Source organism: Mauremys mutica, chromosome 13, assembly GCF_020497125.1.
Source record: "Mauremys mutica isolate MM-2020 ecotype Southern chromosome 13, ASM2049712v1, whole genome shotgun sequence".
Classification (NCBI taxonomy): domain Eukaryota; kingdom Metazoa; phylum Chordata; order Testudines; family Geoemydidae; genus Mauremys; species Mauremys mutica.
The window spans coordinates 9,832,477-9,945,653 of record NC_059084.1 but is presented as its reverse complement, the minus strand read 5'-3'; the positions used below and the strand labels follow the sequence as shown (position 1 = coordinate 9,945,653).

Below are 113,177 nucleotides of genomic sequence, written 5' to 3'. Positions count from 1 at the left end.
AAAAGCAATTCCCTCCCTCAACTTTTTGGTCTTTTTATATACATACTAAAGACGCAAATACCAGCACAAGCCCATTTTTTAATAAATAGTTGATTGGTCACCTTTTAAGAACTACTTTGGTCCCCCACAAGGATATTTCAGACAAAACAAGCTTCCTAAAAGCATTAAACCTGTGCATGTGGTGGAAGAGGCAGAATGATTAGGGACAAGGGGACAACAGAATTTTTCACTTCTAGGTCACTGGTGAAAATCGAGGCCTGGGTCTTCCATGACTAACAGTTATCATCTGATCATTGTTTGGTGGCCCATGTGATATAGAGACTGTCACTATAGAAAGAACATATCCATTGTTAGCAGAGCGTAACACCACCACCAGTATATTCAAAGCTCAAAGGTTAACTATTATAAGTGAATAGCCATATCTTGTGAAGTGCTGAGCTGTTGTCTCCCACAGAAGTTCATGAGAGTTAACAGCTCAGCACCTTAAAGCAGTGGTTCTCAAACTTGGGCCACCGCTTGTTCAGGGAAAGCCCCAGGTCGGGCAGGTTTGTTTACCTGCCGTGTCCGCGGGTTCGGCTGATCGCGGCTTCCACTGGCTGCAGTTTGCCGCTCCAGGCCAATGGGGGCTGCAGGAAGGGCAGCCAGCATGTACCTTGGCCCGCGCTGCTTCCTGCAGCCCCCATTGGCCTGGAGCGGTGAACCACGGCCAGTGGGAGCCGCAATCGGCCAAACCTTCGGGGGCGGCAGGAAAACAAACCAGCCCAGCCCGCCAAGGGCTTTCCCTGAACAAGCGGCAGCCCAAGTTTGAGAACCACTGCCTTAAAGGATCAGACCTATAATCAATTTATTCATATATCTCCTCTAAATAAAGAAGCAAACATAACACCAAATAAATAATACAAAATTAGTAGCAGCTAGTGGAAGGCACAGCACCTTAATGAAGTTGGTATTTATTGATGTGACCACCAATGCAAAATTAACTGAAACTGAGTGAGTTAACAAATATAAAGAATGGAATCAGTACCAATTTTGGAACAGAAAACAGCTTCACATAAGTGTAACCAAGCACCGTAAATCAATAAACACAGTACATGCAGTGAAAGTTCAACAAAATCAGAGTGGAACAATAATAGAGAGGTGCAGATTACAGGAAAGGTAATAGTTATTAGGGAATTATCTGATTAGGATGATCTCAATAATTGTGAATTGGAATAAACAGACCAAATTGTTTGCTGGGGTAACTAAAACTTAGTTAATGGATTTATGCTAGCAGAAGAAAAGGTTACTCACCGTGAGCACTAACAGTAGTTCTTCAAAAGGTGTTGTCTTATGGGTGCTCCACTGCAGATGCGCTTTTGAGAAGAGATTTTAAGTAGTACTGCTTGTTCAGTACACACATGAACCCTACACAACCCTATGCGCCACACCAAGACTATATAGAGCTGCATGGGCAAACCACCCTCAGTTGCTTCTCTACCGTGAAGTTCCATAGCAGAAACTCCAAAGCAGAGGGGAAGGAGGGCTGGTAGTGAAGCATTGCTAGGGACACACATCTCGAAGAACTACAGTTACTGCACAGGGTGAGTAACCTCTCCTTCTTCTCTGAGTAGTGTCCCCCTGACTACTCCACTTCAGGTGACTACTGAGCAATACCCTCTAGTGGAATGGGAACAGACTTCGGAATAGAGGCCAAAAGTGAAGATAGTATAGTAGAGGCAAACATAGCATCTAAAGCTGAGTCTGAATTACTGCAAAATGTTTAGAAAAAGTGCATATGGAGGTACAAGTTGCAGCTCTACAGAGCTCAGTTATGAGGACATTCTTAAGCAAGGCAGCTGAAGCAGAAAGAGATCTAGTACTTTAGGAGGAGGTTGGAGATCATTAGAATGATCGGAAAAGATCCATCCAGAGAGTTTTTGATTGGAAATTGGGGATTCCTTGTACCTGTCAGCAATAGACACAAACAACATGGGAGATTTTCTAAATGGCTTAGTCCTGTCCAGGTAAAAAGCTAATGTCCTCTTAACACTGAGTGTATGCAATACTGTATCATCTTTAGTCAGGTTTGGTTTAGGGGGAAAAAAAGGAAGATGCATAGTCTGGTTAATGTGATGTATTTCTATACAAATGGCAGGCCATCCTGGACTATCTGTTTTAGAGAGCTTTACCAACCACAGATTTACAGAGACTCTGAGTTCAAAATGGCCTAAAATATGCACCAGTTTGCTTAGGCCTTGTGGTAATGCCACAAATTTGTAAATGTGAAAAAAAGACACAAAGTATATTTTTTCTGAAATGTTTAATACACATTTTCAATATGGTTAAAACATCTATATGTACTTTTACAAAACATTTTTAGTCAATGACAAATTCCAGCTGAAAGCTAATACCATAAGTAAATAGATACAACTTTAAAAATGCCATTTGATCTCCTTTTCATGTGCTAAAGAAAGTATGCTCAAATTCTGTGTCTGGGTATGTACAACACAGCTCCTATTAATTGCTATAGAAGTCCTATGTACACATGCAAATCCAAAACATGACGCTTGCTTCAGTTTTAATTGCAAATTACTCCTTTTTTCTATGTCAATTAAATAAACCTTTTAAAATGACCCCTTGTTAATAAATATTCCTAATTTATTATGTGAAGATCCTTTTAAAATAGCACTTCTTTAAAAAGCTTTCTGTAAATATGCAATTGTCAAAACTTCCCATTAGTGAAAAGTAATCTTAATATAAACAAACATTTTCAAAATATATGAATTTACGATATTAGAATTTTCTCCCTTCTGACAGAAACAGTGTCTGCAATCCTCTGCGAACATTAAGCAGCTCCTCTTCATGCTATGGTAGAACAGTATCACATTTATTATACACTTTAAAACAAACTTTTTAAAAGTATCACAGAATTCAGACAGATATTGCAACATGAAAATGATCTTTTTCCTTCTTGTGCTAATATTAACTGTATTAAAACACAAATGAGGCACTACATAAGCATAAAACTAAAAGAGTATATACCTATATCACTTTTAATGTATTAAAAGTTAAGCATTGTTTTAATGATACTACACCTTTACCCCGATATAACACTGTCCTCGGGAGCCAAAAAATCTTACCGCGTTATAGGTGAAACTGTGTTATATCGAACTTGCTTTGATCTGCTGGAGCGCGCAACCCCGCCGCCCTGGAGTGCTGCTTTACCGTGTTATATCCAAATTTGTGTTATATCAGGTCGCGTTATATCGGGACATAAGTGTATTTATTAGTATTTCCATTTTTGCTTCAAATGACAGTGTACTAGATATTGCATCTTGAAAAGAACTTTTTAAAAAGTGAATGTGCAGATAATGATGTTCTTTTAGGAAAGCATACAAAACCAAATTGAGACAAAATAACATTATTTACCATTTCTTTAAGAAGCTTCTCTTGAAGCCCTTTCATATCTTCTTTCATTAGATCCATCTATAAAAATTGGCAACATATGTCATATACACACACGTTTTCTTTTCACAATTGACAATACATTTTAATGAAGACAATTATTTCCTCAAATTAAATGTAAAATCAGATTGTACTAATGCTCAGTCTTTCCATTGGTCAAAATAAGGCTGTCCAGGAAACTGGTGGGAAATATTAATCTTTTTAGGGCAGAAGCACCTAGGTACTATGGCATCTACTCCAAATTCTCACATTAGCATCAGCTTGGGTGCCACAAGTATGCAAACATGAAATTTTACATCTTCTCTATTGCACTCAGACAACTTTTCCCCTCAGATTGGCTGAGACAGGGGTTTAGGGATTGATCCTTCAAGGAGCAAGCATTTATGCAACAAAGCACTTAAACAACTTAATTTTAAATACATACGTAGTTCCACTTACTTCAATGGGATTACATACATGAGTAAAGATAAGCACATACTTAAATGTTTTCAAGATCAGGGCCCTAGATATGATTGAGTCTCAACCAATTCTATCTACATATAGCAAAGATGTTGAATAAAGGGAAACATCTAGAGATCCCCCTTTATTGAGGAAGCATAGCAGCCCTTTGTCAAAGGGGTTAACAACTTAAAGGTAATTCTGGATCTTCCAGATCTTTCATTATTTCGGAGACCTTGTGTGACCTTTGTAGCCACAAGTGACATTTTTTCATCTGTTTGTGAGTACCCATTTCTCTCCAATATGGATATTGTCATTTATGATTTTCAGATTAGATTATTGTAATGGTCTCTATATAGATTTCAAGATTAGCCCCACTCAGGAGGTACACCTAGTGCACAATACAGTGTCCTGTTCACTGAGCAGTGTTGGTTACAAGGAACATATTACACCAGTACTCCAAAAGACTGCAATTACTTACTGCTCACTCCCTCCCTGGTGAAATTCAAGATATTAATTATATTCCCCAAAGAACTACAAGTTTGGGTGCCTTAAGCTAGAGGTGCTTGCTGTTTTCTTAATTGTGAGGCAGGAAAAAACTTGAGGAAGAGGGAAAAACTGAGAGGACAGTTGCCAAACTGCTTGTTTCCAATTGGTTCTTTCCTGCATAACTGAAATACTAGGAAGTAAAGCTGCAGAATATAATATAAACTATACTGCCTGGCCATGAAATTTCTGCCTTGATTATCAAGTTAAATGTTCATCTCTTCTAAAAGGGCAAAATTAGGCCCTTAATGTCGCACAAGTTATGGTCAAATTAACGAAAAAAGTTATTAAAAAGTATCTAGAGGACATTAGTATAATGCTGAAGGTAAAGACTTGGCCTATAATGTAAGAAATAAAAAGAAAACTAAAGAGAACAAATGTCATACCTCAGAAGTAAAAATATTTTCTTCATAGTTAACACTGTGGGAGATGTGCTTTTCAAATGAAGTTTTAAGAATCTGAATCCTAACAACAACAAAAATGCAAATTAAAGATCTTTGCCGTATATGAAAATCCCACAAAGATCTTGAATAGGGCAATTCAACTTTTAGTCTAACATACTATATAAAAACATTGATGACCATTATTATCCCTATTAGTGTAATATTGCACTAGACTTTGGCAGAAAATTATGTGGATAACAATATTATTTATTAATGTTTTCATATACAGCACTTTTCATCCATAGATTTCAATATGTTTTACATATAAATGAGCAAGGATTATTATCCTCATTTTACAGATGAGGAAACGAAGGTTGTAGAGCATTAAGTTACTTGGCTCAAAGTCATATATTGAGTAAACTGCAGAGCCATGAATAGAATCCAGGTCTCATAACAACATTAACAAACCCCACTAACCTCCGCTGTTCATTTTTCTTGCATGCACCAAACGTAAGTGCATGTTTTTTCCAAAAGTTCTAAAAGAAATATAATAATTAACTGAACCAGTAAGAAATTAATCCACAGAATGTAGGACTTTTTAAAAAAAAATAGGTTTCTCCTGTTCCCAAATAACCTATAATGAGATTGAGAACAGAATGATTAGGCATTCTACAATAGCCCATATCCTCAGGTGTTTTAAAAAATTAAAGACTCAGTGAGGCAGGATCAAACAGTAAAGCACTCACCTTTAACTCAACCAGCAATTTCAGCCCATATTTCCCAAAAATCTATTGTGAATGGCTGTTTCCCCTACTGGCAAATAGAAGGCCTGAGACACTTTGATCAGACATTCTAAATAGGGTTCAATGTGGTTAAAATGAGACTAAATTTGTTCTAATGTGTGATTTAAGTTTGATTTTAAGCTCTTTCCAGAGTAAAAACCTATTGTATTATTCTACTCTGTCTTCACCTTAATATTAATATTCTTAATGCTACTTTTACATTAGAGCTAGCAGCAGACTCACCAAGTCCAAGGTGAGCCATTTTGATACTAAATAAGTTTACATCTGAGTTAACTAAGGCCTATGGAGGCTAGGTGTTTATTTAGAATACACAGTAATTCAATTTCAAAGGCTGGATTTGTTTGCCTGAAACATCCTAACCACTTAGTAGTGTTGATCATGCTGGGAAAGGATTAGCCTTACACAGTGAGACAGGTGGCTTCTTTATGGAGGTGGGAGTGGTTCTCTCTAGAGCAGGGGTCAGCAACTTTTCAGAAGTGGTGTGCCGAGTCTTCATTTATTCACTCTAATTTAAGGTTTCGCGTGCCAGTAATACATTTTAACGTTTTTAGAAGGTCTCTTTCTATAAGTCTATAGTATATAACTAAACTATTGTTGTATGTAAAGTAAACAAACATTTTAAAAACCTTAAGAAACTTTATTTAAAATTAAATTAAAATGCAGAGCCCTCCGGACTGGTGGCCAGGACCCGGGCAGCCTGAGTGCCACTGAAAAATCAGCTTGCATGCCACCTTCGGCATGTGTGCCATAGGTTGCCTACCCCTGCTCTAGAGAGTCAATCTGGAATTGGGACTGAGCAACTAAGTGCATAACAGTAGCTAAGCTTAAAAAGGACTGAATAAACTATTTGTAATTTGACTGTTAATTTCTCTGAAAATAAAAATAAAGCCAAATGCCAGGAAGATGGTAATTTTTTTTACTTTACACAAAATATTTAGCTTTTTTTTTATAGCAAGTTGTAAAACACATCTTCTCAGAGCCATTAGTAATGGTCCACAGATAAATGCCAAATTAAAAAAAGGGAAAAATCCAATATTTTTAGAAAACAGATTTTTTTCCAGTAAATAATTTAAATACAAACCAATAATTCTTTCTCCATGTTTTTCAAAGATTGGGAATCTTTTTCAAAATTCTCAAGTTCCTCTACGATGGTGAAATGAAATTTGTCCAGCTGCTTGATCCTACCAAAACAGAAATAAACTAAAAATAAAAAAGCATTTATGTCATTCAAATAAGTTTTTGAATAAGTATTCTGCTACAGACCTGCATTCATGCAACTGACAACTCATTGTTGTCAAATGCTGCTGAGCTGTTTTCAAGGACTGCTTGGTAAAGTGATCCATTCTTCTTGAGCGGCTCTAGAAAGATACGCATTAAGATACTTTCAGTTTAATTGACTAACTCAGAAAAGAATGATAAAATACTGTATTATAAAACATAACCATAGTAATTACTTATATATCATAGGTTACAGTGGACAAAAGTCAACATTAACCTTCATATCAGGGACATTCCTTTTGCTTTCCCTTGAAAATGCACCAAAATTTAGTTGATTATAAAAGTCTCTGAAAAATCACTGTTTGCATATACTTACTAGAGATTAGTTAGAGGCTGACAGCAAAATTCTACAAGCATTCTATCGTCACTGAGCATGCTCCACCTCGAGAGCTCACTGAGCATGCTGTAGCCTAGACTGAGCAGGTCTTTTCTTCTGTTTGTTCATGTCAGGGGCTGCTGCAGACCAGATTTGAGAGTAGGGAGACCCTCTCTCCTATGCTCTCAATGCTCCCTGCATTGCCCAAGTGAGTAGAAAAGGAGGAAGTAGCAGGACTTGAATGCAGAGAAGGCGCTACAGGGCAGCAGAAGGTTGGAATTGGAGAAGGAGGAACAAGGACAGGCTGGGAGGGGACAAGAGCAGAGAGGGACAGACACATGGGACACAAGCTGGAGGAAGACATACTAGGGGACACCGGGACAAAAGGGTCTAATCACTGGAACATACTCCCCTCTAGAACCCGGAATGGAAGTCAGGATTCAGTCTGAACATTCCTCTGTTGTCAGCAAACATTGTGAAATTCACTGGCAAAGTGTCTCTCATTTCCCTCTAGTAAGTATCAACTACTCCATAACTCACAGAGGTCTTTGCTGTGGATTTAAAGGTTCCAACTCTGTTGATGGACCCATATGTAGGATAAACACAATTCCGCATAATGGAATTTGTTTTTTCATTTTGTGTTTTTAAAAAGCTAGGAAATTACATTAGGAAAAAAAAAACTATGTAACCTGAACATTGTTTTATCAAAGTCAAGTCATGCCAGAATTGAGATTTCCTGACGAACCTTAATTTGCCTGTCCTATGCATATATATTATGATACAATCTTTATTACATGATCACATACAATTTTTTCCACAGGACCCATGCTTCATTCAATGCACAGGATGAACAGAATTCAGGCAGTGAAACAAGGTTGTTGAAATATACGAGGTTGCTGTCTATATGGACAACTGTCCATCAATCTCCCTTCAGCATATTGGGGATAACAACATTACCTCAGCCAGGTGTATTGTGAAGATAAATGCATGAATGTTTCTGAAGCACACGGATGCAACAGTGATGAGTGCCAAAAAAACAAAAAAAACAAACAGATCCAGAAGAAATTAATAATTCTGAATGCTGGGCAGGGTTTGAATGGTATGTAGTAAAGGTAAAAGACGGTTACTCACCTGTAGTAACTGTTGTTCTTCGAGATGTGTTGCTCCTATCCATTCCAGTTAGGTGTGCGCGCCGCGCGTGCACGGAATCTCGGAAATTTTTTACCCTAGCAACTCCGGCGGGCCGGCTGGGCGCCCCCTGGGAGTGACGCCGCTATGGCGCTGAACATATACCCCAGCCGGCCCGTCCGCTCCTCAGTTCCTTCTTGCCGGCTACTCCGACAGTGGGGAAGGAGGGCGGGTCTGGAATGGATAGGAGCAACACATCTCGAAGAACAACAGTTACTACAGGTGAGTAACCGTCTTTTCTTCTTCGAGTGATTGCTCCTATGCATTCCAGTTAGGTGATTCCCAAGCCTTACCTAGGCGGTGGGGTCGGAGTGAGACGTGGCGGAGTGTAATACCGCGGAGCCGAAGGCTGCGTCGTCTCGAGACTGTTGCACCAACGCGTAGTGGGAGGCGAAGGTGTGGACAGAAGACCAGGTGGCCGCTCGACAGATGTCCTGGATCGGAACATGGGCCAGGAAGGCAGCCGACGAGGCGTGCGCCCTCATCGAGTGGGCGGTGAGTCGGCACGGGGGGACGCGAGCAAGCTCGTAGCAGGTCCGAATGCATGCTGTAACCCATGAGGAAATCCGCTGGGAGGATATCGGCTCGCCTTTCATGCAGTCAGCCACCGCTACGAACAGCTGGGGCGAATGGCGGAAGGGCTTGGTCCGCTCCATGTAGAAAGCGAGCGCCCTGCGGACGTCGAGGGTATGTAGCTGTTGTTCCCGAGGCGAGGCGTGTGGCTTCGGGAAGAACACCGGGAGGAAGATCTCCTGGTTGAGATGGAATGCTGACACTACCTTCGGGAGAAAGGCCGGATGAGGGCGAAGCTGCACCTTGTCCCCATGGAAGACGGTGTATGGCGGGCTAACCGTCAGAGCGCGGAGCTCAGAAACTCGTCTTGCTGATGTAATGGCGACGAGGAAGGCCGTCTTCCAGGAGAGGTAGAGCAAGGAGCACGTGGCCAAGGGCTCGAAGGGGGGACCCATCAGCTTGGCCAGCACAAGGTTCAAATCCCAGGTCGGGGTAGGCCGCCGCACCGGCGGGTACAAGCGGTCCAGGCCTTTGAGAAAGCGGGAAACCATCTGGTTCGAGAAGATGGACCGACCTTCTACGGATGGACGAAAAGCGGACACTGCCGCCAGGTGAACTCTCAAGGAGGAGACCGCAAGACCTTGCTCCTTAAGGTACCAGAGGTAGTCCAGGATGGCAGGGACCGGGACTACAAACGGATTGAGACCTCGTTGGTCACACCAGAGTGCGAATCTCTTCCATTTCGCTAGGTAAGTGGAGCGAGTGGAAGGCTTCCGGCTCTCAAGTAGGACCTGCTGGACTGCTGCAGAACAGCCCCGCTCCGCGTGGGTCAACCACTCGGGTACCAAGCTGTGAGATGGAGGGACTGCTGGTTCGGATGGCGGAGTCTGCCGAAGTCCTGGGTGATAAGGTCCGGCCACAACAGAAGGGGGATGGGTTCCCGAACGGAGAGCTCGAGCAGCAGGGTGAACCAGTGCTGCCTCGGCCAGGCCGGCGCTACGAGTATGATGGTGGCTCTGTCCCTCCGAAGCTTCAGGAGCACTCGGTGCACGAGTGGGAATGGAGGGAAGGCGCAGAGGAGACGAGCCGTCCAAGGGTAAAGGAAGGCGTCCGACAGGGAGCCTGGCGAGCGACCCTGGTATGAGCAAAACAGGTGACACTTCCTGTTCTCCCTGGAGGCGAATAGGTCTACTTGGGGAAATCCCCACCTCCGGAAGATTGTGTGGACGACATCTGGACGGAGGGACCATTCGTGGGAGAGGAACGACCTGCTGAGATGGTCGGCCAGCGTGTTCTGTACTCCCGGAAGAAAGGACGCTTCCAGGTGAATGGAGTGGGTGACGCAGAAGTCCCACAGGAGCATCGCCTCCTTGCAGAGGAGGGAGGATCGGGCTCCGCCCTGTTTGTTCACGTAGAACATTGCTGTTGTATTGTCTGTGAACACTGTCACACAGCGGCCTTGCAGGCGAGCGCAGAAGGTGCGACAGGCCAGACGGATCGCTCGCAGCTCGCGGACATTGATGTGCAGGGCGAGCTCCTGCGGCGACCACAGACCTTGGGTGTGAAGATCGCCCAGGTGAGCTCCCCAACCGAGCGCTGAGGCATACGTAGTCAGAGTAGCGGATGGGCGAGGAGGGTGGAACGGGACTCCTGCACAGACGACCTCCGGGTCGAGCCACCAGCGGAGGGACTCGAGGGTCGTCCTGGTGACCATGACCACCATGTCGATGGGGTCTCGATGAGGCCGGTACACCGACGCGAGCCAAGACTGGAACGGGCGGAGGTGGAGCCGCGCGTACGCTGTGACATATGTGCAGGAAGCCATGTGGCCCAGGAGGCGGAGGCAGGAGCGCACCGTCGTGGTTGGGAAGATGACGAGGTCCCGGATGATGGAGACCATCGTCTGGTGTCGAGCGCGAGGGAGACAGGCCCTGGCCACCGTGGAGTCGAGGACTGCTCCGATGAACTCCACTCGCTGTGCCGGGATCAATGTGGACTTCTCAGCGTTGATGAGAAGACCGAGTCGCTGAAAGAGAGCCAGGATTTCTGCCATCTGGTCCATTACGAGTTGTCGGGACTGACCTCGAACCAGCCAGTCGTCGAGATACGGGTAGACGTGTATCTGACGACGTCGGAGGGCTGCGGCCACTACCGCCATGCATTTGGTAAATACCCTTGGGGCGGTGGAGAGACCGAAAGGCAACACGGCGAACTGGTAGTGGGTGTTGTTCACCACAAACCGGAGGTAACGACGATGGGGAGGATAGATTGCGACATGGAAGTAGGCGTCCTTCATGTCGAGGGCGGCAAACCAATCTCCCGGATCCAGAGAGAGAATGATGGTCCCCAAGGTGACCATGGGAAACTTGGGCTTGAGCAGGTACTTGTTCAGCTCGCGAAGGTCCAGGATAGGACGTAGCCCCCCTTTCGCTTTGGGGATTAGAAAATAACGGGAATAGAATCCCCTGCCCCGCCTGTCTTGAGGCACTGCTTCTATGGCACCCACGCTCAACAGAGTGTGAACCTCTTGTAAGAGGACTTGCTCGTGAGAGGGGTCCCTGAAGAGGGACAGGGAGGGTGGGTGGGAAGGTGGGGGCGAAACAAATTGCAGGCGGTATCCCGACTGGACCGTTTGAAGCACCCAGTTGTCTGATGTTACTTGGGACCACGCCGAAAAGAAATGGGAAAGGCGGTTGTAAAATAACGGGGAAGGATCCGGTAGGGAGAGTGATGGGCCGTCCTCGAGCGTCCCATCAAAAGGCCTGCTTGGCCCCCTGAGGGGCCTTGGACGAGGCCTGGCCCTGGTTATGGCGGTTGCCTGAAGGACGACGGCGATTTTGGGCCGGTCGCCGGCTATTGTATGGCCGATATCGGGACTGGTAGACGGGTCGGGAGGGCTGCTGACGGAAGGACCTGCGCTGCGTTGCCGGCGTATGCATGCCGAGAGTACGTATCGCAATACGTCCGTCCTTCAAAGTTTGGATTCGAGAATCCGTCTTTTCGGAGAAAAGACCCTTTGTGTCAAAGGGTAGGTCCTGTAGCGTGTATTGGACCTCCGGCGGCAGGGTGGAAGACTGCAGCCAAGCGATGCGCCGCATCGTCACGCCGGAGGCCAAGGTCCTAGCACTTGAGTCCGCAGCGTCGAGGGCGGCCGTGATGGAGGATCTAGACGACCTCCTTCCCTCCTCCAACATCGCCGCGAACTCCTGTCGGGAGGTTGTTGGCAGTAGCTCCGTAAACTTCGCCAGGGACGTCATGATATTGAAGACGTACCTGGCGAGGAGGACCATCTGATTGGCTATCCGCATTTGCAGACCGCCAGCGGAATAGACCTTTCGGCCTAGCAGGTCCATACGCCGCGCGTCCCTCGATTTGGGTGCAGGGGCCGGTTGGCCGTGCCGCTCCCTATCATTAACCGATTGGACCACCAGGGAGTCCGGGGTCGGGTGCGTGTACAGATATTCATAGCCCGTGGGAGGGACAGAGTATTTGCGTTCAACCCCACGGGCTGTAGGAGGTACGGACGCAGGCATCTGCCAGAGAGTGGTGGCATTCTTTTGCATAGTCCGCACGAAAGGCAGTGCAACTCGCACTGGCACCTCTGCCCCAACTACATTTGTGATGGGGTCCTCGTCCTCCTGTACCTCCGCTATCGGCAGGGCCATAGCCGTCGCCACGCGGCGAAGGAGGTCTTGGTGTGCTTTTAAGTCTATGGGCGGAGGCTCCTTCGTCGACGCTCCGGCCACCGCTTCATCAGGCGAGGACGAGGAGAACAAGCCCTGGATGACCGGCTCCGAAGAGGGATCCGCCGCGTGCTCGGCGGGGGGGTCGGGCTGCGCGTTCTCCTGGGGTTCAGGTGGTATAGCATCCGCAGCAGGCGGCGAAGGGGCCGGTCGGCTGATCGTCACCTCTGGAACCCTGCGCTCGGACGCGAGGGGTCTTGGGGGGAAGGGCACCCCCTGCGCCTCATACTGGGCCCATGGAACCCAGAAGCCCCACGGCTGTGCCCCTTGCGGATGGCCCTGCGGGGTGGGTGGCAGGAGTCCGTAGCCCTACGTCCCAGAAGCGACCGACGCGGGACGGGATGGCCATGGCGGTGCCGAGGCGCTGACGGAGTGCGCTGCGGAGCGAGGTAGTCCGTCCCCGGAAGGCATCGAAGAGCGATGCTGGTCCGCTCGGTACCGGGATGGCGACCGGGAGTGACGTCCGTCACGGTGCCGGGAGCTCGACCGGTGCCGGGAGCTCGACCGGTGCCGGGAGCTCGACCGGGATGGAGACCTCCGGTGCCGAGAGCGCTCACGCGAGTCACGGTACCAGGACGGCGACCTCTGGCGGTGCCGACGCGATGGCGACCTGGACCTTGTGCGGCGCCGGGAGTACGACCGGTACCGCGATGACGAGCGGTACCGGGACTGCGACCGACGTTTCGACGGCGATCGGTACTGCGATGGCGAGCGGTGCCGAGATCGCGAACGACGGGACGGAGACCTGCCGTAGGACCGGGAACGAGACCGGGACCGGGTTTGCCGTCCATGTCGCCTGTCCAGAGACGGTGGCCAGGTCATTCTGGCCGGCTTTCCCGCCGACACGACAGCCCGCACCGGCGGTGCCGGGGGCCGGATGCTCGGTGCCTCTATGAGCCGAATCAGCTCACGCGCCTCAGAGAATGTCTCCGGCGTCGAAGGCAGCCGGGGCTCAACCACGGACGGTACCGGGGAGCATGGCGGCGCCGGACTCGACGGGCCTTGCGGCGCCGGAGTCAAAGGTCCGGTGCACGGCTTGTGCACGGTCACCGTGGGGGCCGCAAGCAGCGCAACTGCTTTCGCCGAGTCCTCAGCGCGAGCCTGCGCCAGTGCCTTCGCCAGCCTATGTTTTTTTGAAGGCGAAAGCGAGCGGTGCCGAGACTTCGTAGCCGCTTTTTGAGGCTTCGGTGCCGCGGAGCCTGTGTGGCTCGGTGCCGCCGGTGCGCTCTGTACCGAGGAAGCTCGCGGTGCCGGGGCGGACGGTGCCGGTGGCTGGAGCGACGCTTCCATCAAGAGCTGCTTCAAGCGGATATCCCGCTGTTTCCGAGTCCGCGGTTTAAATGTAGAACAGAGCGCACACTTATCTGTTCTGTGCCCTTCGCCCAAGCAACGGAGGCAGGCGTCGTGCGGGTCTCCGACGGGCATAGGCCTCTAGCACTCAGCGCAGGGCTTAAAGCCCGGTGCTTTGGGCATGAGCCCGCACCGGGTGAGGCAAAAGGGGAACCCCCCCCCTTTTACCTTATCTATTAACACTAACTATCTAACTAACTAACTGTAAAACTAATCACTAAACTAACTATATACAAACAACAAGCGAGAGCTAGGGTCGTGGAGGACAAAGAGCACTCCACAGTTCCAACTGGCCGTCACGGGCGGTAAGAAGGAACTGAGGAGCGGACGGGACGGCTGGGGTATATGTTCAGCGCCATAGCGGCGCCACTCCAGGGGGCGCCCAGCCGGCCCGCCGGAGTTGCTAGGGTAAAAAAGTTCCGAGATGCCGTGCACGCACGGCGCGCACACCTAACTGGAATGCATAGGAGCAATCACTCGAAGAAGAACATGAGACCACCACTGAAGGATAAAAAGAAATATTGAAGAGTTGCCACAATCCTTGAGCAGAGTCCATCCTGTGCACTGAATGAGGAAGAGGTCCTGAGGAATGATCATGTAATTAAAAGAATGTATCATAATGCATATGCAAAAAGGATGCCATATAAAGGTTGTGCAAACAACCTTTATTCTGGAATTTACTAACTTCTCAGTCTTTGACATAACGAACTTAACATTCTTTTCATATTTATTCTTGTATGCAATAATATATAAGGTAGTTCTGTTAATGATGTTTCTAGTTAAGAGTATCATGTATGAGAATGAATGAATGAAAGAAACTGTATATTTTTCTATACACATATATGCCTTACTTGAATTTTCCTAGTAAATTCCTTATGGAGCTTCTGACCTATCCCTATATTTGAACAACCAGGGTCCCAGACCTCTCCATCCAAAACAGACAGCTCATTTACAGACACAGTAGATATGCTCTCGGACACTGAAAATTTTTAAAAGATCATATGTAAAGTTAGCGAAGTAGGAACATATTAATGTATCATCTGTACAATATAAGTTATTGCAGTTCTGATGGCTGGGTTTATAAATCCCAAGACTAGGGCTCATATCTACTTCAATTGCATCCAGTTTAATTTCAGAAACTAAACTCCTGACCTTCTATATATTTTACTAACCACTTTGTCTTTAACAGATTTCATTTGTATATGTTTGATCTGTTTTTTATTTATTATTATCTGTTTCTTTCTAATTTTTTTAAACATGTTACGTTTTGCATGAGATATTATTTACCAGATATTTGAAATCTATAATTATTAAATATACTATTTAGAAATTTGGTGAAAAGCTTATTATCCACCCAGTCACTAAAACATCTCGAGATTTATCAAGTACACATGTATTACATACACACACTGTCTCCCTTACCTCTTCAGTTTACAGGGGCAACACCACTCTAAATACATAAATGACATTATATCAAAACCTTAAAAAGTTGAGCATGAAAAAAGCAGGCCAATATTAGACCTTTTGAAAATCTACCCAAAAACATTGCACACATAAATTTGGCATGTCATTGTATACTTAATGTTTTAAAATGAGGACCCAAATGGGTAGATCTCTCAGAAGGTAAAATGTTATGTCCGAAGGAGATAGCCTGCATAAAGACTTCAGGATATGACCCAACCATACCTTGAATTTGCATACCACCCTTACTAATAAAGGATTTCAAAATGCTTTAAAAATGTAAACATATACCAATACAAACATAAAACAGACGTTATTTCCATCAAAGAGACTGCAACGACTTCTTGAATGAAATGCAGCTACTATTATATCGCACACAACAATTTAACATATAGCAATTTAGTAAAGAAAGTGATGACAGATTTCTTACCAGTTATTTCGTTTGTTGCAGCCCACTTCTTCCCTTTTCTGGAAAAGGAATGAGTCCTTGCACACTGCATTATGGATTTATCTAGCAGAAAGCAAGGACACAACAAATTCTATCAGCCAGTGGGGGTTTAAAAGTGCCCTCCCCAAGTCTAAGTCTTCTTTGCCTCCACTCTTATTGCAAGCATTGAATCCATGCTTCAGCTAATTCCTCTAATTTTGCGTCTTCTTCTTCAGGTCTGATGAAAGATGGTAAGGAGGAAGAAAGAAGAAGAGACAAGATAAAGCAAGAAAGGAGAACAAGCAGAAGAAGAGGGACAAAGGAGCTAGAGTGTCATCCAGCTCTAGTTCCCAGAATTCAGGACCTTCAGTTGTCTCTCTCTACTGGCCTTTGGGATGGGAGTGAGACCCTTAGGAATGTGGTCTTCTACCAGAGTATCTTATGTCCATGGGCTTGACCCCTAGGTATTCTCAATGTTAACTCCTCCTCTTCTAGGAGTCCTAGGTGAAGCTCATGGTCAGCCCTGCTCTCCCAGGCCACCAGTTTCACTGTTGTACTACTGAGCATGATGGAGCCTTTTATCTTCTACTACTTGTTTTTCCTTCCAATTAGTGCTCTTTTCCCTATTCCCAGCAAGTCTCATGCCAAGGAACTGGTTGAGGGAAGTACACAGAGTAGGGGGCACTCGTTTATCTGATATGCCTGCAGTGACTCCGAATTATTTGCCTCTTTACTTCCTAATAGGTAGAGACATAACACAGTCTATGGAGAATGTGTTTTTGTTTCAGGAAGAGGAAGAAGTGATCTCAGACAACACCTTATCAACTGGTAAACTATTACAAATTTAGATGGGCAAAATATAAACATTCAGATTCCAATTTGGAGAGAATACTGGGATGCATCTCTTCTGAAACATGCAATTAGCTCTTTATTGACCATAAGTGATCAAACTTGTTTGTTTATCCATCTGAATGATAAGAAGTCGACTGCTGTGTTTCTTGAACATTTATGTTATCAGTTAAGGAAAGAAATTTTTCCACAGCATTCTGTATCAATGTCTCAGAGAAGAACAGGTAATGCTCTTTTCTTAAATGTCTGCAATAAAAATGGAGCTTATTAAGATGTCCCAAAGTAGGGTGACCAGATAGCAAGTGTGAAAAATCAGGACTGAGGGTGGGTGGGTGGGTGGGGGGTGGTAATAGGCACCTATTTAAGAAAAAGCCCCAAATATCACGATTGTCCATATAAAATTGGGACATCTGGTCACCCTATCCTAAGGGTTTTAATTAGAATTGCAATATTATTGTTCATGGTTAAAACTTTAAGCAGTTTTCTGGTTTACATTTATTGTATGACTATAGCTCCAGCTAACCTTTATACACAGTATCATCATCTGCTTTAAATAATTTTCTAGGGAGAAGCTTTGTTTTTCTCTGTTCTTCTTCCTTCCTCATTTCCACTTCATCAGAATCACTTTCTGCATCACTGTGGTACATTCGTTTGAGATTCACTTGAACTGTAGGCCCTTTAAAGTATGACAAACATATTTAATTTCAGAGCTATAGAGAAATCAATGAATGTTGCATTTGCAAGAGGACTTGTGCACAGCCCTGGATGTTTGGTGCATTTCAATATAAGGGGCTGTTGCCACAATCACCTTCAGTGTCTTTAGGCCATATACCATGCAAAGACTCCAATGAAGCAGAAAAGGATGGATGATACGGTTAGTGTGGGTCTGCTGACATAATATACTTGGAGAACATCTGTTAAAATAAGTATGCTTCCTTTCTCCACTGGGAATTGCTTCTGCAGATTCCTTACTCCTGACAGACTGATGGGCAGAAAAACCCTCTGGAGAAAGGTTGAGTACTTAATTAAATCAAGATGAAGGGACTATTCTCACAAAAAGCACTAAATTTGGCTCCTAAATTAAGTGTGGCAATGGGGTTCCAAGGGATATAATAGCCTCCATATATATATATATATATATATGACTCCCAATTGATGCTTCTAAAGCTTAAGTGAAAAACATTCACATCTAACAGTAGCTTCCTATCAATAACAACAAAGATTAACACTAACTTTAGGAACAGAATAAACTGAGTATATATGAAAAGAGAAATACACTGGTAAAAAAATACTAAATAAAGTTTATAGGAGTTCCGTTTCCACGTGTAGGGCTTGAAGAATCGGGCCATATTTTTGTATCTAAGACAAGTTTTTCATTAACTATTTACAGATATCCAAAGAAAGTGCTTTTTCATAAGAGACACTTACATACCGGATTCATGTATGGTGCCACAGGGATCTTCACACCATGACTGTTCTCTGCTTCCACTGGAAGTGCATAATTGAGATGGAGGTACAGATTCCTTTAAAAAAAAAAAAAAAGATATATTAACAACCTCCAGAACAGTGAACCCATTTAGATAGTCTTCATCATAAATGAACATTTACATGTTTATTAAAAACTAGAAATATAAATATCAAAATACTAAGGTACAGTTACGACGAAGAAATCAGTCTGCACATGCCAGTTTTGTACTTTGGTTCGGTGGCAAAAATTTTAATAATTATTAATTCTTCAGGACTTATATTAATAGCCTACAGCTAAAAGTACAAGAAACTACCTAATTTTATTTTGTAAGTTTCTGCATGCAGAAGTGACAAGTCATTTTCTTCTTGAATTTTTTTTCCATTTTAAAAAAATTCAAGGCAAAAGCAAAGATATGTTTTGTGTTTTTTGTTAAAATACAAATGATCAGTGCTATTGCTGGGATGAGAGATTATTTCCTTACAGTTATAACACAGGCAAAGTCTCAATGACATCCCAGACAACACTGTTTTTATACTAAACTGAAATATGCAGGCAAGATTACAAGAAAATGTTTGAAAAGAATGTTAAAAATTTAAAGCAATATACATACATGTTTCCCTAATGCCACCAATTGTAAAATAAACATACAAAACTGCAGCTTTTCAAATGGGTCTCTATCATACCTCTCCTTTATTTTGCATATTTTTAGTAAGATCTTTCAGTTCTGCGTTAATGGAGAGTTTGTCTGAAAGGTAATTTGTAACATTCACTGCCTCACTAATATCACATATTTCCACCTCAGGGTCAGTAACCTCTATGTCTTTTCCACTCATGACAGCTTTGTCCATAGTTACTGGAGTCAGATTAGGCTACACAAAAGAAAACAATAAAACAATTGTTGAAAATGGATATTCAAATGTACTAATTTTATAGCCCTTGTGTACTCCGTAGCTGAGTACTGTGCATCGGTATGGACCAGAAGTAGCCATACTTGACTTGTTGATGTCCAGCTAAACCCTGCACTGTGGTGCATCACTGGAACCCTCAAGTCGAACCCAACACCTTGGCTGCCAGTGCTGTTGCACATTGCTCCCCCACACATTTTCTGTGATGCCACAACTCTTTGGGAATTTCAGAGGATCATGGAAAATGAACATCTTCCTTCCACCAGGACCTTAACAACGTCCCTCACCACTGCTTGAAGTCATGTAAGCCCTTTTGGACCCACACATTTAACCTTCAATAATGCAACTTCAACCCTGATGACGCATGGAAAGCTGAATGGAGTTCACAAGAAGTCACAAACACCACATGAAAGACCCAATGCAGAAGATCCCTGGCTTCGATCTCCCATGAAGCTCATGGACAACCCTAAACCATATCCACACAAACCATGGCAGATGTGGATACTTGTTGCAAAAATGGAAAATTAAAGACTCTCCAGTGTGTGACTGGTCACCCAGAACAGGCATCACAGCAATACGCTCTGCTATTCCAGATGCAATTATCTGGCTTAACCATCTAAATGTAAAATTATAGTTGTTGCTCTACATTAACATCAGCCAAATGGAGAAGATTGATTTTATCAGTTTATAGGAAATCTAACAGAAGTTTAAAAAAAAAATCTCAGCAAATACCAGGATGCATAATTAAAATAAAAATGACTGTAAACATGTACATAATCCTATGAAAGTGTGATATAAAGGTGAGCTAGTTGTCTTTACTTTTCTAATAATTAAGGGACAGATCATAACCTAAGTGTCTACGAATGAAGAGGACAGAGATCCAAGAAGTCAGAGACTCAGACTTGAGATGGGGACATAGAAGAAGAAAGTGCCTACTCTGTGATATTCCCATCTCCCCACCTTAACACCCCTCTGAGAGTGTACTCCAGGAACTGAAATCTTTCACAAGGGAACACACTTTCCACAGAGTTCACTCCTTCAACCATGCAGGAATCCTCTGATTGAGTTAATGCCATAGTCTATTAATTTAAATGTGTTCCCCCTTCATGATCTGAAATCCCTAAAGCAGGACTTGGAGAAAGTGGTTAGTGTGGGGTACCCATGGGAACATGGAACTCTGAGCTTTGCTGCCATGAGGATGGGAGGACAGCCAAGGAGTGGGAGGCAGTTTGAAGGCATTTTAAGATAATTCTGAACTCCACTGATCTAACATCCACATGGAATTTAATGTATTCATGGATTATGTGAGCCCAACCTACTGCCAAGTAAACAGGACTTCCAAAAGCTCCATGAGTGAAAACATAGAGTTGTCATGCTCCCACATGAGTGTAACACATACTGGTGAGAATCTAGACTGAGCAATCTGGAATGTGTCTGTGGGTTAGGGAAAACCTCAAATTCATGTCCCCATCTGGAGATAAAGAAAAGTATACATACAGGAGGATATTTTCATTGGCACCTCTTTACTGAAATGGACATGTGCAACTGAATGATAACTCTGATTAATACAAATGTATATAAATACATTGTGTGGAAGATATTCAGTTTTATTTCTCTTGGGGAAATCAGTGTTTGTTTCTACTGACCAATGAGTAAACAGAGATGTGAGGGAGAAGAAAGGATGGTCTGGTGGGTAAGACACTGGCCTGGGTCTCAGGAGTTCTGAGTGCAGGTCCCAACTCTGCTACAGACTTCCTGTATGACCTTGAGCAACTCACTTAATTTCTTGCTGCCTCAGTTCCTCATCTGTAAAATGGGAATAATTTCTTTTCTCCCATCCTTTGTCTTGTCTATTTAGATGGCAAGTTCTTTGAAGCAGGGACTACTTCTTACTATGTATATATAAAGCAGCTAAAAGAAGGGGGCCGGCTCCAATCTTGGTTGGGACCTCTTAGCAATACTATTTGTATTATTGTAAATTTCCTCCCATGATTATTATACTAGTATTCCTGATTAGAACAGCCTATTTCACTACTTGATTTTCTTGATTATGCATCTGTCCTAATCATGACATCAAGTAAAAAAGAGACAATACAACAAATCTTAAAATTAAATACTTGAACCGCATAAATATAAAATAATATAAATTATATTTATCATATCTGTGCTATGTTCCATCTTTTAAATCTCTTTTTGGATACTTCTGTTTTGAAAAAGAGCATGGAATTTTGCACTTACAAAAGTACCTGTTTGAATACAATGTAACCACCTTCTACAGCCCTGCTTTCTTGTCAGAATGGCATACTAATTCTATTCCTATTAAACAGAAGTAATTCTCATTCACTATAAATAGACTAAATCAGTTACCCAGAAAACACCCAAATGAAGCTGTTCTGATTAATTAATAAATACTGTATACTTTACTTAAGATAATGCAGACATTGAAATAATTGTAAAGAGTAACTTTAAATTCTTACCAAAGAAATTGGACTTAAAACTGGTGATAAACTTTCATTTCCAAATACCAACTTTTTGACATTTTCAGGAGATTGTTTTAGATGTATACTTTGATTATTCTTTTCTGTTGTATAAAGCTTGTTATCTGAAATTCCTTTCACAATGCTTAAGGATTCCCTCTTTTCTGGTGTTGAGTCCTGAAGATATGATGATGTTGATCTTTTCAAGGAAACATGTTCCTGAGTAAATGCTTCCTCAGGTATTTTTTCAGCACCTAGTAAGTATAAACACTTAATTGACGATATTAGGCCTTAACACCTTTTTCTTTTATACCTCATATCACAAGTCTTCTCTGTGTACAGAATTCCCATTGATGTCATTGAGAGTTCCATGGAAGGATGGCCACAAAGTCATGTTGCTGGCTTTCAAGGGGTTGTCTTGAATGTCTTTGAGAACCTGCAACTCCAGTTACCTTGAACAGGAGTTGTGGGTGCTCAACGGTCCGGATTTGACCTAAGAACTATATTACTTTTTAGAAAATACAGGCCATAGTGTTAGAAAAAAAGAATTGAAAACTGAATGGACTGGGATTTCCCCATGAAAATCCTATCCTTTAATAAGGCATACCTTCATATTAAAAACTGTCTTTGAAACTGAATAAGCAGTCAAGTAAAATAAATACTGGAACTTCCAGTGTTGACCATATAAAGAAAAAACATGTATTTGCCCATGATCATATAATATTTGGGTTTTGTAATAAAATGCTATACCTTTCATATGGCACAGATGGATATTTAGAAATAAATGTGCATATCACAACTGAGTTACTCTCATGCAAGTGCTTTGTCCTTAAAGTCTACACAACAAGAAATAAATTGCTTTTACTTAGCATTGCTCATCATTATAGTATATTTTAATAGAAAGTACATTACAAACTGTTCTTTTCACTGATGCATTGTATTTCTATTACACTCTCGTATGAAATATCAACCATAATATCTATAACAATGATGACAGCACACCTATGTATTTTCTGCATTTTAACATATAATGTACATTAAATGGATGCAAAGAGGGTATAGTGTATATATATTTTAAAGCAATTATTTAGAATGAATTGATATTACAGAGAGACATTAATTAATTCATATCCAAAACTGGAGTTGACAACTTTAAAAATGAAAATACAAAATAATACACACATCTCATCGTCTCAACAGATGCTGGGCTTTCAGGTGAGGCTACTGGTGACATTTCTAATTTTCTTTGTTTTATAGGATCTTTTGATTTAGTAAATATTTGCTGTTGATTTCTTGATATTCCCTTTTTTGGCTCTGTAGAAACATTGTTCTGTAGTTCCTTGTGTTGATTCACAGCTTTGTTTTGGCCATTTTTGTGCTCTTGCTAGAGGTACACAAATCTACATAAGCATTACATTAAAACACACTAGATTTAAAACATGTGTATATATAGATAAGTATACAGTACAATATATCTACTTGTCCAGTCAGACACATGGTCTAATCTGGAGAGGTGGCAAGTTCCCCCTTTAAAGTATTTAGGTGCCTAAAGATGCAGATAGGCACCTAGTGGGATTTTCAAACGTGCCTAGTTGTCTTCAACTCCCATAGACTTCACTGGGATTTGAGCATATTTGTCATGTTGCAGAAACTGTTTAATCCAGTATATAAATTTTATTTGATATAATATTAAAATATTAAAAAAAAGAGTGAAATCTCTTTTTCACTTCGTCAGTACTTTATTATAACACACCATTGCTTAATTGATCCCAAACTGATTTAGGCATTCAACAAATGTATTAATGTATTCTTCTTTTTAGGGCTGTCAAGAGATTAAAAAAATTAACCATGATTAATCGCACTGTTAAACAATAATAGAATACCATTTATTTAAATATTTTTGAATGTTTTCTACATTTTCAAATATATTGATTTCAATTATAACCCAGAACACAAAGTGTATAGTGCTCACATATTTTTATTATAAATATTTGCTCTGTAAAAAACCAAAAGAAATAGTATTTTTCAATTCACCTAATACAAGTACTGTAGTGCAATCCCTTTATCATGAAAGTTGAGCTTACAAATGTACAAAAAACTTGCATTCTAAAATAAAACAATGACAAATTTTAGAGCCTGCAAGTCCACTCAGTCCTACTTCTTGTTTAGCCAATCGCTCAGACAAACAAGCTTGTTTACATTTGCAGGAGATAATGCTGCCCGCTTCTTGTTTACAGTGTCACCTGAAAGTGAGAACAGGCATTCACATGGCACTATTGTAGCCGGTGTCACAAGATATTTACATGCCAGATGCGCTAAAGATTCCTATGTCCCTTCATGCTTCAACCACCATTCCAGAGGCCATGCATCAATGCTGATGACGGGTTCTGCTCGATAACAATCCAAAGCAGCAGATGCCAACAGCAGAAGATTGATTTTCTTTTTTGGTGGTTCTGTAGTTTCCACATTGGAATGTTGTTCTTTTAAGACTTCTGAAAGCATGCTCCACACCTCCCCCCTTTCAGACTTCAGAAGGCACTTCAGATTCTTAAACCTTGGGTCGAGTGCTGTAGCTATCTTTAGAAATCTCACATTGGTACCTTCTTTGCATTTTGTCAAATCTGCAGTGAAAGTGTTCTTAAAATGAACAACGTGTGCTGGGTCACCATCTGAGACTGCTATAACATGAAATATATGGCAGAATGCGGGTAAAACAGAGCAGGGGACATACAACTTTCTCTCGAGTTCAGTCACAAATTTAATTAATGCATTTTTTTTAAACGAGCGTCATCAGCATGGAAGCATGTCCTCTGGAATCGTGGCTATAGCATGAAAGAGCATACCAATGTTTAGCATATCTGGCATGTAAATACCTTGTAATGCCGGCTACAAAAGCACCATGCTAATGCCTGTTCTCACTTTCTGGTGACATTGTAAATAAGACGCGGGCAGCATTATCTCCTGTAAATGTAAATAAATTTGTTTGTCCCAGAGATTGGCTAAACAAGAAGTAGGAGTGAGTGGATGGACTTGTAGGAGCTGAAGTTTTACACTGTTTTGTTTTTGAGTGCAGTTATGTAACAAAAAAAAAAATCTACATTTGTAATTTGCACTTTCAGACAAAGATTGCACTACAGATCTTGTATGAGGGGAATTGAAAAATACTATTTCTTTTGTTTATCATTTTTTCAGAGCAAATATTTGTAATAAAAAATAATATACACATGATTTCTATTACAACACAGAATACAATATATATGAAAATGTAGAAAAACATCCAAAATATTTAATAAATTTCAATTGGTATTCTATTGTTTAACAGTGCAATTAAAACTGCGATTAATCACAACTACTTTTTTTTTTTAGTTAATCGCCTGAGTTAACTGCGATAATCGACAGCCCTACTTCTTTTATGAGGTCAACATATTTTCTGTTTTAACGAGATTAATGTTAAAATTTCAAAAAAGTGTCTAAGTCATTTAAAAGAGCCTACTTAGGAACTTTTAGGCTCCTACGCAGCTTAGGTGCTTTTAAAATAAAATTAAAAAACCCACTAAAACATATGTTTTTGGAGTACAGAAGGTTCTATATGTATAAATCTATGTACTACTTTAGAGTAGGGAAAAAAGAAATAGGGAGTAATTTCCAGAGGGCCTGAGCCCGGAAGGGAAGGGTTGAGGCCACCGCGGCCCAGGTGTCGGGCGGCAGGTCGGCAGCAGTGCCTATTATATCCGCTGCCCATGAGCTCAAGGTTCTCCAACCTGGGCACTCAAAATCTGAGGCACCTAAAATCAGTGGCCACTTTTGAAAATTAGGGCCCTACTTTCATAAAGATGCTGCAGAAGATCAATAATACTGTTTACCTGTACTCTTAATTTTTCTTTCCTATGTAAGCACTGTGAAGATTCCTGTTCACTCTCTGACTCTGAATTTGAGTAATCCTTATAACTTTTTTTTGCTAATGCTGCTCTTCGAGGCCATTTTGGTCTGGTTGTCTGTTTTATTCTCTCATCAGCTTTTGTATTTTGTTTTTTACTAATGGGTACCTTTGGAAGAAATAATGTTGATGTAAGCTGAAGATTCTAATGACAAGAACTATGGAAAATAACCAATTGCACACCACCATGTTGTATGTACCAGGAACTAGCTACAGTATTTTGAAAAAAGGAAGCACATATTAGCCTTAGAATTTTACATGTTTATTGTACAGAACATAGGGGCAATAATATACCTCTTATGTAGCTCCACTGACTTCAGGAGGGATGAATTTAGCAAGTAATCTTTGATGGTAGTTTAGCACTGGCCAAGACAAAACCTGAAAGGTTAACAAGCTAAAGAATAATTACTCATTGAAAAGATTCCCTCTTCTCCATTCTCCTGGATAGAGAAGGATCAGAATATACTTATTGAACTGGACAACCTAGAAGTTCCATGGACTTCTAAATGGAACAGCTGAAAATGTAAGTTGTGATAACTGAAGGATAATGATCTACTGCTAGGTGTTATACGTAAGTAAAAAGAAGAGCCAAGAAAAACAACAGAAGACTTCAGGATGAGAGTAGAGTGAATGTTTCTCCATCCTCCTTCTTAGTTATGACAATATAGTTTCTATAGGCCCGATACGCCTGTCCTGATCTATATCAAAATGACTGAAGCTTATGACTGACATAAAATTGCCATAAAATACAAACTCTCCATTTAATTTTGTATTATTTAATGCACACACCGAGCTATCACATTATTTTCTATTTGTCACACTTTATATTAAGTGTGTACTTATAAATAGTTTATAAAGCCTTAATAGAGGTTTTAATAACTGGTTTAATCAATTGTTATAAAGTCTAGCAGGTCAATAGATTGCTTTGAACCATGGCTTGCAAACATCTATAATGTTGTCCACTAATATGGTTATAACCATCTATACTCCTATCTGTAACATATTTATAACATCTTGTAATAATTTATTAATGATTTATAAACTATTTATAAATGTAACTTCAAGTACACCTCTACCTCGATATAACGTGACCCAATATAACATGAATTTGGATATAACGCGGTAAAGCAGGGTTCTGGGGTGGCAGGGCTGCGCACTCCAGTGGATCAAAGCAAGTTCAATATAACGCGGTTTCACCTATAATGCAGTAAGATTTTTTGGCTCCCAAGGACAGCATTATATTGAGGTAGAGGTGTATGACTTTTTCATTTTATAGCTTTTATACTTAGTTAGGTTTATCATTTTTCTAAATAATCTTACAAACAATTCAGAGGTATTATAATGCAGTGAATAATTCAGAGGCAAGAAGCTATCTTAACTAATCCAATCACTGAAAAAGTGAATAATTAAATACAACAATTTGTCTTGCCATTAATCAGTAACTAGTTATTACCAAAAAATTATACATCTTAGAAAACAAAATGCAAGCATCAAAATGCCATAATCATTCCAACTCTCAGCTAGTATTATTAGGGAATAGGAATTGTAACTGGCTCTGTTGTATTATTAAAGGAGTCAGAACCATTTTAATTGGCTGTGAATTTGAAAAGATTTTGTTGAAAGTTAAGAGTGAATTAATACAAATATTTTAATAAATCATATGGTCAATTAAAATAGATTAAAATATCTATTAAAATTAAGTTGCAATTTTACTTTACCTTTTTATTTTTTGTTTTTTTTCCTTCAGATCTATCCATCAGACATGCAGGGTCACGGAACGTATATGCTGTTAAAATCAATAGCATTTAGAAAACTTGCCTAATATCCAAAAAATGTTGACAATCTACAATTTTGATTGTTAGAACAAGGTATCATGTATATACCCACAGATCTTTATCAATGCATTAAACTGCTTTCAGATTACTATTCGGACAGTAGTACAGTTTTGCTAAAAAGAATTCTTTTTGTCCTAAAAAAAAAATTTTTTTTACAATATTCACCTTCACAAATACTGAGGATAAGTACATGATGCACACTAATCATTCCTTAGTGAGCTTTGATCACCCCCTTTTCAAAACAAGGTAGATCCATAGGTTATGGAAGGTATTTGTATTTGATTGTATTTAATTAAGTTTAAATATGTTTGAAGTCTGTTGTATTTCATGTATTATTGTGGGCTAGGACTATATGTAAGCTCTCAAGTTGGGAGAGATGACAGATGTGAGACTTGGAGGTTCAAAGGATTATCTTAAACAAGGTGCCAGACAAGAATGGACTTCTGGAACAAAAAATTTTAAGTGGTTTTCCTGGAGGATATTTAAGGGGAGGTGAATGCAAAAAAACCTTTTGAAGCTACACACTGAGGAGTGAGCCACCATCTGCTGATCCCGTTACTTGAGGCCAAGATCAAAAGCCTAAGCTGCAGAAAGGAATGACAGAACTATTCATGATTGTTCTGGTTCTGAATTTGAGACAAATTATGTACTTATAGTCACAGGAAAACACAGTTGTGGATTTTAAGGAATGGCATCTACCAGAGCCCAAGGTTCGAGTTGGGTAACCTCTAGAAAGCGTTTTAGCATGCTTGTATTTCTTTTATTGTTTTTAATTACATTTTCTCTGTAATGCTTTCACCTGAAGAATGAATGTGCTTGCTTATAAAGAGCTGTGTGGTAACTTATAACTACAGGCAATACACTGGGCAGAGACTGCAGAGAGAAAACATAGTGAAGACGCTGGCCTTTCAGGCAGATTGGACTGCTGGGAATATCACAGATCTGTTGGTCAGGAAGGAGAAACTGCTGGTCTCTGCCCAAGAGAGGTGGCGGCTGAGGAGCTGGGAACCTAGAGTGGTTGCCCTCACGGGACCACAGGTGCAGTTACCATGAACTGAGACACACTGCACACAACATATTATGCATGGCAAATATAATTAAATAATTTAAGAACTATTTACAGGTAAGTGAAATGCAGTCCCTAAATGTTCAACAATTAGTTTCTTACTTGCTTCTATACTTTTAGATTTCTTCGGATTTTTAGTTCTGCTATAGTCTACTAGCTGGGGTTTAGGTTTTCTGTTAGACTCTCGTAGCCAACTGATATCCGTCTTGCTGTCATCACCTCTGTATTCTGTGTCAGTGTCACTAAAGAGATGCTTCTTATTTTTATTCGTTCTATTCTATACAAACAAACAAAACAAAAATAGTTAAAGGTCATTTATTTCTGTTTTGATTTATAATACAATTTTTACCTAAAAGTATGTGGTATTTCTAGACATAAAAAGCATTTGAGCTACAAAAATCAAGTCTAAAGGCCTATCTTTACAAGAGTTTTCACAGTATTAAATTCAATAACTTCGGGCTGCTTTAAATTATGTCAAGGGGCAGTTCCACCTCCATTCAAGAAAAGGACCATGCGAGTGGAAAGATGGCTTACAGTTTTTATAATTCTTTGTATAATTTTAAGGGAAAAGAATGGTTATTTTCCATACTGAAAATCTGGTCTTTTTAATATCAGTTTCTCTGAGTTTAAGAAACTTACTTTATTATCTACTTTTTTCTGGGTGGTACTTTTGTTTTCATCAGGATTCCTTAAACAAAGAGATATTTACATTAATAAATACATCCAAAGCTGAAGACATCTGCTGAGGTTATTGTCATCTTTCTGCTACTGGTATGTATGTGTGTGGGAGGAGGATTATGAGGCACATGCACTTGATCTCTTTTTGGCAAGTTTGGAAACCACAGTTCACTTTCAAATCTAACCTGACAGCCTCTTAGTTTGAGGCAAAGAGGGACACACAACAACTAGACACACTGCAACCATTAGGTTGCCTCCCCAGAGTGCTCCATGAGGAAGCTCTCTTCATTAGTAAATACCACACATTAAACTGGTAATCTGATGAAAATGAAAGAATTAGGGAGAAATTTGCCAAAGGAAAACAGTTAAAAAAAACAACAACCAAAAACAAAATGCAGCTGAGGAAGCCATTGGAGCTGCCTTTACTTGCTGAAGAAAGGAAAATAAATGATGAAGTTATGCCAGCTCACTTTACAGGGAAAGTGAGACAACAAGAGTGTTTTTTTCCTGTTTATATCTATTAGAAGGACTTGCACCTGCTATCTTAATTGGCATAGGGGAATGTTGGAGAATGCAAACAAAACTATTCATTATTAACATCTTTAAGGAAAAGATATTTTTTAGATGATTATAATGCAATGTAACATTCTTACATTTTTTCTGTCAGATTTGTACTAGCTTTCAGGTTAGTAACATGTAATTCTTGGACCTAAAATGTAAGTACAAATAAATGAGAAATAATTGCAAATGTATCTTCCATGGTTCTATATAAAATACATTCGTTATTCATGCAAAGAGTAACACTAAGCCTTTTTTACTCCAAATACAAAATTTCTTGTTTGCAATAATTTACAATGGTCAATTTACACATCAAAGAATATTTCACATCTTCTCTTTGAATATTTTAATGCAAAATTCCCAGATTTCACATAAGTCATGTTACTATTTTTATATGCATATTTTAAACTTTTTCTTAAGAGTTATAAATTGGCCCATATTCTCCAATTTGTACTTAGTAAGTATGCTACTACATCATAGTTTCTGCTAATGACAGAGTTGGTAGCAGAGTGGAAAAGCTAGAGGATGGATCTGCCAGATTTCATGGCACCGAGAGCTAGTTTCCATGAATTTCCACTCTTCTCCCTTTCAAAAGACTTAGAGCATGTCTAAACCCATACAATATAGACAGAGGAGGTGGTGCTCCCCCTTATAACTTTCAGCCCATTGTTTAAAAAGCATACACCCGTGATGTGGGAAACCTAGGTTCAATTTCCTACATTTGCCTAATGTGGAGCAAAGACTTGAACCCATGTCTTACCACCTTCTATGTGAGTGCCCTAACCACTGTGCTATTAGTTATTCTGAGGTGAGTCTTTCTCAGGACTTGTCTACATTGCCCTACAATTCGGACTACAAGGCTGTGAACAGCAGTGTATGCCACAGTGCTGCGCTGTAACTCCTAAATGTGGATGCTGTGGGCACGAACTAAAAGGTTCCTAGTTTGCATTAATGTAGACTACTGGAATCTTACTCCAAGCTTTATCGTAGGTTCATCAAATCCACTTAAGTTAAAATTGTAGACATCATCCCTGTCGAAACAGATACAAATAAAGCTTTAGTTAGTGAATCAAGGAATATTCTTAACATAATTGGATATTAAAACATTTTCAAACAAAATTACTAGATACTTACACAATATGTCCTGTAGTCATATTAAGCACAGCTGTAGTTTTTACGTTTCTACAGCTTCTATTCTGAACTTTTTCCTATGCATACAAAAAGAGTTACACAGGTCTAACATTCAAAACATGTTAATCTATAGACATCAATACATCAGCAAGTTCTTTAAAAGAAGCACGGGTGATAAATTAGTTGCTTTTGAATTTAAATCTCGCTAAACTTACAATATTCAAATATGGTATTAGGGGTCAGGGCTGCTGGAGGTGAAATATTTTGAGATGTAAAATCATCATCTGTGGCCCTTAAAAATCTCATGGTACTTATTCAAAAAATAACAGTGTTGGTTTCTGTACCATGCCCAAATTCCATTTGAGTAATATGTTTTCCTACTTATTCTCACATATTTTGATCTGGATAAAGTATTCTTAAAAGGTATCTTTTAAACTGCTGTATAATCTTCCATATCATCGAAGAATGAACTTCAGTCATAAATTAAATGATTCCGTTATATGCTGTATGGTAAGGGTTTGTCTCCATGAACATTTAGTTCACATTGAGAAGAGTGTGAATCTACCCCGCACTAGCCTGCTGCATACTAACTGTCCATGAAGACCCTACTGATGCACACTAATCATTCCTTAGTGAGCTTTGATCACCCCCTTTTCAAAACAAGGTAGATCAAAGCACACTAAGGAAAAAATGGTTACTCACCTTCTCTTAACTGTTGTTCTTTGAGATGTGTTGTTCATGTCCATTCCAATCAGTTGTGTGCCCACACACGTGCCTGGGAGCCGGAAGATTTTCCCATAGCCACATCCGTTCGGTTCGTCCGGGCACCCCCTGGAGTCGCGCCTTCATGGTGCTCAAGATAAAGCCCTGTCGACCCACCACCCCCTCATTTCCTTCTTGTCAGCTACTCCAACAGAGGGGAAGGAGGCTGGGTATTGGAAGAACAACAGTTATGAGAAGGTAAGTAACCATTTTTCTTCTTCAAGTGCTTGTTCATGTCAATTCCAATCAGGAGAATCACAAGCCCAAGTTTAGGTGGTGAGGTCGAAGTCTTCCACTGATTGAAGCACCGCTTGTCTGAAGGCTGCATTGTCTCTGGCCTGCTGGGTAATCGCACAGTGTGTGGAGAAAGTATGTATGGAGGACCACATCGCCACCCTGCAGATTTCCTGAGTGGAACCTGAGCCAGGAATGCTGTTGATGAAGCCTGCGCCTTGGTGGAGTGCATGGTGATTGGAGGTGCAGGAACACCTGCCAGGTTGTAGCACTCACAAATACAGGATGCTATCTATGACGAGATGTGTTGATGACGACACAGGCTGACCTTTCATTCTGTCCACCACTGACCCAAATAACTGGACCGATTTTCTGAACGGTTTCGTTTTCTCTATGTAAAAAGCTAGTGCCCTGTGGTCCTCCAGAGAGTGGAGACTCCGCTCCCTGCCACTGGAATGAGGCTTACGGTAGAACGTTGGGAGAAAGATGTCCTGGTTGATGTGAAATGCGACACAACCTTTGGGAGGAAAGCTGGGTGGGGCCTGAGCTGAAGCTTGTCCTTATAGAACATGGTGTAAGGAGACTCTGATGTTAGGGTCCTGAGGTTCTCTTGGCCAAGGTTATTGTTACCAGGAACGCTACCTTGTAAGAGACGTAGAGCAATGAGCATGTTGCTAATGGTTGAAAGGGATGTCCCATGAGCCTAGAAAGGACCAGGTTGAGGTCCCAGGCAGGGACACGCTGATGGACGCTAGGGTATAGCCTGTCGAGCCCTTTTAAGAACCGGCTGACCACAGGGTTAGAAGGTGTTATAAGAACACCTGTTGATGATGGACTGCTGGTTCAAAATACAGAGCTGAAGACCCCCGTAGAGTAGACCTTTCTCCTGACAAGGTCAAGTTGCTTAGCCTCCCTCTTTTTAAGGGAGGGCTCCTAGAAACGCTGCTGCTCACACTGATTAGCAGTGTCCACAACAAGAGAGTCAGGAAGTGGGAGGAGGAAAAAGGTTTGTACCCCTTGGAGGGCATGAAAAAACACCTCTCGTTGCACTTGGCAGTGGGTGGCAAGGAAGCTGGAGTCTGCCACAAGGTCTTGATGGTACCCACAATAGTCTTAATAAGTGGTAGGGCAATACGAGAAGGACCTGAGGGGGTGAGGATATCCACCATGGGATCAGCCTCCTCAACCAGCTCCTCAGCCTTAATGCCCAAATCTTAAGCAGGCCTTCGCAGCAACTGATGTAGCACCCTGTTGTCCTCAAGTTCTGAGGCTATGGCTGTGCCTGCCAATGCCTCGTCTGAAGACGAGGAGGAGGAAACTCTTATAAGCAGCAGATGCTCCCTGCCATCAGCTCCCAAAGGGTCCTCCGACTCTTGGGAATCTCAGGGGAACGTTGGTGCTGATGGAGTGCCCGTTGGTGCCAGGGCTGTCAATGCTGAACTCGGTGTTGGAAGGAGCCAGTGCCAAACCAGCTGCCTGAGCCGACAAAGGTGGCTGGGCCATTGTCTATGCCGCTGTCGGTGCCGAGGTCATCATCAGTGCTGAAAATGCTGTGGGCGCCGAGGTTGAAAGAGTCACTAGTGCCGGCGATGGTGATGGAGCCAATGGCATTAGCGTGTAGATAGGTGCTGAGGCGAGCTGCACAGTTGGCATCAGGACGAATGTGACTGAGACCACCGAAGACACTGTGGAGCAGTGCCCTTTGTTCCCTCCCTGGCTTTAGTGAAAGGCCCAGGGGGTCCAGAATGGCCACTGTGGTGGATTCTGCCACTGCGGTGGCCACACCTGGGGCTCTGGTCTGTCTCACCTTGACCTCGATCATCAGCTCCTACTCCTCCAAGAGTGGTAGGAGTCAGACTCTGACTCCGAGATTGAAGATCATGGAGGAGCTGAGCTTTGGTGCCTTGAGCATCAAGAGCTTGGGGAGCTACTAGGCTCTCTGTCAGAGTGGGCTGGTGCTGAAGGTCGTGGAGAGGGGGAAATACCTGGACATCATTGCCAGCTTCCCTCTTGACTGCACCTAGGGGCAGGGTAGGATTGCCGTAAGGTGCAGCAGATCCTGAGCAGCTTCGAAAACTTCGAAAACTTCCGGTGTTGAAGGAAGTGGCATCTGCTGGCCCGCAGGGACCGGTGAATGTGGGGGCCCCAGACTCAACTGCCTTGACAGGGATTTTGAGCTGTGGCCCACCTGGGATTTCCCTTCCTTAGATTTAGCCGGAGGTGACCGACTTTTCGGCTTCTTTTTCTTCTGAGGTGCCAGCAAGTGAGACCGGTGCCTGCTCTCTGCTAGACCTCGGGAGATGCCGTGTTGGTGCCGAGCATCCCGGGAGGTGTCCTTTTTTGGCACCAAACTTGGTGACGGTGCTGGGGCACTCGTCGTCGACAAGGAAGTGTTAGGAGACGAGCCACCTGAGCCCGGATCCGAATGGGGGCTTAGAGCTGCCTTCATGAGGATCACTTTAGGCCGCTGCTCCCTTTCTTTAAGAATTCTAGGGCGGAACTTACGACAGATCTTACAGCGATCCTTTTGGTGATCCTCCTCAAGGCACCATAAACACGGAGTGTGAATCACTCTTTAGCATGTGCTTCGTGCTGACCACAGTTTGTTAAATCCCGGGGACCATGGCATACCATGGTTCTGGAGGGTTGGAAGGGGGGTAGAGACCCCCAACAACTCTAATCAATAACTACTAAGATAAACTAACTATATACAAACAACTGGAGTTGAACGTGCTTGCTAAAGCAAGGGCTACTGGAAGTTCCAGTCTACCGTCACTGGCGGTAAGAGGGGGTGGTGGGTCAGCAGGGTTCTAAATTGAGTGCCATGAAGGTGCGACTCCAGGGGGTGCCCGGACCAACCCGAAGGATGCGGCTATGAGAAAAATCTTCTGGCTACCGTGCAAGTGTATGTGTGCACACACCTGATTGGAATCGACATGAACAAGCACTTGAAGAACTTTTAGTGCACATCTGCAGGGACACAGACAATTAGTGTGCAACAGACTACTGTGGGATAGATTCACACCTCAGTTTGTCACAAAATTAGTTTGTAAAATTTGTCATGAATTTTGAGAATTCTTGCTGATAGGTGTTATATAAGTATCAGTCACTATTATTATAGGTCAGGTGTAGGAAAACTTTTTGCCCCGAGGGCGACATCGGGGTTGCGAAACGGTATGGGAGGGCTGCGTAGGGAAGGCTGTGCCCCCCCAAACAGCTTTCTCCCCACTTCCAGCCCCCTGACTGCCCCTTTCGAAACCCCCAACCCATCCAACGTCACCTGACTGACAACGTCACCATTCCTTGTCACCTGACTGCCCCCTCCCGGGACCCCCTGCCCCTAACCACCCCCTGGAACTCTCCCTCATTCACCACCCCGCCCCAGCCCCTATCAGAATGTGGCCCTACGAACATGGGCAGAGGACTCAGGAGGAGCAGGGGCAGCTGCACAGCTGGAGAGAAGCGGCGGTTTCCCCTTCAAAGTGCCGCTTCTCTCCAGCCGGCTGCGCAGCCGCCTGGTGCTTCTCCTGAGTCCTCCACCCACATTACCCGCACTCCCGCCCCCCACAGTGCAGCCCCTCCCCCCTGGAGGGGGTGTGCTGGTGCTGAGCTGCCTGAGTGCCCAGCCCTGGGTCCCCCTGTTGTTGGGGGGGCCTGTGCTAGGGCACCCTGCATTCATTGGCAAATCTGCTCCTGAGCCGCGCCGCCCGGCTGGAGCCAGCTGCGCTGCTGGCACGGCAAGCTGAGGCTGAGAGGGAGAGGAGACAGCAGGGGACGGCCGGGGCCAGCCAGGAGCTCAGGGGCCAGGCAGGCTGTAGTTTGCCCGCCTCTGTTATAGGTGGTATTATTAAGGAATCACATTAAGCATTATTGAATAGCTATAAAAAACACACCAACATGTGAACTGACACTGCTGTGAAGAAATAAGGTGGCTAGGTGCAGCAATGTACCAGTTTTGGATGGGATGTTAAAATTATGGTCCCATATGCCTGTCACTCTTGGATATACAGATGGAGATGCAAATTAAATAGTCCATTATCATTTTTTAAAATGACTGGGAATAAACCCTGTGACTTGGAAAAAAGTCCTTTTTAAAGAAGAGAGATTTCATATTCAGGAATGCTAGTGAACTATTGTGGAGCATCTACCGACTACCATATTTTTATATCATTTTATTCCTCATTGCTTTCTAAAGTACACTGAGATATTTCAAGTATGAAAAATGCTATGAACAACAAGATTTTATCGTAGATTCTAGTAGATATCAACTTTCAGATGAAATTTCTATGTAAAAAAAACAAAAACAGTAAATGTACCTTACTGACTTTGAAACCAGACTTATTTAAACATGACCTAAAAAAAAATAAATCAAATACCATCAAATGCATACCAAAAATGTGTTCAATATATTACTAACATAAATGAAAACCATGAGATAAGAAAATATTTGCTTGTATAGTGTATCAGCATTCTTCAATAACAGATTCTAAGATAACATGACTTTATATAGTAAAAATATGTCTTAAAATTCTAGTAACTTAGAACGTAGTCTACAAACAAACTGCACAATTATAAGCCAAATCCAGGCAACTTCAATTTTTTTTCCAATAGGCCCAAATTCTCATTACTGCACAAAGCTCAAAAGATAAAATTATGAAAAGAGCCTAAGTGACTTAAGCCTAAGTCTCATTTTCAAAAGTGAATTAGACCACAAGGGTCAAAGTCCCACTGACTTTCAATGCTTTGGATAAAATTTTTAAACTAAGTGATTTAGGAGCCTATGAGTAAAATTTTCATGGAGCCTGTCAGATTTTTAAAGGTATTTCAATGCCTAGATGGATTTTCAGACACAGCTAGGTGCCAGACTCCCATTGATTTCAGTGTGTTAGGCTCTTAAAAATGTTACCCCCAAGTCACCGCTCTTTGTGTAGGTTTTCTGCACTAGAAACAAAGGCCCCAGTTCTCTGCAGTGTAAACTGATACAGTAGCGGGGAGCTACACTGGTGAAAAATTTATCCCAGAATTCTTCATCCCCAGGCAGCAACGTCTGCACCCCTAACATACTGGGATAGGTAGTGCTGAAAATCTGCATAGTCACAGAACCATTGACTATACATTCCAATGCCCAAAATTCCTAGCATTCTCCATTTCTGCATAGCAGAAGAGAATCAATTCCAGGGAGAGCTGGGCAGGAACTGCCTGCAAACAAATAGTACTTAAAATGAACTAAGTTACAAACCCATAACTGCCAAATATCATGAGTTATGATATAAACATAACCTCAAGTTATTTTGTTTTACTGTTTTCATTTTTTGAAATAATTTTCATAACCAATTTTACAACATATATTGATGCATTTGTTCACAATTAGATAAATATAAAATTTATTTAAATTGTGATTTATGACCCGATTCTCAAAGGTGCTGAGCAACAACTGGTCCCACTAAGTCTATCGAAGATGCAGGGGTTAAGCATCTCTAAAAATCACACCTTTATGTGATTAAGTTTACATCACAAACTATTGTAGTCTTTAAAGGAACTCTGAGCGTCACAGTTCCTCTGCTAGTGCTCTAAAAATAGAAGTACAGGCAGCACTTTAAAGTTTAAAGCTTAGGCTGGAGCTCAGGCTCTGTCTATACAGCTATTTTTAGAGCCCGAGAGGAGCCCAAGTCTATCAACTTGGGCTGGGAGGCTCGCTTCAAAATCCTTACTCAAACTGGGGAGTAGCAGCCTAGCTGAGCTTGTCCTCCACCTTCTCACACAGCTTTATGATCTGGATAAACCCAACTAGGCTGCATAGGGCTAGTCTACACTTACCGTCCGGGTCGACGCGGTGAGTTCGACTTCTCGGAGTTCGAACTATCGCGTCTGATCTAGACGCGATAGTTCGAACTCCGGAAGCGCCGCGGTCGACTCCGGTACTCCACCACTGCAAAAGGCGGTGGCGGAGTCGACCTTGGAGCCGCGGACTTCGATCCCGCGGCGTCTGGACGGGTAAGTAGTTCGAATTAGGGTACTTCGAGTTCAGCTACGCTATTCACGTAGCTGAACTTGCGTACCATAGTTCGACCCCCGCCCTTAGTGTAGACCTGCCCATAGAGGCTTTATGTGCTCTTTCTTTATTGCAAGTGCACAAGGAAGTAAGTCACAATCAAGCTGTTCAAAGTATTATAAGAAAACAATTTATACTATACCTGTTATTAGCTAAAAATTCTCTTGCTTTTCTTGCATGTTCGATATCATCCTTTTGTTTATATCTGTCACTGATTTTACTTATTATTGATTCTATTGTTTCAGCCATTTCTTTAGATTTTGCTTTCTGTAACAACAGACTCTGTAAATAACCTATTAACTTTGACAGTAAACGTTGTACAATAAAAGGGCAGAGCTGCAGTTAGGGTACAAAGACTCCATGTAGTTGGCACTCGACACCCACGGATCCCTCAGGATTCATCAGGCTTGAGGGCAGCTTTTCCACAGGAAGAAAATCACACCCCTCTACTTGAACAATATAAGGAAGCCCTCACAGAAATTTCCCCACAAAATGACCATAGCTTTCGATGCAAGTGGCAACAATCTGGACATTTTTATCAGTAAACCAGCGATATTTAATGGACAAAGTTTAAAATCCTGTCTCTGACCCAATATTTAAACAGGGTTGGGCTTGCACTGTGATGTTTCATCAGGGATCTTGATTTAAATTGTAACAGTCACAAGTGCCACCAGAACAAAGGACTGGTTCATATTTTTAAACAAAAAGAACCCCCTGAAATCAAAACAGATTAATATTTTAAATTTTCAGCACAAAACATATATACAAATGAGTTACATTTGAAAATATGGTAGACCCCTTATTCATCTGCATTAGTGTAAATCAAATGATGAACAAATTTAGAAATAAGTAGAATTAAAAATATGCTATTGAGGCTACATTGAAATATTGAAAACATGGTAGAGAGAAGACTGAAACTATACCATTCCCTTTATTGCTAAGTCGGAGGAACCAAAATGAGAGTCTATCACCTTCTCAGATTTTTTATGATTTGTAGCCCCTTTTCTAAAAGAAACATCAACTTCCTCCTTAGAATTTCTGGCCAACACTAATTTCGTTGAATATCCCAGAGATTTTTCAGTCATTTTAGTAGGATGAACTGATTTAAAAGAGGTTTCAGGTGTGGTGGGAACTTCTTTTGCCTCTGTACTTAGTATTTTCTGTTCTAATTTGTTAGAACTGTTTAGCGTTTGTCCTCTGTGTCTTATGCAGTTTTCTTCTGGTTTTTCGGTTTCATTTTGTTGCTTCTTTGATATTTTTGTACTCTGAGCTTGTTGTTTTGGAGAAGTACTTTCAAATATTGAATAGAAAGCTTTTTGTTTGGCAGCTCTTTCACTGAGAACAGGAACTAATGCAAACAAAAAATAAAAATGTTTAAGATAAAAACATAAAAAAGTTTGAATATAAAAAACTTAATTTGCCATTCATAAATACTTATTACTAACAGGGCATAAGCTTAACCTTGTTGGAATGTATGTCCTGATGATGTACTTCTCTTCTGCTTGTCACACTTCATTATAAGCTTCTCAGGTACAGAGCATGCCTGTTTTTTCCAGATTTTATTTTCATCAGCAGAACTTTCCAAAAGACCAGGCAATCTACAAAAACAATCTTTTTTTATTTACACTAAATTGCAGAAATTTGGTCATTATTGCTAAATGTAACAGGTTTACAAATAAAAACACTGCTGATTAATTAATGTTAATATCATAAAAATGTAGGGCTGGAAGAGATCTCTGGAGATCATTATAAAAAAATCTCAGAAACACACTGTCTTTGGAAATACTTGCACATATAGCTTTCAAAAGTTTTGTTTTGTTTTTTTAAAGATAAAAAAAATCCTAAATAACTGTTTGTTTTAATACTTACAAAGGTTTGTCATTTCTGCCTACTGGCTGAGAATCGGGAACAATATCTAGTAGTTCATCTAAATGAAACATATATTAAATTTGACATTAAACATTAATTTTCTCAGTTTCTTTTGTAAAAATATGAAAAGAGAATGATTTAAAAATAGTATTGTCAAAATTTGCAGAAATACTTACGTAGTGTTTGTTTTTGGCTGATCTCACTGTCTGCCTCATTTTGTATCATTTCCAAAACTTTTTCAGCTGACATATGCTGCTGAAAAATTACAAAAAATATATTGGCGTGGAGATATACAAAAATACATTTTATTTAGAATAGAAGGTTTTTTAAATGTTAGAAAATAATGACTCCCAAAACCTTTTCAGGTAGTTTTGCCTCATTTCTGATTTTTGTTTTGCTGATATTCTTCTGAGTCTCACAAAATACATTGTCCAGTACACAGCCATCTCTACCCTAAAAAGCAGAAGTCAGTAATGTTAAGTAAGGAAGTAATTTTACTATTAAAGAATAAATTTTGGAAAACTATTTTTCTGACTCTTACAAAATGTTTTTCAGACAGTGTGGTTCTACCCTGAAAAATTGTTTTGGAATCCCAAAATATCATTTTTACATATTCATTGTGTCTCAGGAATTTCTATATGACATTTGCTCAAATTGAAGTAAAAAGATGTTTTTTCACCTCCAAGCCCCACAAACTCAACATGGTTCTGACAGTCAAACTGAGATATTTTCATCTCATACCAGTAAGAGAGATTCTTTAGGGCAAATTATTCCCTCAGCTACACCAGTGCAAAACCAGTGTCTTCAGGTTAAATACTCAGTGAATCTGTGCAACCCCATTAACCTTTAGTTTCAGGGTCTGATCCAAAGCACAATGAAGTAAACAAGAGTGCTTCCATTAACTTCAATGGGCTTTGGGCCTGGCCATCAGTTTGCAGAAATGTCAATGATACCATATGAAGACAATGGCATTTCACAGATGTAGATGATGCTATTTTAAGGAACAAACAATATTTCATAATGACAGTGGAGTTTTAATAAAGTTGAACAGTTCAAGGGATGGTTTTCCAGAGAATTAGGTGCATAATTAAATTAATGCACAAAATATGCTCACACAAACTCAGGGATTGTGTGTAGAAACAAGCCTAATCCATTTGATCATGCAACTATCTGATTTGCCCAAACATCTGTAGTAATTGTGTTCACAAAGTAGAAACACAATTGGACAATTAAACTGTCTAAAAATTTGGCACTAAAAATCTTTGGTTGTTGTGTTTTGATAGCATTGCATAGGTAGAGGCTGGATATAAATAGGCCACACCTTTATCGTCTCAATTTCTTTAGATTTGCATTGTCCTGGAAACTTTGCAGTAAAAATGTGTTCACTTCAAAGAAAATCTGTTTTGCAATTTAAAAATTAATGCATGTAAATGTTTTCTGTATTAAATGTCAGTAATGTAAAACTATCCTATTAGTCCAAGAAAGCTCATTAACCTTTGAACACTATAGCATATGGGGACTATTATGCTGAGTGAACCGGAGACTCCAATGGATAAAAAATTGACAGATCGTGTCTGAGGATGGGAAAGGAAAAAGCAAGTTTGCCAGAGGGTGAGAGTAGGTATGGTCAGCCTTAAGGGATAAAATGCAGATCTTAGAATAATTTTACAGATGCATCTTGGTTCTCTAATATCCTGGGCCCAATACAGATAAAACTGCAAACATAATTTTATAGGTATCCTTGTTTGCCAGTAGGAGTACTGCTCAGTTTTAGCCAGCTGAAAGCATGAATCTGAAACAAGACAGGATTTAGAGGAAAAAAAGGATTTAGAGAAAAAAAATGGAGCTCTACAAGACCACTTTTGTATCAGCACAAAACCTGATGAGACTAATAAGTATTATGAAGAAAAGAAAAGATGAAAATGGATTATTCTTTTCTAAAAACTTACTTTTTCTGCGGCAACATTACGCCTTTTAAGAGAGTCAGCAATAGAAGATATATGTGGTCCAGTATGCTTTAGATCTAATTTCTTTATTCCGCTCACGTTATTTTTTTCAGAAGAGCTCATCATTTGCAAAGGTAGTTTAAAGCGGGCCTTTCGGGGAGTTGCTGAAAACAAACCAAAGTCTTGTTAATTTTACTTTTGTCCATTAAAATTATTGCAAACCCAGTGGCATCGCAACATTTAAAGGCTGTTTCTCATCACTACATTCATTTAATAAAGTTTTAAACAATTTTAGCCTAATTCTGATATCACACAAGTGAAAATTGACCTGTGAAATTAAGGAAGCTACACTACTGGATAAGAAGATAGGGATTTTGTGTACTGAAAGAAGCATGAGTCCTATGAAAAAGAGCACGTGATCATGTAACTAAAGTCTGTATCATAATGCATATGCACAGATGAATCAACCAAAGGTAGCATAGGCAACCTTAATTCTGGTATTTCCTAACTTTTGAAAGCTTGGCTTTGCAACTTCATTATTCTTTTAACTTAGCTTTGTATGTTATACATAGTATGAGGATACTGTGCATTTGAGGGGATTCTGTGAGAAAGCTAAGTCAACAAATGTTCCTCAATCACCAGTTCCTCTCCTGTCACATTTGAGCTCTTACTGGCCTTTCTCCTACGCAGCTTCTGTGTAAAGGGAAAGGAGCAAGTGATGGGAGACTGCTAGTGGGTTTGCTAGTGGGAAGATGGTAGATCCTGGAGGAGAGCCAGGAGTGACTAGGGAAAGGTTCTCCCCCACTTCCTCCTCAATCAGTGATTCTCTTCTGAAGAGAATGTAAGCAGTTCTAGACCTGGTTTCTTCTACCCAGACCTGCAGTGCTCCCACACCTCATCGGTCAGCAAGATAGTCAAATTGTTCTTGAAGATACACACAAAAAGTGTTAGGGAAAAGGTGCTGCTGAATGACTCTCACAAAGCTGGTGATGTGCCTTGTCAAGAAGACAAGAGTAAAGTTTGGTTGATGGATGTACGAATGTGATTCACTGTGATTGCTGTAGACATTGTACACATTCCTGAGAATGCTGCCCAATATCTTTATGAAATGCCACTTATTTATATTTGAGTTTCCTGAAAATGATACTTAATATGCCAACGAAGGTGGAAGAGTTCCTTACAATTTTCACTTCAGAATCTCTTCAGGTCTTTGAGTAGTATGGCATAGAAACTTAAGGATTATGCATTTGCTGAGGAGATCCCATGAATAACATTTTAGCCTTGTTTCCATCTCCACAAACATATAATAGGTCATGCCTGATTGTGGTAACATAATGCAAGTTTTTCTCTAGGAAGTGTTAACTACCAGCACATAATGCCTCAGGTAAAGAAATTAGTTTAAAATTACAAATAAAGTATAAAAACTATTTTAAACATATTTTTAACATTAAAAAAAATGTCAACTTACACGTATTGACAAATACCAAAGGGCTCCTCAGAGGCAGTCTACCAGTACCTGGGACAATCACTGATGCTTCAGACACTTTCCGTTTAGTAGGCGTAGTAATCTTGAAATGCATAAAAAACAAACAATTCATTTTAATACCACAGCTTAGGACACTGTGGGTTTTTTTATATTTTTTGAAGTCATTTGATATTTTAACTAACAATAACTCAATTTTTGCACTCTGTGCTGATGGCAATGTTTAAAGTTTTACTTCTCAAATACTAAGAGAATATTGTGACATGAAATAATGAGTTTTAATTAGCATGTAATTTGTAACTGAGATCAGGAGTTGGGATTTTCTGAAGTAATTCAGCAAGGGACAAATCCTCTTCTCAATACATAGCACAAGTAACTGGATGACTACAAGGAGTTCCACTGGTGTCAGAATCCATCAAGTAGGCTATGATGCAGCAGTAGAGCCACTCAGTTGCCATATTTGTAACTTTAAGGCTGCAGAACCACTGTGTGGAATAATGACTAGTGGACCTATGTACTCACAAATTCACTGATTCTGTTCCTCCCATGGCCTAGCTTACAGTATCCCCTATGCACAGGAAGATCCACACAGAGTTGTGCTTTGCATACACAAGGGATGCAGATCCTCTTTGCAGGCTTCTCACATGCTCACCTAGAGCTGCACTCTGTGTGCAGGTGTATGCATGCACAAGTGTATGTGTGAGAGAGAGAAACCTGACTCTAGTGAGAAATATTAATACTGAAGGTTATTAACAGGCCAGCAAGGGGTTAAAATATATTTAAACTTCCATCTACCACAGGATACACAAATATATAAAACAAATAAAGAAAAAATTCTAAAGATTCATCTCAGAGTTGCAAGGGGCCTATTTAAAAACATTTTCTATTGTATTAATTTTTAAACCAAAAAGCTAAAAATTCAGAAAGATGGTTAACCTTCAATTATATAGCTTAGTGATAATTAGTATTAAGTTAAATACCAATGTTGGCATGAGAACAAATGAACATAAACTGGCATCAACAAGTTTAGGCTTGAAATTAGATGAAGGTTTCTAACAATCAGAGGAGTGAAGTTCCAGAACAGCCTTCAAAGGGGAGCAGTGAGGGCAAAAAACCTAACAGGTTTCGAGACTCAGCTTGATAAATTTATGGAGAGGATGGAATGATGAGGTTGCCTACAGTGGCACATAGCCATTCTGCAACTGCTAGTAGCAAATATCCCTAATGGCTGGAGATTAGACACTAGATGGGAAGGGCTCTGAGTTACTACAGTGAATTCCTTCCCAGGTGTCCAGCTGGTGGGCCTTGCCAATATGCCCAGAGTCTAATTGATCACCATATCTAGGGTCGGGAAGGAATTTTCCTCCAGGTCAGATTGACAGAGACCCTGGGGTTTTATTTTGCCTTCCTCTGTAGCAAGAGGCATGCGTCACTTGCTGGTTTAAAGTACAGTAAATGGTGGATTCTCTTTAACTTGAATCCTTTAAATCATGATTTGAGGTTTTCAGTAACTCACCCAGAGGTTATGAGTCTATTACAGGAGTGGGTGGGTGAGGTTCTGTGACCTGCAAGGTGCAGGAGGTCAGACTAGATGATCATTATGGTTCCTTCTAACCTTGAAGTCTATGAACTGCAGTGTAACTACAATATATTAGTCATGGCTCTATAACCAAGAATTTAATTTAATTTTTATTTATGCTAAACTATTTCTGTTTTGATAAACAAACTTACCTTAGATTGAATATTTTTGCAGTTGTCTTGGTTAGTTTTTTTATTCCTATTCCTTTGTTGTACAGGAAGTTGTTGTTTTACAAACTTACTGGATTTCCCTTCCATTCCTGATTTTTCTTTCAAGCAAGGTGACAATTGACTTTCTGGTACAAGAACCTACTCAGTATTTTGGGGAAAATGACATCACATGTAATGTTTAATATATTATTTTAAAATAAATTAAAAAAACACAATTCCACAAAACCTTACTTAAATAGTAGCCCTGTTAACATCAATTAAACTTTTCACATGCAATATGACTAGACAAGTGGGAGAGTTTACAAGAACAGGCCCTAATTAATACTGCGGCAACAATCACTGTTTACAATCTTTTGTATGTGATTCTGGTCCACCACTACAGCTTCTCTCACGACTGTCTTCCTACATGCAAGGTGAGTAGGGGTTTATGTGGAATGTGGCGCAAAAAAGTAAAGGGAAAAATACAGAATGAATTGAGACACTAAAAACTCTACTTCAATTGGTTTGCTTTCAAAGTTCCTGACTCAGAATGTTTTAATGATTTCCTATGCAGTTCCCCACATCCTTACTACATCTGTATATTTTGGCCTTGTCTATACTACATTTTCCTCCTAAAATTTTCCAGTGTTGCTAACATTGCAAACAATGTATTAGTGTATATCAGTGGTACTCACCATATTTGTATAGGCCAGCTATAAAAGTGTTAGACAACCTAGTTATTAAAATGTCAGCAGCTTCTTGGAGCCCCGTCTATAGCATAACTCCCACCATTGCTGCCACTGGTGGGAAATTTAAGGAGTGTGGAAGCCTAGTGGCTCCAATTCTGGAAAACACTTAAACATGTGCTTAAGTCCATTCCTATTCAGGAAAACATCTAAGTGCTATCCTGAATATGGACAGTTTCCTGAATCGTACTCATTGTTATCATAGCCACTCAGTGTGTTTTCTTTGCATAGATTTTGTCTAAACAGCTTTATGATTTGCATGTTGCTGCAGCATTTTGAAAAAATAAATACAAGATTTCTATTTAAGAAAACAAAATTAAAAAAAGTTTGTTATGTTATCTATTTTGGTTATCTATTTTCCAACCATTTACTATCTGCCTTAAAAGCCCCTCTGTTCTTACGGTGATTTATAACAACCAAACTGGCTAATAAGCAAGAGAATTGCTGACAATTGGAGAACATCAACATAAGAGAAATACCATGTTAAATGTCTTTAGGTTGGATCATGATCGCTATAACCAACAGAGAAATCCATCTAACAAAATTCACCATTTATGGCAGCGTCTCTCAACTGTGTAAGGCCCCTGAAAAGACACATGATTTGGGTCTGAAAATCCTCATGATTAAAATAATTTCCCAACCAGAACTGTGTAACGTACTTGTGATCCACTTTCATCAAAAATTATATGAACTGATGTTTTGGCAACTGATGCGGCTTGCTTCTTGGTAAATCCCTACAAAACACAAATAATTAATGTAAAATATACACTTGCTCTACCTTCTAAACTGTTTCATCTTTTTATATGAATCACAAATAAAACATTAAGATCACAAGGTTATATAATCCTCAACTGAGGTTACTCCCACATAGTGGAAAAGACTTCAACTTTGCACCAGATGAGTTTATTATGAATTCTTCCATCAAATGGTGCTTAGGGAAGAGCAGTTTTCTAATCCACACAAGTAATAGGGAGTTAAATTCTTCAAACCAGCAAATATTAGGATATCCAGAGGCACATGACCATCTATGTGGAGTCCCACAATGGCTTTGGGTCACAGAAACGTCTGGCTCCTTGGCTGCAAATTCTTCTTGTGTAGTTGTGCTCAGTGATTCCTCTCGAAGCCACTGGTACTAGAATTCCCCTTAAGGGATGTTCCGCATCATGGAGGTGGGTGAGGTTCATTAATGTCCTGCTAAAGAATGCACTATTATGTTCACAGAAAGCCCGCTACTTTATGGGAGAGGTGATGTAGACAACATCTGTTGTACCATTCTCTCTCTTCCTCAACTCAAGGATCCCAAATCCTATAGAGGGACTTTTGCAAGGTTGAGAGAAAGCCACCAAAGCAGCACTGTTTCCTACTGAGGCTCCCCCAACCAGGATTTGACTGCTTTCATTCCCTCCATCTGCACAGAAGGATGGGACAATATGGTCCATGATTTGTATGGCAAGGATGTTGGTCCACATTCACTTGTAAGAAATGTGGTACACTGAAATACATGACAATGAAAAGAATGAGAATGAAGTGCAGAAGGAATCTCTGGAATCTTTAGAAACGCCTTTTCTTATCTAAGAAAAAATAAAATAAAAATGGACAAAAAAAATTCACCACAGGGATTCCAAATTGTTTGTTTGTTTTTAAATAATCTGTATACCCTATGAAGCTGATTAGGCAAGGTTAACATGTAATTGGGATCATAGGCGCCAATAGGGAAAAAATGGTGGGTGGCAGCCCCCCCATCAACTCCTCCCAGCGCTTCCCACTTGCCGGCGGGCCCCGTGGATCAGCACCTCCCCTTCCTTCCAGTGCCTCCCGCCTGTTGTAATCAGCTGTTTCGCAGTGTGCAGGGAGGCTTAGCGGGAGGGGAGAGGAACGGGGATGAGACATGCTCAGGGGAGGGGGCGGACCTGGGCGGGAAGAGGCGTGGTGGGGGTGAAGTGAGAGTGGGAAGAGGTGGGGCAAGGCCTTGGAGGAAGGGGTGGAGTGGGGGCGGGGCCTGGGGCGGACCCAGGGGTCGAGCACCCCCTGGCAATTTGAAAAGTCGGCGCCTGTGATTGGGGATGCTATAAATATTAACAGCTTTGCTACTGCCTCATAAATCAGGTATTTCTGGAAATATGCCCTTCCACTGTTGCTCTGTGTGCATGAATTAAAAAATCAACACTGAAAAATAAAGCTCCAGCTCTGACAAGCAAAAAGTGGTCGATTATGTTTTTTAATCCTGATCAATGGAGATAATGAACACTTTTGTTCATTAATAAGAAGCTCAGTTCCTCATTTGTTTTTTAGCCTGAAGTTTTGGCAGTTGGGGAGACTTTTAGAAGAGACTTACTTTAAAAATTTGCTTCCACATGGAGACCTTGTGTATTTGGTTTTAGTCTACAGCAAACTCTTATGGCCAAGCTGTAAATGCCTGGAAGTAGGGAAAGGACTGGCTGGCTAAGAGAAAATATCATAACATGGGATATTAGATCTAGGGCAGTAGTGACTAAAAGTAGCTAGCATCTCTTTGTTGTTTTATAGCCTACATGAAATAAATTGAAGATCGTAGTGTAATTCCTAGTAGACAGGTGTCCACATAATAAAAAGAAAATCATCATGATTGGGATCACTGATGTTAGTCTTAGTAAAGTTGGTAGAGACTGAATGGCATGGAGAGTGAGCTAGACTTGCACCTCCAGATCAGACTGAGCTGAGGCATACTGTATACAGAGGTTTGTACTGCTTCTGTGTGACAGAGTGCTAGGTATGAAACGCAGAGTCAGCACTCTGTTCACAGCAGCTCCAATCAGGCAAAGCAGATTGGAGCCGACAAGCCAGACCTGTGCCTAATTTGTGTATGGGGCAGGGCAGAAAGGCTAATTAAGCCATTAGCCAGAGCCCACAAATAGACACAGGAAGGAAGTGAAAAGGGAAGAAATCTGGTAGTGAGAGGAAGAGAGAGACTGTTCTCTCCCTGCTTGTAAAGGCACTAGGTATGGTGGGATTCAATTATAAATAAACTGCACAGGGTGTTGAACCAGCACAAGGGTCTCTGTGTGATTTGTAGACAGAGTCAGAAGGAGGCCCTCTTACATTCTGAATTAAGCTAGTTATTTGGTTTAAGATTAATTCAGGCCCAGATTAATAGAATGGAAAAAGGTCCCTGTTCAAAAAGACACTACCTAGTTGCTAGTTTGCATGCACAATTGCTAGGGTTGTGCTCATAACAGTGGTAAATCATAGAATATTAGGGCTGGAAGGGACCTCAGGAGGTCATCTAGTCCAACCCCCTGCTCAAAGCAGGACCAATCCCCAGATTTTTATTCCAGTTCCCCAAATGGCCCCCTCAAGGTTTAGCAAGCCAATGCTCAAACCACTGAGCTATCCCTCCCCCCTGAACCAGCTGTGACTCCTGAGCTGGGTCTCCGGGTCACCAGGTCACTGATCGCTGGGGTCTCCATCCTCCAGGCCATCGGCCAGGGTCCCAAGTTCCCTCTCTGGTCCTCTGTAACAACAAACTCCCTCTCCTCTCACCTACACAGTTAAGTGTCCATGTGAATGCATTCGCTGCCTTTGCATGCATCCAATAATTGCATACATTTTTTCAGACACACAATACTATAAATCTTCGTCTCAACCTCTAGCATCTCCAATTAAACTCCCATTATAGCCCATTAAATTCAATTGTAGTATATTTTAAAAGATGTTAACCCTTAACAGAAAAGCTTACAATGGAAATGCTGGAGCATCTATTGTGAAAATGTTAGCAAGCATCTCAATACATAGCAAGTATCAATAAAGAAACCATTTTAAAATAACAGATCCACAGTGGAATCATTTTTTGTTCCAGCTGGACAGAAAATGCTGAAAGAGGAAGAAAATTTCAGCCTTACCTTACATTTATTTGCACCATAAACCTTTCGGGCCACTTCCATGATTTCCAAGACAGGATCAAAATATAGGAACATTTGCTCTCCTTCTTGATTACCCACAGCTACTGGATTTTTTAGAATTATTGTTAGTAACTTCTTTGACTCTTTTTCTGCATAAAGATGAAGCATTCATTAGGCTTCAAACACTTCTTGTTTAGCACTTGAAAGAACATGAAACTCAGTTGAAATGTAGAGTTCTCAATTTGCCTACCTGCTGCTCTCTAATCAAAGCTAAATTGGATTGTATTTAAATGAAACAATTCAACGTTCAACTGTATGAAAAAGTTATTTTTCTCACAAATAAAAGTACTTTAAACCTTCAAAAATTTCTTTAAAAATATATTTACTGCGTTTTCAGACTAATTAATAAGTACTCTAGAAAGTACGGTTTAATTCTTTACATTTTTTATAATGCTCTGGAAAAAGGGCCAGAGCATTCACTGCCTTGAAGTTCGTGTAGTTGGTAACACCTCTGTAAAATGACAAATAGGTGTAAAATACTGACAGTGTTGTACATGAGTACAGAATTCCAATCTGATAACATTTTGCACCCGTTTTGTAAAGGTTTAAGTGACTACAAGGCCCTTAAGAAATCAAGCTCAATTAATATTTATATTCTCTTTCACAATAACTATAATAGTAGAACAAGTTAATTTTATTCTCCCAATAAAATCCTTGCAATACTATTATATTTTCCAAAATTTTGCAATAATTTCATAAATCAGGATTCAAAGAGTTTTATAATTTATAATGCATCACTCTTTCATGCTGTGGGCTTTTTCTTAATATATGTTTATAAGTAATTTTATAACATTTTAAAATAAGTCAAAACTGTATATTTAATGTGCATGTCCAAATATAATAATTTATGCAAAGAAATCACAATTAGCCACTTGTGGACAGTCACCCAAAATATGTATGCAGCTGTGGTAACTGCACAAGCAAATTAAGCATGCATTTTGCAGAGCAACTGTGCTATGAACGACAAATCAGTACCTATATAAATGCAAGGGTTTGAAGTTCCTGAAAGCAATGAGAATTTTGCTCATTTAAGAACTGAGTAAGGACTTTAGGATTCCATCCAGAGTAATTCAGAATACAAAATTAATTTATAGTTAGGTAGACAGAATAATTCAGGAGTATAAGAATACATTCATGTGTGTCAATACCTTCAAGACTGTACATTTCTACCTCTTCCTCAGGTATGCTGACTGTTTCCCATTGATGATCCTCAAACAAAAAACAAGATGTTTTGAAAATAAAAACTCATATTAAATGATAAATTAATTAAATGTAAATGTGCATTATTACAATTATTCTTTAACTATAACATCCTGGAACATCAAGACATTTGTGACAGTTTTTTTATTGAGATTTCAAATCCATCAATTCAGAACAAACTGGAATGGATGGAAAGAATGTATTCTGAACGAAGGAGCTGAAATGCAGAAACTAAAATTCTATAAAAGGAAAGATATTTCTCACATCTGAACGCTCAGACTCACCAGTACAAGAACTTATGATATCTGGCAACAGTGTGAGTTACATTTCCAAAGATGAAACCAGGACATTTGATGCAGACTCATTCAGCAATGAACAGCTGCAAATTAGATTCAGAAGGGAAATTCTTAGTTTTAACAGCCTTTAATTTTTACTATTCTGAAGTTGTACACATCTGATGTGTACAAAAATGTAAGGGATTTAGAAAGTGAAAGAATCCCAACTGAAGTTGAACTGATGTATTATGGCTGAACGATCAGTAATGCCACTGCCTATTTGAATGAGGGGACACACAAGAACAGATTTTCAAACAATTTAGGCATAGAACTGCACAGGAAATTGTGTGTATAAACATATTACAAAATGTGGGCCACAATTTCCAAGTATGTAAAAACCTTGTTGAATAATGCCGTAAATTGATACTTGCCATTCATTTTCTGTTAATATTTCTGTTTTAAGAATAAGTGAGATACCATCTATGTATTTCCACTGAGCACTTATTTTAAAATGAACTGTACTGGTTTGCAATTCACTCTCCAGTTTCACAATAGTGCTGAGAACATCTCTTTTCAGGCTGATTGTTTTGTTTGGAAAAAAAAATATTTTCCATATGGTCAGGGAAAGTTAGCTTACTTCATCATCTGCTGCAACATAGAAGGATATACTTCGGCTACCAACATTAAAATCAATCCAAAATTCTTCAAGATTTTCATCCAAAGGTATCTGTAGCTAAAATATATTTTAAAAATTAACTTAGGAGGAACAGAAGGTTCTCAAAATAAATGTATTATAACACAAAAGTAGGTAATTTAAACAATTTAAACAAATCTTAAATACATACAAGATGTCTGTATAGCACTTTAAAATAATCTTTTTTTTACTCTCTACTTAGTCCCAATTGTTCTCAACTTACAGACAGAACTATACATCAGTTGTATTAAGAGAAAATCTATACAATTCACAATGAAGTTGTAACTTACCTCATATTTATCAAGGATTGCTGACAAACAAGGATATGTAAAAACTCTAAAAGAAAAATATCTAGTAAATCTTTTTGCAAAATTATTTACATTATTTTATACCTAGACTAGAACAACATAAAAAAATGGGTTAGTTCCCCTCCCCTCTGCCAAAAAATTCTACTTCAGAGAAAAAGAGTTGAAAACAATCAGTGGGACAGTCTAGGAAGATTGACTATTCAAAAATTTCACTCTAAAAACATTAAAAATTACATTTATACATGTCACAGTCCCTGGATAGGCTGCTGCTGCTGAGAGCCTCTCTTTCCCTGTCCCCCAAGTGCATCTCTTTTAAGTGACAGGCTAGTGCCTTCACTTCTCTTTGGGATGGGGCCGAAAGGCCCAACCACTCTCTGACACAGTCTTTGGGTTACATCCTCCCTCTGTTTGCCAACCATGTTACTTAGTTGGCCCAATGGGCTTGGCATCTCGAAGGGTTTTTCTCTGGCAGCCTCTGGATAATAACACTATATAGTGACACAGAAGCAGCTTCTCCAAAACAAAGGATGATTTATTTTGCCAAAAGGTACACAATGCTTAGAGAAGTGGATTAAAGTAACAAAGAGACCTACACACATATTGTCTTGTCCATGCTTGGCGTTCCCCTTGAGCCCCTAGGTAGACATGACATAGCTTTGGTGTCTCCTATTCTCTTGGAGATCAAATTGTAGACTGCTTTCTGTTTGGGGAGGGAGGGAGGTGGACTAGATGACCTCTTGAGGTCCCTTCCAGCTCTACATTTTTAAGATTTTATGATCCTGGCTCACAATCAGTCTCTGCCAGCCTGCAGCACAAACTTTCTGTGTCAACTTCATGGCATGCTGACCACTCCTCAGAGCCTTGCAGTGGCACCTTTTCAAGTGGTCAGGTCTTTTGATCTTCTAGGATCTTGGCCCAGCTGCCAGAGTTGGCCCAGCTGCCAGCTGAAGATTCCCTCTTCACAGCTATAAATCTGGCTATTGCATGAGGAGCAGCTCCTCACTGAGGCCATTGTTTTATTTTTCCTGCCTGGCTTCCTAAACAACTCCTTTCATCTAACTATGCATTCATGCAGGATAATATGACAAAGATACAATGAGGGGCATATGATAGTTATAAAAATATAACTATTTTCCAGTTTTCCACAATGCAGCCTCACAATTTAAGCAAAAACAGAATTTGGCTACAATAATTTTAAAATAAGAACTGAATAAACCCTTGACATGAGAGCAAATCACACAATCACTTAACTATCCTGCCAACTCATAAGACTAAAATGACATGTGGAGTACCCTCAACATATATTTATATTTCTTCACCTCTGCTAGGTCTGACCTCTCCAATAGGTATCATCCTGGACTAGTGCATTATCTCAGTCTAAAAATACCCTTAAAAAAAAGGAATCATGGGATAAATACCCATAGCCAGATTCTCAGCTGATGTAAATTGGTGTAGGTCTATTGGAATCAGTGATAATCTGACCCATAGTACCTAAGAGAGCCACCTTCTTCCAGGACTAAGGATCTTGCAGTAAAGACATCAAGAATGTGATTGCAAACAATGCATATATGACCTTGTTTCCATTCATCTTGCACCAAAGATAGAGAACTGAACACTTCTGTTTCTTATTTCTTAGTTATTTTTAAAAACTGTAATACTCTTTGTATGTATTTCTCAAAATAATTATTCCCTAACAACCCTAACTTGAAGTTATGTTTTTATAAACACACACTTGGGAATTTTATAAACCCAGCATCTAGTTATAAAAGATAACAGCAATGAACATATACCAAACACTTCAACATTTCTCATTATATTTGCTATTTATTGATTCTAAAATGTTATAGTTGTGCATGGCACCTTGGCTGTTTTTGCAACAGAGCAGCATCATGTTCTTCTGCTAATATTATTGTAGCTCAGAATTCATTTAAAAAGGGTTTTTTTTCCTGACATTTTCTTTCTGAATAGCCATTCAATTCCAACCCGAAAACATCTTTCCTTTAGCAATACTCATTTACCTTCTTTTGTCTCCAAGCATTCCGTTCACCTGGTTAAGAAATTTTCTGCAGTCCTATTAAGAAGCAGAGCACCTTTAAGTAATGTAACATTTTCTCTCTCTGAAAATAATTAGTGTTTTTATATGACTTACTGTTTCAAACTCAGAGTCCTTAATTCCTTTAAATGCATTGGTCACAAACTCCATAGAAAACCACTGACGTGCCAGTTCTCCTCTTTGTTTTTCTGATGTCATTCTGCATAAAGCTTCAGTGATGGCTACTTGCAAGTCATAGTCTATAACATAATTTTACAGCAACAGTACTATTAAATAGAATGCCAAGCTTAAAAGTTTATATGTAGGAAACAAATACTAATATTGTTGAATATAAGGTCTTATATAAAAAAGCTATTTCAACTTAAAAAGAAACTAAAAGTACATTTTAGATGTTCTTACATTGATATTAAATAAAATGCCATCATATAATGCAGTGATGTCCTACAAAAATGGCTATAAAGCTGCTAAAGAAACTACTATTCAAAAATAAGTATTACAGGCTAGATCCCCAGGTGCACCAGAACAGAACTCAACACACATGGAAGGTGAAAGGGTGAGAGGTGGCTGTATACCAGCTTACTGTCTGCCAGACGTCTGCTCTAACCTGTGCTGGCAGATAATGGTCCTCAAAGGTCCACGCTATTTCAATTCATTTTGGAATTTCTATGGTGGAGAAGGCCAGGAGGGACTGATAGAGCTGGCTATGCATTATATATATATATGCCTAAAATACTCCAAATGCTTTAAAATTTCTAAATGTATATTGTACTGCATATGTGCCATTTTTAGCTGCCATTCTGAAAAATACATTTTTCAGGTGACTGAATACTATATCCTTGTCTTTTTTTATTGCCAGGCTTTTTAATGAGTATATAACATCAAAGTAATTAAACAGTTTAATAATGAACCTCTTAAGTGAGGTTCTGTGCTTACCTCCAGCATCTAAAATTCTCTTTCCCATATCATTCCTGTGAAATAAACAATGTAGATGATTCAGTTTGACCCAAATAAAATGGCAATATAAAAGTACATAAGAAAAGCTTATATTGGCATCAGAGAGAATAACTTTCAAAATACGGAGTGAAATCCTGGTCCCACTGAACTCATTGATAGTTTTGCTATTGACTTCAATGGGGCCAATATATCATCCATGAAACAGCAGTGTTTTTGGCTCCAGACAAATTAGTAATTTTAAAATGTAGGAATTTACAGGCCAAATGTTTAGTGTGCATCCTTAATTGCATGTGAAAGACCTTTAGATGCATTTGTTTTGTTCTGAGTCTTTGGGGGTGGTAGTGAAGAACTGTAGAAATGAACTCTCCATGCCTCCTGCTTCCCGCTCCACATATGGTATTACTTCCTGTTCTGTTTAAGAACTTGGATTGTGTAGATTTAGATTTGCAATCCAAACTTCTTCCTCTGCCACTCCACTGTGGCTCTGCAAAAAAACTTTAGAGCCACAATAAATCCCCAACCCCATGTCCACCAGAGGAAACTGGGAAAAGTCCCACATGCTTGAGATGTTTTTAAAAACAGAAACCAGAAGCAAACCTGTAGTTGAGGGAAGAAATGAAGGGCCACTCATTTCAAATCCACCTAAGGCAAATGTAGGGGGGAAAGAGGGTCAGCTGATCCTATATAGCGGTATCATCCCTCCCCATGGAGAGGGTCTACTCATATGAAAAAGGTGCTGGTAGCCTCCTTCTATCTTCCACATTCCACTCCTCTGAAATCACAATATTTTTTCACAGACTCCATGGATCTTTCTTCATGGATGACAGCTCCATGTTTCTGTTTCTGACCTGTCAGCCTGGAGATTTCTCTTTTGGCTATGCAGACCTTTCAAGACATTTCCCTAGATGAACAATCTACCGCCAATCAGTGCATTTGTAAAGACTCCTCAGAAGTGATTCCCAAGAACCAATTATTTTAGGACAATTAGGTGAGGTGGACTCAGCTATGACTGAGAGAAGGGCAGATCTGAGCATCCAAGGAAGAATTACATGCATGGACTAAAGTGCAGTCTCAATGTGCTATGTAGTGATGAAGGCAATCATGGGTTGAATAGAGCTTACGTTTGTATAGTTATAAATGGATCCAATAAAATAGTCAGGTGTAAAAAGTTTTCTTCACAACTATGTAAACAATATTCATATAAAAAGTATATTAAAGATTAATTAATTACATGACAAGGAACATTTCCTTCGTGGAAATAATCTTTTTTCTGGCTTCTCGAGGCATGGTATCAAGCATTGAATTAAGTTTTCTTACAGCCTAAGGAGGGGAAAAAAGAATGTTTACAAAGAAACACACTAAAACTTTTTTTAAAAGTTTTAAAATTATTCTCTCATTACATTGTGGGCCTACAGTGATATAGGTTTACAACATATTAAGTAGAAAAGAACATGTTTAAATAACAAAGGTTGTGACACAAAGCAAAATAAAAGAGTGACAGGTGCCGATCTTAGTTACACTAGTGTAAATTCAAAGTAACACAATTGGACTTCAATTAATTACATTAACATGGACACTAATATAAGCACTTAAAAGGCCAACATCCTGACTTGTTGATGTAAATCAGGGTGCCTGCAATTCATTGCTGGAGCTAAAATTACCTGCAATTTTTATGGATGCAACAAATGTGGGCAATTTGTATCCATAAAAAAGGCTGGGCTTTTGAAAATTTAGTCCTTAATGGAGAGTGTCTTTCTATAAAAGGTCATGATTTTATAATAGTTTCATACCCAAGGAATGAAATCCTGGCCCTACTGAAGTCAATGGGAAAACTCCCATTGATTTCAACGGGGGCACAATTTCACCCAAGATATTTTATTGACATGAAAGCATACTATGTTAAATACTGTATACTATAGATACAATTTATTAACCATTTTACATTAACAGACATTAAAGAGAGATATTTCTGGCAATTGCAATATAGCGTATTATTTTATATGCTTGTATATGATGCTTATCACCATAGTATTTGTATGACAAATAGCATATACTTTGTATTTTATTGCCTAAAATGGAATTTCTAGTCTAGGCAAGTAAACTTTTGTACATTCTTAGAGAGATGGGATGGCAAGATCATTAAATGTTTCTACAAATATTTTGTTCTTCCCCTTTTCATAACATCTGTCTAGCTAAATTACTAAGGAAATTCACAACCTTCTGTTAAATGCCTACTAATAAAAATGTTGGTTAAATTTTTGTTACCTCTTGCTGAATATAAATATTGATTCTTACATCAGCAACAAGGGTACATGTTCTCAGTATAAAGCTTTCTAATGTTTGTATTTTACCTAATCAATTAAGAAAAAAAAAAGTTAAAAAAGCAGTTTATCCATGAACTAAGAGGTTTTGCACACATTTCAACAGTATTCACAAGTCTAGCATTATTATATATCCAATACAAATGCTTTTATTTACAAGTGAAACAGTCCATATTAATAATTCCTTTCCAAAGTCATACAAGATTGCTGATATTTAGTGTACGGACATTTTAAATTCCATATATTGCAGTTAAAATGCAAAAAGAACGGCTGCTTACCTTATACATGAGATTCTTTGATCTCATCTGTGTGGATTCAGCTCTAGATATGCATGTGCCCCACAAACATGAGCTCAGAACCTTTTAAATAGTAGTGGGCCAGGCCTGCACTGTGCATTTCCTCAGAGTGCAGAGTGACCACAAGCCAGAATATTTTAAATGCTGAATACAGTCCAGGGTTTTTGGAATAAGGGCCTTCACCATGTCAAGATTGTGTTGAGCTGTCCAGATTAAATATCTTTTCCACTTACAGGAATATGTTTTCCTTGTGGAAAGCATCCTACTTTGCAGTAGGATCTTTTGTACTGGAATTGGCATAGGAGACAAAATAGACGTGGAGAAAATAACTAGCATTGTCAAAACCAACATGGAGACATCAGGATTAGTATCATTACAGTCTGTCTGATCTTGTATGTCACTCGGGGAATCAAGGGGATTGGAAAGATATACATGAGTCCTTGATCTCATGGTATGAGGAAGGTTCTTTTGTTCAAGGGCTCATGCTTGCCCTAGAACAAAAGGCTGGACATTCCACATTGTCACTGCTATCAAATCGGACTATTATTGAATTGCCTCACTGGTGAAATATTGGCTTGATGATGGAGCTCTTCAGATATCCTTTGCAGTTGGTCATGGATTGTCTATTTAGAAAGTCTCCTAGATTGTTGTTGACTCCTGGGAGATGAAGAGTTCTTGGGGTTATTCCCTGTTGTTGACATCATATCCATAATCTGATAACCTGTTGATACAGAGGTGATGAGCAGCACCTCCTTCCTTGCTTACAGAGTACTCTGCAGATGTGTTGTCTGTGGGAATCTGCATTGTGGAATTTCACAGGACAGGATAGAATGCCATGCAAGCTACTCTGATCACTCTTCGCTTCAGAACATGTATGTGAAGAGTCATATCCTTTTGAGAACAAGTTCCTTGTATTTAGAGGTGGCAAAATGCATGTCCCAACCTGTCTCCAATGCATCCATGATCAGTGTCTTTGTAGGAGAAAGACCCCTCTCTGAAATTTCTGGGGGTCAGAGTGGGGTCTTCAGTTCAGAGATGACAGACTGTGTGATGAAACAACAATCTGCATGCACATCTCATAGGGCAATACTCCAACCTTAGCCAGGCTTGTAATAGATGATGGTAAAGCCTGGCAAGCAGCATCAAGTACAGGCTGACAGGTGGCCTAAAGTCTGAGATAGTTCCGTGCTATCGTTGCTGGCTTCAATTTGATACGGGGGTGATTATCAACTAAAGAGACAAATCTGTCTTCAGAAACATATGACTTTGCCATTTTTGGAGTTGCATACAGCTCCTATGAATTCTTTTGTCTGTGCGGGAATGAGAGATGATTTCTTATAGTTAGCTATGAGGCCCAGCTGAGTGAATGACTGAAGGACATAGTTCAAGGCTGCAGCACCTCCTAATGGGATCTGCCTTTGATCAGACAGGAGAAATTTAGAAAATCTGGGGGTGGAGGGTTGGAGTTGTTCTGTTTTTTTATCTGAATCAGAAAAGCAAAACAATAAAGGAGAAGTATTTAGGGAAATCTAACTGTAAGTAGATAACTACTGGTAGAAGAGAAATCTTCTAAAGGGTAGCAGGCACACAGCACTAGTTCCCTCTCGCTGCCATGGACGGTAAGAGGAAACAAAAACAGTTGCAGCCACTCTGCCCTTCATGATCTTGGGTGGGGGGGGGCACGAGGACATGCATGGCACTGGTGTGGACCAATGGACACTTGATTGAAAGATGCTGATTTTGCCCACATACTTGAAAAAGAATGTGCTTAATAGTTGCTACAGCAATTTAACAAATGTCACGTTTGGCAAAACACAATTCTGTATGCACATGCTTCAGTCATGACCACATAGGAGAACTGCTTCAACATATTGTGGGAACACTTTCTGCTACCTTCACACTGGTATCTGCAAGTGAGGAGCTTTAATTTCTCAAGGACTTAAAAAGCTCATTTGTTTGAGCTCTTGTGTTTCTAGGTGGCTCCACAAATGTTTGTTTGTTTGGAGGGTTCCATACTAGATCAAATAACCAAGACCTTCCAGAATACACATGGTTTCAAAGGTCATAGATTTTAACTAGATCAGATCCTTTGCCAGTAATATAAAGAAGCTATTTCATTAGTGATCAATCAAAAAGTGGATATGATTAGCAAACTAATAGTAACTTAAATGCTGATTTTTGTACATACCTTCACTGTTGGTATCATGTACAAGCTATAATAAAATGAGAATATGAATACATTTTAAACACTTTATATATTAAGATGCAGAATAATTTACTTTGACCAAATATTTTTAGGTATATGGACACAATGTTCAGACTTTACAGTTCTCTCTCACAACTAAAACATGTATATTATTTTAATATATCTGTCATAAGAACGACCATACTGGGTCAAAGATCCGTCTAGAGAGTATCCTGTCTTCTGACAGTGGCCAATGCCAGGTGCTTCATAGGGAATTAACAGAACAGGTAATCATCAAGTGATCCATCCCGTAACCCATTCCCAGCTTCTGGCACACAGAAGCGAGGTACACCATCCCTACCCATCCTGGCTAATAGCCAGAGGTGGACCTATCCTCCATAAATTTACCTACCGGTAGTTCTTTTTTTAACCCAGTTATAGTCTTGGCCTTCACAATATCCTCTGGCAGAGTTCCACAGGTTGACTGTGCATTGTGTGAAGAAATACTTTCTTTTGTTTTATATCTGCTGCCCATTAATTTCATTTGGTGACCCTTAGTTCTTGTGTTATGAGGAGTAAATAACACTTCCTTATTTATTTTCTCCACACCAGTCACGATTTTATAGACCTCTATCATATCCCCCCATTAGTTGTCTCTTTTCCAAGCTTAAAAGTCCCAGTCTTATTAATCTCTCCTCATATGGAAGCTGTCCCATACCCCTAATCATTTTTGTTGCCCTTTTCTGAACCTTTCCTACTACTGATTTCTACCCATCAAAGTGATCACTTCTGTAACTGCATGATCCTACCGCATGATTTCTGAACCTTTTCCAATTCCCAATTAGAACAGACTTGTCAATAATTAAATCCCTAATGGTGTAAACATTTATGCACACAATTTTATGAACATGAGTAGTGCCAATAACTGCATAAAGTTATATGGAGTGATGTTGTAGCTGTTTCAGTCCTTGGAAATTAGAGAGACAAGATGCGTAAGGTAATATCTTTTACTGAACCAACTTCTGTTGCTGAGAGACAAGCTTTTAAACTACAAAGAGCTTTTCTTTAGGTCTGGGAAAAGGTACTCAGTGTCACAGCTTGAATGTGCACTAATTACTTATGCTAAACGATCTGTTTGATTTTGTATTTAGTTGTGATTCTGAGTACCTTTCCCTGACCCGAGGAAGAGCGCTGTATAGCTCGAAAGCTTGTCTCTCTCACCGACAGAAGTTGGTCCAATAAAAAAATATTACCTCACCTACCTTGTCTCTCTGCATAAATTTAAGCATGTATGTAAACTGTTTGCATGATCAGGGCCTCAGAGGCTTAATAGACATGCACTGCTACTACCTTTTGGATAAAATAATAGGATAAAGTGGGAAATTTTGTGCACTAAGCACTTGCATAGTCAGGTCTTTTATTAGTAGGCAGTATTTCCTATACATATGGAGTATTTAAGTCTGAATGCAAGTATAGTATTTTTTAACAAAATGAGCTGGTAATGTATTCTTGTAAAAAAACACATCAGTGCAACATTAGCTGAAAAAGAAAATTAAATAGGAAAAGAATGTTTGAAAATATCTTTTGATGTTAAATCACTGTTTTTACAAATACATGCTTATTTTATAAAATGGTTTATGAAATATTTTACCATCAAAACATCGAAGAAATCTTCAACTAGACTTGTAAGTGCTTCATTTTTTTCATTTCCTCTAGATATCAGAATTTCTTTTACCTTTTCAAACCAACTAACCATGTAAAGGGGAAAAACATTACTTTTATTATTAAACATGAAGCAAAAAGGCAACATTTTGTATTATACATTTCCAGATTATTCTTTATTAAAGTGTCCAGATTTCTTGGAGTAGATTACAATCGCAGCCTCCAATTTTGCACATATACTTAAGAAAATGCAGCTGATTTCTACTGATCAAAGTGATCACTTCTGTAACTACATACCCTATTGCATGATTTGTACTCACAATAACTATGTGCCCGGTTTTGTGACTGCTATTGTTTACACAAAAAAGTGGGAGCGGGTACAAGGCTGGCTGAAAATTTGTCTATAAATGTGAATAGAGTCATGCCATTATCACTGATCTTGTCATTTTTCTCCTTTTTTCTGAAGGTAACTGAGAAACAAGCCATCAGCACTTTCTAAGTCTACCACTGTTAATTCTATTCAGTGAAACAGATACTGAATGTAAGTTGGAAGTGGTCTATATAATATCAGTATGAATATACAGGTTTGAGTCATGGATTGTACAGACTGATTTGGTAGTAATTAATTGAAATTGTATGTTAACCCATCAAAGGTGCTAGATCTGAGGCTCCTATTGCTAGCTCTAATACAAAATTTATTAACACATTGCACCAGGAAATTCCAGTTTTTGGCACTAACACAGTATTTTCTGAAAACCTAAAACAGACTTCTTTTCTCTTCTCTCTCCTTTTTCAAAAATACAAAGGGTTCCTAATTTAGCCAGGAACAAAGCTCACATGAAATATTTATCATAATTGTTCTTACAATAATTACTAGAATATCTAAATTCATTACACCTTACATTATTTATGAAGACTTCACCGTGCTGTATCAACATCTCTTTACAAGATATAATTTGTTGTATATTTAGAACTGATTAATCAGTTATTCTGGTCTTCAATTATTTCTGAATTAACAAAATTTCCGACAATCTTGAAAAAATGTTTACTTATTAAACTACCCATAGCATTATATATGCTTTATAGTGCAATACATATGATTTTTGTTATACTTATCTTTTCAACAAGACCATATCTGATCATTGCTTGAAAACCGTCTCCACCTGGTATGATGATATTTTTACCATATTTATGAAGAGAATTTAGCAAAGTTGAAACATTCTTGACTTCTTGTTTGTCAAGTTCCTAAAATTGAAATACCAATAGAAGCTTCAGTGTACAGTATAAAGCAATCTGTACTTCATTTAGCAAAATAAATGTTTTTGTGTTGTCAAAAAATATTACATATGCTTGGATAATATTTCTCCTTCAAGCAGTTGGAGAGAGAGAAAAAAAAATTGCTGTTAAATGTCAGACCGGTGCCCCAATGATTCAGTTGTAATCTATACCCTTTCACTACTACTCTTTACCACTGGAGGTCACTAGAGATATCTAATTTTAGTGTCAGAGAAAGTAAAACCAAATAAAATCTAAGGCTTTTATTCAAAACTACATATTTTCAAGCAGTATGTTGAGATTTATTCTTGAAAAACTAGAGGTAACTAATCTTAATTTATTCTTATATGAAAAAGTTTTTCTTCCTGGGGAGAGAATCACCTTACCTCAGGAACAAACGAACAATCTCAAGATGAACAAGTAAGCAAGTAAAACTTTCAAAAATAAAAATGCATTTGTTTAAGAAAGAAAAAAAACCTGTCCCAATAATTGTTAAAACACCTCAAGACACTTAAAAAAAATTCTGCCTTTCCTTTAAATAGTTAGATAGATTCCTGACATTCTTCTAAATACCCTGTAAGTCAGTTAGAAAAAGTAGGATTATAATCACATTTCATTATGTTTAAATTGGTATAATTAACATATGTTAAAATGAAATGTGTTTTTTCCAAATTAGTATTTCTAACACAGGACTACTGAATAACTGTACATGGGGAGTATTGACATTAAAGAGATACATACAAGTAAGCACTGCAATGCCATTGTAAACTCCTCTGACTGTAACACTAAAAGATATGACTGCTATGGAATTTATTTGGTGCTTTAGAATGGTCAAGTAAGAAGTAGGTCACCATTATAGAGGAAAAGTAATATAATGTAGTATGATCCATTCAAATATCCAAAAGTATATTGTGGTCATAAAGGAAGATATTTTTAAAGAAAAAAAAACGCTAGTAGCATGCAGACATTTTTTGCTAGGTTGCTGGCTATATACTAGCAAAGCATTGCAGCTAAAACCTCTGCTATATTCTTGTAGCAATACAGATCGTACAGACAATATAATTGCTAATTTTTTTCTCAATGGCTCAGACAAACATAAAACTTTTGTATAAATTACCTGAAAGGTTAATTAGTAGCCTTAGAACCAGCAGATCTCTACTGTTGTAATTAATCAGAGTTAAATTGTCGCATTAAACAAGCACATGCTGGGGACAATGTGAAATCATACTGCCCTCGAGGGAGGTCAGGTAAATGCAATACCTCCTGGAGCTCAGAGGACAGACACTGCATCATCCTTAAAGGTGAACCATGTGTTCCTTTCTGCACCACACTCTGCCCCAACCTCCTCTCATATATCTCTGTAGACTAGAGGCTGGAGTCAACAGAAGCACTAGCCCAGTACGAGAGCAAGAGTTCTCATTGTGCCTGGCCTCTATATAGGGATTATGATGGAGGAGAAGCTCTCAACAACCTCTCTTTGCACATGCACACTGAGTTTTGGATGCAAAAGAAATGCAGGACTGAGCCTTAAGTGGGCAGAGATCACTTAAATATAAGGGGCCAAATGTTTAAAAGAACTCACCAAACAGCAGCTCCCATTTAGGCACCTAAATAACTGGGCAGATTATTCAAAAATACTTCACATCAAGCAGCTCCCACTGAATAAGTTGAGTAACTATATTCTCAGTGGGAGCTTCTGGGTGTTGAGCGCTTTTGGAAGATGGTCCAACCTGTGAAGGCAGAGGACTTTTGAAAATCTGACCCATGGTTCTTTGCTGAAAGGAAGTGAAAAGGGAACAGAATGATCTCTGTGGGAACTTTGGGTGCGCAAGGAGCACAAGAAGTTGCCCTTAGGTAAGTTGAGATGGTGGAAGAGTATTAAGAAAATTAGTACAGATAGAAAAGTGACACTTACCAGCCAAATGTGGAAAATAACAAGGCACCTAAGGTCAGTGTCAGAAATTGAACAGTAGATAATAGTAGATATTTAATAACAAATATTTCATTCTCTGAAGGAAATACTAATTTAAGAACACTATCAAATCCTGAGCTTTGATGTCTTTATTATTTTTCAGTTCTCCAGTGAATTGCTGATGTAATACAGACCATCTCACGTAATGCTTTTTGCAATATTCCACAAGCAATAATAGCCTGTAACTTTTTTGAAATAAAAAGTGAATTACCCGGCATATAAGTTTGTCAAATTTGTTGAAAAACTGTTTGCTGCACTTATGAGAGATATTGTCACATCCTTCTGTTTGCAGAAATTGTTCTAATAACTGGAAGTTATTTTTTCTTGTGGCATCATCTATGCATTTTTCCAACTGTCAAAGAAAACAAAAAAATAACTATATTACTATATGCTGAGATTTTATATTACTTTAACAAGGTTTGATACAAAAAATTTTTAACACACTCCTCTTCAGGATCCTTAGCTAATAATGTGGTGCTTTTCCATATTAATATGATAATATTGAAAGTATGTGAAAAAGTGCATTATAGAACAGTATCACTTTGCAAGATCAGATGTCTAAGTGAAGAGAAAAAGACAACAGCTGATAGACACTGGTCATTGTCACTTCTTATTAGCCTGACATCAACTAAAATCAAGCAAAAACTATTATTATTATTTTTTAAATAAGCAACGGCCTGCTCCTTGTCCAATTGAAGTCAATAGCAAACTTCCACTGATTTCAGTTGCAGCAAGGCTGGGGCCCACACTGTCCTACTTCCTTACAATTATTCCTTGAAATTATAATCTAAAATTATAAGTGTTAAATACATTTAGCCTTAACTGTTAGTAACATTCATACAGTATAATTTTGGCACTTCAGCTTCTTGGACAGTGCTAAAAAGCTACCTCTCAGCGTTATGCCATAAAACTAATTATGCAGTATCTTTAATATCAAATATAGGGCCCAATCCTGCTAACACCAGAACTCATGAGCAATTTTACACTTGTGAGTAATCTCATTGAGTTCTACCATACCACTGTTTAAAAGAAAAGCTGAACATGTAAAGAAAAAATCATTTTTCCTAGTATTCCAAAACTACATAGAATTCACTTCACTAAAGTTACTCATGTACTTAAGTGTCTGTAGGATCGGGCCTGTAGAATCAGCAGACTGTATAAATAAGACATTCTATCATTAATATGATTTACTTCGTACCATCAAAATTCTGTTTACTGTACAGCTATATATGACATGCCAAAACATGTGATGGTTCTGAATTTAAAATAGTAATTTCACAAAAAATTGTTTCAAGCTGAAAATAAAATTCCCAAAAAGTTTGCAAAATTAATACAACTTTTAAAAACATTGTATACAATGTTATTGTAACTGTGTTGGTCCCAGGACATTAGAGAGACAAGGAGGGTGAGGTAATGTCTTTTATTGGACCAACTTCTATTAGTGAGAGACAAGGTGGGTGCTTTTGAACTACACAGAGCTCTTCCTCGGGAAACCCTGTCTCTCAGCCACCTCATTTTTTTTTTTTTAAAACATTGACGTTACAGCACCTTATTAATTTCAAAGTGTATACCTGTCCCTTTAAAAAAAAGGTTTAGAATATATCTTATTTCTGTGGTATTTTCTTAATTTTCTAATTTACTTTATAATTAGAGCCCTGCAAATCCCTGGATATCTGCTTTAGAGCCGCAGATATCCGCATCCGATTTTTGCAGATTGTGGAAGGATGCGGCTCCAAATTTTATATCTAAAGCCCTGCAAATCTGCAGATAAATGCTTTAAATTTGTGGACCATTTTTCATGGACCAGATGTGCATACAAATTTTGTATCCATGCAGGGCTATACTAATAATACAGATTGGTATTCTTTGTCCCGTTCCTAGGGTCACTCAGAGATTGGGTAGTCTGTCTAGCATTTCATAAGCTTTTTTATTATGATGATGAAAAGCTGTCGTTTGAAAAGGAACAAGAACAATATATAGTGATGCAAGCTTTCTTCAACATCTCAGATGTCTATGAATACCTGATTTTCTTACGTTCTTCAATTTTCCAAAGTGTTTTTTTCTAATTTGTCACATTATAAAATCCTTGGGGAAAGGAACTAGAGTTCTTGACCTAGTATTCCTATATTTTTCTACATCAATAAGCACGCAACGGTGCTCAGTTGTTAAATAATGAACCTATATCAAAATATTTTTTAAAATCTGTAGAATTTGGGAGTTAATGAGAGTTATATACTTAAATCTTTACTTACAACTAGGGACTAGAATAGGTAGTAAATTAATTAATTTAAACCAACTAACTAATATACGGTAAACAGTTTTCCTACCTTACAAATACATACCTGCACCTCACGTCTAGCTGGCATTTTGGCAACTTCACATAATCAGCTGTACAACAAAGGAACAAAATGTCATAGAAAAAATACAAATGACTAAAATGGGTTTTCCAGTACAGTTTACAATTGATTTTAGTCAGTAAGAAAGTACATTAGAATTTCTAAAAAATGTGAGTGGGGCACTACAAGTATTATGTTTTGTTCAAAGAGACCAACCATGCACCCAATGAAGTCACTAGCAAAACTCCTTCTGATGTCAATGGGCATAAGATCAAGCCCTAAGACTTCACCTAAAGCCTAGATTATTTTTAGTATTCAAGCAATTCTTTGCTTTATCTTAATGAATTTTCAACTAGCTTCAAGTTCCATTTTACTTTTAGAAGCCTTACACTCAATAAGAGGTCTTTATTAGCATGAGATAATTCTGTGATTGTGAAAAAGAGCCAATCTATTTGATAACGGGTATGGGTCGGTGAAGCCCAGCAAAAAACCAAATATCCATCCCCCTTAGGTGGCAGAGGGGTCACTAGTCCAGACATCAGCAGCTATGAGGAGACAAAATATATATATATAAAAAGGGGGGGGGGGCAGATTTGTAGGTGAGAGGATTAAAACAACTGATCCAGAGACACCAAGCAGAGAATTCTACAACAATGTGCTAGACTCCAAGGAATATTTTGGCAACTTAAGCCCTTCCTCTCTTTTCGTTCACTGAAACAGCAGACAGCATGAACGCAATGTTCTCTGTACTGCCCTGCTAATATGCCTCAAACATGCCCTCTCCAAGGTGTCAAACGGCTTCTGCAGATGGGTTCTGCAACCACTGCTGTATGGGTTTGAAGCAATGGCACACCACTGTATTGAAATGATCCCGCTCATTCAATCCTTCAACTCCCTGCTGAGATTGTCAAAAATGGTGGCCACTGGAGGGCCACAACACATTTGTTTTGCATAGGAAGCACCTTATATGTTACCACCGTGGTGAGCCTGAGGATCCAGATGTGCTAGAGGATGGGGTGGGAGACTTCAAGCCCGCATGGATTCATGAGAGATATTTGACCCCTGCGGAGGCCTATGGACTCTAAAAGGCATCGCCCCCCCGCCACATACCTACTGAAAGGGCCCCCTGCCTCTAGCCATTGAGGGGCTACGTATGCTCCCTGGGACCACCTCCAGACCCAGCCAGCGAGGAGAGGGACTTTGCCCCCCACCCCCTTCACTGAGGTGAGAAATCCGATTCCTAGCCCCGTGGCCCTCTCCTTACGCGACCTTTCCCCCAGACGCCTACAGTGACTGACAATGTGCCCCTCCCCGGTCACCTGGCCCGTCCCCAGCGTCGGGGAATCCCCGAAGGGACGGACGGTGGGCGCTGCCCCCTACTCGTCCTCTTACGGACTCACGCAACTGCGGCACCAACACCTCGCCGCCGCACGAGCAAAAAGGGCGCCAGATCCTCTCAGCCAATCAGCTTCTCCTCCTAAGGGAACGGGCTCCTAGCCAATCGCCGCCCGCGAGCGCAGCGCGGCGCCTTGGCGGCCAATCACCTTCTGAGCGCTGGGTTTGCGTTGTCGCGCCGCTCCCTGTCCTCCGGTGTGCGGCGACTCCGCCTTTTAGCCAATCAGCTGCTGTCGAGGGGGGTGGGGTGGAAATCCCCTCATGCCCCCCCACCCCCGTTCCTGTAACCCCAGGCTGCCCGTGCACGGGCTTCCCCCGAGAGTCCAGTGCTGCCCTCGTAGAAGCCTGTCCGTGAACCCCACACTCTGCGTGCCCTACGCCCCCAGCTGCCAGAAGCTGGGAGCAGTCTCTTGAGCCTTCCTTCTGAAGTCCCTGGCACCCCCTCGCTCAGAGACAGGATGCTGGGCCAGACGAGTGATTGGTCGGACCCAGTGTGGCCACTATGTTCTTAACCCTCCCCTCCTCACAAGCCCCCCCCCCATTACATCTCTCTTTGTGTCTCCTTCTCCCCTTTGTGCCCCCATGACTCCCCTTCTCGTGTGATGCCCCCACCATGAACCCCCTTTCCCTCTGTACCACATGGACCTCAGATACCATCCCCCCACCACAACACCCTTTCCTTGTGTGACCCCACTATGACTCCCCTTCCATCACCTCCACGTCTCTTGTTTCTCCTCATCTCTGAATCTAAAGGGATTAATACTTGATTTGCAGATGTCACTCCCCAAACTGCCAAAAATTATGCACTGATCGTGTTGCCCGTCCTAAAGACACTAGCAGGCACCTGTATGTAAGAATACCAGTCTTCCCTCCCAGCATCTTGACACTGTCTGCCATTACAGTGGACCCTTTACCTTACTGCAATATGTTTCTGCCTGGTGTGAGTGAAAGGTCAGATTAAGGTTGTGTTCTGTGTAGCATGGATTATGTGTGAGAATAAGTAGCATTTGTAGGCTATTTCAGCAGTACTCAAACTGGCTTGTAAGAAGCTGGCTGGTCTCACGGGGCTGACTCATTTCCCTTGTTTTTCAGGTGTTAATTATCAATAAAGACTGCTAAAATATATTAAATATTTCCCTAGTGTTTTCTATATAAACAGCTGCTGTAATTGCTTCAACAATGTTATGTGATTGTAAATGGGAAGAGAGGTGATCTACATGATTGCAAAGGAGAGGGGAAGTGCTCCATGGGATGATTTTATTAATGTTGCAGGTCATAAAGCAATAAGACATACAAGACATTTAAAAATAAAGTGACTACACACTTTTAGGCCTGTAGATTGTATAAAAAATTGATTGTATAAAAAATGATAAGATAAAAAAAGGTGAAAAAAGTTTGACTATTTGACTGTATAACAGAAAAAACTTTGCGAAACAGATCCTTATGCAAGTCTCCAAAATAAAATTGAGTTCTGAGTATTATGATACTGTGAAAAAAAGGATTTGTAGATTTTGTTCCTACTCTAGTACTTCATGATCTTAAATATTCTAATGAGGAGTCAGCTCTACTGATGTGGGAAGACCTTATGAAGAGTCAAAGATGTTTATGCCAAAAAGCTCCAGTATCAGGTGTCATATTGGATTACCTTAACAGAAATAGTTGTGAGTCTGAGATCATAGGCAGAAGAGCTAATCAGGGAAGAAGCTGGTTCTAACATTAGACTTGTGTTGACAAGTTTAGCCTTGCCCTTTTTTGTCTTTGTTTTTAACCAGTGAAGCCAGAAAGTATGTATAGTACAGGGGTCGGCAACCTTTCAGAAGTGGTGTGCCCAGTCTTCCTTTATTCACTCTAATTTAAGGTTTTGCATGCCAGTAATACATTTAAAGTTTTTAGAAGGTCTCTTTCTATGTCTATAATATATAACTAAACTATTGTTGTATGTAAAGTAAATAAGGTTTTTAAAATGTTTAAGAAGCTTCATTTAAAATTAAATTAAAATGCAGAGCCCCCCGGACCGGTGGCCAGGACCCAGGCAGCATGAATGCCACTGAAAATGAGTTCACGTGCCACCTCTGGCACGCGTGCCATAGGTTGCCTACCCATGGTATAGTAAGATAAGAGACCTTAGACACTGATTATGCTCTAAAATAAGTATAGCTATAACTGACTCTTTATAACTTATTACTAAAAGCTAACAATTGTATTTCTCTTGTAAAGAAAAAAAGGCAAATAAAAACAACAGGGGTTGGTAATATAAATGTAAAAGAACAACAGAAATATGTTTAAAACTATAAAACTACCACTGAAATAAAGCAGAAGGCTAGATTTTCACTTTATTGAAACATGAAGTCAGCAACTTAGAAAAACAGCTAATCTTAATGGTCTTGATACCTTTATAGCTCATTCACTGGAGCTATAAAACAATGAGGCAACATAAATAGCAGGGATCACTTTTCCAGTAAAAATAGAGCACTAGTGGCTGCAAAGGGATTACAATCAATTAGTGTGTACATTGATCAGCAGTAGATAGCTTCTCTCTGCTTAGAGAGATACTGTCATTTTATCAGCAAAGCTGTGCTATTATTTTATCACTCCTTAACCCTATGATGACCTAAGCAACAAAATTAATTAAACTTGTGACTGATTTTACCATTGCTTATTATTTCTGCAAAGTATTAGAATACATGTAAAAAGTGCTATATGAAATCTATGGGCACAAATCTGTTGTCTAGAATCACTTCATGGACTTTAATAGCATTACTTTAGATTTACACTAGTGTAACAGTGCAGAAATTGGCCATATGTATAAAAGCTATGGGTGATATATGTCTGTGCAACCATCACATCCACTCCCATCTCATTTCAGCCAATAGATTTGCAGTATACACATAATTTAAAGGAGACAAGAAGAGGGAAAGGGGTAAAGTCCATTCTGGTTTCATGTGAGCACTAAATAATGAACTGTTCATAGGGCAGTAGCATAGGAAAAGGGGAAGAGGAGAGTCATACAGACAGCATTATGACACTATGTATTTCTAAAAGCACCCTAATTTACATACTATCATTTATTTAGTCTGTCATTTGCAATGTTTTCTTCTCCAAATAAATTTGACAATGCAATGCAATGTCAGAGTTATTAATTCTGATTAAAATGTATATTGATGATATATACATCACAATTAATTACAGGTTGTTCTTTTGCATTACAAAAAGCCCTGCGATTGATGGCTCAAATATTTAATTGTATCTACATACACACCTGACATATCTGAAATAGGTGTTCGCTCAGTGTTGAGGGAAAGGCATTTCAGATAGAGGATAAATCTAAATTTGCATTTTGTAATTATTACAGATTTAAAGGAATCACTGTGCATACTAAGAGTATCTTAACATACCCTAGGTAGACAGATATTGAAGAGCCATGTGACAGAAAACAATATGCTATGAGAAATATTGCAACAGTATAGACTGGGAAAAGTACAGAGGGAAGATTAGAAGGAAAGAGGAGACACAGGTGGGGGCAAAACTGCAAGGAGTTAGAACATGATCCAGTAACATGATCCAGTAAACATGATCCAGTAAAAACTAGGGAGACAATGAAGAGAATAAAGTTGGATGTTCATGGTTGGGGGGAAAGCTGCACGTAATATATTTTCAATATAACCAGTCTCAGGCAAATTTGAACCCTCACCTGACCTTAAAAGATAAAAAAGCCAGTAGGCTAACCCTCCCCAAATATTTTTTTTAAATATAGTATAACTTCATAAAACTGATGCAAAACATATGCAATTTACCTGGGCCAAATTCTGTTCTCATTAATGTCTGTTGCAAAACTCTCACTGGCTTCAGTGGGACAGGGATTTGGCTCACTACATCTTGTTTCTATTATTTTGCTGTTCTGCTTTATCACAATGGGGGTAGTTTTGTTTATTAGTGTAGAAACAAGATTCCTCCATCTGTATAAATTCTTATTCACAAACACTACATCAAATAATATTTAAGGCCTGGAATATAAACTAACATATGGAAATTGTTAATGGCAGAATATCCTCTGATAGCTAGGCACAAAGAGTACACCAAGAGATAAATATTACACAAAAAATAATTGACATGCCTCCTCTGTTGTGTATAGGTTTACGAGGACATTATTGTGCAATTCTCCCATAATATAGTGCAATTCTTCCTTAACGGAAATTAATGTAATTAGTATGTGTAATACAAACAGAACTTGACTAGATGTCTAGTACGGTAAAGCAGTTTAAGAAATAGTGCCATGTTGAAATAAAAAAAGATGTAGGCATATCCCAGATATTCCCCAGCAGCTATTTATCTTTTTTCTCATTGGCACGAATTGCCAACATAAACAGGCTGTACAAGTGATGAAGAAGAGTGAGGTCTTGTCTACTTCCATAGACATTAAGACTAGTCCTACAGATGCTCTGTGTATGGAACTCCCAATTGATTTTTTGTGAGAAAGGGCTGACCTGTCTCAGGCACCCAACTCCAAGAGGGGTTCCTGGCTGTGAATCCCAAGTGGAAATAGGTGCTTCCCTCCAGCCCACTTAGGACCCTCGCTTCCTTTGAGAGGTGGGGCTTAGACAGCAACCCTCTCCTACTGGCTAGTTTAGGCAGCTCCTCACTCAGCTTGCCAGCTTCTCCAAATCCCCTGGTTAGGAGCCTAACTCTCCTCATGCATTGAAAAGAGAACATGGAAATCTAACTCAGAGCTGAAGATTCAGCAGGATGCCTAAAATGAGGCATTGCTATGTTGAGCCTAAGTCCCCTTTGTGGACCTTGCCCACTGTGTCTGAAATTTCCATCTTTATTCGAATTGGTTCTATCAACCAACACCATTTTATTTATTTTCTAAGTAACCTGAGTCTCTCACTGTTTTAATAACAACATAGTGCTAAACTGCATATTGAGGTTTCCAAACACTGTGTATTTGCATACAACAAAAGTATCACTGACCAACGACAACATAAAACAGTGAAAAGGGAATGCTTTATAACCACAATTTTTATAGTAAAATTATAAATTTCAAATTATTTATTTTAAATTGATAGAGCAATTTACATATGTGCTATACACAAAACATTATTACATATACCAAAGCAAAAGTATTTTTGTTGTAGTGCAGTGGTAAATTTGTGATCAATTTTATTCTGTACAGTATTATGAGACATTTTACTGATCATGACAATGCCTTTATTCTCTTCTCATTGACACATATTCCACATATTTAATTTAAAAAAAATGAATTTGAAACATCCTTGCAAGATGTAAACTAACAGACATTCAGTTACTATGTGAACATTTTAAATATACAGTAATTTGATTTTTTGTAAAGTGCATTATGTGGCAATCTGTCTGTGAAGAATTCACTCTTATAAAATTTGTACTACGAGATGGTTAACACTGAATTTGAAGATGTCTACATGTAGACAAGTTTAGTTGCCCTGTGAATTTACAAAAGTGGTCACAAGTTTGCCTTCACAATGCAACAGGAGGCGCTATGTACCCATCACATACAGATCTTGGGCTGGATAGCTCAAAACCAGCTGATGATCAGAATATGTGTAAGGAAAAATGATGTAAGCAGGAGTATGTCATATCATATGCAGTGATAGGAACCATTAGTAGTGTGTGAATATTTATCCACTAGAAGCACCTCAAAGAAAAGCCATTTCATATATCAAAGTAAAGCAAGACTGCTCTCAGTTTTACTTCATGCTGGGCCAGCTCAACCCACATAGTCAGCAATGTTATACAGATAATTTAATAAGAGTTACTTTTAGCTTTTATTTATCCAGCAGTGCAAGCTAGGCAAACTAATAGGCAAAATTTGACCTGCATATTAGTGGACAAATACTGAAGTTTTGCATGTGTAAATTCCTTCAATGCTGCGGAAGGGAGGAGACATAAAACTATCGTATGTTGAAAGTCCATACAACTGAGTCACTCAGTTCTACCCTCTCCTCCAGACATTGCAATATATATGACATAACCTTTAAACTGAGAGCCTCAGCTTTGCATAATCTGGCAGCATTATTACTGTGCACTGCCTGCACTCACACTACGGTTTTTTTTTAAACATTTGCCAACACTTAGCAGAATTTCTACCAGTGGAAGCCAGCAGTGTATTTCTACCATAAACCAATGGAAAACATTGGGGTTTAGTAGCATCCATGATAAACTGGTGTTTAGTTCAATACTCAAAAAAGAAAGATTTCTAGTGATTTACCCAGAGGCAATTCAGTGCTTCTTACAAATGGAAGAAAAGCAGTTATGATCAGAAAAAATGACTATGTAAAAGTGGCACTTTCTTGCTCAATATAAGTGCTTCCTGCATGTATTCCATTTCATCTGCTTACTTTTCTGACAAAAAATAAAGGCCCAGTTGAATAGTTCTTACCCACATTGGAAAACACTTACATGAGTAGTCCCAATTACTTTAATGAGACTACTCAAGTGAGAAAGTGTTTTGCATTGTAAGGGGTACGCATTTGGACTGAAAGGGAGCAGATGTAATCTGGAGCCACTGAGAGACAATCTGTTTTAGGATTAGATTGTGCTCAGCCTTATTTGGATACGCCCAGAGCCTTCCACTCTTCCTGGCATCCCTGCACAAGGGCTATACACAATCCATCCTTATACTTGCAGAGCACAAGAGCTGCCACAGATTGTGTTAATACCCCACTCCTCTGACCTGTATCTGAAGGACAGGGAAGGTGGGTGGGTAGCATGCTGTATCTTTTCAAAGTGCATACATTCGCAATCCCAGGAGCACTGTGCTTGCCTCTCAGATCCTGGCAGTGTGCCTTAAAGACACAATTTATATCTAAACTTGGAACCTCACAGTGGCATTTTTGCAGAATCATTTTTCCAAGTATTACTGCATTTCATTTCCTTCTAATACTGTACAGGACCTTTAAGGCTATAATAAAGAGTAATACAGAAATTACGCATAAGGCTATGATTCTGTCATGGAGCTCAGAGATTCTGCGACTTTCTAGGACCTCCGTGACTTCTTCTGTTGCACAGCTGGAGCAGCTGTCAGCTCCAGGGCTGCTGGAGCAGCCGCCACCGGAACAGTTGCCCATTGGCCAGCCCCGAGGTCGCTGGAACAGCTGATCGGTGGACAGCCTCTGGAACAACAGCAGGGGCTGGGTCATCCCCCACTTGGGCCGGAGCAGCAGCAGCCAGCCCCTGCCTAAGGAGCAGTGGCAGGGCTAGAGCAGCTGCAAGCCCCGGTAGCGATCTGTTTCCCCCCCTTCCCTCCACAGGGTATTTTTAGTAAAAGTCAGGGACAGGTTGAGGGCTTCCATGAATTTTTGTTTACTAAAAATACAAATGACAGAATCTTAACCTTAATTATGTTTTTTACAATAGGAAGCTTGGTAGTTTAACTCAGCATCCTTGTAATTGGAAATAATTTACATACACAATTTGTAGAAAACATTGCTAGTAGCTTGAAATCATTTATAATAAAGATCTACACTCAGGGCTGGCCTGACTTTCAGAAGTGATTAGTAATTACAACTCCAGCTGAATTCAGTGGGAGGACAGATGCTTGGCACCTCTGATAGTCAGACAGACCCCTCATTGAATAAAGTGCATATTGTACTGAATAATACAGTACATTAGCAGAAACATTAAGTCATATTACTCAAGTCTTAGATTTTTGTTTGTTTTTCTTTGTTTAAAAGAACAAAAGGCACATAAGCAGAGACTTCAGTAGTAGCATTTGCCAAAGCAAACTGAGAAGCAAATTCAAATTACAGTATGACATGCAATACAGGCAGCAAATTTTGGTGAATGATTGTTTTCAATGAAATCTCTCTCTTCCCTATCAAAACAATTTGTAAGCATTCAATATGGGAATTTTAACTACCTTGTAAGCTCTCCTAAATACCACAATGTTAAACTCCATGAGGCTAACATTGATTTGAGAAGTGTGAATTTTGTTTTGAAATTCAGATTGATTTTACAGCTATGTACATAGGATTGTAGGTTGGGACACTCAAAACATTTTGCAATTCAAAATATAAAGAACAATACAGTCAAATATATAGGTCCAATTTAATTTGCAATCAGTGGGTTCTATCCTGCAAAGTGATAAACACAGTCAACTCCCATTAGCTTAAACTGGAGTTGAGTTTTCTCAGCACTTTGCAAAAGGTGCTCAACAACACTGTGATTTTCAAAGGAACCTGGGCACCTGATTCCCTTACACTTCTTGGAAAATCCTAGTTTTAGTTGTTAAATTGTTTATTGTGAGGACTGCCCCCCTGCTAATTCTAAATTATTTGACCGGTTTTAGCCTATCATGATGATTATGTTACCACTGTATATCAAGGTATAAAACACATTATATGAAAATAAAGAATCCAGAAAGTGTACACCTGTTTATATAACAATATAGTTTCTGGGTTTATGTCAAAAACAAAAGCTATTTTAGCCAAGCTTGAATTGTTTGTTGTTATTACACGACATCTATGATGGAAATACTGACTTATGTACAGCTAACTGTATATTATTAATAATAAATGACTATTTTTACAAAATTCCTTAAACTTTTCTAGTTTTTTTTCAGCTGCTATGCAAACCCGGGAGCTTTTCCCCTTTCAGTTTTACATTTTAGCCTACCAGTCTAGGCTTTGAATAGCTCTTACTAGCAGCTATATAGGCTTTTAACTTTCAGTTCTTGTAAAAATAGGTTTGAGACTAAGCTTAGATATAATTTATTTTCCCCTGAGGGTTTCTCATGTTCCATCTCTAGCTTTATTTATTTTTTTTTAAAACCAGCTGGACACATACTAGGCCCAACAATGTTTCAGTTCTTGACTCTGCAAAGGTTAACTGGCATACTTGGAGGCTCGGTCTTGTCAAATCTGAAATTTGGCCAGAAGATTGAGGCAAATCCCCACTTTTTCCAACCACCAGGGAATCTCTAATGTCTACAAAAAGCAGCCAGGACCTCAGTTTTGAAGGCTGTATTCAAAAGCCCTATATACATTAAACTATGCAGTACTTAATAAAACTGCCTCCAGAGGATTCAGGGGGCCTGGGGCAAAGCAGGGGAGCTGCGGCGCTTGTACTCATCCAGTGGCGGTCCGGGTCTTCGGAAGCATTTCAGTGGTGGGGGGCCCTTCAGTTGCTCTGCGTCTACAGCAGCACTGAAGGGCCCCCCACCGCCAAAATGCTGCCAAAGACCCAGACCGCTGCCAGGCCAGGGCTCACAGGGCCCCTGTAGGACCCGGGGCAAATTGCCCCACTAGCCCCCCCTCTGGGCGGCCCTGGTTCCAGGTGGTTCAGAGCTTTCAACCCTTTACCTTAAACTTATAGGCCATTCCTTGTAGCGTGACAGCCCACTGCATTACTATAGTACCAGCCCTGGCAATTTTTTAAAAATAGAAAATGAAAGATAAAAGCTGGTGCAGTTCAAAAGACACTGAGCAGTGTGGATGTCTGATTGATTTTAAAAGTTTTGCATACTTTGCCATTGCAGAGCTAGGAAAATCAAAACGAGCAAAAAAAAGTTTAGGTTAGTTTTGAAAGCCCCTTGGCCTGTTAACACCCTGTCAAATAGGTAACAGCAACTGTGTGCAAACTTTTAGCATTTTCAGCTATTAGCTGTCAGCTGAGAAATTGTTGATTTAAAAAAAAAATACATATATTAGGACAGCAGATTCCTAGGGATTCTCAGTTACAGCAAGTTCCTTTCTATGCAGGTGTAGCAATGCAAAGAGGGCTTAAAGAGAGCAGAAAATCTCTCCTTCCTATAGGGCCTACTCGGCCAATGAAGAGTTGTCGTAACAGCTCTACTCTGGCCCTCCTCCCAGACCTAGTAGGGGGTAGTGCTGGGTGAGTAGCCAGAATGCACTACAGCTGTTCTCTGCTTTTCAGGACCCATTGGAGCAGGGCCCCAGCAATACTGAAAATACAGGTAGTTCCAAGGTGGCCTACCTTATCTCATTTCTGCTATGGAGTAACTGAGAATCAGACACCTTAAGGCTATGCTACCATATTATAAACTGTGGGGAAACATTTCATTCAAGAAATATTCTTTAACATGTTTCCCCAACTGATCAGAATATAATTTCATGGAAGAAAAATTGTCTGTTAGGTATGACCTGTGCAGTAATACTAGATATTTGATGGTTTTGAGCTTGCCAGCCAATTAAATATATTACTTTAATAATCAATCAAGTCATATTGAAATGATATACATTCTGTATGTGTTCTTATTATAGATTATAATGCAGTTATTACAGAGAGCACCTTCTATACACGGATATCAAAACCATTATAAAAAGTGAGTATTATTCCCACTTTACATAAGAGAAACAGATCATGGAGAGGTTGAATGACTTGTCCAAAGTCATACAGAAAACAGTAGAAGAGTGGGGAACAGAACCTGGATTTTCAGATTGCCACTATCTGATCTTTCCACCAGCCAAATCTGCCTCTTAATGGTATTAATTTGGATAGTTCCCCCATAGGATTTTTATATTTTAAGATGTATTGAATATTTGGCAACCAGCAGAGGAGAGTGGGAAATGTCTCTTGTCAATTTCAGCTGGTGGTTGACAAGTGAAACTTGAAAATGAGGAATTCCGAGAGTTACCTAGAGACTTTAGGTACCAGACGGTACATTTAAAAGAGCGGTTTTTAAGCTCTTTGGCCTCTAAAACTTGCCGTATTGACCAATTGTCCACTTTGTTAAAATCAATGTTAGGACAGGATGTTAAAAGTGCTTAATTAAAAAAACAAAGCTGATTAAGGTTAGAATGATATCTCCAGTCCAATTATTTTATGTATGCACTTTTAAAAAAGTAATTGTTTCTTATTTCTTTAATGAACTTTTTTTAAAAAAGCATTAACATTTTAAGTTGCACAGTAGTTGGATACCAATCACTTCTTAGGCGTTTAATGACATAAGGCTGCACTGGATAACACAGGTGTGTGCATATGTGTACTAGTGTGCACCTGGCTGTGTGTGTTGCTTATTGCCTTAATTTTCAGAAGTGATTATTGATTTTGGTGCTTCAATTTTTCATATCCAACTTGAGACACCTTAAAGGGTCCCTGATTTTCAGAAAGTGCTGATCACCTGCCTTCTGAAAAATCAGTCCCCTTTAAAGATGCCTTAAGCTGAGCACTCCAAATTCAGGCACCCAAGATCACAAATCATTTTTTAATATTTAGGCTGTATTAACAACATATCTAGCTATCTGAGAAGTTTTTCACACATTTTCATAACTGCAGATGTCATCTCCTATTTTCCAAACTGAAGCTTGCATATATCACAAAAAATGTATAGGCTCAAATCCTCACCAACAAAGAGGACAAGCAACAGGCTGAGTACTGAGAAGGCCATTCTCTCCCAGTGGTTGCTGTGTTCCCACTCCCGTAGAGGGGAGACTTCTGCCGGTGGATCCAAGCAGACATGCATTTACCAGCCATGCCACTGACCCTCCCTGAAGACCCCACTTTTTGCTAGAGAGGAGGGAGCCCATAACTTCTTGTTCCACTGGTCAAAAAAGATCAGAACTAGCTAATTTTAGGATTCAAAATACTATGGTAATAGTTAGGGTATTGGAAGGGAGGGCTAGGAATCACAACTCCTGGGCTCTGTTCCATGGTTCTGTAACGGATTCACTGTGTGGCCCTGGTACTCAACCTCTTGTGTCTTTTTCCATTTGTAAATAGGCACAATTACCTGTCTCACACAGGGGCAGTGAGGCTTTTTTCATGAACATTTGTATTGGGCTTTGAGATCCTCAGATGGAAGATGCAATTAAAAGTGCAAAACTGCTCTGGTTTTGTTTAGTGAAAATAGTTATGCAAGAAAAGAACAAGTTTGTATTTTAAAACTTTATCCAGAGAACGGCTTGAACCTCCCCTTGAAAATATCAGGCCTTCCCCAAGGACGCCAGCCTTATGGCTTAAGAAACACATCTTAGCAAGAATCATTCTGCTGTATCAATGGCAAGCACTGGATATTAAAAATGATAAGAGAAAGAAAAAGAATCAGGTTAAAACCTTATTTATGGGGACCCCGTCAGGTAGTTTCAGATCAATAGTTAGATTTTGTTAAATAATAATAAACCAAATATCAATAGAAATATTTTTATGTGTTTAAATAGGAATACAAATAATTTGGATATAAATATTGCCCTGCAGTGTTTTCAGCACTGGAATTATGCCCAAGAACCAAGGTAATACTACAAACAAAACTATAACAAAAAAGTAAAGCTAACCTATTTTCCAGGTAGTTAAGTGTACAAAATTAAACAGTATAAAATGGTGACAAATAAGTTGGAATTTTAAATTTTTGTTTATGTAAAGTATTATTAGTAACACAATTTTCCTTTTGATATATTTAGCCTGACAGTGTCCCTTTGAGCCAGTTCTGCCCTGATTCCTGTCTATGAAATCTCTTTGAATCCCATGAAGTCTCCAGGGATGTAAATCCATGCAGATTTTGGCCCTTCATCCTTTCTGGAGCTCTTACACAAAAGTTTTGTACAGATCACTTGTTACTCTCATTTTGAAACATCTTTGCCTCTTGAAGGATTTCTGTGCTGTCAGAGAAGCAGAGAGGAACATCAAGGAAGAAAAGGCCACTGCAGCCATTCCATATCCATATATCTTCTTCTTGCTTAGATGAAGTGGATCCAGCTCGCCTCACATTCCCTTGGCATCTTGAGAAGGTGACTCCTGCAGGTGAAGCTGTAGTTCTTATCTTGGTTGTTATCCCAGTACTCCTGCCCATTGACACGATATCTCACTGCAAACTGGACTACAGAGCACAGCTGGAGAAGGAAAGGAGGCATGGGGAGAAAGAAAGTGAAGACATCAGCTTGTCCCTTCCCATCCGCCTCAGGATTGCTGCTGTGCCAATGAGCACACACTTCATGCACGCTCTTCCACTGGTTGAAGGTGTAGCGCACAGACACCTGCTTCTCAAAGGCCAAATTGAGAACTTGGATAGTGCCACTGAGCCCCAGGTCTGAGCTGGTCACACATTCTAGACACACCAGCTGCTGATGAAGGCGGGTGGAGAAGTCCACACAGTCCACAGGCTGCTGGAAGTCAGGTACCAAGCACTGCATGGTGATCTCCATATCCAGCTGGCTGCAACAAAGGTCTGAGTTGATGGAAAGCCTGGACAGGACATGCAAGGGTATGGATGGGTCCTCCCCAACCTGAAAGACTTTCACTTCAGCCAGCTCCAAGCCCAATGCATCAGCAAATCTCACATGGTTTATGCGGCTTCTCTTGCACCCAGGAACACGGCATTGTGCTGCTGTATTCTTCAACCTCTCAGGGGAAGTGGGCAAAGACCTGGCTCGTCGGCGTATGATAGGCTGCAGGTGTGGGTCACAGCTGATAGTAGTGCTGCTCTGAAGATGACTGGGCTGTGGCTCCCTCTCGGGTGGGGTGCTCAGACTGGCCCTGCTGCCACGCAGTGGCTGGTGCTCCTGCCGCCACCGTCCTGGACCCAATGCTTCTTCAGCCCTTAGCATGTTCTGATACAGATCGGAGAGGTAACTGGGGCTCCTCCGAGGAACACGTACCTCCATTGTTTCCTGAAGGCAAGGTGACAAAGTTGATGCTGCAGTTACTGAAAACTGTCTCTTTTGTGACTGGAAGGGGGCAGGATAACAGCAGTCACAGAGGCTGTGACTGAGTATTTGAGGTTATTGCACTGGATGGTGTAACTAGCGTTGGCTGAAGTGGTACAGGCTGTTGCAATGAATGACAGGAATCTGGAAGCTATTGCGCTAGCCTGAAGAGAATTTGAAGCTAATGCACCGGATGGAAGGATATACGTCGTCTCACTGGGTAGAGAAGTCAAGGCTAAAAGGCTGTTACGCTGAATGGTGGAGCACGAGCACTCAAAGCTGTTGCACAGGCTTAGGTGGGATCAAGGCTGTCACACTGGATGCTGGTGGACTTGAGGCTGTCACGGAAGCTGGAGACAGTTGTGCTGGACGCTGGCGGATTCAAGGCTGTTGCACCCGTTGAAGGCGGACTGCAAGCTGCTGTGGTGGGCACTATGGGGTTCCAGGTTGTTGCATAGACGCAAGAGGGATTGGAGGCTGTTGTGATGGATCCAAGCCTTGCCCTGACTGGAGCAGGAGTCGAAGCGGTCCCACTTGACGCTGGATGATTCAAAACACCTGCACAGGCTGGAGGGGTGCTGGAGGTCGCTGGGCTGCAAGGAGGCAGAACGGAGGCAGTTGCACAGGCTGGAGGCTGTCAGGATGCCTGGGGGAGGAATCGATGCTGTGTCACTGGCTGGAGAAGGGGGAATCCAGGTCTGGGCGGGGGGGAGGAGAGGCGGCGCTGCAGCCCACCTCTAGCCCCGCCCCTCGCACTACTCTCCTACGGCGCCCGGCCGCCCCAGGGTGGGAGCCAGACTCGGCCCCGCCGCAGGCCGAGCGCAGGAAGCCGCCCAGCAGCCAGGTCCCAGGGCGCTCCGGGCTCCAGCCGCCCGGCGCATGAGCAGGCCACGCCCCCTCCGACGCTCTGGTGCAACGCCCCCGTCTCCCCCCGGATGGTAGCGCCTCCTCCCATGCACCTTCCCTCAGCGACAAATCGTAGGGTCCGCCCGCCCGCCCCTAGGCGCATGCGCATTAGCGGAAACGAAGCCGCTGCCGCTTGGGGCGGTCCCCCTCGGTTTGCCCTGAGGTGCTGGCGGGATCTGCTCGCAAGAGCGGGGAGGGGGGCGCGGGACGAGGGAGGCAAAAAGGCGGGAGAATACCTGTACGCCGTGCGTCAATGGCTTGTCTGTCTGCGCTGTGGCCGTGCCGGGTTTATAATGGTGCCACAGGAGCCGGGGGAAGCCCCCTTCCCCGCCGGGGTCTGTCTCGGCCCCAGCGCGGCTCAGGTTATGGTTCGGGGGCGGTTCTCCTGCCCGGCTCCTGCGGGCCCCGCCCACTTCCCTGCTCTCGGCCCCCACCGCGGGAGGCTTGGCCGGGCTGAATGTGCTTCCCCCGGGGTGGGGGGGCTGGAGCCCTCTCCCGCCGGTCCGGCCGGGCCGCGCTGCCAGGGGCGTTTGCTGCTTGTGGTGCTAGCAGACATCGCCTCCCAGCGGGGCTGCTGCGTGTGGCGAGGGGAGGGGACAGTCCAGGGTGGTGCCTTAGCTGGCTGGGGTGAGGGGGAGAGAAACAGGGAGGACGATCTGGGTGTATTTTTCGCAGGGCAGCGCTTTTGCTTTGCAAACACTCTGCCCCCCCCATCCCCTTCAAAAAGCAGTGGGCTTAAATTGCCCCAAGGGCGGTTTAGGTTGGACATTAGGAAAACGTCCGAACTGCCAGGGTGGTTACGCACCGGAATAAATTGCCTAGGGAGGTTGTGGAATCTCCATCATTGGAGGTTTTTAAGAGGAGGTTGGACAAACACCTGTCAGGGATGGTCCAGATAATACTTAGTGCTACCTTGACTGGACTAGATGACCTCTCGAGGTCCCTTCCTGTTCTATGATTCCCCTCCCTGGAGCAGAGGCAGCTCCTGGAGGGGATGGTGGGATGGGGTGAGAGGGAGCAGCTGCCCTCCGGACAATGATGCTGGACAAGGAGGACGGTAGGTAGGAAGCCAAAGGGGCTGTGATTGTGACAGAGTGCTCACAGGGTTCCTGTTCGGTCTGCGGCCGGATAGGCAGAGCGAGCTGCATGAGGAAACAGCTGCTTTGTGTGGAGAATAGGGGCATTTCTGCAAGTGCACGTCACACTTGTTACTGTACAAATCAGAGCATGCTGGCTTGTGTGTGGCTTGCATGTGGCCAGGTGATTACTTGCTCCCAGTTTTCCCCATAAGAGTTCATCTTGACTGTTTTTTATTCTTTTAGAATCATTCTTATCTTGTGTCATTTCTTCATAATTGAAAAGACTATTTCACTGTCAGCATGATTGGCTGTCAGAAACCAACATATATGCCTGGACATCACTGATTCTGGCAGTTTTTTGCCATTATTTTTGTGCACAGCTGTGTTTTCGAATGCTGGCCTCTGGCTTAGGGGTGAGCACATGGGTGGCCACGGGGTCAATGGTAATCTTATACCCTCTTCATGGGCGTAGCAACCTGGGGAAAGAAGTCTGTGCAGCTCAGAAAATGGTCCTTTCTTCCAGCCCTTATTGGGGAAAGCTGCGGTAACACAACACTGATATTCTTAATTTATCTCCTTTATCTGCTGCTACCTTTTTCCCACCCTTTCATCTCCAACCAAGCTATGCCAATCATACCGTATACAGAAATAGCGAAACAGGTGATTTCCTTTTGGGGAGACAGATGAGAGAATATGCTGTTGGTAATCATGACCAAAGTCCTGTTGCCAGTTCAGAACTGCATGACATCTTGGTGCATATAACTGTGCTACTTGCCATGAGTCTAGGTGGCATTAGTTTGTCACCACGTGCCAGCTTCAGTTACACTGTGATAACACAACTGAAAAGCCTCACAGTGGTACCATTGCAGTGAATGACATGTTATGTGCCTGTATAAATTACCACAACACTTCTCTCCCTTGGGGTGGTGGGGGCGGTTTAATTTGGAAAGGAGAATACCAGAATAAAGGAGCAAGTGGTATGTATTTCCCCCTCAATCTGAGTCTCTGCCCCTATAAGGTGAGAACCTGCTTGACAGAAGCCTCAGTGGAGTAAGTTGAGGCATGAGGAAAAAATCATAGGCCTGTGTGGGAGAGGTCAAATCTCTAACAGCTAGAAGGTTAAATGCACACTGGGACTCAGAGGGGTGTGTGGGGAGGGAGCTAAATGCTAAACTGTCACATCTGCAGACTTAGAAGCCTTTATTCCATGGTTCTCAAACGTTTGTACTGGCAACCTTTCACACAGCAAGCCTCTGAGTGCGACCCCCCCCTTTATAAATTGAAAACACTTTTTTATACATTTAACACCATTATAAATGCTGAGGCAAAGCGGGCTTTGGGGTGGAGGTTGACAGCTCACAAACCCCCATGCAATCACCTCGCAACCCCCTGAGGAGTCCTGACCCCCAGTTTGAGGACTCCTGCTTTATACTATTCCATAGTTTGTCAGCCTTCTAAAATAAATTAGGGCTGTCAAGCAATTAAAAAGATTAATCACGTGATTAAAAATAATTGAATACTATTTAAATATTTTTTGATGTTTTTTACATTTTCAAATATATTGATTTCAATTACAACACAATACAAAGTGTACAGTGCTCACTTTATTTTTTATTACAAATATTTGCACTGGAAAACAAAATATTTTTTAATTCACCTAATACAAGTACTGTAGTGCAAGTCCACTCAGTCCTACTTGTTGTTCAGCCAATCGCTCAGGCAAACAAGTTTGTTTACATTTGCAGGAGATAATGCTGCCCACTTCTTGTTTACAGTGTTACCTGAAAGTGAGAACAGGTGTTCCTTCTCAACAGAATGCTCATCATTATACCTTTATAGAGTATCATTTAAAACATTATTCCCCTCTGGAGTACAATTAGAATGGAGACATTCCAAGTAAAATGTAATATTTACTAAAAGTAACAAAAAAAGTCATCAACTTTTAAAGCAAAGAAGTGATGCAAAATTCTCTGAAGGGAGAGTGATGCAAAATTTGCTCCCTTGGGGGACAGGACCAAGAATAGACTGAGGGTACAAATTCTGAGATGTTTTGCTCAATCAGAAATCACATCCCTTGGCAAGGTGGAAGACAAGTGGTTGAAGCAATTGTGGAAGGATGGCAGAGAAACATATCAGAAATCACATCCCCACGTGTCCTCTCTCCTGGTCCAAGGGATGAGATTTCTGATGGAGAAGAGCAAAATGTTTAAGAAACTGCTTTTTGCTACATCAGAATCAAGGACAGGTGAGGGGATGGGATTTTGGAATTGGTTGTCTGTCCCCTTCTGGAAATTACATCACCTCCCTCTCTTTATCCCTGGTCCAGAGAATGCAATTTCAAGGGGATAAGAGAGAGCAGCCCATAGACTGCTCTAGTCCAGGCATTTTCTAATACAATTCAGATTTAGGATTGCAATTTTGGAAGGAGAAGCAAAAATGAAATGGATGTAGTGTTAACATTTTCCAGTGTTTACAAATATATACAAGGTCTATGCATATTTTTTTGACAAAAGGGCAGCTCAAAGGGAAAGCGCAGGTGCCTGATCACCTGTTCTTGTTATTGTAAAAGCAGAGATACCCACATCCATTGGCAAATGCGACTCAGCTCCACCCAATGTTTCTGTGCAAGAGGAAGTTAAATGACAGTGGAGCGTACGAAGGGTCGCTGTTCCAGTGCTGCCGTGCATTTAAATGCAGCCTTCTGCTTTTACAAGTGATCGTGCAGAGTCCTGTTTGTCAACAGATTCCCAGGGGTACTCATGCTTTGGGACGGTACTGGCGCAGCCTCCCCTAATCCAGGGTCTGCTTGTCAGGAGTGACTGGCAGCCTGTGCCTGATAAATATTGCAGCAGCAGCCGCCGAGCTTCCTGTAGAAAAGTATACGTAGCTCCCTGCTGTCCTTGACCCACAATGCTTTGCAATTCTAATGGCCAACCTATTCCTCAGGGAGGAAGGGGGCGGGGGCACTGTGCTGCTCTCTGTTCAATAGCCCTGGTAATGACAGCTCAACAAAGATCAGCAATAAGCAGATGAATAATGCAGCTGCTCCTTCAGCAAGCGTTGGGGGAGGGAAATATTGTTTTCCAGCACAGCTGGCTAGCTGAGTATTTTTATCCTACTGTTATCAAAGATTAAATCACGTGTTTTCTGGGGGGAGTGCATGGTGTTTGTTTACTGCATCCATAGGATGTGGTGATATTTGCATCCACTCCACTCTGTCTTATACGCAGAAAAGGTTGGGGTCCTTTGTTTAAGATTGTGAAAAAGGATGTAAAAGAAAAAGTGTAACTTGCAAGTACTCTTTAAAAGGAATAATAATGGGACCAGGCATTCAAGATTATCCCTTACTACTGCAACGAGGGACACTGAAAAAGGACAGCCAAATCCATGAAACCCACAAAGGAATGGTAATGTAAGGAAATTATTTTCTCTCTCTTTGCTAGGGAAATACGTAATTATTGCAGATTAGTATCTAACTGATTGTGTGATTCAGTGGGCTAGCCAGGGTCATTTATTTCCTTTTCATTTATCTATTTGTTTATTCAGAACGAAACAGATAATCAAATAGTTCATGTGCAGGTCACAAAGTTAGAGGTGATTGTTTCCATGCTGCAGGGACTGGGACTTGCTTTCATTATTTTATAATCCATTAAAGTGGCAACACATCATTTTTCCAAACAAAACCATGGTACTAACTCCAACTAAAAATGAATACTATGTATTGACAGAAGTGAATTTTACTGCAATCCATCTGAAAGCAGACATGGAGGTAAAATATGGTTGTTGTTTTGAAGTGACATTTTCAAGCATTCTTTTTTTTTTTTAAAAGATAGTGCTCATGTGCAATGCAAATACAGCTTTTCTTATTCTTAGAGAATGCATTATTTTAAATGTTAAAATATTTTTTTTTCTAATGTGCCCCCAGAGAGAGTCTGGTTTATTTAGGAGAATACTCTCTGGATTATAATGTCAAATTGTCCAGGTCAGTAATGCATATAATTCATTTTGAATGTGTGTGGGATTTTTTGCTCCTGATTTAAGCACCACCCTGTAATCACACAAAACTGTGAATTTTGCTTTGTGCCACTGTTGTTAAATAGCTTCTATTAATATTGTAATAGACTGCACATTCTGAGCCAAATTCTGCTTACATCCTCATGAGTACTCCCTTGAGCATCACTGGCACTATGCACATAAAAAAGGCAAGCAAGATTTGGCTTGCTATATTCTTAATACTGCATATTATTATAATTACTTTAGTTGTATTGTGGAATCACCTAGTCCGAGTCATGAACCAGGTCCTCCTTGTACTATGCACTGTGCAAAACAATAGCAATATGGTTAATTACTGATGCTTGTAAATTGCTTTGAGATCCTTGGATAGAAGGTGCTATAAAAAAGTGTGAAGTATCACTGTTGAATTATCCATTTGTGAGTTAAGCACTTATGTGGCATGTAAATTAAAAGGGACCACCAAATATGCATGAAAAAGTTTTAGTGAAGCATAAATGAGAAATCCTTTAAATCTAAGGAACACTTAAGTATAATTCTGACCATCTCTTTCTCGCCCTCTTTTTAAAATGAATGTACATTGAAAATCTGTACTGAAGCTGTGATTATCAAGTATCTTGTTAATTAATTACAATATCCTGTTTATTTATTGCTAGTTCCAGTGGTGGAAAGGGACATACAAGTACCAAAGGTCTAGAGAAACCACTTTCCCCTGTGAGACCTTCTCCCAGCAGCTTAAGCAAAAGTATTTTAAATACCACCAGAAAGGTAAATCAATTAAAATCCTTTGCATATATAAAAATGTGCTTCTATTTTATGTCAGATTTTTCTTTATTACAGTTTTAGGTACACATATTTACATCTATTTTCTAGACTTTCCATTGCACCCAGGATGACAGTCAACCAAGTTTTCTTTACAAGGAAAGAAACAGGCTAGATGAGGCTCATCAGCAAAACAGGTAAAGTTTTTTATATTGTCTGTCTGATGTCCATAGATTTTTCAAAGCTCCACATAAGTCTTCAGATGAAATACTGGCTTTGAAGTCAATAGAAGTTTTGCCTTTGACTTAACTGGGGCCATGATATCACCCTTCATGTTCAGTTATTAGGAACACAGATTTAAGTTACCAGTATTGGAACCTTGCTCTCCTGCCTCAAAGAGCTTTATAGTCAAAATCAGATTTGAATGAAACAGGAGACAGCAAGAAAAAAAAAAGTCAGTTGTGTTTATAAAGACATTTCCCCAACAGGAACCGCACGCTTACCATCGTTATTTCCTGGTCTAAGCATAATTAAAAACTGATTTCTCCAGTTCACCTCATTGTACCCATGGGCAAACGGTGGCTAATGTCTATATTTACTGGTTTAGGAGCTAAGAGCAGAAGTTTTCTGGTTTTTAACCATTTAACCACACAGAGGGCTAGCTCCTCAGCTGGTATAAATTGGCAACGCTCAGTTGAAGTCAAGGGAGCTACGTCAGTTTACACGAGTTGGTGATAGGGCCCGGAAAGCCTAGCTATTTTATTTGCTATTTTATTTCTGTCTCAGATCTCTTCTTGCAAGAGCCTGCCTTTTCCTGCACATCCAAATTTGCTTCTATATACTCTACACTTTACATATAAACACATTGTAAGTGATGTGCATCAGAAGGGTCAAACCATTAAATGGGACATTAGGCAAGGTTATTTCTGCAAGTTTAATATTAATGTCATCTCATTCATAGATTCTCAAGTCATACCAATTCTCTTATCTTTTATTTTCAGTCTTTGACTCATCTTGTGGACGCAACTGGGGCTCCAGAGGTTGTGGAGTTAGCAAGCCCTGGGGTAGTTGGAGTTCCAAAAGGGGTTAAATGATCTAACTGTAAGTGCTCTTTCTTTTCATGTAGAATGATGAGTGTTTGCACATCACTGTACAAAGTACAAGGGGCAAAGAAGGACCTCACGGAAAGAAGGCAAAGTGAATCTGGACTACACAGAATCCCTTCCAGTTTGAAGGGGAATTCACAAGGTGGCTCCAGTAGGGCAGAAGATGGACTGATGCAAAGATTTTATTCCAGTCAAAAAGGAGAAACTCAAAGAAATCTTGGAGAGCATGTGACTGAAGCTGTGCCTTGCACTTCTAAATACCCAGGGACCTCTGTGAATGAGATGTTTCTTGACTTTCAGTCAGTGAGAATTATTCAAGAGGATGCTGCTGAGGATAGTGCCAGTGACCTTTCTGACTCAGAAAGAATTCCTATTCCCCCTTCCCCTTGCACACCGCCGGAACTCAACCTCAGAGCTGAAGAAATTGACCCCGCATGTTTTGAACACCTCTTTGATGCAGGTTATAAAGAATCAATATATTATTATCCTGACTTCCTCCCACCTCCTTTCAACTCCTGGGACCTGCAGCAGCTGGCAGTGTTTGTTAACACAGAGTGTAAATCGGAATCTCGACCACAACCAGCAGGATTTATTGAGAAATATATCGATCGGCTTTTGCAGCTGGAGTGGCTGCAGGTGCAAACTATACAGAACGAGAAAGGAAAGACAGCCAAAGCTAGGCCTCAGACGGCTCCTAGTATCATTCGGACCCTAAAAAGCCCTGGCAAAGGCAAATCATTGCATAGCCCTTCGCCTAACAAGCAGTTAACTCCCAAAGAAAGTGTTATAAAGCTCCCCACAAGCCTTTCAGCTCACAGAAGAGATGTACACTGTGAAGAAAATAGCCAGTTAAATGCATATCCAGGTCACTCAAAAGTTGCGGAGGTTACGGGTGGCACGTCAGCCCCACAGAGACATGCCTGTGAAATGAGGAATGAGGTGAAAAAGAGGTCAGCCACCAAGCAGCAACTTCTCAATATGCAGCCCTGTGCAAGCAGTTCTAAGATTCGGGATGTTGGTATTCAGGATATTGGTAATATTAGACCCCTCAAACAATCCCCCAAGTTCCATAGTTCAGCTGCCCCCACCCAGGGGCGAAAAACACAGGCATGTTCAAATCTGAAGAAGAATGGAAATGCTAATAATTATGTTCCTTCCAAGAAACCAACAGGGGACAAGAAGTTAAAAACAAATGGTGTGAAGCAAACATCATGTACATTTAAATAATGAAGAATAATTAATTAGTAAATTGGCAATGCAGTGCTGACTGCTGGAGGGTGGAGGGACCATGGTTTTTCCTGGTCAGGAAATCCTGTAGAAAATTGTTCTTGCTGCAAATTTCTGCATATTTAAGTACATTGGACCTTAAACTAGCAGGGCCAACGGGGAATATTTTTCTCTGAAGACAAATGTCTTCCACTGGTCTTTACTCAAAGGGTAGACACTTGCTTATGTAAGAAGATTCTAGCGAATAAGGTTAGGAAAACATAAAATGTCCGATTTCTTCTCACACTGACACCCATGTAACTTCATTGACTTCAGAGGAGTTACTCCTGATTTACGCTGGAGTATGTGAGAGGAGAATCAAATCCATACACTCTCCATTGAGCAGACACACACATGTGCCATATAGGGTGAGACAGATTTGCTTTTCTTTCTGATGGAGAAGAGTTTTGTTGATTTTATAAGAGAATGGAACTGGCCAGGCTCATCTATGCAAAGTTAAAGTCTCTGATTCTTGAGCGAAGAGCACAAAATCAGACTGGTTTGGGGAGCAGAGAATGTTTTGAAGTAATCTTCTGAGTCAGAAGAGATTCTACTAGTTAAAATCATACCGCTGCTAAAGGATTGACATCCGCTCATCTGGTGATAGGCCAGGGATATGGCCTGAATATTTTTATATAGCTAGCTTTGTTGTAGTCTTAGACCATTTTCCTTAAAGTCCACCTTGTAGGTCTTGCTGCTTTATGTCATTCAGAAAGTGACCCTCTTAATGTTTTGAGCTATTGCCACTCAAGCAAGAGATCTTGGAGTCATCCTGCTTAGTTCTCTGAAAACATCTGCTCAGTGTGTAGTGGCAGCCAAAAAAGTGAATAGAATGTTAGGAACTGTTCGGAGAAGGACAGATAAGACAGAAAATATCATATAATGCCACTATATGAATCCATGGTACTCCCACACCTGGAATACTGCATGCAGTTCTGGTCACCTGTAACAGGGTGCACTCACCTCTCGTGAGCACCCCCTTGGCCAAGTGCACACACTTTGATTGTCCCTCCTCTGGGATAGAACAGCACCCCAGGGCTCCCTCCCTGGAGACAATGGCTTTGCCCTCTTGGAGAGCTGTAGCCAGGAAGCCCCATCTGGGTCACTATAGTTCAGTTCCCCCTCTGGGGTGCCTCACTGTCCAGGCCACTTCCCCCCAGTGACTAATGGGGGATGAGGTGGGGGACCCAGGCCCACCCACTACTCCGGGTCCCAGCTCAGGGACCCTGTAGATTGCAGCCATCTGCTGTATTCCTTTAACTATGTTGCACAGCTTCTCTAATTCCCTGGGCCCCTTCTCCACAGCCCTGCGCTGTCTTCATCCTTACCTCAGGACCTTGTCCTAACAGAGTCCCAGCAACCAGCTCATGGTTCCTTGCTCTCCACAGCTTCTGGCAGTACTGCTCTGTCTGGGGTTCTGTATCTCTGTCAGCCAGCCACATACCATCCACACTCCTACAGCTCCAACAAGGAACTGATCTTCCTCTGACCCTGCAGCTCTTCTTATACGAGGCTGCTGGGCCCTGGTTGGCTGTATCCCACACAGCCACTCTAGGCACTTTGGAGGACCCTCTCCACTGCCCTTTTTGTGGGCAGGGTGTGGCAGGGCTACGAGGCCTTCAGCAGGGGACCTCAGAGGGTTTGGTATACTCCGTCACATCATCCCATCTCAAAAAAATGTTAGAATTGGAAAAAGTACAGAGAAGGGCAACAAAAATGATTAAGGGCATGGAACAACTTCCATATCAGAAGAGACTAAAAAGACTGGGACTGTTCAGCTTAGAAAAGAGATGACTAAGGGGGGGTATATGATAAACTTCTATAAAATCATGAATGGTGTGGAGAAAGTGCATAAAGAACTGTTATTTACCCTTTCACAAACAAGAACCAGGGGTCACCCAATGAAATTAATAGGCAACAGATTTAAAACAAACATAAAGAAGTACTTCTTCCCACAGTGCACAGTCAACCTGTGGCTCTCGTTGCCAGGGGATGTTGTGAAGGCCAGAAGTATAACTGGGTTCAAAAAAGAATTAGATAAATAATGGAGGATAGGCCCATCAATGGCTATGAGCTAAGATGGTCAGGGATACAACCCTGTGGCCTGGGTGCCCCTAAGCCTCTGCCTGTCAGGAGCTGGGACTGGATGACAGGGATGGATCACTTGATAATTGCCCTGTTCTGTTCATGCCCTCTGACACCTCTGGTACTGGCCACTGTCAGGAGACAGGATACTGGGCTAGATGGGACTACAGGTCTGACCCTGTATGGCCATTCTTATGTTCACTCTCTTGTGATTGGGCCCTTTATCTTGAAAGCTCCTGTTCATTCTGAGCTCCTAATGATGGCAATGGAGGTTGAAGTTACTGAATAGCTTGCAGGGTTGGGCCCACAATGGTTTAGAGAAAAGATGCATCTCTTCCCCTTTTTTTCAGTAAAGATAAGTTTGTTGTGAGACAACAGCCTGTTTTTGTCTACATAAAATCACACTGTTACAAGTGACAGTAATTGGATTCAAACAACCCTTGAAAATATTTTCCCCTCAAATGTTGGAAGCAAAATTAAGCCCAGTGGAGTAATGTTCCCATTTCCCAGGAGCAGGAATGAGTTAAAGCCCAGCTATTCCAAACTTCTCACTTTAATCAGCTCCTCTTTCATAGCTTTAAAAAGAGGATGTGACTGTCATGCTGGTGAAAGGTGAACTGACAGCCCTAAGGAATGAAGTTATTTGTCTACATATCCTGGGCAGTGAGAGTGGCAGCCTTCACCTTTCAGCCCTGCTCCTCAGGTCTGGGGTAATTCAGTATTTCAGGCCATTCTTCCCTCTCATTGCTGGGGCTGCCATTTGTGGTGGTGGCTTTCATGACACGGACCCCTGTCCTTGGGAACTGGAGTCTGTCTTTTTCATATCTTTCTTTAGTGTGATTTCTTCTACCTGGTCAGCAGGGAGAGATGAGAGTTGTCAGGAGCAATGTAGCCCAAGAATTATGATAATTACACATTTATCAAAGACACAGAAGTAACCATTACCCTATACTTTTGAAGTTACTGTGTTTTGTGGCACTGCTTTCCCTAACTAAAGAATTTCTTTGGCTAAAACAAACTGATCAGTGGACAGAAAAGATGGAGGGTTTGGTATAGCATTTTTCTAGTCGGGCTGGGACAGCTATAGATTGATTTTATGGTTACTCCTTCCTTGTCCAGAATGTCCCACATAAAATGCCTGAGGAAACCTTCAGGCTCATATATATGGCATCTATAATGATCTCTTAAGCCTTTTTTGTTGCCTGAACCTTTCCCCCTCTCCCAATAATTTATATTCAAGGCCCTTTTTCTAGCCTACTCGTCAAGTTCCTCAGAAATTTTCCAACTGTCTTATTGCTCTGTTGTGATTTCCTCTCCCTCTTCCTCTCCAACAAACTTTCTAGATGAAACTTCTGTACTTTCTGATCAGTCCCACCTCTCCTATGAGGTTTGAAGAATAAGGAAAAATGATGGATTTCATTAGATTGTGATTTTTCAAACGTGCTGAGCTCTGCAGCTCCCATTGACAATCAGGCAACTGGGGAGAGGGTTTACATGGTGTGTTCTACATGCTTTCTGCTGAAGCACCAATACATTTTTAGTCCCTTTTCAGTCACTTATATACATCTCCACCTACTGTCCATAGCACTGTCCTGCAGTCCACTCTACTTCACCTTGTTTGGGTTCCAGTTTCAGGAGTGGGTGAAATAACTCCATATAGTGAAAGCTGCTGTAATGTGGCACAGAAAGTAACTCTACAGCCAGGACTGGGCACTGTTTCAAGACCATGTTTGGGCTGAAGTGTTTGTTTTGGGAGACTGGAATGCTGTGGAAGACAGGAAAGTTGAGAGAGTAGTGTAACAATTACCAAAGAATTGAAGGATCATCAGCTGGTGTAATTCCAAGCCAATGGAATGACACAGATTTATGGCAACTGAGTATATGGCCTTGCCTTTTCAAAACAAAGAAGAAAATATTTATATAGTAGATGCTAATCTTCTGATCCAGGGACCAGCTTCAGAGCTGTTACTTGACATATGACTAAGTCAGGGGTTGGCAACCTTTCAGAAGTGACAGGTGTCAGAGTAACAGCCATGTTAGTCTGTATCTGCAAAAAGAAGAGGAGTACTTGTGGCACCTTAGAGACTAATAAATTTATTTCAGCATAAGCTTTCGTGGGCTACAGCTCACTTCTTTGGATCCATTCTATGCATCCAAAGAAGTGAGCTGTAGCCCACAAAAGCTCATGCTGAAATAAATGTGTTAGTTTCTAAGGTGCCACAAGTACTCCTCTTCTTTCAGAAGTGGTGTGCCGAGTCTTCATTTATTCACTCTAATTTAAGGTTTCATGTGCCAGTCATACATTTTAACGTTTTTAGAAGGTCTCTTTCTATGTCTATAATATATAACTAAACTATTGTTGTATTTAAAGTAAATAAGGTTTTAAAAATGTTTAAGAAGCTTCATTTAAAATTAAATTAAAATGCAGAGCCCCCCGGTATGGGTGGCCAGGACCCAGGCAGTGTGAGTGCCACTGAAAATCAGCTCACATGCTGCCTTTGGCACGCGTGCCAGAGGTTGTCTACCCCTGGACTAAGTCATGACTCTTCGTAGTTCTTGCCTATTGCGGTTTACATTAAGAAGCTGTAAATACAAGAGAACAAATTAAGCAATTTAAATTATGTTGCTATTGCTTGAACTTGCTATCTAAAATGCTGAGTTGTTTCATTTTCATTGTGTGCTGCCTGACTTCAGCTCCATAAACTTTTATAGCATGTATTTATATGTACTTTGGAAATATGAATACTCATAAAAGTAGTAATAAAATAGTATATTTTACTGTACATTCAAAATGAAGTCATATGCTCAGGAATAGTTTGAGTCATTTTCAATGTTGTCTTCCTAGTCAGCTCTAGGCTAAACATGTGGATCTCTGATAGAATGATGGAAGAACATCACTTTAATATATTGTATTTTTTCCATTTTTAAGAATCAAGCCAAGCTGCAATTATTTTAAAGCTACGTAGTTGCATGTCATGACTGCATGTAGTCAGCTAAGGCAAAGTTCAACTGCCTGTGCACAAAGATCAAATAAATTGGCTTTATTTGAGGGTGTGGGTACTACCAGCAAGCTGCAGTACAACCCTTGTATCTTCTGGTCCATCATTTTTCAGAGAGAGTGTGAAACTCCACCTTTTGGCTCAAAGGGTCTTGAATCCAAAGGGTGAATTTCATCCTTTGGGCCCAATCCTGTAAACTTTCACTCATATGAGTACTCTTTTACTCACATGAGAAATTCCCTGTAAGTCAGTGAAAGTACTCGAGTAAGGATTACGCACATGAGCGAAGGTGTGCGGGAGCAGGGCCATAATCATTAATACTTATTTTAAAAGCCAAATTCCAGTAAAACCAGGAATCTGTCATTCAGTGAGTATTACCTGAAACAAGATTCTCCTCTGAAAAGTGACTATATAAACTGCACTTATTTGATCGTTTGCATACACAGTTACAGAAGTTAAGCATCCAGATACATGCACATTTTGTATGGTCAGTTGGCACTGACATTTTTAAAAGAAAATTTGCTATTAAAGTCCTTAGCTTTCAGCATTGAGATCAGTGTGGCAGTCTCCACCTCTAAGAACTATTTCAATCTGCTTTAAACAGAGCTATGGTAGTTTACGGTAGGAGGGCTGGAAAGCTTTGTTTTTAAATGAAAGTTTGTATTCTGCAGTATCTGAATCTGGGTCATATAAATACATCGAGCAGGTAAGAATGGTGATTCCACTGGTGTAAGTCATAACACTTGTTAAATTACTGAATACCAATTTGGCTTGATAAACACACAAGTCTGTTCCCTGGTACTCTGAACAAAGCTTCCTTTCCCCATTTATAGAACTAAACTTGTGTTTTCTCCAAACAACAATTCTTACATATTTTATTCTTAGCACCATGTAATGGATCCAGACCAAAACAAACTAACAGAGCAAGTATCAGAGGGGTAGCCATTTTAGTCTGGATCTGTAAAACCAGCAAAGAGTCCTGTGGCACCTTATAGACTGAGGGCAGGTCTACACTAAGGGCGGGGGTCGAACTAGGGTATGCAAGTTCAGCTACGTGAATAGCGTAGCTGAACTCGAAGTACCCTAGTTCGAACTAGTTGCCCGTCCAGACGCCGCGGGATCGAAGTCCGCGGCTCCAAGGTCGACTCCGCCACCGCCATTTGCAGTGGTGGAGTACCGGAGTCGACCTGAGCGCGCGGGGAGTTCGAACTATCGCGTCCAGATTAGACGCAATAGTTCGAACTCCGAGAAGTCGAACTCACCGCGTCGACCCGGCAGGTAAGTGTAGACTAGCCCTAACAGACGTATTGGAGCATGAGCTTTCGTGGGTGAATACCCACTTCGTCGGATGCATGTGTATTCACCCACGAAAGCTCATGCACCAATACGTCTATAGGGTAACAAAGCAAATATCCCCTTTAAGAAGTGCTCAGGGAAAGCAGCAATCTTAAGGGAGTTCATAAGGTCCTTACCTCAGATCCCTGGTTCAGAGCCTCCAAAGTTAGTAAGGAAACAAAATCTCTGGTCTTGCCCTAGAGAAGGCATTGAGACCACAGCCTACATAGCTTCTAACCCCCTTCATCCTGCTCTAATTCCTTTTCCTGTTTAACCTAACCCCAGGGCAGGGTGACCTTGATTACACCCAAACTAGTTTGGTTGTAGGCTCCAGCCTGCTCCTTAAAGGCATAATGATGGTTCCTCCACAGACCAATAGATGGTGAGATTTGGACTTTTTTCTCCAGCCCTTACTTGAATTTGATATGGGATCCATTTTTTGTTTTCCACCACTACTTCCATTTTAGCTTGTGCACATGCTGGGCCTACAGGTGGAGGGAATCATGCACAGGATTAAAGTACACACTTCACTCATTTTGTATACATTTTCTGGACTTTTCATTCAGCCTTCACGATCACATGTATAAAAGGAACAGACCAGTTTTTATTGAACTGAATTTATTGTGTTTGATTTTAAAGTCATTCCTGTTTGTTGTTGTTGTTACATTATGCTTATGTTAATGTCAAGAAAACTTTTTGCAGATAATCTTAAAATTTCAAGGATTTTTTTAACATCAAATGTATCATGATTTGGAATATTTTACTAAGGTGATTTATTGCAAGTTTAGATAACCCAAGGTTCTAGCTGTTTATTGCCTACTGAAATGAATACTCTGAGGTTTCATTGTAAATGTAGGGGGAGATTCTGCTTCCAGGTAAACTGGTATAAACCTACAATAACTCCATTACCTTAAATGGAGTTACTCTGAGTTCAAATTAAACAGAATTTGGGCCCCAAATATTGTTAAGCTCAAACATTTCCTTAACTACATTACTAATAATACCTCAAATGATTTACATTTAAAAATGTAAAACCAATTTACTTTTTTCAATTTGTAGGTGTGGTTTTTTTTCCTGCATTTCCCTCATCTTGCCCAATAAAATTAGCTTTTGCTTGTGGTCAGTTTCCCATCAATTTAGCATTCAGGTACTGAAGTTCCAGTCTAGTAGTCCCTGCTTTTTATTGTACTAGTGAATTCAAAGCCTAACCCCTTTGCATAAGAATGATGGCCCTGTTGCGCCACTGCTACCCCTCTCCCATCACTTGGGCACGCTAACCAGCAGTGGAAGTCCAAATCTCGATCTTTCAAAATTTAGCATACTTTTGGATTTGAAATCCTCTGGAGTATAACGGGCATTGCAGGTTAGAGGGCACACAGCTAAATGGGAGTGGGCAGTGGCAGTGCTCACTACAGAGTCTGGAGATTATCATTAAAATTGACAGGGAAGATTGATGCTGGTCGTGGGGCTAGGGAGAAGAGGAAATTGCTAACTGGCGCAGTGGAACTATTTGGTATATGGGTACAGTTGCCCAAAAATGTTAGGAACCACTGCCCTAGATCACAGCTAACAACAATCACTTGTAACTCTGTATCCTGCAGCAGCCTTCACTCCCCTAATTACTCTCCACCACATAGGAATAACACTCACTAGGCTTGATCCAAAGCACATGGAAGTCAATGGAAAAAATTCCATTGGCTTGAATGGGCTTTGGACCAAGCCTTATATCATTAAGATTGCTTAGATATGGCCTCAGTCCTAGAAGATGTTGAATACCTGCTACAAGGTGCTGAGTGTCGTCCATTCTTGTTGAGTTCAGCAGGAGCTGGAGGTGCATAACACCTCACCATATTGACCTTAAGAGCAGAAAAGTCACACCAGAGCATGTCAACCTGTGAAAAGGCCAGAACATCTCATGAGGATCTATACGCAAAGAAAATCCTCTATGCATGGATCTCCTCCTTCTCATATGGAATGGAGGATGTCAGATGCCTTATCAGCGCCCTTCTTTCCCCACCCCCACACACTTTCCAGGCTCCTGCGCATCACACACACACACCTCTGCAGGGAATTGACTTGGAAGTCATTACAGCCTGGAGTTAAACTTCTGAATAAAGAATGCTCCCACTGTAGAACCTCCACCCAAGAGCAGGGGGTCACAAGCGAGGAGCACAGTACGGATAGAAGAGCAGTGGAGAATAGCATGGAGGAGGTGTAGCAACAGCATGGAGTCAGAGAGCATCTGTGTGAATGTCCCTCTGCCTCCATCATGTTCAATATAGGACTCAAGGGATACATGCAGAGGGCTTGGGATAATCCCATCCTCCCTCGCAGAATGATCTCATTGATGTTTTCTTCCCTCTGACCCCATACTGTGGGAATTTCTTTTTTTATAAGATAGAGGAGTGACGTGGCTCATAAATAGTACTGCATATAGGATCTGAGTGTAACTTTAATTCATCCTTGCGAGCTGGACCTGTCACATAAGAAAAATGGCCACAAAACAAGTACAGTAGCCTGTATATATATCCTTCAATAACCTGGCTATTTTTGCCCACTTAACTTCATATTTCCTAAACTTTACCTTAAAAATCAACACCCTCTGCATGCTCCCTTTGTATGTAATGGTCATTGCTGTTTCTGAGGAAATTTATATCTTGACACTTATTTCAAGGAGCTAGTACTAGCTACAGAACTTTTTCATGGTGTTTTTGCTGAGAGGGGTTTGTAACATTCAGTGTACAGTGCCTTTTTCTGTGTCTGTACAATAGTTAAAATTTCAACCATGAAAAAAATGCCATAGATGTCGTTTAATGGCCTGATTTTCAAAGGCACTGCACATCTTCAACTCCCATAGACATCAGGGAGATATGTGGGTGTTCAGGCTCTCTGAAAATCAGGCCATAAATGTGATGTATCTGAAACAATAGTAATATATTAACTTTCTGAGAACTTTGTAGCCTAGCTTCCTGTGTTTATCAGATGTTTGTTTTTGCTAGTAATATCAATAGGAAAAAGATCTTGCTAATTCAATATATCCTGTCTATTTATTTACATAAAGATGTGATACTGTATCTTTATCATTTTGATGTGTTGTTTTTCATCAGCCACAAGGTGGCGCCTAAAAGTTAATCTTTTATTGCCCTTCTACCTGAAGATACTCCAAATCAGTGGGAAGAATTTTAGTTTCAGTATTATGAAAATGTGTTGATTGAACTTGAAAAATAAACTACCCAATCCAATGGACTTCACACGCTCTGTGATAGCCTCACAGATACATAGGCCTGATCTTGCAAGCAAGTTAAGTATGTGGGTAAGTGTTTGCAAGGCATTAAAAGCTGTTTTTTGTTGCCGCTGCTAGGTGTGGACAAACTTATTTTGGTTAATTTCAAACCCATTTGAGCATTGTGGGTTCAGAACATCTGCTCAGAGTGTATATTATTTGGGAAAAAGAGAGATAAATTATAACAAAAAAAAATCCACTGGGCCTGATTATTCTCTTATGCCAGTTTACTGTATGGAGTTATTAGTGACACATGCTAGAGAATTGAAAGTAGAATCAGGCCCAGCAAGTATATAATTCCTTGGTATATGCTTTGCATAATCCGTTTACACCAGTTTAGATTGCTGTGGGGGTGGGGTCATATAAGTTCAAATTCCCTTAGGTAGTAAAAATGTTTTGTCTCTTAAAACGGATTTATTGTTGAAGTGTGGGGAAAGCTTGACGGTTAGAATGTAGGCGTGAAAAATGGTTGTAAACTCAAAACATTTTTTCACATGCCCAAAGCAGCCTGATCTGTTTGGAAAAGTCCACAAGATTTACCCAATCCTTGTTCTTTGTACTGCTGTAAGTAGAATGACCATGCTCTTGAGCATATTACACTTGAACCCATTTTGATGGAAGCATTGGGGGAAGTGTGATTTTTTTAGTATCTTTTGCACAAGATTGTAAAACCAAATTTTGTGTGTCTGTGTATGTGTTTGGGGGGGGGTGTTAATAAGTGCTTACTGCGATGTATCATCACCTTTCCTGACCCACACGCCACGCAAACTGTCAGTCCCTTCCCAACCTGAACTGACAATGATGAGGTCAGATAGTGGGAGCTGCACAGTACAATCTTTGCTCTGTTAGTAATATTTTTAATTAAGATGCAAAGCTCATTACTGTGAATCCTAGCAGAGTGTCTGCTGATTGCAACCCAACTTTACCTGCTATTGTCCAAAGAGAGGACAAACACCCAAAATGAGAGACCAATGAAACAGCAAGATTTAAATGAGGTGGAATTAATTTAATATAAAGAACAATGGACCAACATTTGTGCTCATTTACATTCTGTATTGTCCTACAGAAGTCATGTATGTCAGGGTGCACAAAAGGAGTTAAGTGTTGTGATTCTGAGCATCACAGCACCTAATGTTTAGGTGCCTAGAAAATCCCTGCGATTCACAAATTCTGAGTCAGGCACCTAGAACCATGTACAATGAATGGGGAGAGATGGGTGCCTTACACTGCAATTCACAAAAGCCAACAAAAGGGAGCTGTGTAAGGTAGCCAATGGGATATGTCCAGTCCAAGTCCCTCTCCACTTGACAGGGAGAAAGGATGGGCTTTATCCCCTGTCAGGTGAGTGCCTAAACCACTGGGCTATGGAATATCCTGATTTGGGGGGGGGGGGGGTTCCTGAATCTCTATTGAAGCTGTTGCATTGTGGATAAATACTTGGTGTCATTTGGGCCAGACACAGAGAGTGAGTGAGTGAGAGCAGACATATGAGACTGACTCTGTAACCTGGTTAGAGCACTCACACAGGTTGGAGTAGACCCAGGATCCCTGCTCCAATGACTCTTTAAGTCTTTGTCTAGTGGAACAGTTTCAACAGGAGAGAGTGAGACAGCCCCACATCAGCCTTATCCCAGTGGATAGAGCACTCACGTGAGAGGTGGCAGATCCCTGTTCAAATTCCATCTTCCCCTCAGGCATATCCCAGGTGAGTACCCTAACCACTGGGCTAGAAGTTATGAGGGAGGGCCTACAGATACCACCATATTGTGTGACTTTGCTTGAGGACCTGATCCAGTAGGCATGCTTAGAGTGAACCTACTGGATTGGGTCCCGCAAACGACTTTGGCAGCTGAACGTCTGTTGTCCCCCAGTTTGTGAATCACTCTGGGACTTGGGTACGAAATAGGCCTACAGGCACCTAGTGGCAGGTTGCACTGTACCTGTCCACAGTCAGAAACCGGTACCTAGGAACTTTTACTGCAAAAATGTAGGCACCAAGTGAGTTTAGATGCTTATAGGATTCAGCAGGAGTTTTGTGAATTGAAGTAGTCCTGAAACTGGAATTTAGCCACCTAACTCTTTTTGTGCATCCAGGCCATAGTGCCACAGGCCTGGATGCCAAAGTCAGTGGGGTAGCATGGGTGTGAAATCAACAGGAAGCCTGTCTATAACATCAGCCTCATGATTGGGTGTTTGGGATGTAAATAATTGAATTGTAAAAGTAAAAAAATACCAGATTTGCATGAGGGTGAGAAAAATTAGGCCTAAAATGGATGTGCTGCCTAATGGCAAGGTGGGGTGACAATCCTACAGCAAAAAAATTCATAGTACTTGGGCAAGTTCTGACCTCACATCCATACAAATTCATTGACATCAGTGGTTTAATACTGGGATACCAAAGGGCAAAAATCCGCTCTTTCTTCATGATCAAAGGATTTTCTTGCACACAGTAATTTTACCTATGCTGGGCCAACTTCTGCAAGCAGGTGTGTGTGGGTGGTGGTGGTGTGTGGGGAGGGGGGAGTCCCAAGTCAGTGAGATATCTGAGAACAGCACCAGGCTCTGCACTGATGTGCTCTGCTCTTTCAGGATGGGATTTTCAAAGAGTTAGACACTCAAACTCCCCTTTCTGCCTTTGAAAAATCCTCCCCCCTTCAGCTTCATATTGAACCTCACTTTGCTAATACCATAACCCCCAGAATGAGAGATGCAGCCCCTCTTTCCAGCAAACAGCACTGCCCTCAGGTCTAAGACTGTACCTTCATACTACTGTTTGCTGGGTATAGGTCAGTACATCTTAGTACGTGGTGCTGATTTTTAAAGTCTTGTTTGTTCACTTGTATGTGTAACTCACTTAACAAAGGGACAAATCCAGATCCCTGCAGAAGTCCTCTACAGTGGGAAGCTGGTACATTTGTGCTGGGACAGGATTATCATTGGAACACTATGGGTCAGTTCCTATTCCCAGTTAAATCAGTGGCAAAACTCCCATTGATTTTGGTGAAAGTAAGATCAGCCCCTATGCTGTTAAAGTGGCCCTTCAACAAATGATCCTGCTCTTTTGAATTCAATGGAAGTTTTTTCCATAGACATAAATGGCAACAGGATGAGGCCTATTGTTAGGGCTTAATTCTGCAAGGTGCTGAGCAATCCCTGGGAGGTGTGGGAGTTGTGTGTGCTCAGTACTTTTGGAGAAGCTTTCAGTACTTTGCAAGTTTGGGCCTTAATTTGGGGCTATGCGCTGCATTCCCATAAGCCTGACTCCTACTGACGTTTTTATTCTTTGGCTGGCTTAAGGGCCAACTCTACCCATTCTTACTCACATAAAGTTGAAGGAACTGTCTTATGTAAGGATTTGTAGAATCAGTCTCTAGGTTTGCAAAAGAAATGGCTTTTGTCAGGACAAGTTAGTAATAAGTTTCAGTAAGATGCATACATGGGGAAGAGAGGTTCACGCACTTATGGCCATCCATGTAACTGGACACTGACCAGGCAAGCAGTATCTACTATATTTCAACCTTTATATACCATTGGGGCCATATGATGTTTCTGCTTAACAGCAAAGCAGAAGAATTTCAATTTACTATTGGCTTGTCCTATAATTGTCTTGTCAAATGCAGGAAACAAACTTTGGGGTGGTCTACACTGGGGAGAGAGGATCGATCTAAGATACACAACTTCAGCTACGCGAATTTCAACTTACCTGGCCATCCTCACGGCTCCCCCGTTGACTCCGCTTACTCCTTCTGCTGAGGTGGAGTACAGGCATCGATTCAGGGATGCAATAAATCGATCCCCGATAGATCTATTACTACCCGCTGATCTGGCGGGTAGTGTAGGTGTGACCTTTGTCATGAGATTTCAGTTGAGAACTAGATGCTGAATAAATGTAAATTGAACGCATTATCTTCCTCTCCAGTGATACAAGTGCATTTTCTAAGTTTACTCATTTATGTTGCAATGTTTTTCATTTACCACATAGAGATGGGTTGCTTAAATGGGTTTATCATAATTAAGTATTTCACATGAGTGTTACAAACTAAATACTAAGGTTGCTCTCTCTCTCTCCATGCCCACAGCAATTGTGTGGTACAGAAAATACTGTTGATTTTGTCACAGAAGAAAGAAAAGCAAACATTAACCAGAGCTGTGCTCTTGCAAGCCAGGACAAGCATTTGTAAGCTGGATTAATGGTTGTCTTAATGGAGTTTGAAGATTTTTAGAAGACCTGAAAATCCAGCTACTGGCTGAAATACGTGTTTGGGGGCAGTTGGGCCCTTCAGAAGGGAACATTTGGTGGCTGAAGGGCAGGACTGTAATACTTTTTAATTGCTGTAACTCTCACATTTTGTTTCTTGGACAGGTGTACCCCACCCACTCTTTTGGTCCCAACACTGATCTCATGTTCCAGCTAAACCCAGACACCAATTAATCTAACTGGTGGCCGCCCCAGGGCTTTTAGTTGCAATGATTCCTGGTAGCTGATCCTCCATCTATCTTTCCCCCCTGACTGAGATTTGATGTATATCCCCATCCCAGTGATGCCCTTCTTTTGAGTTTAACAGAAAGTCAAACTGATGAAGACTCATTGTTATTTACTAATAAGTAGCTACTGACTTCTGCTGAGGTAACTATTAATATTTATTCACACAAGGAGTAAATAAAAATGTCAAGCATACCAAGATGAAGCTGAAGTCAATATTTACCTCAAGGAAAATGAATCCTTCTCTTTTGCTGAAACAAGAAGTCTCATGAGGTTTTGTGAGAAATATCAGAAAAATTAGAAGTCTAGCTATTGTTGAGATTAGAAAAAGCTTGCCAGCACACTCCCTCTAATACCACTGGTAAAAATTTAACAGGTTTTCCACAGAAATTACCAGTGGTAAAAATGTAACAGGTTTCCCCCGGAAATTACCAGTGGTAAAAATGTAACAGGTTTTCCATGGAAATTAGCACCCTAAAGGGGAGAGGAAGATCCAGAAATTCTATGATTTACCTGAGAGGTAGTGAAAAATCATTTTTACAGGGCACGTTGCAGTCAGGATGCTGTTAACCATATATGTGACCTACTTGATCTTAAATGTCAGTATTATTTGCATCAAGGAAGTAAACCACAGAAAAAGAACAACTCCCTTATTCTAGGAAGGGAATCTTTATGAGTTTATACAGTGCTTAACACAAATGGAGTGCTAAACCTTATTAGGGCTAGTAAGCATTGTCACAATACCAATAATAGTTGTCTTCAATAAATCACATATCAAGATGTTTTCTTGCATTACTCAGATATCACATTTGAGTGTCTTTGGCAAAAAATCATAATGCGCTGGAATAAATGGCAAGACAAACCATTATGTTTGTTAAAATTTTAAATATTATTGCTTGCATCTGAACTATTCCGTGCCTGTTTTATTTAGTTACAATTCAGATTTTCTCTTGTATTTTACATGATTGTGACAGAGTGCAGGGAGTGAGTAGGTGAGCCTGCACTCTGACCACTTAGATGCTAATTAATGCCCCAGGAGAAGCTGATTGGGGGGTAATAATCTGATCAGGCTGGTGGGCTGGATGGGGGAAAAACTTAACTGGCCCCATCAGCGCCAGGCTGATAAAAGAGGCACAGGAAGGAAAGGAACAGGGCTAGCTGAGTCTAGTAATACAAAAGGCTGAGAGTTAGGAGACCTCTATTCCCCTCAGGTCTTGCTGAGAGGGCCTAAAGGTTGGCAAATATTGTAAATAGGCAGGAGCCTGGGGGACTCTGGTGATACTGGTGAAGGGGAATTGAAATAAAATTTCATGGAGAGCACACCCAGGGGAGTCTGCGCAGTTTCTGCAGGGAAAAGGACATGAGCACAGAAGGGCCCCTGTTACAGTGAGGTTACAAAAATTGTTTTATTTATTTAACAGCTGAGTTAAAGTATTTCAAAAGTTGAAGCACCAAGGAATGAATCCTCATTATTTTTATTGGTGCCTTAAGTGTCACTGAAGTGCAACACAATCCCAGCATTGTTTATGGCTGTGTTGCATAAATGTATGACCTAATCAGTTATTTGAGCAGAGGAGATAACCGTCTGTTGGGCAGCTAAAAAAATAGTTAGAGGGAAACAACCTTAAAACCCCGTGACATGACGTCATGTTTGTCTAGCTTTTACAAAACAATAACTGACATTATTTGGAAATCAGATTTCCAGAGAACTCCGTGGAGGAAGGCACCTGTTTTCTCTGTCACTGATGCTTATCTACGATAAAGTGAGCAAACACTTGGCACTAGAGCTACCTGAACTAGTAGTTATGATCTGGTTTTTTATCCCTTTCCATTGAACAGTAGCTCAATCATTGCTAATCGAATACCTGTTTGATAAGAAATCGGCCAAGTCAGAAACGTCTGCTCATTGCCCAGAACAGCTCTAACTACCATGGAACTGTGGTGAACCTGCTCCTTATGAGCCATCGTGTGAACTTCTTGGGGACAGTCCAATCGCTATGTAACTGCTGAAGGCCCAAGTTTGTCCCCCCCTAGATTAGCACAGTGCAGAATCCTCCATGCAAAAGTCTCCTGTTGTTCTGTGCAGAATGGATGCTCAAACACCTCGATGGCACCATTTCCCACACCCCTCTGCAGCTCAGTGGAATCCAGGGTCTGCAATAGAGAGGAAGGGGTGGCGAGTGGACAAGCAGGAGGTGGCAGCAGTAGAGGGCCCTCTCCAGCACCATGGAGATTCCATGGGAAAGATAATACTGGCCATTTTCCACAGCCTCCCCCATGTCTTGGGGTCAGTCATAGCCAGGGGGAGTCTCTGTTAATACAGCTCTAACGAAGCCATACTGCCAGGGAGTTTTTTTAATTAAAAAGCTATTTTTTGCCCATGGAAATATGGCCCGGAGGAACTGCCAATAACCAGCACTGGAAGGCTGACAACTATCCTTTTGTGCTGAAATGTACAAGTGCTTATTTCAAATCACAGACACAAATTTTTGAAATCTTCTCTCAGCTGCGCTGTACAGATGGCTTCTGTACTATGTTTTCCCCTTTGATAACAGTCCTTTGCACTTACATAGTACTTTCTACCTGAAGGCCTGAAAGTAGGGTAGAAAGGGTTTTGTAACTGTATCTCCCAAATTACTAAATTTATAATCTATAGAAACAAGAGATGGTCAAGCCAAATCTTAATAACTGTCTGTCTTCACCCAAGTCAAGAATGCAACTCCCACTATTTTAGTCACATGGGGTTCTTGCCATGCCTTAGGGGACACCACAAGATAAACAAGCAAAATAATCACAATTATTAACTAGGAGTGACAAGGTGTGAGTGATGTAATATATTTTATTGGACCAACTTCTGTTGGTGGAAGAGACAAACTTTTGAGCAACACAGAGCTCTTCTTCAGATCATGGAGCTCTGTATAGCTCAAAAGTTTGTCTCTTCCAGCAACAGAATTTGGTCCAATACATTACCTCACCTGCCTTGTCCCTCTAATACCCTGGCGCCACCACAACTACAACAACACTGCAAATAATGACTAACTATGATAGTTTTATTATTAAGGAAAGGAAAAAAAATACTAACAATGGTTACTTCAGCATGCCTCTTGGGAGAGTTTTTAATAGACATTACACTGCTGAGAGTGGGCCCACCTCTGGTGAGGCTGCTTTTCTATGGTTAAGCCCAAAGAGTATTATTTCCAAAATTAGTAGTGAGTCCTGCATTAGTGGATCATAGATACAAGAGCAGTTTATAGATGGGCAAAGGAATTTTGTTGAGGGCAGGTGAGTCCTTTTTGATTTATCATGGATAGCCTAAACAGTTTATAAATGGGGAAAGGTGAGTGATTTTAATTAAGTCTTATGGACCTAGAGAAAGTTAAATTCAGTTACTTAAAAGAAGCCATTCTAGGAACTGTCCTGAGATAGGCAGATTAATTAACATTAAGAATCTTATTCAAATTAAATTCACTTTTCTCTCTGTTTACTGAGTTAGCTTATGTCTGCTTGTTAGGAATACAGTCTAAATCTGTTTAGTGTTAAAGAGACGCTATTACTGTCTTAAATTACAATAGCATTTCAATGTCTCATTAAAATCATTACAAGAAAAATTTAAACCCAGTTCCTTGGCCGTGCTTTGGCAAACTTCTTCTCACCCCTCATGTTGCGGTCTTGGTGACAATATTATGCTGCAGAAGTAGTGCTCTACAGGAGGCTGCTTCTTTCTGATGCAGTAAGTGGCTTCTTTGTCTTCTTGCTGTTTGCTTAATTGAAGGAGATGAGATGAGCAGGCTGAGGAGAGTGTGTTGAGACATTCGTGATGCTGAAGTCGAGATGGGAGCAGTGTGCTGCTTTCTTAATTCAGGGAGATTTATATTCTTATTTCATAATTTCACTGGAGGTGCAAGACTCCTCTTTTGGGGCATGGCTGGATTTCACCCTTTCATTGGTTGATGGATGGTACAGATAGCTTCTTTAGCTCATGAATATGCATTTTGTTAATCTAATGCAACAAGAGTTGTAACTGTCTAAACAGTAGGGGGAAATCTCAGAACCTCTGTTAAGTTTAGAGTTTTAATTCTTTCTTATAGTCAGTCCATTTTCTGATATACTCTTTAGTTTCATTAGGCTTTCATGAGAGTTGAGGTTTTGTTCATGTAAGTCCAAAACCCCTTGTATCATCTATAAAAGCAATTTATTAGCTTTCAAAATAGTCTCTTCAAACTTGAATAATTGTTAAATAAAGTCTTTAACACTTACACAATCTAATACATTTTTGTCCTTTCTCTTAATCTTTGAGGAGGGGGCTCTTGTCTTTCTGAGTTTGATAGAGAAGTTGCTTAAGCACTGCCAGATACCTAATTAAATTCCCCAATTAACAACCATATTTTATATGCAAATGGCTTCTTATATATTAGTAGCCAGTGAAAGGACCAAGTGACCTTGCTATATTTGTGCATAAAACCTCTATTTATATTTATTTAAATACAAAACTTTAGCAAATAAACATCCCAGAGAAGCTTAAGCTGTTTCTAAGCATTTAAGGAATAAATTAAGATTTTCTACATTTCCCAACTATACCTATTTTCCTTAAAGTTATGTAAAGATTTCAGAGTGTTTATAGAAGGAATCAATTTTTAATTAGACTATTCCTAGAATTGTTTGTTTAAAACTGAAGTTTTTCCTCTATAAAGAGAGAAAGAGACGAGAAGAGGCTCCAGCCTTGGTGTTTCTGGCATTGGCCAACCAGGTGCTACACACCACTTTTCTATCAAATCTGAGAAAAAGAACATTTTCATGTTTCTTGACAAGGGGGTGGCATCTGGCTCTTTGACAGACACTCCTCATGGATGTTGCTCTGTTATCTAAATAGTTCCCAAAAGTGGAATCTACAATAACTTCACCCACAGTTCACAATTAAAAACGCCTACCAAACAAACTCTGCAAAAACAAAGCTGCTTGTGCCTGTCACTTATTGGGAGAAATCAGAGATTTCTTCTTCTTTTTTTTTAATTAGCCTGAACACTTTAATAAAACAATCAACTGAAAACATAAGTATATAAATTATTTTCCAAGCACCAGGTATATACAAATACTGCTATTTCTTCAGATTTAGTCAAGGTGCAACAAAGTTTGTAACAACCTAACATGATATGAATAAATTATAACTTTAATAATAACCATTTTGTGTCAATATTAATGTTTATCATTCACAGTGGGTATTGCCCCTATTTTACAGATGAGGAAACAGACAAAGGCCCAGATTCTCAAAGGTATTTAGGCACCTAACTCCCATTAGGTCTTTGTCTGAATCAGTGGCTCTCAACCTTTCCAGACTACTGTACCCCTTTCACGAGTCTGATTTGCCTTGTGTACCCCCAAGTTTCAACTCACTTAAAAACTACTTGCTTACAAAATCAGATATAAAAAATACAAAAGTGGTACAGCACATGGTCACTGAAAAATTGCTGACTCTCTCATTTTTACCATATAATTATAAAATAAAATAAATCAATTGGCTTATAAGTACTGTACTTACATTTCAGTATACAGTATATAGAGTAGTATAAACAAGTCATTGTCTGTATGAAGTTTTAGTTTATACTGACTTCGCTAGTGCTTTTTATGTAGCCTGTTGTAAAACTAGGCAAATGTCTAGATGAGTTGATGTACCCCCTGGAAGACCTCTGCATACCCTCAGAGGTACGTGTACCCCTGGTTGAGAACCTCTGGTCTAAATGACTTACCCAAAGTCACTGAGGGCTCAATTGTGTTTGTAAGGGCCGGCAACTGGGCTACAATCCTTCCCTGAGCTCACCTGTACATGTTCACAGATTATGCTGTGATGCAGACTTCTTCCTTCAGGGCCAAGGGACCATGCTCTCATAACCTCCCCAGCCCTTTGAGGAAATGTCTGCCCGCAAGTGTGCACTGAGGAGGCAATCTGTGGTCCCTTGACTGCAATTATCCCTGAACTTCACATAGGGCACACAATGGCTGCAGAAACTCAGTGTAAGGAGCTGATGACACGTGCTTTGCCTCATCTTATATTCTGTATTTACCAAAGCAGCTGAGTGAAATCATCTTACTTTCCTAGGAGACTTTTTGCATGTAAACCCAGATTTTTTCTATGATTTTGGCCAGTTAAATTGAGGGTGGTATTTTCACCCTTTCTCCTGGTAAAGGCACCAGAATCCAAGCTCAGGAACAGACACTGGGTATCCATGTGTGAATAGTCAGGCTACTCAGTAAATGTAATAGATGATTCATCTATCACTACACTTGCTCCTGCATTGAGCTATGGGGAATGGGGGCATTTCCTTACCTCCAGCAGGTCTCCTTTTTTGTGGCTTGGGTTCTTAGAGCAGAGGTAGTGTTTCATTTCCTTTGGTTCTGGGACTGATTGATAAATGACATATAGTATGATGCGTTAACACATTGTGGTCTTTATTGTCCTGGTATATACCTCACTGATACAATGAGCTCAGAGTTACCAGCTAGAATTGTAGCATCAGTAGAAATGATGCTCATTTAAAGCACCAGTGGAGAAAGGCTAGAGCCAGCATGGGACTGACATGGGTCAAGCTGCTCATGACGTGATTTGCTGCACTTCAATTTAGCTCGACATTAGAAGTGAAATAGCATATTAAAGAAAATTATCTAGTCCTTGTCAACATCAGGAATGTTTGCATCACAGGGTGGCAGCTACGCTGATGGAACTGTAACAGAGCAGCACACCCTAGTGTACCTGCACTCCATTGGAGTGAAGTGAGGCTTGACTTATTTTGAGGAGAGCAGCTTGGTGACAACCCTGTTTTACACTGGTGCAATGAGTCTACACAAGGGGTTTGCCCCAGTGGAGCTACATCTGTTTAGCTACAATGGTACAAAAACTCCCTGATGCAGACAAGACCTTAGACCAGGGATTGGCAACCTTTGGCCCGTGGCCCATTAGGGAAATCCACTGGCGGGTCGGGCAAGTTTGTTTACCTGCAGCGTCCGCAGGTTTGGCCAATCGCAGTCTCACTGGTCGCAGTTTGCCGCTCCAGGCCAATGGGGTCTGTGGGAAGTGGTGGCCAGCACATGCCTTGGCCCCCATTGGCCTGGAACGGCGAACTGCAGCCAGTGGGAGCTGCGATTGGCCGAACCTGTGGACGCTGCAGGTAAACAAACCGTCCCAGCCTGCCAGTGGATTTCCCTGACAGGTCGCATGCCAAAGGTTGCTGAAACCTGCCTTAGACACTGTGGACCAGAGCCTGGCAGGTGTTGAGCTCTCCCTGAGGCACTGAGTGCCCTTGAGTAAGGCTTGAAACTAGCTGGTACCAGCCCAGGCAACACACTCCACCTTTCTGTAGATACTGTGTTGTTCTCCAGAGTCTCAGGTTTCATTTTTCTTAAAAGAAATCTCCATGTCGCAGTTGTGAAGAAAACCACAAAAATGTGACCTTGACTGATGCTGAGATGAACAAGTTGAGCTTGCAGAGAGCCTGGAACAACTGGGAGGGGCAAACTGCCCCATTCATCTAGTGAGCTGTAACTCCGATGCTCAATGACCGTGATTTCTGTCAACACTGCGAACTATCAGAGGGGTAGCTGTGTTATGTTAGTCTGGATCTGTAAAAGCAGCAAAGAATCCTGTGGCACCTTATAGACTAACAGACGAAGTGGGTCACTTGCATCCGACGAAGTGGGTATTCACCCACGAAAGCTCATGCTGCAAAACGTCTGTTAGTCTATAAGGTGCCACAGGACT

The 113,177-nt window shown here is 40.7% G+C and overlaps 3 protein-coding genes and 1 long non-coding RNA gene across 8 annotated transcripts; 2 read left to right on the top strand and 2 right to left on the bottom strand.

The window, feature by feature from the left end:
* Window positions 1-2,326: 2,326 nt before the first annotated feature.
* On the bottom strand, window positions 2,327-68,501 carry SYCP2 (synaptonemal complex protein 2). Of its 4 annotated transcripts, none has more exons than XM_044986594.1 (46): window positions 68,403-68,500; window positions 67,090-67,135; window positions 64,959-65,099; window positions 62,617-62,745; window positions 61,490-61,594; window positions 59,842-59,866; window positions 57,302-57,387; window positions 56,268-56,356; window positions 55,016-55,050; window positions 54,179-54,321; window positions 54,048-54,100; window positions 52,012-52,057; window positions 51,665-51,760; window positions 50,701-50,761; window positions 49,493-49,641; window positions 46,274-46,348; window positions 44,872-45,027; window positions 43,126-43,225; window positions 41,661-41,821; window positions 40,069-40,164; window positions 39,888-39,966; window positions 39,712-39,769; window positions 39,304-39,440; window positions 38,766-39,190; window positions 37,985-38,109; window positions 36,107-36,143; window positions 30,798-30,871; window positions 30,637-30,694; window positions 29,759-29,814; window positions 29,067-29,115; window positions 28,530-28,704; window positions 27,245-27,312; window positions 25,453-25,635; window positions 22,772-22,973; window positions 21,590-21,843; window positions 18,891-19,076; window positions 18,172-18,262; window positions 17,263-17,415; window positions 15,894-15,974; window positions 14,854-14,981; window positions 6,878-6,972; window positions 6,696-6,795; window positions 5,289-5,347; window positions 4,815-4,893; window positions 3,409-3,465; window positions 2,327-2,844 (listed from the first exon to the last, which is right to left on the bottom strand). In XM_044986594.1, the coding sequence occupies exons 2-46, from the start codon at window positions 67,111-67,113 to the stop codon at window positions 2,773-2,775; spliced, it is 4,851 nt and encodes a 1,616-aa protein (XP_044842529.1). In that variant the 5' UTR covers window positions 67,114-67,135; window positions 68,403-68,500; the 3' UTR covers window positions 2,327-2,772. The 4 variants fall into 4 exon arrangements, 3 of the variants coding, with proteins under 3 accessions (XP_044842529.1, XP_044842531.1, XP_044842530.1); XM_044986596.1 differs by having other exon boundaries at window positions 38,814-39,190; XM_044986595.1 differs by having other exon boundaries at window positions 39,888-39,963.
* On the top strand, window positions 7,691-18,452 carry LOC123348900. The gene is made up of 3 exons (XR_006573277.1): window positions 7,691-7,721; window positions 16,127-16,963; window positions 18,130-18,452. It is a non-coding gene; the product is annotated as an uncharacterized LOC123348900 (long non-coding RNA).
* A 12,096-nt stretch (window positions 68,502-80,597) lies between the features above and the next one.
* PPP1R3D (protein phosphatase 1 regulatory subunit 3D) lies at window positions 80,598-83,355 on the bottom strand. The gene is made up of 2 exons (XM_044986459.1): window positions 83,255-83,355; window positions 80,598-82,758 (listed from the first exon to the last, which is right to left on the bottom strand). The coding sequence occupies exon 2, from the start codon at window positions 82,068-82,070 to the stop codon at window positions 81,147-81,149; it is 924 nt and encodes a 307-aa protein (XP_044842394.1). The 5' UTR covers window positions 82,071-82,758; window positions 83,255-83,355; the 3' UTR covers window positions 80,598-81,146.
* A 3,660-nt stretch (window positions 83,356-87,015) lies between these two features.
* On the top strand, window positions 87,016-92,344 carry FAM217B (family with sequence similarity 217 member B). Of its 2 annotated transcripts, XM_044986504.1 has the most exons (5): window positions 87,016-87,509; window positions 88,023-88,079; window positions 88,765-88,876; window positions 88,982-89,067; window positions 89,997-92,344. In XM_044986504.1, exons 1-5 carry the CDS (start codon window positions 87,415-87,417, stop codon window positions 91,201-91,203), a joined length of 1,557 nt encoding a protein of 518 aa, XP_044842439.1. In that variant the 5' UTR covers window positions 87,016-87,414; the 3' UTR covers window positions 91,204-92,344. The 2 variants fall into 2 exon arrangements, with proteins under 2 accessions (XP_044842439.1, XP_044842440.1); XM_044986505.1 differs by lacking the exon at window positions 88,023-88,079.
* The last annotated feature ends 20,833 nt before the right edge of the window (window positions 92,345-113,177 follow it).

Excerpts from the sequence above, each read along its gene's own strand:
- SYCP2 (XM_044986594.1), bottom strand. The coding sequence starts at position 67,113 with ATGCCAGCTAGACGTGAGGTGCAG. Across the intron at positions 45,028-46,273 it reads TTGATGAAAGTGGATCACAA|GTTCTTGTACCAGAAAGTCA; the intron begins GTACGTTACACA and ends AATACTGAGTAG. Across the intron at positions 4,894-5,288 it reads AAGAAAAATGAACAGCGGAG|GATTCAGATTCTTAAAACTT; the intron begins GTTAGTGGGGTT and ends TGTTGTTGTTAG.
- PPP1R3D (XM_044986459.1), bottom strand. The coding sequence starts at position 82,070 with ATGGAGGTACGTGTTCCTCGGAGGAGCCCCAGTTACCTCTCCGATCTG.
- FAM217B (XM_044986504.1), top strand. The coding sequence starts at position 87,415 with ATGGGACCAGGCATTCAAGATTATCCCTTACTACTGCAACGAGGGACA. Across the intron at positions 87,510-88,022 it reads ACCCACAAAGGAATGGTAAT|AGAGAGTCTGGTTTATTTAG; the intron begins GTAAGGAAATTA and ends ATGTGCCCCCAG. Across the intron at positions 88,877-88,981 it reads TTTTAAATACCACCAGAAAG|ACTTTCCATTGCACCCAGGA; the intron begins GTAAATCAATTA and ends TCTATTTTCTAG.